This window comes from Maylandia zebra, linkage group LG15 (assembly GCF_041146795.1).
Source record: "Maylandia zebra isolate NMK-2024a linkage group LG15, Mzebra_GT3a, whole genome shotgun sequence".
In the NCBI taxonomy this organism is placed as follows: Eukaryota; Metazoa; Chordata; class Actinopteri; order Cichliformes; family Cichlidae; genus Maylandia; species Maylandia zebra.
This window is the reverse complement of record NC_135181.1, coordinates 33,865,731-34,009,909: the sequence shown is the minus strand read 5'-3', so window position 1 is coordinate 34,009,909 and position 144,179 is coordinate 33,865,731. Positions and strand designations below refer to the sequence as shown.

Here is a 144,179-nt window from a genome sequence, read left to right as displayed (position 1 = left end):
GCTGTGTAGTTAATACCATTTACAGTGAGGAAAGTAAGTATTTGCTATTTTGCAAGTTCTCCCACTTAGAAATCATGGAGGGATCTGAAATTTTCAGCGTTGGTACATGTCCACTGTGAGAGACAGAATCTAAAAGAAAATTCCGGAAATCACAATGTATGATTTTATTAAAATATTTTTGTATATTACTGCTTAAAATAAGTATTTGAACACTTGCTTATCATGCAGATTTCTGACCCTCAAAGACCTGTTATTCTGCTTTTAAACAGTCCAACTACACTCTGCTCATGATTCTAATTTAGCAGCACCTGTTTGATGCCGTTAGCTTTCATAAAGACACATGTGCACCCCACAATCTGTCAAAAGTGTTGCAGCAACATGAGTAAAACCAAAGAGCTGTCCAACGACACAAGAGACAAAACTTTAGACCTTCACAAAGCTGGAAAGGGCTCCAGAGCCACTGCCAAGCAGCTTGGTGCGCGTGCACCAAGCTGATTTTTGTTAGAGAGACTTCTGGATGTTATTCAGGATGTCGCCATAGACAAAGTTGAACAGCGCCTCCTTTGACTTGGTTCTGTCCAGCTGCACAACATCAACAGCTGATGCCTCCATGATGTTCTTATGTTTCAGGTACATGGGCCAGACGTGGCCGTCAAAAAGGCCAGGTGGGTCTGGTACCAGATGGAGCGCGTGCAGGTGACTGTGCGTACCCTCTGCAAGACTCCTGCAGGCGCCCCTGAAGGGAAGAGGCTAATGTCTTCCTCGGACTGGAGCCCCACGTAAGATCTCAGCTCGTGGGGTGTCAGTGATGCTAAGAAAGGTGAAGAATCAGCCCAGAACTACACGGGACGAGCTGGTCAATGACCTGAAGAGAGCTGGGACCACCGTTGGCAAGGCTACTATCAGTAATACACTGAGACGTCATGGTTTAAAATCATTCATCACACTGAAGGTTCCCCTTCTTAAGCCAACCCATGTCCAGGCCCGTCTGAAGTTTGCCAGGGACCATCTGGATGATCCAGAGTCATGGGAGAAAGTCCTGTGGTCAGATGAGACCAAAATAAAACTTTTTGGTCTAAACTCCATTGTTGGGGTTTGGAGGAAGAAGAAGGATGAGTCTCATCCCAATAATACCATCCTACAGTGAAGCATGAGGGTGGAAACATCATGCTCTGGGCTGTTTTTCTGCACAGGGGACAGGACCACTGCACTGTATTAAGGAGAAGATAAACGGGGACATGGATTGTGAGATTTTGGGCCAAAACGTCCTTCCCTCAGTCAGAGCATTGAAGATGGGTTCTGGCTGGGTCTTTCAACAAGACAAAGACCTGAAGCACTCAGCCAGGAAAACCAAGGAGTGGCTCCGTAAGAGTCATTTCCAGGTTCTGGAGTGGCCTCACTAGTCTCCAGACCTCAGTCCAATAGAAAATCTGTGGATGGAGTTAAAAGTCTGTGTTGGCCCAAAACATGACAGATCTACAGAAGATCTGTGTGGAGGAGTGGGTCAAAAGACCTTCTGCAATGTGTGCAAACCTGGTGAAGAACTACAGGAACTGTTTGGCCGCTGTAATTGTTAACAAAGGCAATATTAATATAGTTTGACTCAAGTGTTCAAATACTTATTTTACAAAGAAATATACAAAAAACTTGTTATAAAATCATACAATGTGATTTCTGGAATTTTCTTTTAGATTATGTCTCTCACAGTGGACATGTACCTATGATGAAAATTTCAGACCCCTCCATGATTTCTAAGTGGGAGAACTCGCAAAATAGCAGGGTGTTCAAATACTTACTTTCCTCACTGTATGTATTTAATATATATATATATATATATATATATATATATATCAATACATGAGCGGGACACAGAAAGGAATTGGCAAGAATACCAGAGGCGCAAAACACCAGCTACTGGTAGACAGAACAATCAGCCGAGACTGCAAGACCAGACTGACCAACCTGTGCACTGCCTGGATTGATTACAAGAAGGCCTATGACTCAATGCCCCACAGCTAGATACTGGAATGCCTAGAATTGTACAAGATCAATGGGACCCTAAGAGCCTTCATCAGGAACTCAATGGGGATGTGGCGTACAACACTAGAGGCCAACTCCAAGCCCATAGCACAAGTCACCATCAAGTGCGGGATCTACCAAGGAGATGCTCTGTCCCCACTGCTGTTCTGCATAGGCCTGAACTCCCTCAGTGAGATCATTAACAAGACTGGCTACGGATACCGACTACGGAACGGAGCAGTTGTCAGCCACCTCCTGTACATGGATGACATCAAGCTGTATGCCAAGAGTGAACGAGACATCGATTCACTGATCCACACTACCAGGCTATACAGTAATGACATTGGAATGTCGTTCGGACTGGAGAAGTGTAGTCGGATGGTATCAAAGAGAGGGAAGGTAGTCAGAACCGAGGGGATTGAACTACCAGAAGGCAACATTGCAGACATAGAGGACAGTTACAAGTACCTGGGGATCCCGCAGGCAAATGGGAACCATGAAGAGGCCGCTAGAAAGGCTGCAACCACCAAGTACCTGCAGAGGGTCAGGCAAGTCCTGAGGAGTCCAGATACAGACGGACAAAATGGTGGTGGCTAACCAACCGGACATAGTGGTGGTAGACAAACAGAAGAAGACGGCCGTAGTGATCGATGTAGCGGTTCCGAATGACAGCAATATCAGGAAGAAGGAACACGAGAAGCTGGAGAAATACCAAGGGCTCAGAGAAGAGCTCGAGAGGATGTGGAGGGTGAAGGTAATGGTGGTCCCCGTGGTAATCGGAGCACTAGGTGCGGTGACTCCCAAGCTAGGCGAGTGGCTCCAGCAGATCCCGGGAATAACATCGGAGATCTCTGTCCAGAAGAGCGCAGTCCTGGGAACAGCTAAGATACTGCGCAGGACCCTCAAGCTCCCAGGCCTCTGGTAGAGGACCCGAGCTTGAAGGATAAACCGCCCGCAGGGGCGTGCTGGGTGTTTTTATATATATATATTTTTTTTTTTGCTAGAAAAATCTATCAATGACAATGAAGAAATATTAACTTCTGTGACTTCTGATTTGCCTCACTTCTCCGAGACTGCAGCTCAAGGTACATTTTCAATGTTGTACTCAAAGTTTGCCCAACATATCTTATGTAATGAGCTGGGATCTGTGAGTTAGTCCTGTTCAGAGACAAATCCAGTGAAATGTGCAGTAACGTATTTTAACAGCGCACATCACGTATGATAACGATGCTCTCTTGTTTCATTAATGCCACTTGCATCTCTGTTTTTCATTGCATTAAAAATGAAATCAGACTTTACTATTAACACTACTATGCTGATTACGATAACCTGGGATTGTGTATAGAACAATATTACTAACCATCAGTACATTTTTACATGGTCGATTGTTAGTTGTTCCATTCCTAATTGTGACACTAATGCTTTATGACTAGTATTTTGATGCTTCATCAGTTTTGGTCAAGCAAGATTTGGCCTGTGCAAAATCTACATAATTTCCCAGTAAACTCATTACCCAAGGTATTGTTGACTTCATCCAGTTCAGCAGCATTGCCATGTGTATAGTTAGTATAATAGAACTGGCTGTCACTGTCCCCTCTGTGCCCATGGTGTTTGATTGGTAGGCAGAAAGCCTCTTTAAGCCCATACATTTATACTGTGCAATATTTTTTAGATGACCAGGGGAATGATGCCTGTGTGACTTCTGGTTCACCTCCTGTCCCTGACTCAGTTACTAAAGGTATGATATAAATCAGATGCCATGTCCATCACTAGGCACTATGTGCAGTCAACACCAACATCATGTGGTTAGACATTATATAACATATAAAGAAGCTGAATGTATTTTGTGTTTACCAAGCAGTGTGATGAACTATCATGTTAATGAAAACAATCAAACTTTAAATTTTATCAGGTCTACAGTCTATTTATTATCACACACAATTTGTTTAGACAAGTACCAGCTTGTTTTCACAGTTTTGAACACCATCTCTACCTACAAGTGCATCTCACATGATCTTTTTAAACTTCAAATTTGTTTTGTTTTATTGAACAGGTTTACGTGTTTCATCAAGGCGGTGTGTGAAGAGACCATGGTCTGAGGAGGAGATAGGAGTGGTGATGAAACATATGAAGCCTTTTATTGAAAACGGTATCACTGTCACCAACCAGCAGTGTCTGAAGTGCAAAGAAAAGGAACAACCTATCTTGGAGACGAGATCTATTCAAAACATTCGAGATTTTGTGCGCAACAGAGGACTGGCCTTTAAAAAAAATAAATAAATGTTAAACACTAAATGCACTTTTTGACAGTCTGAGCCTTTACCTTTCTGGGCCTGATTTCAAGGTTAGTGTTCTCCATTCAAAAAGTATGTAGTTGACTTCACTGTGCTCACAGGCAGTGTTTTGTTTAGATGTGTGGTTAGCCTGAGTCTTTTAATGCCAGGATTCACTTTTATTTTCCTTCAATAATTGTTACAATGCTGTCCTTTTAAGGAATTGATTATTGAGTTGGTTATATTAAATATAGTTCAGTAATTCAACAAATGTGTTGTGTGTTGATATAAGTCTTATGTTTAACCCTTGTATGGTGTTCGGGTCTGTGAGACCCGTGTTCAGTTTTTTTCAAAAGAAAAATTAAACAATTAATTATTTTTTCACGTGTAAATGTGTTGTGTCTTTCCACTCACTCCACTTGATTATAACTGATTTATTTATAACATTTTATATAAAAGAAAAACGAGAAGCACATTAATTCATAAATGTGATCTAACAAAGGTAAAGGGAAAAAATTAACCATGTTTGCTGTTCATATGTCTTGTAATTGGGATGAAGTAAAAATACGAACACCACACAAGGGTTAAGTCATGGTGTCAGCCCAACTCACCCCTGGTATGCAAAGGTGCTGTTTTATTGGTCAGCCACTCAGTGCCAGTTTCTTCAGGACAATGAAAAACTCTATAAAACATAGTTTGTTCTAGTTGATGCAAGCACTGTTGTGTTATGCTTCTAGTTGTTTTAATGACACTTTGACCACCTGTTAGTAGATCACAACAGATATGATCTGTGGTGTTTTATGTATGCTTGTATGTCAGATTGTAATGCTCAGAGAAAACCAAAATATAGTCTTTTTATTATTATTTTTAATTTATTCATCCATCCATCCATCTTCAACCGCTTATCCGAGGCCGGGTCGCGGGGGCAGCAGCGTAAGCAAATTTATTCAATTTTACTATAATGATGTATCAGTCACAGTCTTATAATACACGTTCTTTTCTAAGAAGGTTATACTTAGTGCATGTGTGCGTATATGTACAGTGAACTGGCTTTACACACCATGTGTCCTTTTAAACCAGATTTACTCAGTGTGTGTGTGTACAGTAAACTGGCTTTACACACCATGTGTCCCTTCAGAACAGACTATACTTTGTGTATATGTATGATGACATCACTGACCTTGTACACCAGACTGTCCTTATAGACCGAGCTACAGAAAAGTCTCTACAAACCACCAGAATGTCTGAAAAAAATAGCCTTTTTTATATCTCAGTCGAGCAAAAAAAAAAAATGTTTAAATTTTAAGTTGTGTATAGGTTTGCTGATTTTTTTCATGATTTTTGATATGCATATTGTAGCTCTAGCACCTCTGGAACCCGGTGTCCCCATAGCCCTATGTCCAGTCTGATTTGCCAAAAATTTCAGAAATTGTCCCTCTAACTCAAGAAACGTGTGTGTGTGTGTGTGTCTCCTAGATGGCCTGACGCAGCAGTTAGGGGCAAACTCTATGTCCGAGTTTGTCTTTGCACAAGCAGTGCAGAAATGGCTCCGATACGCCCCAGATCGTTTGGGTGGTGCAGGACGCACATCATGCATCCCCATCCCGGAGTAAAAAAATTACAAACTTCTGTGAAACATATAAATGTAAATAGGAAACAGTCTTTTAATAAAGTATTTAGCAAACGAAACATGTCTATTGACCTTTTGTTTATTTTTTTTCTCTGTTACATCACATGCAATGCTTTCTTATTTTAGGATATTAATATTGACATGATACATTGTGAGACATTTGTTTTTTTTTTTATAAAGGGTGTCCAATTTGAGGAATAAGTACAATTATGTGTTTAGGTGGTTTAAGTATTGATGGAAACATGCAGTAGTTTAGTACTGGTTAAAATACCTATAAAGAAAGGTAGATGGTAGATTTCCAGTCATGATTTAATTGTTGTTTTAATAAAAAGCAACTGTGCGAAAGAGGTGGAAAATCAACACCATAGCTCAACAGTGTTTCAATATCAGAATCTGACATTGAAACAATGTCAACAGTATTAGAAAATATAACGTTGAATCAATGTCAGGTTTCAACATTGATTCAACATCAAAACCTGATGTTGTTTCAACGTTTAAAAAAAAAGGGTGCAAGAGTGACGTTAGGTCAACGTCACACTTCAACGTTGATTCAATGACATCGCCTGATATTGACTCATTGTTTCCTTGCTATCTGGGCAGTAGTGATGGGTCGTTCGCGAACGAAATGGCTCTTAGAGCCGCCTCTTTGACGTGAACGACGCGAGCCGGCTCCTTATCGCGAGCCGTCACGTGGGGTTTTTTTTCTCTCACCTTCTCTCTCTCTCTCGCACTTTTTTCCCCGCTTCACTCTGCACGTGAGCCTTGTGCTTTACGCTGGGCAGAGGGGGGAGGGGCGGTAGTTATACTCAGTAGCACAGGAACAGAGCCAGAGGGGGAGAGAGAGAGAAAGAGAGCCAGGGACAACAACATCACATTAGAAAGGTATAGTAATCATCCACAACTATTTTCGGTTGCAGATGATAAAGGATTCAGAAAGTTTATTCATGTGGGCCCATATGACAGAGAATATGCATCTTCTTTATGTTTTCATATTTTAATTTATATTTAATTGTGTTGTGGTTTGCAGTGTTTTGTGTTGTTTTCACTTTCAATTTGTAAAAGGAAAAAGCTGAAAATTTAAATAGTTAAAAGTTGAAATGTGAATAGTTGATTTTTGTATTATATGATTTATTTATTACATTTTATGTGGAGTGAATAAATAAAAGTATATTTATGGTGGCCCCTAGAGACGAAGCACATCTAAACTTCAAATCAAGTACGAACTCTGAAGCATGTACAAACTCCAAAACACATAAAAACACGTACAAACTCCAAAACACGTACAAACTCCAAAACACGTAAAAACTCATAAGCACGTAAAAACTTAGAAGCATATAAAAACTCAAAACACGTACAAAAGACAACAGAAGTGCTCCAGGATGCTGGGCGCAGTGTTGAGCTTTTGTTATCTTGTGGCTACACAATCCAGCAAGTACCAACGACCGGATTTGATGTGTGGTAGTAACAGGTAAATGAACTTTTTTTTTTTTTTATTATTTGAATATATATGAGTGCTTGTGTATGAATACACAAACAATACATACATGCTTTCAGTTGTGTAATTTAAGTGATCTAGTAGCTTTGCTTTGGAAGTTCAGTTCATGCTAGAAATGTGTTTTGGAGTTTGTACGTGTTTTGTCTCTAGGTGCCACCGCATATATTTATATATAAAAATATATAAATAAAACCACTTTTTTTACATTAGGAATTCCTTTTGTGCATAATTTTATATTATTGTTAATAATAAATTAATTAAAGCAACAAAACAATCTGAAGAGCCGGTTCAGAGCCGAAAGAGCCGGCTCTTTTTACTTTCACCTGAACCTGGGGGCGGACCTTCTGCTGGCTAAGGGCCTTTCATTTTCGGCAATTAAGGTTTATTTAGCAGCTATATCTGCTTGTCATATTGGGTTTGACAGGGTGACACCAGGTGCACATCCCCTCGCCATATGTTTTCTGAAAGGGGTTCGACGGCTGAGGCCCGTGCTTAAGTCCAGTGTCCCTGCTTGGAACTTCTCTTTGGTGCTGGAGGCCCTTTGTAGCCCCCCGTTTGAACCCATTGAGTCTGGATATGAAATTTCTTTCATATAAGACTGCATTACTTCTCGCTTTGGCTTTGGCAAAGCGAGTGGGTGACCTTCATGCGCTGTCTGTGCATCCCTCCTGCACACAGTTCTCTCCTGATGGTCACAAGGTCGTATTGCGTCCAAATGCTGCCTATTTTCCCAAGATCATGCCTGCGTCTTATAGCTCAATGGAGTTTGAGTTGCTGAGCTTTTGCATCTGAGGAGCAGAGGAGGATGCATTCTCTTTGTCCAGTGCGTGTGCTACGCACCTACATTGAGCGCACTCAGAATGTGCGTTTATGTGACCAGCTGTTTGTCTGCTTCGCTAATCCAAATAGAGGTAGAGCTCTGTTCAAATAGAGGCTGTCCCACTGGATTATAGAAGCTATCTCACTGGCATACGGCACCAGAGGTCTTGCTTTGCCCCACGGGGTGAGAGCTCATTCCACCAGGGGGATGGCAACCTCATGGGCTCTTTTTAAAGAGGTGCCTGTAGCTGATATTTGTGCAGCAGCTAGTTGGGCATCACCGCACACGTTTATGCGGTTTTATCGGTTATACGTTACAGCCCCTTCGGTGGCTCATGCTGTCCTTTCTGCTGGGTCTACCACTCACTAAGGATGTGGTGGTCCGATTCCAGTTCGGTGGCTGCTCTGTGGGGCGTGTATATATGTCCCATACTTATGTGTTGTACCGAGTGAATCGACTGAAAGAGAACGAATAGTTATGTCTATAACTTCTGTTCCCTGAAGGAGAGGAACGAGGTAAAACACAAGGTGGCCCCACTGAGCAGTTTGGCTCGGTGAAGAGCGGCTATCGAGCTGAAGGATGACTGTGATGACAGCGGCTATATGTGCAGGCGGGGCCGTGCACGTGTCATCACACGTCATCTGCCTTAAAGGCGTGAATAAAGGTTTCGTCAGGCAGGACACGCGAGGGCGTGATATCCTATACTTATGTGTTGTACCTCGTTCCTCTCCTTCAGGGAACAGAAGTTATAGACATAACTATTCGTCTTGTACAGTAGAGCGGAACATTACATTTACTCTCAGCGGAATTCACGGAGAAGGCATACAAGTTCATGCACTGCACTGGCCTGCACCACGATTAGTATAAGGTAAGAATGAATTTTCTTCTATTCGTTATTTCCAGTACAGTAAAAAAACTCGTTAATATACAGTTTCGGACAAAATGTGGGAGCCCGAAATTTTGTCTACTTTCATCTTACAGTCCGGCAACAAATAAATTGCACTGCGAACACAGTCCAGCAACAAAGAACACATTTTCGTTTCATACTTGTTATATTCCGTTACAAAGCTAGCCTAACGCGTTGAGGGTTCCTTTGTTAGCCTTGCCGTCGCCTCGGCCACCATTGACCCAGACCGTCGCTCTGTGGTTGCTTTTTTGCATAGTACTAAAAAAATAATAATAATAACTCTGTGATATATGATTGGTAAACGTAACTGTATAAATGTGTTCAATGACTTTGTTACCTTTGATGATTGGAGAGCACCCGCTTCAATTCGCACATGAAAACTTTAGACTCAGTTCGATTGCTCACACAGCATGCCCACGTGACTTTACTTTGCATGCTCACCGGAAAATCAATGCGCAATTATGTGGCTCTAATATTAGAGCCACGTAATTGCGCATTGATTTTCCGGTATGGTTGTGCGTAAGTGCTGCATATAATACATTATGTTCAATGGGAGAAATTTAGTCATTTAACTCTACAGCCAAGTAATTATCCCAAGAGCCGTTTTCCAGTAAGCAGGATTAACAGACTCAACCCATGAAGTCATAGTGCAACACCGAGTTGTAATTTCAGTAAACTCATCTGAATTAGATCGTGACAGATGTTCAGAATTTTCAGCTTTTGATGTCCATCCTGATAAGCACGCATATGCCTTTTTAAACGCATGCATAATTGTATCTACAATACAAGGATTTAGTAATACAGTGGGGTATACAAAGAGCCAAATGAGACTGTTAAGCAGTCTGTAAACCCGACACTGCAGACTGAAAGACAAACTCCATGAACTGAAAACTGACCTTAAATATGAGTGCGGGAAATCCACAGTTTAATTATTTATATAGCACATTTAATTACAACAGGAGCGTTGACCAAAGTGCTGTACAAGAATACAACATACATAATAAAACTTAGAGTATTAAAAGCAAACACCAAATATGAATTAAACAACTCTCATGCTGTATTAAAAGCCAGTAAATAAAAATGCGTTTTAAGATAAGATTTAAAAAGATTGACAGTATGACCCTGTCTGATGTGTAGGGGTAAATTATTCCACAGCTTAGGCGCTACGACTGCAAATGCTCGATCACCTCTATGAACCAGCCTCGACCTTGGTACAGCTAAAAGCAAAAGATCACTTGATCTAAGAGATCTAAGGGGGGTATAAGTCTGCAAGAGGTCAGACAAATACCTGGGAGCCTGTCCATTCAGGGCTTTGCAAGTCAACAATAAAAATTTAAAATTAATTCTGAAGCGGACAGGGAGCCAATGAAGGGAGGCAAGAACCGGGGAAATGTCTTCACATCTTTTAGTACGTGTCAGAAGACGAGCGGCAGCATTCTGGACCAACTGCAGCCTTGCCAGGCAGGTCTGGCTGACTCCAGCATATAAGGAGTTAAAATAGTCCAGCTGGGATATAATAAAAGCATGAATCGCTCGTTCAAAGTTTTTAAAAGATAAAAATGATCTCACCTTAGATAAAAGCCTCAGTTTGAAGAAAGACTGCTGTACAACTGAGCTAATTTGTTTTTCAAAGGTGAAATTGCTGTCAAATATAACCCCCAAATTTTTGGCATGTGATTTGACAAAAGGCTCAAGACTGTGCAGGTTAAAATTAGAAGTGTTGGGATTGCCGCTTGGTCCAAAAATGATCACTTCGGTTTTGTTCTCATTAAAGTTAAGGAAATTAGAAGCCATCCAGGATTTAACTTCACCGAGACACTGAAGTAAGGGTTCTAGTGAGGCAGGACTGTTTCCCTTCTATTGAAGATAGATCTGAGTATCATCGGCATATGAATGAAAACAAATGCTGTATTTTCTAAAAATTAGACCTAAAGGCAGCATATAAATGGAGAACAATATTGGCCCCAGTATAGATCCCTGGGGAACACCACAAGTAAGGGGAGCTGAGGAAGAGATAAAATCGCCAAAGCTAACAGAGAAGGTCCTGTCAGACAGGTATGACCTGAACCACTCTAATGGGGTGCCCTTTACGCCACAATGCTCCAGCCGTGAGATTAAAATGCTGTGGTCAACAGTATCGAAGGCAGCGGTCAGATCTAAAAGCAGAAGCACAGCTGAGTCACCTGAGTCAGTGGCTAATAAAAGATCATTAAGAACTTTTAAAAGTGCAGTTTCTGTGCTATGAAGAGTTTTAAAACCAGACTGAAACCTCTCAAGAACATTGTGTCCATTTAGAAAAGATTGCAGCTGAACAAACACAATCTTTTCCAAAATTTTTGACAGGAAGGGGAGCTTTGAAATAGGCCTGAAGTTAGTGAGGACGGAGGAGTCAAGATTAGGTTTTTTTAAGTACAGGCTGTACAACAGCATGTTTAAAACAGGCTGGCACAACACCTGAGCTAAGGCTGCTATTAAAAATAGCTAAAATGTAGTGATGGGACGTTCTGTATCGAGGCTTCGGAGCGTGTGTCGAGTAATGGAGGGGGCGTTTCCGCGAAGCGCGTATCGAGGCTTGCTTCATTTATGGGAGGAGCTGAAAATGATGACGTCCGAAGCCTCGCTGCCCGGCTGTACCACGTGACTGGTTCATGAAGTGGTTCGAACTTTGCCGCGAGATATGACAGCGATATAAACCCCTCAGACTTCATTCAAAATGTGGGTGTTTGATGGAGAGTTGCGGTTAGTGAGAGTTTGGAGACCGTTTGGAGGTTTATGAGAGTGAGGAGAGAAAGTCAGGAGAGAATGGAGCCAGCTAAGAAGAGGAGGATGTCCTCCCCTGTGTGGGAACATTTTGATTTTATTCCTCCCAACAAGGTATGTAAATTTCTACAGAAGATGTATTTTCATGATACTGATGGTGCAATACAATTTATGTTGAGCTGTCTTGACTTTTGTACAAGGTGAAGTGTTTGCTATGTGCCAGGGAGCTGGGATATAACAACAACATCCATGCTTAGGTACAGAGCTTTGCATGAGAATAAGAGGAACACCGATTGTGGAGCAAGACCAGGTGAGCCATCAAATGCAATGATAATATAGCATGCAGTAATGTTACTAAATGATATAACAATATTATACAACTGTTATAAGTTACGTGTGTGATATTTATATTTGTGCTTTGTCTTTATTGTCTTTCCTCAGGAGAACAATCTCAAATAGATGAAGACCTGGTCAGCATGGTGATTGAGGACTCCCAGCCATTTAGCATTGTGGAGGACAAAGGATTCAAAAGATTTGTTAAATCATTAAATCCTAGCTATGTTCTCCCCACTAAAAAGGTCATAAAAGCAGTGAAAATTTAGTTTTTACAGAATAAAATGTGAACAGGCAGGACTGAGGCTCAAAGCCTCAGTGTGTAGCTGTCCATACCTCAACGTTACAAAAGCACAACTACTGTCCACACCCCAACCACACCTCACCTCACAGTAAATGATCATTTCCATTTCAAGCATTTCCAAATAATCATTTCCCATACTGCCACTATAAATATACACAGTATACTGCCATCACTACAATATACATGTTTTACACACTCCTTTTGTTGTTGACATTTACAGGCTGTGTGCAAAATGCCACACTCTTCAAATTCATGCCAGCTATTATTTTTACGTCCAGTAGGTGTCCTGCTAGAGCAAATGAAGCTTCATGAAGCTTCGCGTTGGGGTGAACCAATTGGATGAAAAGCTTCAGTGCTTCATGGGGCTTCATCTGCCCATCACTACTAAAATGTCAGAACTGACAACCTTAAAAATCTTTTTTAGAAGATGTGTTGGAAAGATAATTGAAGATGAAGTGAAGACAGATAATAATATTGACTATTTAAAAAAAGTTCCAAGAATCCAAAACTAACGCACAGGAAGCCACAAGGTAGACAAACAAAGTGTACAACTTGAACCAGAACAAAGAGTAAAGAGCTGAGGAAAGCTGAGAGCTTAAATACTTGCGCAAGTTGATTAGGGAGAGAGGACGCAGCTGGGAGAAACAAGACACAGGTGAATTGAATCAAACAAGTATGACCAGTGGAAGCAAAAGCAAGTGCACAAAAGACTAGAGGTCAACAATATAAAGCAGTAACCAACTAAAGATAGGACACAGAAATGCAGACTTTGCACTAGGAACACAGAATGCCAGGAGAACAGCTTCAAAGTAAAGAAATGAATAAAGAACAGTATACGCAGAAAATAAAGAATAAAGTTAAAAGACAGCGTGGTCTTCAAGAACCCCGAGTACGATACAAAAATGTAGTTTTATTCAAGTGAACAAAACAATGTAGACCATGTTCATTTTGTTAATAAGTTGGAAAAAAATAAATACTAAGGACAGCATTTTAAAAAAAAAATAGATGAATAACATAGATGGGAACATTTGACAATGGAATTGTAACATTATCAAAACAGATTTTTCAGATATGCACAGTAAAAGATGTGGAGATTCAAATTTTTAACCTGGGTGTGTATTTGAAATATGAAAATATTGGTTGAAATAGTTGACATACTGTTATTAAAGATAGGAATATGTATGAAGAGTAGATTCAAAAACTCTATTAACAGAAATATAATCTGTTAGAATCTGATATTTATTTCAGATGTATTCTGTAAATGTTCAGTCTCAATAATTACAGTGATGACCGAGTGTTTCCAAAAGTGCTCAGTCACAATTTTCAGAAGACTGACGTGGAATTTTAAATATGTAAACCTGTTGAAAATAATAATTTAAATTTTTGTCTTTGTAGGATCACAGTAATGTATAGATTTCTAATACAGTCCAAGTTTGTCTACGAAAAAACACCAGCAAGCAGGGTATGTCCTACAACTATTGTATCACTGTAAATGACTAAGACTATAATCGAACTCTCTTCCTTAAACAACGAGAAACATGAAGTGTACTCAGGAGCAGATTCGGGCACAGGCTCCGAGTGAAGTTAACAGAAAACGTTCTTTCCGTCATCATTTATTAATATAGCACTTTAAAAACACACCTGATAGACCAAAGTGCTGTACAATAGAAATATAAATATAGTAATAAAATAGAAAAAACCAGACAAGTATGTGTATGTGATGCAAAAGGTAAAATTAAAAACAAGGCTAGAATGCGTTAATGTTAACTTTGAGTTCTACAACTAGGAGCAAAATGCTATGAACATGGACTACGGTAGTTCATATTAGAGGGAACAGTAACATGATCTGTGGCCGCCGGAGCTTGGCAAGTGAAACAGTGGTGTGAGAGTTGATGGTGGAACAGCACTGTGGGAACCATTTTTGTGTTGTTACCTTACGTGTGCCGCTACAGGTCACCTTTTGTGTTTTTACGTATGGTGTGTTTATGGAAATGTATTTAAGAGAACCGTAACTCAAGCCAGGTGTTTTTGGTCAGAACAAGCAAACAGTTTGTAAACTCTGTGCCGTTATGATAAATGACATTGGTCAAAGACAAGCAAATAAAACTGATGACTATAAAAACAATCTTAGCCGTACAAGACAAGTATAGCTTGGAGTTGGGCTGTTACAAGTTTAATTCATAACAGTTACATTGCCTCACCCCTGCCATCAAACACTTCAGTGGCTTCAAGTGTAGGCATAGCCTCTACAGGTACTGCAACAGAGGGAGAGCAGAGTCAGGAGGGTCTTGGAAGAAGTTCAGAAAAGATCCAAATAGGCAGTCTGAACAGTCTTACTTGTTTGCAGGTGGAGTAATGCACGAATGGATAAAAAAGAGTGAGAGGTTATCAGCTGTTGTGGAGCAAGTGGAGATCCGCGTCCAGGGGAGTGAGGCTATTGCGAGTGTGAAAGGTTGTCCAGGAAGTAACTAAGAAGACATGAACAGAGAGGTAAGTACTACAGCAACGTGAGGCCAATAACTAACATATGTTAACAGATAATATGGCAAAGACTGGTTGTGAACGGTGGTCTTAAATACAGCTGGCTTGATTTGTCTAAGGTGGTGATCCTCAGTTAACGTTAAGGAGGTATGATCAAAGCATGATCGAAAACATTTAACATTTAAACTTGCATAAAATGTTTAAGGGGGATATGGCCTGAAAATATAACATGAATTAAGAAGAAATTTTTTGATATCTTTGAGGTTGGAGACAATGCAGAGAAGCCTTCGGTGGGCAATAGGAAGACTGATCAATGTAACTGCAGCAGATCAACTTCTGTGTGACTTGGCTGAATTGATTCAGGAGGTCGAACTGTCTACTCAGCATGGCCAACAAGGTAAGCACACACATTCCTTGACTCATCAAAAGTGTGAAATAAATTTTGACTCTGTCTTAACCTATTTTCCAAATACACCAAACATATATTTTCCGGCTGTTTTGGATACCAGGCACCTGTGGTTTTCAACAGAGGTAGAGGTAGATCCATTTTCCTTATCACTCGGGAACAGCTTTCATTCCTGAAGTCATGTGGATTCACTGCACCTCAGATGGCTGATATTTTGAATGTTTCACTTCGTACAATTCGAAGACGTCTGCTGTCAGTGACTTTTGAAACCAGTGTGACTTTCAGTTCTTTGTGACACACACACACACACTCACTGTTTATTCAAATTAAATGGTATTGTGATATTGTAAAAATTTGTATATTTGAATGTGCACCACTAGTCAAGTAATGAAGTGTGTTGTTATTGTAGTGATACATTACTCATGTTTTTTTGCCTGATTTCAGACAGTATCATTTCACCCGTGCATCAATGTATGCGGAACTGACTGATGAACATGTGCAGGACATTGTCGCTGGCAATGAACAAATTTGTCCTAAGGCTGTCAGAGCCTCCCTGCGAGTACGTGGACTATGTGTATAGCGAAGGAGGGTTCGAGCAAGCATGTTACAGATAAATCCTGGAGCAGCTGCCCTTAGAGCAGTTTTGCGGAGACCAGAATGAAGACCATATCAGGATGCAGGTCCAAACTCATTGTGGCACATTGATGGAAATCACACGCTGATAAGGTAACCAAACACACTGATTTGTTGAACACCTATTTTGACCAAAGTGAAATTCAGCATTACATCAAATATAATTGTTGAACAGTAAGATACGTCCAATAGAGCCAGGCCCTGGGATGGGCAGTCCTCTAACACAACTGATTATGTTTAAAGGAGAAGATGAGAGAACAGACAGCCCAAGCAACATACAGAGAAAAATTCTAACTTGACTTGCAATAGTGCCATGTAAATTAATTTAGAGTGTGTTTTCCATTGTTTCAATAACAAAGCAAATAATATTTCTCTTCTTATGGACCACTGTTTTTAGGTGGAGGATAGTCATTCATGGGGCTATTGATGGATACAGTCGTCTTCCTTCATGCCTCAAACAACAACCGTTGCAAGTGGAAAGACTTCAAAATATCTAGGTGACTGGATACATAATGTGAAAAGTTATAATACGCATTTACTATGTACCATTGAGTAGTGGAGATACAAGAACAAGCTGTGTGACACTGACAATAAAAAATGTTCAGTGATTTTTAAAGTGTGTAAGATGGAAGTTGTGAAGTTGAAAGTTTACAACTGAAACAATCTCGATAAAGTCAACTTGATTAATCTAAAAGTTACAGCTGTTGATATTGATAAATACAACTAAAGCATTGAGAGTAAATAATTAAAAAAAACTGTATAGTAGGTCTTGAAGTGGCTCAATATAGTGTAGTAGATATAAAGTGTGTTGTGTGAAGGCTGTGTGCAGGCAGGAGTGGTAGTAGGAGGACCCAATGTGCAGACACTTGGAGGCGGAACGTGAACTCAAAACAGCTTTAATGCTGAACTCAAAAGGGTAACAAAACTAAGACTCCAAGGTAACCTTTACGCAAACAGACTACACAGCACGATAAGGGTAGATCGCAACACGGACACAGAGAAACACAGGGCTTAAATACACAAAGGGAGTAATCAGGGAATAGGTAACAAGAGGGGCAAATCAGGCCTAATGAGACGCAAAACCACGGAAGCAAAACCAGATGCATTTACATGAGTCATGGACTTTCAAGGTAAAACAGGAAACATAACACAGACTCACAGGCAGGCACTACAACAGAGGGAACAGAGATGTGGGACCAGGGCAGACACAGACACTGACTGGACACGGGGATATAGCAACTAAGGATTACACCGAGACATAAACCATAAGACAGAACTCTAAGAAACCAAAGACTAGAAATGATAAATAATATAATAAACTCAAAACCCTGGGTCAACGACCCAGGCATTCTAACAAAGCGGTTTAGCGTGTGTTTAATGTTGCGACAGTTCACAGCAGAAAAAAAGTGTTAACATTAGTGAGCAGATTATGTTTTGCTTTGTACAGATTATGCTTTTTACAAACATAGTTCTGAAAATACTGGACTCCGGTGTAAAATGTGAATAAAAAAGAGCAAGCAGTGATTTGCAAATGTCAAATGTTTACACCGAGACAACGTTGTTAAAAATAAGTCCATTTTAATTTGATGGCAGCAATATGTTTCAAAACAGTTGGGATGGGGCAAGAGAAGGCTGGAAAAAAGTGGTACTAAAAAGAAACAGCTGCAGGGATATTTTAAAAGTAACAGGTCAGTTACATGATTAGATATTAAAAGAGCATCTTAGAGAAGCAGAGTTGCTCTGGAGGAAATATGGGCAGAGGTTGATCAATCTGCAAAAAAACTCCATTAACAAATTGTGCAACAATTTCAGAATAATGTTCCCAAGTGTAAAATCTTAAAATATTCCATCCTCTAGAGGCATAAAAATATATTTTATCAAAAGATTCAGTGACTGGAGAAATCTCTTTGCGGAAACAATGAGGCTAAAAGCCATAATGTCAGTGATTTTCAAACGCTCATAGGAAAGTTATCATCATGGAGCATTAAACAGACATGATTCTGTCATGGAAATCAGTGCATTTCCTGTATCCTTTGGGGCAACAAACCTGAGTCACACTTGTAGAGAAGTACCTGGTGAGGTGGATTGAGAGGAATATCCATGATGCATGGCAGTTTGTTCACTCACTTCCTCTCCACCACAGCTTCCGAAGTGCAGCCAATCACAGAGCTTGCTCTCCTGATCCAAGAAGAACACATCAAAGTGCACCACTCACCTGAACTAACAGAACATCTGTCATTAACATTTTGATGCACACACAAGCTTGCTCACAAAAAACAGCCTGCCCATCCACTTCTTGTGTACAGCCTCTGTTTTGATCTTCCAGTTCAGCAAATGTATATATGTGGGTGTCCAGGTATTTGTACTCCTCCACCACATCGCATCAGCGGGTTCAGTATCTTATACTTTTGTCAAGATAATGCAGCCGATTGGTATCGACAGTTATCAGAAAGAAGCCATAACCAAGTTACATGGATTCTTTTTTTTTTATAACTTCATGTCATACAGGTAAACTAGTTATGTTATGTTCAATGCTGTCATGTGCCACTCTCTGGTTTTATGTTTCAAATTCGTGTAAGACATCCAGAGTACTCTGATGACATTGACAAGGACATCTCCAATTTACATGGGAAACTATTATTTCATGTTCTTGAGATTACTTATTTACATCACTTTTCAGAAAACGTACATACAGATCTGATTCAAAACTGCATATCTATTTTTTTAATGCATGTTGAAAGGGCAAAAATATTCCTGAGATACTATTAACATTATTAAATTTGAAGGCTATTATACAGTGGTATCAATTTAAACTGAGTAAAACGGTATTTTGATAAAAGTTAAGGTCTCCGTTTGTTTCAGAAAAAGCATACTGTCATTTATTTGCTTTTATTATTTATTTATATGCCCTCCGCGGACCATCTCTGCACTGCGTGGGTGATTGGTGGCTCCCTGCACACTAAGGGCTGCACACAGGGACAAGGCGCTCTAGGTTACGATCAGATCTTCCCTGGGCAGGGAGAGGTGATGAACTGTATGGCACTTTTTCATTGGCATACATTTAGTACAATGTTTTATTGCCTATGGTGGGGCAGGTCACATACTGGGTGAAGGTGGGCAGTGTGGAGTCCAGCGAGACATGATTAAAGTCCCCTGATATTAGAAGAAGAGCTCTCGGAGATTGCGTTTGCAGTCTGCGGACCACAGAGAGTCACAGGCTGCCTCCACGGATGCTAACGGCTAATAGCTCAATGTCTATGTTGCAGAGTTGTTCTTTCGCAGCGATGTGCCCAGGGATACCACAACTGTCTTTAACAAACACTGCCAGTCCCCCTCCTTTCCTCTCACTGCTGTCTCTCGTCTTGTCCGCCCGCAGCAGCTGGAAGCCGGGCAGCCTACTCACAGAGGGATTACAGGGCAGTGCCGGGGTACTGCCACTGTGACCGAGTTAGCGTCATTAGCTCCTCAGTCATATCAGGGAGCGATCTAATATTTACAGTAATTACAGGAAGGAGAGATTGTGTGTAAGGTGTCCTTCTCGGGAGACATCAACCCCGTCTCTTCCCTCACTGGGGATGTAGGGTCTGTCTGCCGGTAGCGCCTGCAGGGCGCAGCGCTAACAGCTGATCCCTAACGTAAACAAAGGAGCCATGCACCGAGTGTCCAAATACGGGTGAAAAAAGTGGAGACAAAAGAAGAGAAAAGTCAACATATAGCACGAAGCGGTAATGCATGATGGCAGAATCTGATTGTTAAGACACAAGTTAAAGGTTAAGAGAAGTAAAGAGGAAAATAAGAAAGAAGCTCAGAAATGAGCAGAGCTGCTATAACAGGTAACACAGTTAAGGTTTCAGAAAAAGCATTCTGTCATTTGTTTGCTTGATCATGCTTTAAACACATCAAAATGCATAGTGGGATTATAATACAAGTCAATACTGTGACAAGCACTGGTACTGAATAGGCAATCACTCAGCAGCAAGGTGAATTGGTGATGCATTAGTGTGGTCTGCACTTCCTCTTCTTTGATTGGGTGAAATGAGTTGAAAGTAATTGGATGAGGGAACCATGGGGAGTGCCCTGCATAATTTCAATAAAACGCAGTTTTAAACGCCTTTACAGCTGACACAGAATGCCGTAAAAAACGGCGTTTTCTGCCGAGTGACGTAAAAAGCGGTGTCCAAAGACAGACGATAACGCCTTTTTTTTTTCGGTTTTTTAATTAATTAAACTGCATTTTTTATGCCATTTCTTAACCAAACGGGTTAGAAAAGGGGCGATATTTGGCACTAATGGCTTGCCATAATGGCTTGCCATACACACATACACCTGCGCGCGCACTCACGCGCACACACATTGCATTAGGACAGCCTGGTAGCATCATATTCAAAAATTAATTAATTATCAGCACAAAAAACGAAAACAAAACAAAAACCAACCAGAATCACATGCATTTAAAGTCATTACCCCCCCTTTACCATCTGTTCACCCACAGATTTTAAAAAGAAGCTACAAAAGTGAACTCCCATCCTTTGTGCTCACTTCCTACTTACCTGGAGGCACCCTAAAGACAACCGGCCCCTCTCAACAGTTGGGAGAAATCATCTGGCAAATAAATAAGCAAAGGAGACCAAACACTGAGGAATAAATCCTCATTTCCTCCTAAGACAGATAGATAGATAGATCTTTATTGTCAATGTTACCAGAACAATGCAACACAGTGAAAAACATGAGGTGTAATCTTATGCAAAACATTAGACGCTATATATAGGCGGTGCAAAATTTTGTTCAGTTCAGTTCATTTTTATTTCAAACATGTGCCTTCACAATCATTACAAAATATCATTCCATTATATGTTTGAAAAGGAGTAGGCAGAAGTATTTACTTATTTGTCCCTACCCCCTCAAGTGCAAAATTTTGTATTGGGTTTCTCCCAAGTGGTTGCAAGTAAAACTAGATCTAGTTATGTGAATGGCTCCTTTCCAATCCTCATCAGTATATTGATTATTCAGATCTCTCTCCCATTTTTAAACAGCACTCATTGTACTGCTACTATGAGCATACAATAATGAATAAAATGCAGAAATAAAATGAGTTATGTCTTTTCACTTAATAAAAAACTGTCTCCAAATTATCATATAGCTGTTTCTGCAGATTGTGAAATTTTGGGATGAACAAATTTAGGAACCTGAAGAAAGCCAAAAAAAAAAAAAAAAAGTTCTGTAGGAATATTAAAATGTGACTGCAATTGCTGAAAGTTCATCAGTGTGTTGTTTTGATACAAGCCCCAAATTATCCTTAGCTCATTGTTATGCCACATGTCAAACAGACTGCTAGGCATTCCTGGAACAAAGTCTCAGTTTCTTAATAAAGGAGTCAAAAATTAAGTGCAATCTTCTCTACCCAACCTTTTACACATCTCCCTTCAAACCCTAACTGTATTATAAATAATTGGGTTATTCTTAATCTCTGTTTGTGATTTCTTTTTGTCACAGACAACCAAGCTCCAAAGTGAAGAAGTTAAAACAGACCAAGAGTGTAGGTGGGAAGAAGAATTGAAATAAGCATGTTATCACTCCCATAGAAAACAGGCATGACATGCCCAGTTATAGAAAATACATTTGGCAACCCTCAGTGCTCAGGAATAATAGAATACATGTACCTTCATTATGTATTTAAAATACAAAATATGCGTAACTGTATTCTGTTACAGTTACTGTTTAAAAAGGTAATAATTAGAATACTTTGTTGAAATAAATGGATTACATGGCTTTTCCTGTTTCATATGTTAAGCTATCCTCTCGCTATCCCCTCCTAATTTTGGTAAATCCACACATTGCTGGAAACCCAACCAAAACAAGAAATAAGAGGCTCTAATGTAAGTGTCCTGTTAATGTTGGTGTTCCATTCAATGCAAACTTTGCCAGGAACCAAGCTGCTCTCAGCGTCAAAAGACTTTTTTTTTTTTTTTAAACTAATGTTAGCCAGTTAGTGGTAGCTACATGAGTTATGTGCAATTTCAGTATCTTCAATGTCCTATTGCTGTGTGACTTATTGCTATTACTGAAGGCTACTAGCCACCGAGCTACAATTGTTAGCTGACATTAGCTGAGGTTAATTCATAGACCACAGACTGTTAGACTTGATGGATAGCATTAACAACCTGCTAGCTGCAAATAATCCTGTGCAGTTCTGAAGGTAGTCTATGAACTAACCTCAGCTAATGGCAGCTAACAATATGAAAAAACTGTTCATGTCAATAAAATATCAAAGACTGAGAATACTCCTGCCATGGCACTCAGGAACAAAATGACTGTAAGTGGAGCATCCAGCAGCAATCCCACGAGCACAAGGGCTATTATTAAGACATAAGGGACGCCTTCCACACACTGTCTTATTCGCCTGCACGATTACTTAGCGTCTCTGTGTGTTGATCTTGCTGAAGACTGTTCTTCCATTGAGTCTGTTTATCAAACTGTTTGTGTTTCAATCCAGGGTCAAATTATGAACTCACTGTGACCAATTCCAGGGACTCTTATGTTGTGGCTAACCCTTGTATAAGTAAGGCTACGTTCACACTGCAGGTCTTAATGCTCAATTCCAATTTTTTGATCAAATCCGATTTTTTTGTCTGGTTGTTCACACTACAAATAAAATGTGACAGCAAGCGCGCTCTAGTGTGAACCCTCAAAGCGGCCCGCATGCGCAAAGAAGACGTCACACACAACACGCTCTGTTTAGACCCAGACCAAACAGTATTGTTTGACTGATGGCCCTTAATATAAAGACTTTTTTCGGACTTTACGTTTCCCAATTTTGCTTTAAGTTATAAAGTTATTTATATATGGCCTAATAATTATCCTTATTGCTGTTTTAGAGAGGAGCGGTGCTTCAAAGGATAGCTGCAGATTTCTGTCAGAATCTGCAGATTATACAGTACAAATAAAATGTTCACGTTTCTCCAACGCTGTCTTCCCAACAGTTTCACTGGATGGCCAGGAAGCGTTCATGATGTCTTCTCGGGCGCTTCTCCGGCGCTGATAATTGGCGTCTGTCTTGTGTCAGTGACATAAAAGATGGATTTAATGCGACATGACCATTTAGACAGCAGTCGCTTTCTGAAACATCAGATATGTATCGGATTCAGTACCACATACAAAAGTGACCTGGGTCGGATTTGAAAATATCAGATTAGTGCTGTTCAAACTGTCATACCATGATCGAATATGGGTCGCATAGGGTCAAAAAAGTCAGATTTAAATTTGAAAATTTAAGTAACGTGCCCATAAACACTGATATGAGTGTTTTTCATGAGGCTGAACTGATTAATTTCAAGGTTGACACTGTCAGAGTCATGCTGTGAGACTGAAAGAACTGTGTTTAACTGTTTAGAGGGAGCATCTGAGGAAAACATGGACCATGTCAAAGACTCAGGAAATTCAAAGACTGTTTCAAGTGTTGCTCCCATATCAGCACCTCAAGAAGTTAATGTTCTGGACTCTACTCCTGCTCCAGGGCGGACCACTTGACCTCGCACCCACGTCTGATCCTTGGGCGGGAGGCAGTGGTCATCTGCCTGTGCCAGTTTCGGCTCCTAGGGTCAAAGCAGCCATGAATCAGCCATCTCTTGCACCTGTATCGATACCTCGGGTGAGAGTGGCTGGTGTCCGGTCTGTCCCTGCACCCACGCCAGTTCTCAGGGCGAGGCCAGTCAGGACACCAAGACACCCAGTCTCTCGGGTGGGAGCCATTGGTGCTCAGCAGGCGTCTGAACCTGATCATGTTTCAGCTGGAGTCTCTGGTGAGCTCTCTCAGTCACCAGCTGTCTCTGCTGGTGGTTCGGGGGAGTCCACACAGCCGCCTAGGGCTTCCTAGCCAGCCGGAGGCTCAGCCGAGCCCGTCAAGCACGGCCTGCCTCCCCAAATCCACGTTCAGTACCGCCTGTCAAGACAGCACGTTCACGGAGACCCAGTTATGTTTTTGGACTGGGTGCTCCAGATTGTTTTGTTTTGTTGGCTGTTCTAAATTTAATATAATAAAAAATATTTTATTTTTAAAATAATCTTAAAATGTTACTCTACAAAATTTGCAGCAATTTGTTTATTATTTTTAGGTGCGTCTGTGGGACCCAGGAAGATCGTATACCTGCATCTCTACCAACTTGCATTGCACTTTCTGTGCACTCCAGCCTCTTCTGTTCGATGTGAGATTATTTTCTCTAAGGCAGGAGAAATTATCTCCCAGAAAAGAAACAGACTCGGCCATCGCACAGTGGAACAAATTCTCTTAAATAAAACCCCAACATAATAACTTTAAATGCATCATGTTTTTACTTTACAAGTTCATAAGCATTTTCCCTTTCCAATTCACAATCAATTCCAGGTTCAAAAATATGTATAAGAAAATGGCCTAATATAATATTATTTATAAACATAGTTGTCCAGCTGTCCAGTGATTAAAGTACCTGGAGTCAGGACCTCACAGCAGAGGCATACTCCAAAATGTGTTGTACGTTATTATTATGTATTTTTTGTCTATTGTATTTACCAACATCAAGAAATCACAGCTCCCCCAAGAAAAAAAACCCATTCATATTCTTTGCCACCAATGGTCACCAGAGAGGACTGTATTGAAAAGAGAGTAATGAACCTTTTTTTTTTTTTTTTTTAAACACAAAATACAATGGTAAATGGACTGGTTATAGCGCTTTTCTACCCTTCTGAGCACTCAAAGCGCTCTATAAATGCTTCAGAAAACTTTGTTTGGCCAGAAATACCTAATACCCCCCTTCCCTCCCCAAATAAGCTGATCTTGTGATCCATAGGAAAAAGGAAACTGGGCCCCGTGAAACCAAGCTAGAGTCACCGACAGAGGCAAAAAGAGAAAGAAAAAGCAAATAAAATAAAAAATTCCCCTCCATACTTCCGCACACTACTGTGAAAATAAACAAACCTCGTTATTCAATTATATTTCTACCTTAAACATTCTAGTTTATGACAAAGACGTAAAAAAAAAAAAAAGAGGGATGAGGGGGGGACGTCAAACTTTTGACACAATCCTCCTCCAACGAGTCTACATCTGGGCCAAGTTTCATCTCTATCCGCTGCAATATTCATCGAAATTTATAGAACAATTATGTGTCAAGGCTTGCTGTGTGCCTTTCACAGTTGCACTCAAGAGCAGAACTCGGGCACATCAGGGAATAATCCAAACGGTGATTTTATTAAACCACAACAACATACGAAATACCACGAGCAACAATACAAGGAGGAGGGGGGGGGGATCAAGCCTTCCACTTAACTCATTCACTGCCATTGACGTCTATAGAAAAACTTACGTTGACTGCCATTGACGTCTATAGACGTCAATTGAAAAACTTACGTTGACTGCCATTGACGTCTATAGACGTCAATTACGTTTTTCAATGGGAGGGGCTAGAATACAACCTCAGGCAACTAGAAAAACTGAAGCCCACCAGCAGTAAAAGTAGACCTGCAAGGAGGTGCAGGGTTTGCGCACGTAAGGGATTGCACAGTGAGACAAAAATGTGGTGCAAGTCTTGTTGTGTGCCCTTGCATCCCGGAAAGTGTTATAATGATTACCACACAAAAGTGAATTATTCATTGTGAATAAATGTTTCACTATGTACATTTTATTTTTTCATATATTTGTAAATAAATTGTTTTGATATAACATAACCTTTCTCAGTGTTATTTCTGTTTTATAGAAGTGAAAAACTATTTTATATGTTAGAGGTGTCACAAAGCAAGAAATATTAGTGTCAAAGGCACTTTTCTGCTTGAAATGTATTTTTCACAAAAAGCTCGTTTTCTCCCTTTTTTTGGTCAAAACAGGCATTTTTGGTGGAACCCACCTCTCTTCTACAGCTGATTACTAAAGAATGGAAAATGGTAGAAACAAGCTTTTTTTTTGGATGAAAGAAGAGAGTCTGTTCTTCATTTTGGTAGGTTCAGCGTTTATATGATCATAACACACAGTTTTCTGTGGCTCTTCAAAAATGAGTAAAAATGCTCAAAAACCCTGGCAGTGGGGAGTTGCCTGATTTGAAAATGGCTGGCAGTGAATGAGTTAACAGGGAAATCATACTGTTAGTGTGAAAACACCCAGGAGGAATAACATGATCAAAAAACAAAAACTCAACAACATATATACGCCAGGTTATTAGGGACATGAGAAACACCAGGGAACATAGCTGAACAGAATCTTACTAACGAGACAAGGAAAAGCAAAACTAAACACAACACACACAACATATACAACATATCAAATAATAAAATTGACAACATAAATAAAACAGGAAGTAACAAACATAGACTAGGACTAAGACATATGAACTGAGTGGAAAAAAAGGGACACTTAGAAGCACAATGAAACAATATTATAGTGAAAAGACTAGAGACAGCCCAAATATAATCCACATCTAAAACTCCAAAAGAACAAGTCATAAGTTTAAGTTAGAATGGAAACGTCCTAAAACTGAAAATGCAGGGTCAAAGACCCAGGACATCATGTTATGATATTTATTGACTCAATGTCATAGTGTTTAGCTTATTTGCATGACAGGTCTAAAGTTCCATGGCTTTGAACAGCCAGAGAATCCAATTCCCAGCCCAGAGCAGCTAAACGTAACTTTTAACATTCTGTCATTCTGCTTCTATATCAAAAATCCACTTAAAATAGTCAAAAAAAAAAGAAAAATATTATTTGTCACTTTCTGATAAAAACACTTAAAGTTAAATGAAATTATTCAACACTATATACATTATTCACAAGGACACAAAGACTTCAAAATGATAAAGAAAATGTTAGAAAACCCATTTGTTGTCTTGACAACATACATTCATCTTCACACAGAGAGCGGTCCCATTCTCCAGCCTCTGCTTTCCAAAACTGCTCTGTGTTCATCTGGAGGCACTGTGTGTGAAACCACCTGGAATAGCTGTCACACTGGATGTTCACTCTGTGATGGCTGTATAAAAAAACCTTCTCCACTTTTTAAAGACTCAGTCATCAACATGTTTTTCACTTCTACCAAAACCTTACTGACTTTGGAAAGGGTACTGCGAAATTTAGCTGTAGAGTATGAAGTGATTGATGAGGTTCCAGTGGTTTCATCTCACTGTGGTGAACACCCTTTTATCTGTGATGGAATCACAGTAACAACAACTTCTGTTTCCTTTCTTTTCCACAGCACAGTGCCTATATGCCTACTTTGAGAAGATATTTAAAATTTCTGTCAAGTAAAAGTGCTTTCATTCTGTTTTATCATATGGAAACACATAAATTACTATACTGTAACATACCCTCATAGAAACCTAAAATATTTAAAGGCCAACTAATGCATGTATGGTTTTTGTGCACAGCATTGTGACTTTAACAATTTAAAGTTGGGAACGTGTCACGAGTTTCGTGTGTTTCATTTTGTATTCCGATTTATATTTAAGTCCACTTTGTTATGCTAAGGATTTATTCTATAGTGCCAAGGTTGTTCTTTTTAGCTTTTTGATTATTAGAGTCCCTCTTGTGTTTTTGCCCTCTGTGTGTCTGTGTTTATCTTTGTTGCGAGTTCTTGTGTCTCGCTTCCCTCGTGTTTCATTCTCTTCCCCCTGCCTGTCATGTTTATCGATGTTTCCCCAGTCATGTCTGTGTGTCTGTCTGCATCTATGTGTTTGTGTTCCCGCTACTTCCTGTTTTACTTTTGTAGTCTCCTGTCTGTGTGCACCATGTTTTGCTTTGCTTCTTTTACTTTGAAGGTACCTCGTCTCATGCGTTATGTTTAGCTTTCCATTCTCTGTCTCGTTGTGTGTAATTGGTCCCAGCTGTGTTCACCATCAGTTTCCCGTTCCCTCATCATTGTCTGTGTATTTAAACCCTTTGTTTTCTTCTGTTCAGCTTCGCGATCTCCCTCATGCCCGCCTGTGTGTTCTTTTCATAGTTTTCCAGTTTGGTTTTGTATTGACTCGTGCCAGCAATAAAGCTGAGTTTTTTGAGTTGAAGTTTCATGTCCTGGAGTCTGCATTTGGTCTTCCCTTCCTGCCTGCTGCACACAGATCATAACAGAATGCTAATTTCCTCAATTTGACATCTGTGTAACCTACCGCAATGAAAAATTAATCAGCAGGGGAAATCTATTAAAAGGAAGACTACTAGAAATGGAAGAGAAATAATTTTCAGCACAAGAGAACACAGTGTTGCACTTTGTTTAATACACAGCTTTCTGACTTAAAAATGCTCAGGTTCTTGTGATGTAACCGTCTCCTTTCTGAACTGTGTATGAAAGACAGAGCTGCACCTCTAGTGATCATTATGTTAGGACTGATCATTATGTTTTCATTAAAGTTTATAATGATTGATTTACCTGTAATTTATACACTGTGTTGCCCTTTCTCTCCTTGTGGTCTTCTCTGGAGGTGGCTCGTATATTTGATCCTTCCGTATCTTCTGGGCTCTATAAGACATGCTGTGACTTTAATTCAAGCAACAGTTGACCAATAAAATATTGTTTAATGAAGTGGTTCTTATACTTTTCTTGCTAGGCCCCCCTTTGGTTTTGTTTTCAAACTCCCGTGCAGTTTATTTCGTAAACAAATAAAAGTAAACTGCAATAAATTACAGGTAGCAATAAAATAAACTACTAACTCTTTTATGCTACGCTCATACCTACATGGGTATTTTTTTATAATGCAATATTTATTTGCTTTTAGAACAAAGGGAAACTGTCTTTTACAGCACACCAAAAACAATATATTAGGTTTCTCGAGAACATTACAGTACATGGGTATTTTTGAAAACGCAGCTTTTTCTGTGTTTGGATCTTGCGTCCACACATAAACAGCGTTTCGAATCACTGAAAACTGAGATTTTTTTTTTTCAACTCAGTTTTTGCGTTTGTGGACGAGGAATACGGAGTTCATCACGCAACGTCAAAGCTGTGCGCCAAGTTATTGTTTACATGAGATAAATTTCTACAGTGGTAGATGGCGACAAAATACTGTTAATCTTAATATCTGCAGTTTTTTGTTTTTTTTATACACACACACACACACACACACACACACACACACACACACACACAGTCCCTCTATTTAGAAAGACAGAGGCGTCATGGTGTAATTATTTTACATGTAGTTGCTTTTTTTCCTGTGTAATAATATTCAACATTGCTATCAATACGTTTTTCAAAAAATACCTCTCTGTGCAAAATGGGTTCAAAAACATGAACTACTGTGAGATACTGTTTGTCTGTAATTTGGGCTGGAGGAACAAATTGTGACGGATCAGACTGATATTATTTGTATCTTTACTGTATAAAGAGCGAACATCTCCAAAATGTCAGGAGTAGTTAGTCAAGAAGTAAGAAGTGTTTATAAACTAAAAATCAAGAATGTGGGATACGGACAAACAGTGATTTGGACAGCCCACCGCGTGCTCCTGATGTAGGGGAAACTAATTCTGTCGGGGAGACCTACCTCGGCACTTGTGCAGGTGAAGCTAAAGGCAAGATATGCTTTATCATATTTTCTAGTATTTGACTTGGAAGGAAGTTTGTTTGGAAACATATTTGGCGATGCTTCATCTCTTGCTTTGCGTTTGTGTGGGAGCCCCATCAAAAACCTGTCCATTTTTCATACTGCATCCCCCTTTGCAATGGCTCTGCGCCCCACACTTTGGGAACCTCTGGTTTAATGTGTGATGTTTAATGGTATATTGCATTTCATGGTTTTCAAGTGTTTAGTCTTGCAACACTTTTATGTTACCATATTTTTCGGACCACAAGGCGCACCGGATTATAAGGCGCACTAAGCGAAACAAAACAGTCAGATAAGTCAAATTTTGCTCAACTCATTCTAATTGCTTTCTCCACTTCCATACCATTGATTCATTAATGTTGAATTCTCTCGCAGCTGCATTATTCCCACGTTGTTGCAGTATATTAATGACTAACCTCGTATTGTGGATGGATTATCTCAGTAGTTCTCCTGACTGAAGTTTACAGCATCCTGCCAAGCGATTGCATTTGTGCCCAACCATCGGGAACCCTCACGTAACTTTATCAAGTGGAAAAAAGTTAGCAATTATCCTCCAGCTTCATTGTGGCTACGTCCACACGTACCCGGGTATTTTTGAAAACGCAGATTTTTCTATGCGTTTGCACCATTCGTCCACGTAAACGGCGTTTTCGGTCACTGAAAACGGAGATTTTTGCATTTACGTGTGGACGAGAAAAACTGAGAAAACGCAGCGTCAAAGGTGTGCGCCTTTTTTGACGTCACACTGTGCCGAAAATCTCAGTTTTCAAAAATACCCGTGTACGTGTGGACGTAGCCTGAGTTTATTATGCTAACATAGTTGTGTTGCTAGTGATCATTTGGACTAGCTTGTATATAATGATGTGCTACATGTAGCACATCATTATATACAAGCTAGTCCAACTTCAATAACCCTACAAAAGTCATTGCTGTTTAGTTTTCCGTCTTTATTTATCCTGTTAGTGATAGCAGAGCTGTATGTTTTAATTTTTTTTTTTTTTTTTGTTGAGAGAAGTCTCTCAGTCAGAACATGGTATATTACGTTTAGGTGGAAACTATTCTGTTTTCATGGATGCGTGGATGTTAAACTTAATTGTTGCACCTGTTAAAGCAGCAACACAGATCATTTTATTAAAGATGAAGGAATTCAGACAGTTAACTCTCAGTGATGCCGCAGTGTTCGTTTGACTTTGGGACCTGAAGCAGAGTTTTCTCTCAGATTACTCCAAGGCTCCTGACTACGGTAGCTGTAAAGCTCCAACAATCCATCAAGCGGTATGGCTTCATAGCTTACCAAAGTCGTACTAAAACAGATTCTTGAGTGCCGTGTACCACGGAAAATCTGTTCAAGGTCAGTAAGCACAACCAGAATTCATAAGGCACACTGTCGATTTTTGAGAAAATATAAGAATTTAAAGTGCGCCTTGCACTGCGGAAAATATGGTAGTCTTGACATCAATTGAAACTGAATTTCAATTTTAAATACACTTAGTCATTGAGGGCTAGCAGGAGGGACCATGCGCTTACCTGCTGCTCCTTGGCAGGTAGCTCCATGCCCTCCTGGGTTTTAATTGCACCTTAGAACACATATGCATCAACACTACAATGAGCGGGTGGAGGGAGGTTTGGAGTCTTCTCCCACCCCCATTCTCTGCGGCCTGCTGGAGCGGGGGGGCTAGTAGGAGGAGTTGGCCGTCCGACTGCGGTTTGGGGTGTGGGGCCTCCCTGCTGCTGCGGAGTCGGGGTGGTCTGCCTCTCCCCACCGCAGGGAAAAGGGTAACACCACCTGGGTCTGGGTGCAATTCCCCCCTCCAGGGGCAAGGGTACCTAGACCCGGTTTGTAGAGTACGCTTGGGGAGTGTGATTGTGTGTACAGCGTCTCTTTATGTCTGTCTCCACGTTGGTTGAGTGTGGAGTGAGTGCATATGAGAGCATGAGGGTGGGAATGGATGTTTGTGTCTGTGTGTGCCTGTGTGTCTGTGTCTATATGTCAGGTTGGGTATCAGACGCCACCTCTCTGGGGACACCTCAGGCCCTCCAAGGTTTGGAGGCCTATCTCCACCCACCACCACTTCCCCTGCCGGTGGCGGACTCCCTCAGGTGTCGGTGTGTTGGTGGTTCTTTGTGTCTGGGGGTGGGCGTCCGGGTACACACCGGCTCACTCCTTGGCGGCCGCTTGTCGGGGCCTGGGGCCTGGGGCTCGCTCGGGCCCCTTTGGAGGTGGGGTGCCCCCGGCCTCTCGGCCTAGGGCTCGGTCACTCAGGCGCAGCTGGGGGCCGGCGGAGCTCACGGGCGCGTCACTGCAACCCCCCCTGGCTTCTGCTCCGCGGCTGCTGAGTGAGCCCTCATCTGGGACTCTCCTCAGCTCTTACTGGAACAGTGGCGCGGCTGCCCCTCTGTTGGTCTTCCATGGTCTCTTGTGTTCTGGGGGCCTCTGGATGTCTGGAGTTTTGATCTCCTCCATACCCGCTTCACACCCTGGAGGATGGGGCTGTGGCCCCCCCACACTCCCTAGCAGATCATTACATGGAGAAACCTTTGGAATGCAAGCATGCTGATCCACACAGGTATGCACACATGGGTATTCACAGACGCGGACTAAAGCTTTCTTGGCTGCTGCCTCAAAGCACACTGTGCGCTGTCTATCTTGCGTGCTGCACAATATCGTTTATTACTTAGTAAATACTGATATCTATGACTAGCTAGTTTATTGTGATGGTGCTTTGTTTTCTCTATTATTATGTTGCTCTTTGTTGTTTGCTGTCTCCTCTGTTTGTTTGTTTGTTTGTTTGTTTGTTTTTTCTCCATACAGGTGACCCAGGAGTTTTTTTTTTTTTTTTTTTTGTCTCTCTTCCCCCCCCTTCTCACCGTCTCTTCTCCCCTTGGGTTTTCTTTCTTTCTCTCCCCCTCTCTCTCTCATTCATTCCCCCTGTCCTATTTATTAAAAAAAAAAAAAAAAAAAAAAAAAAAAAAAAAAATGACAAAGGATGAACTGAAGCTCTGCCATCACGTAATGTCGCATACTGCTGTTTCTGATGTCATTTAAAAAAAAAAAAAAAAAAAAAAAAAAAAAAAAAAAAAAAAAAATTGAAACTGAATTACCATAATTAGTAAATTCATAAACCAAAAGCAATGATTACCTTAGGTCAACTTCTTAAAGTTGTAGTTGGATCCTCTGTCAGATTTCCTTGTCCTTCACTATCTGCAAATGAGTCACACAACAGTTCTCTGCATGCCCTCTCAATTTCCCCTATAGTTTCTTCCTCCTTATCAATAAGACAAATCTGAAACTGCTGATTTTTTTTTTTTTTAAGTCACTTTTACATTATCATGGTAGTCTCAACAATGACATCAGCACATGCCCTGGTAGAAAAGTTGTAGATTCCAGAACTTATTGCCGGGATTGCAATTGAGTACAAAAATACATATGCCACAATGAGGATATACACAAATGTTTTAAATGGAGGTCCAAATGCTGTTTCTCGGGTATACCTGAGTTTTGGATCAGAGAGAGCGCTATGTCCAGTCTGAGCCTGGCAACCCCCTCCTCGTCAACAGGGTAGAGTATATTGGTCCCTGAAAGTATTTGTTCTGCAAGCTGAACATTGTCTACTCATTAGAATCTGTTCATTCAGGTACAATACACCATGAGCATTTTACTTACCTTGCATACAAAGACGCCACAGGATGTTAGGTCCTGCTGTTTTGGATGGGCAACAGTTGAACACGTCCATTTGCCAATGGTTGGACATTTTCTCCTAACCAGAGCTGTGTAAAAAAAAACCAAAAAACAACAACAAATACACCAGGTACTGAATGTTATTCAGTGCAGCAGCCTTATGTAATTCACATGTAGAAAAATGACTGCTGTGGTTAACATTAGCCTTTTTTACTTACCTTGTTACATTCCTGCACTTATCCATTTGTGCTTGTGTTGCCCCAAATGGGTCAACAAAGACAACCCGCATCTCTTTTAGATACATTATCTTGAAAAACAAATGGAGATCATGTTAAACCTAGTAATTTCATTTCAAATTCTCATGGTTGTGTGATGTCTTATGTTGTGAAAGCAGTTTCACCCCGGTTCGTTGATTCCTCAGGCCTCCAGAAAGAACACCGGGACTCAGTCAATTCACAACACTTTTATTAATCCACACTCATTGATTACACCTTCTAGAAGGGAGATGTACAGGACCCCGGAATTCCTCTGCAGATCTCAACTCCTTTGTCTGTTAAACAGTTTTGTATATGTGACCCACCCCTTCTAAGCCCTCTGCCAGGTGCCATAAAACTAAGCACTATGTTTACATGTTTGTGTGTGCGAGCATGTGTGTCATGCGTGTGCGCATTCCTGTGTGTAAGTGCATGTGTATACAGTGTTGGGAATGTTACTTTTAAAATGTATTCCATTACAGAATACATGCCCCAAAATGTATTCTGTAACGGAGTAACTGTCAGGTTTCAGTTAACGGACTCAGGCGCAGACCGGGACTCCTTACAGGATTTACAGATTTTATTTACACAACGACACCAGGTGATACTATTTACAAAGTGCTGGAGGGAGGGGAGGGGGGTCCAGGGTTCCGGGGTATGTGAGGGAAAAGACGGGAATCTGACGTCCTCCAAAGGCTCTCTCTCTTCACTCCCCACACTGGGGAAACACCATCCACTCACTCGTCCACGGGATGACAGGCAGGCAGGGAAAGGTCCGGGATAGATCTGTACACAGAGATTATAGTTAGAGGCGAACAGACGGAACGAACTCACAGATCCTTATTTACAATCTACTGAGCGACTGACGCTGATAACTCAACGATCCAGCGACGAGTGACACAGTGCTGCTGTCTTAAATCGGCCTTGTGATTATCCCGATCGGCAGCAGGTGCGTGGGCCAGGGGCGGGAGCCCATAATGAGCATCGCCCCGGCAGGAGAGAGAGAGAGAGAGAGAGAGAGAAAGAGAGAGAAAACATGTTGCCTAATACAGAATCAGCTGGTGAGGCACAGGGACCATGACAGTAACGGAATACGTTACTCAATGACAGTAACGTATTCTGAATACTTTGGATTACTTAATATCATGCTTTTTACAACAACGTGAATGTACTGTTGCTGTGTGATTTATTACTATTACTGAAGGTCCGCGACTTCAAACTGTAGTAAAGGGACCTCTGACTAATACGGCGGGGTCCCTGTCGGCTTGTAGCCGAAAAATAGCTTTACTTTGTTGTGTGGGTCAACTTTTCTTGCGAGCGACAGAGAGAGGCGTTGAAAGGCTGCTCCAACGGAACTTATTGTTTTCGGAGGAAAACACGAACACGGTGTACAGTCGAGTCTTAATAGCTTACTTACAACTGGGCTCGTCAGGCACTCTTCTTGGCTGCAGTGGTTATTATTATATTTACATGCTTCCAGCTGCCGTTTTTCCTCGATGACAACTCGTACCTTTCCACTCCCCTTTTTCTCCCTCCTCGCGCTCACAGACCCACAACGTGTATGGCAGTCCATTCTCCCTGCAGCACGGACTACACTGCCCATGATGCTACATTCTTTAGAGCTATGCTTGTAGCATTCTGCCTGTTAGCTTAGTAATGAAACCTTTCCATTGCCCAAAGGCAGAGGTCATCCATGCTTCTAGCAGGTTATCCACTCCCGAATGCTCATGCATTGTGATGGACAACGTCCTCAGGCCTTCCAGCGCTCGGGTCACAGAGCCATCGGGAGCTGTATTATTTGGAATAAAGGTGCAACACATATCCCCAAACATCGCACAAACACCCCCTTTTCCCCCCAACAACATGTCTAACGCCATCCGATTTTGTACTGCCATTAAAGATGTTGGACCCAACTGCTCAGCAAGCCCTTCAACTGCGTCCCTGGTAAGGTTTGCCAGTCTCAGGACATTATAGTGCACATAATTAATACGATCCACATTCTTGCTAGGAGTTACTGGAAAGAATGCAGAAATTATTGGGTGATTTTCAAACCCTCCAGCAATTTGGTCCACTGACTTAAATTCATTAGGCACACCCCTAGGAACCCCAATGGCATCTATATATGTCGGTGATCCTATTGTAAGGTCAAATGATCCTGGTGACTGTTTGGCCAACACATGGCGTCTCCGCCTGGCTGTCAGATGAGCGGTGCCGGGCTTACCCAGCCGCACCCCCTTTCCACCTATTAAAACGAGAGGTGCACCTAAACGTACCATGGCACAGAGACCAGAAGTCCCACTAGGAATTCTGACATACAATCTGTACCCATCACAATAATAATACAAACCAGCACGTGCCCACAGGCCTATGTCGGTACCGGTGTCTCTTGATGCCTTTCCTCTGGCCAGGTACGTCCAGAGATGGGCAGTAACGCGTTACTGTAATCTGATTACTTTTTTCAGGTAACGAGTAAAGTAAGGGTATTACTATTGCAAAAACGGTAATTAGATTACTGTTACTTTCCCGTAGGAACACTGCGTTACTGAAACCGTGATTTTTTTTTTTTTTTTTTTTTGGCGACAATGTCTCATGACAGTGACGTAAGCGGCTCACTAAAAAGAGCCGGCTCTTTCGGCTCCGAACCGGCTCTTCGGGTTGTTTTGTTGCTTTAATTAATTAATTATTAACAATAATATAAAATTATGCACAAAAGGAATTACTAACGTAAAAAAAAGTGGTTTTATTTATATATGTTTATATATAAATATATGCAGTGGCCCCTAGAGACAAAACACGTACAAACTCCAAAACACATTTCTAGCATGAACTGAACTTCCAAAGCAGAGCTACTAGATCACTTAAATTACACAATTGAAAGCATGTGTGCATTGTTTGTGTGTTTATACACAGGCACTCATATATATTCAAATAATTAAAAAAAAAAGTTCATTTACCTGTTACTACCACACACCAAATCCGGTCGTTGGTACTTGCTGGCTTGTGTAGCCACTAGGTAACAAAAGCTCAACACTGCGCCTAGCATCCTGGAGCACTTCTGTTGTGTTTTGTACGTGTTTTCAGTTTTTCCGTGTTTTGGAGTTTTTCCGTGTTTTGGAGTTTGTACGTGTTTTGGAGTTTGTACGTGCTTCAGAGTTCGTACTTGATTTGAAGTTTGTATGTGCTTTGTCTCTAGGGGCCACCGTAAATATACTTTTATTTATTCACTCCACATAAAATGCAATAAATAAATCATATAATACAAAAATCAACTATTCACATTTCAACTTTTAACTATTTAAATTTTCAGCTTTTTCCTTTTACAAATTGAAAGTGAAAACAACACAAAACACTGCAAACCACAACACAATTAAATATAAATTATAATATGAAAACAAAAAGAACATGCACATTCTCTGTCATATGGACCTGCATGAATAAACTTTCTGAATCCTTTATCACCTGCAACCGAAAATAGCTGTGGATGATTACTATACCTTTCTAATGTGACGTTGTTGTCCCTGGCTCTCTTTCTCTCTCTCTCCCTCTGGCTCTGATCCTGTGCTACTGAGTGTAACTACTGCCCCTCCCCCCTCTGCCCAGCGTAAAGCACAAGGCTGGCGTGCAGAGTGAAGCGGGAAAAAAGTGCGAGAGAGAGGGTGAGAGAAGAAAAAAAAATACAACCCACGTGACGGCTCGCGATAAGGAGCCGGCTCGCGTCGTTCACGTCAAAGAGGCGGCTCTAAGAGCCATTTCGTTCGCGAACGACCCATCACTATTTTTGATGTACTGCAGATTATTTTTATAAAATCCCAGGCCAGGAAAATCACCTTCATGTTTTTCTGTGTTTTATCTTCAGCTACTTTGACACAAAGGCATCTGCTGTGATGCTCACACCTTTGATAAAGTCTTGCGTGTGTCAGCTTCCTTTTAATAGATACAAAAATATGTAAATGTATTGATCTGAATTATAATATTTCTGACTGTCAAAATTTCCCAGATTCAAATCGAATCGAATCTAATTAAATCGAATCGATTCGGGACCTTGTGAATCGGAATTGAATCGATTCTAGAAATCAGTGACGATACCCAGCCCTAATTTTCACCTATAAACATGGACCCTGAGACAGGCGCGCCCATGAGCGCGCACAAACACACAGCCTCAGGCGCGCTCCCGTACACACATACACGTTTTTCCAGCCACGTGGGCACTTCCATCTAGGAGGTTACGCATGGGGACACAACATTTCTAAATGTAATAGAGGTATTATTAAGGCATAACTTGAACTCTTATTTTTTTTAGGGCCCAAACATCTATTTTGGTACCACAATTTGTTAAATTTACAAAATCCAATTTTTGTCAGGTTTTTCTACCTGGTGGGGACACAGCTTTTATGTCTTTTCACAAACCACCACCAGGTGACACTGTTGCACGTTTACAACCCAGAGTAATCAAAGCTGGTATAATGAAAAAGCTTTCAAGTGCTGGTTGGATTTCAGAGAATGGTGTCTGCTACATATTTTCATTTATTGATTTTTATATTGTTTTTGTTATTTTGTCATTACCCCTTGTATTTGTGCACTGGCCTGCTTTCAATAAAAAAAAAAAAAAAAATGTTTCAACTAAAGAGCTTAGCTTCCCAACTTATCTTTCAGATATACAGTATAAAAAGAAATACTGAAATATCAAAATACCACAAGGGGATACAAAATACTGAAGATTTAATATGTATAATGTGCTCATACATTTAACATTCTGCTTCATGTGGTCTACCCTTTTAAAAAAAACAGTGAATGTGAGAAGACATTAAGACAGTTTTAATCACTTTGGTATTTTAGACCCCAGCCTAATCAAGACTACTTCAGTACCACAATTTTGCCTTAATTGTATGATTAATGTGGCCAATATTATCCAAATGTAATCTATCAATATTTTTTATTTATTTTAGATTTTGCAGACCCCTACTCATAATTAGCCTCCCAAATTCAATAATAATTTAAAAAGACACCACTGATCAAAAACAAATTCTCCATCTCATGCTTGCATAAACTCAAAGTATTAATACACTAAACCTAAAGGCACACATGGACTGAAAAGAAAATTTAGTATAAACAAGTATGGTCACATGTTATACTCGCATGGTTATAGAAAGGGTTCACAGACCCTTTAATTCTGTCCACAGCAAATTATATAGCTGCAGTTAAATGTGAGAGAAAACTCCCTGCTCAAACTTAACCTGAACAGCAAAGAAAACAATCTTTTCAATACTAATGTACCATTGCAGTCATGGCTGTGTGTAGATGGGCAGGAAATGGTGGACCCAAAATGCAGACTCACGGAGACGAAAGTGAACCGAAAAAGCAGCTTTATTGCTGAACACAAACTAACTTAACCTGAGAATACAAACTGAGGAAATAGCAGGCAGGATACACGGGCAGAAACACAGCAGGGTGAGGGTACGATGCAACACGGAACTGAGGGAGATGCTGACATAAATACACAGGGGAATAACAAGGAGCGTCAGAACACACGAGGAACACAGCTGATACAAATCACAAAGACGAGGGCAAAGCAAGAGGCACAGAACTTCAAAGTAAAACAGAAAACACACATGTGAAGACAGACTGAGAGACATGGGCTTAACAAAGGGACCTGACTAAACTGGAACAGAGGGAGCCCACAGGCAGGGATGACAGGACACAGAACAGAGGGGTCACAGCATAACACGAGCCCGCAATAATAACAAAGAACACTGGGTCCCCGACCCAGCACCGTGACAATTGCCTGGTTGAAATGAACAATCCTTTTTTTTTTCTCTAAACAGGAGAAAATTTTAACTGTAACTGGAGCTGTTTATGTTCCATTTGTTTGACATTAGCTTGTTTTCACTGACTCTCACTATATAGCATTAATTCGGTTTTTCACGTAAAACTTAACTCCCTCCCAACGTCTCTCTTTCAGTGCTAATGGTGAAGTCTCAATAAATTTGAGACACTGTCTTCCCAGGAACCTTTCCAGAGCTGATGTACTCCATTAGTGTCTTCTCCACAGCCTTTATTTCTGCTTCAGTCCACTTCCTTCTTGTGGTTTGTGATGCCCCTGAATAAAGTAGACAGTAACCGTGTTATTCAAAAAGAAGAGCATCAAGTTGGTGTGTAATCACATGACTCCCCTTATGACCAGATCTGATACTTTGAGTATGTCGACAAGTATAACAAAAGCTATAGGTACATTTGGACTATACTTTGTACTTGTTGGTATTCCTCAAGTACAAGAAAATGCCCATAATGCATTGCATAAAAGCTTCACCTCTGACATTACCTCCACAGCTGCATTTGTGACAGACTGACAAGTTATAGCGTGAATCCATGATATGACTGCAACCTACATCTGGTATCTTTTTCTTGTGCTTAACCTGCAATAGCCCTTATGTTAATGGTAATACTTTAGCAACAGCAGAGTAATCCACAAGTTAGCAACATACCTGAAGATTTTGTCGATGAGAGTGCAGCAGCAGATGAGAGTGCAGCAGCAGATGACGCAGCATCTGTCACACTCGTGTTATCCTCATCTTCACTGTTTGATGCATCACTGTCAACAGCTACGTTCTCTGGGAAACAGCAACCATTTGGAAAAAAAAAAAAAAACATTACGACTGCTCCTAAGCAATGTTAAGAAGTATCACACAATAGGGTATAGGGAGAGGAGGATAGCTGTAGTTAAAGCTCTGTATACGTATTTGTCTGATGGTTGTCAGTCATCCAGATAAAGTTTTCTAGAAACTGCATCAATTGAACTTCTTGTTAGGTTAAAGTGTTTTATTACTCTACCAGAGAGTTTCTTCAGTCTGCAGAAAGTTGGTAGAACACAAATGTACCCACCAGGTGGGTTTCATTTCACACATGACCTGAAAAGGCTTATTACAAATGAGCCCTTTTCAGTCTCCTATTTGAGGCCTCCTACCAATTTTCCTCAGAAAGAAGCTCCTTTCATGAGTAATAAAACATTTGTAGACAGTGTAGAAGAACAGAACTTATCATCCACCGTGCTTACGGACGCACAGTCTTAGCTACTCTACACCAATGGGAGCTCTCATCCCTCATGGGCCATCTGCATAATACTGCATGATTTTTGAAATACTTTGATTTTAAATACACAATTTATTAACACTTTTTTTTTTACCTTGTGGATCAAGATTTCTTCCTTTGAAATCTGACAGCCGTCCTCGTTCCATGGCCATAAGGACTTTGCTTATCTTGGCCAGCTGTAACGTCCCCAGTCGGTAATATTTGCGATGCACTCGAATATCATGGCCAAGGAAGTCTGCCAGATTATCCATTTCATTGTCTTTTAAGTTAAGGATCTTGGACATGGTGGCCATGTGCTTCCTTAATTTAGTAGAGCACAACGCTTCTGGTTGTTTTGCTCCACAGCTCTGCGTGATCTGTCGAACAACATCTGACCCTCTGATGTGAGTAAGTGCTTTCGGTCTCGCAAACATGAAAGGATTTTCATCTAATACTTCAATTTCAGCGAGTGTTCACGAGCAAATCCATTGATGTCATCATATCAGGTGTGAGGAGTATGGGGACTTTTCTTCCACGTTTGCCTTTTACGGAGCCCCGCAGGGGACATGGGAGAAAAAAAATTAAGACTGACTTTTGCGAGATCTCGCTTTTGCGAGATCTCGCAAAAGTTTTAGCCGCAATCCTCGCGTTAGCTTCGAGCTAACAGGAGGTCGAGACCTACTACAGCCAGGAGGAACACCGCTTTCCCGGCACATCGTGCCTCGACCTCCCGGTCGGCTTCGAGCCGGCGTCCGAAGAATGCGGCTAAAACTTTTGCGAGATCTCGCAAAAAAAAAAAAAAAAAATCTGACACCATTTTCAACTTGCCATTTTTCTGTCCTTGGAGCACCAGTCGCCCTGTCTCACGCATCTTCTGTCTGATATAATCATGTTTAGTGACATCATGCCAATGCTTATTGAAAAGATGCTCCCCAAATTTCAGTATGCAACTCTGTGCGGACAACATTTGTTATCTCATCATCATGCATGACTTGTACCAATTTCCAAAATTGTACATTGGGACTGGCTCTGCATATTTACATGGAGCCTGGACTGTAGATGTTCCTGGCCTTAAAGCTTTGACCTTCCTGCTGAGATGACATCTCTGCATGTGCCTCCATAGTGACCTTCTCTTGAAGCAACCCTGACAATTAATACAGTGCAAGTAATCACTGGCTTTCACAGGTACACTAGATTGTTGACGAGGTATCAGCGTTCCTCGTCCTTTTTTAATCACCTCATTGTGGGCACGGTTCCCTTGATTTCTTAATAAACTCAACTGTATTTTCTGCTCTTTAGACCCTACTTGGAAAGCCATTGCTTTTGCCACTTCTGGTTTATCTTTGTGTTTTGATTGCAAATGGCGTGCCATCTTGCTGAAAGGTTTACAGCAAAACTTACAGTAGAACTTTTTGTTGTACAATCAGCCACCATGTTTCTTCTTCCTTAGTGTCATAACCGTCACGTCAGAACAATCAGGTGAAGAGGACTCTCTGGTGTCATCAAATGAAGCAGATGTGTTTGTCTTCTGCAGCATTTGAATTTGAGGAATTGCATTGAGTTAGGGTACACCTTCTCTTCAGTTGTCGGACATCTTCCTGAGTTACCTGAAGTAGTTTTCCGTGCTTTTTTTCTTCTTACTTTTGTGTCGTATGATACTTTCTGCAGAACTGTCACTTTCTTCAGCAGTTTGAGGAGCATATTCTTCCTCATTGATGTCAGGACTTGATATAGATAGGCATCCAAGCATTTGTCTGGTAAGCTAAAAAAAGAAAGAAAGAAAATAGTTACATTTTTCCACTCACACAAGCATTTAAAGACCAGAGGTAGTACAGTAGTAGTTGTAACAGCTGTACTGGTATTGACAGTGGTATTAATACCATTTACCGTACCACACATGTCACAACTTAATTTGAACTAGTCATATTAAGTAATCTTTCCTCTGCTGCATCACATTTACCAAACAACCCTGGGTGGCTTTGTCTGGATATGCTGTCATTACCCAAAGACTGTCAATACAGCTGTGGTGTCACACTCATTAACAGTCACTTAGTGTTAGCTTAGAGATTACATTGTCCCAGATGTTTAAAACTAACCTGTTTCTAGGAAATTGCTGAACTTCGTTTTCTTTTTGTATATATACACTAATGTTTATAGAAATTGATTTTCTTTATTTAAATATATGATATAATTTTTTACCTGGACCAATAACCTTTGAAGAACATTGTTTTATGATTGTAAGGTAGAATAATATCTACTCATCTACTGTGTTCCAGGTAAACTGAAGATTTTAGTAGTGCATTGCATTTTAGGATTGTCAGGGGATGAGACTGACAAATGCTTAATTAGTAGGCGACAAAAGCATGACAGTCAGTTGTTGAGCTCCTTTTGTCAAATTCAAAGAAATAATTTTTAGTCATAGCGCATAAACAATAAAATGGGCATTTTGGAACCACCTCACAAGAAATAATGATCCAAACGATCCTATCACAATGAAGAATCCTGTTGCCTCACTACACAAAAGAGACTTTAAAATGTGTCACAGATAAAATATAAGTAGGCTTAAAAATAACATGTATCACCTTTTATGAGAACATACAGAATATACAGTTGATTCATTTTAAGTCATTATGTACTTTAAGCTATTCCTTAAAATCTTTTATTGCAAACTAAATGCAATCATACATTACTACCTATGCAAATGCAATGCTAATTGAATTTAAACTGCTGTTATTACTGTAGCTGTAACACCTTGAAAACCTTTGAACTTGAAGCACTAAAACCTCTGAACTTCAGACACTAGAAAAGACATTAAACATCAGTGTCCCTGACAATATTGATAAATGAGAAACCCCTTGTCTCAAGCTTACAGTCGTTCTATCAAGGCTTGCTCTTAATCCAAGAAGGTGACATGATTGTACAGGATAGTTATTGTAATTTTTTTTTCACAACACTTAGTTGTTAGTTTTAAATTTGACTGTTACCATCTATTCACTTTGTGCTCTGTGCACAAGAATCTGAGATCTGTTGTGGAGTTATACGAATAAACTTACAATAACACTGTCTGTCCTTCTGAGCTCAGGTACACTTGTATCCATGTCAGAATCAGCTGAAGTGGGTTTAATGATAATGGTACTGTTGCTGTCACTGGACAACTGCTGTTCCATCTGAAAAGTAAATAGAAAAAGATACAAATAACAATTACAGATTAATATAAATTCCAGAATAATTATTGCTACAACACAGATTTGTAAATGTGTTAATGCATTTTTGCAGCAGTTGCTCTAGCAATATCACAGTTGTCAATTTCAGATAAGATGGGTCACAGTTTTGATTTGGCCAGCAAAATATAAACTCTAAACAAGGGTTTGTTTGTTTTTGTCATTGTGAAAGGCTCACACTTTCCGGCAGGGTGGAAAGACCTTTCTGAGTATTACACTGTTTAGCATGTTGAGTTATCATAAAACTACTTTCTCCTTGTGCTTCTGCACTGTACATAAAGCACCATTCTTAACCGCACACTTTATTATCAGCAGTCTGACAAGCTGTCACCACAATACACTACTATGTTCACCTTCCTCAACCTAAGCAAGTGAAGCAATAAAATCATACTGTAGCGTATGAAAATCATCTTCTGTGTGACTCAGTGTAGCACATCTAAGCTATACTACTGCAAGATGTAATATACCTAAATCAATAAGTACACATATCAGACAACCTCCTCTCCTTCAGCTCAAACCACTGCAGTGTATTTATTTTCTTTGTTAGAACCTGGAAAAAGTCTTACAAAGCTAAGACAGACACTGCAGCTGAAGCCAGAAATAATCTTTACCATGACAGAAAAAAAAAAAAAAAAAAGGAAATATTTCAGCATTACACCATTTTGTCTAAAGTACATTATTAGAAGATGTAGTAAAACTCAGCCACAGGGGGGTGGGAGTACAGACTCTAGGGACTATATAATTGGTAAAGGGAGAGAGCTGGAAGTCATGATGGAAAGAAGGAAGGTAGATTAATTGTGTGTGCAGGAGCCCAGGTGCAAGGGAAGCAAAGCCAGGAGCATTGGAGGTGGATTCAAGCTGTTCTACCAGGGTGTTCATAGGAAGAGAAATGGAGTACGGGTAATCCTGAAGGAAGAGTATGTGAATAGTGTGGTAGAGCTGAAGAGAGAGGCTATGTTGAATGTTGTCAGTGTGTATGTCCCACAGGTTGGATGTCAGGTAGACGAGAAAGGAGTTCTGGAGTGAGTGAGATGAAGTAGTAGAGAGTTTTACTAGGAATGAGAGACTGGTGATTAGAGTAGATTTCAATGGACATGTAGTTGAAGAAAACAGAGGTGATGAGGAGTTATTGGTTAGGTATTGTGTTAAGGATAGAAATGCAGAAGGACAAATGTTGGTGGATTTTGCCAAAAGAATCGAAGTGGCTGTGGTTAACTCATACTTCAAGAAGAGGGAGGAACATATTGTGATGTATGAGAGTGAAGATAGGTGCACACAAGTGTGCAGAAGGTGCATAAGAGACTGTAAGGTGGTGTCAGGGGAGAATGTAGCTAAGCGGCATCATATGGCAGTCTGTAGGATGAAGTTGGACGTAACGACAAAGAAGCAAGTGAAGGCAGAGGCAAAAATTAAATGGTGGAAAATGAGGAAGGAAGTCAGTTGTTCATGACGGAGCTGAGACAGGCGTTGGGCAGTATAGAAGAGTTACCAGATGACTGGGAAAGTACAGCTGAAGTGGGAGGGCAACGGCCAAGAAAGCGCTTGGGGTATCCTCTAGACAGAGAAAAGATGACAGGAAACCTGATGGTATTGTGAAGTACAGGAAAATGTCCAAATGAAGAGGTTAGCAAAGAAAAAGTGTGATAGTCAGAGAGATTAAGGAAGTAGACATGAGCATTGGGAGTACAGCCAAGAGAGAGGTGGCAAAGAAGAAAAAGGCTTATAGTGAGTTGTATGTGAGGATCGAAGGAAGGACTTGTACTGATTGGCTAGACAGAGATCGAGCTGGAAAGGATGCGCAGCAGGTTAGGCTGATTAAAGACAGAAATGGAGATGTGCTAACAAGTCAAGAGCGTGTGACAGCAGGATGTTAGGGATAGAGTGAGATGGAGGCAGATGATCCGCTGTGGCGACCCCTAAAAGGAGGATCCAAAAGTAGTAGTAGTACAACTGACCTTCGTATTGAGGCTACAGTGTAGAAACAAGGTCCTCTCCCTCTGGTCGTTTAACTTTTTACTATGTGCCCTCTCGTAGCGTTGCTCACATACACTATGTCTCCTGAGTTTCTGGAGGATAGGCAAGCAACGACTTTGAACCTGCAAACAAAGAAATAAATCAAAACCCTTGTTTTATTGTTTTTTGGTTTATTAGATAGTAGTGGAGAGACAAGACAGAACAAAGAGGGAATGACAAACAGAAAAAAGCCTAGGTACGAAAAGAAGCCTTACTGCTGAGACAAGGCCTAATCATACCTTGTATTTAAACAACTGTATTACAATGAATGATTTGTTTTTAACGTTGTCCTCAAACATTTTAATGTGGCTGACATTTGTAATTTTTTTAAATTAAAATTAAGAAAAAACATAAAAATCAAGGCCACAATTTGATTCCACTTAGCTCTCACATCACAAGATGTACATATCTTGACATAAATAAAATATATGGACCCAATCATGAAAACAAATACTAAGAATATTTATCACATCAGAAATCATGAATATGTATCTGCAGTGCATAAACTAATTTACTACCTTTTATATTGAGGTCCAAACTGGAGGAGTTTGCCTACTTAATCCTTCTACCAATTTAACCGTCTAAACACACTGCAGTCCAACCTTTGCTTTAAGCTGAATGAACTGTACATATTACACATCAAACTATCCCAGAATGTTTATTTTCAACGGCAAAAACATAATGTGTGCATGTGATATTTTCAGCAATCATTCTTAGTCATTCTAGCATGATGTACACTGAATGAATAGTGAAAATTTCAATATTAATGGATTATTAATTGCAATATTGGCTTGACAGCTGTATAATGTGTAGATGAGAACTCAAACAACCCTAAACTGCTCCTTAAATAATAATGTAAAGTGAATATGTCAGCGTTAACAATGTGCAATGTCTATCACAGCTGTTTAAGTGCACAGCTGGTTTACTGGTCCATTTTAAGAACCAAAGAAAGATGACATATCCTACCTCTTTCTTGTGTGCAGGGTTAAAGGCATCTGTCCCATCAGCAACTGCAAAATTAAAAATTTTGACTTGGTTCAAGATGAACTAACAATAGCAAGTTGAGACTGTCTTTGAGCAATGTGTTTAATTTACAATATATTGAGTTTTGCCTTAAAATAGCCTAAACACTTGAAAGGCTGAATTTATTGGAAAAGAATAGTTGTTGCACAACCTCTACTTACACCAAATTTATTTCTAACAAAAAAAAAATATTTCATGTTATTTACCTAAAGTGACAGCAGAGTATCTGCTGAAGACACATCTGAATTGTAGCTTTTCATTTCTCTGGTGATTTGCTGTTCTACCTCAATGAGAATTATAACTGCATTTATTTGATATATTCAGGTTTGGAACCAATTGTACAATTTGCAATTTAAAAATGACAGAAGCCAATTTACAGTTTTACCAACAATGAAGGAAAAAAGCAAAATGTAGGGTAATACAGAGCTTTGTTACCTGTGCATTCAGCACTGCCATTGGTAGATGCAAAGCTTGGGCCATCCTCCTATCAGCACAAGTGAAACAGTTAGTCAAACTTTAAGGATCTACATAATCAAATTTCACTGTATTTCAGTGAGCTCCAGTTGTACAATTTGGCAGTATATTGATGTATGTTACTTTGTCATGGTGGTTATCATTACCCACAACATTTCCTAATATTTTCCTGTCTGTGACATCTTTATGAAAGTACAGTCATTGCCAATATACAGTCAAGTGACAAAGCTACTAACTTAAATTCTGATGTATGATTAAAGCAGTACAATGACAGGGGGGAAACAGGACGGAGGGCTCAAAACAAACCAAACAAAGAGCCAGAAACAAAAAAAAAAAAAAAGTGCAAACACCGGAGCCCGGAAAGCAACATAAAACACAGGCTCACGACAGGCGCAGGCGGCCAGGAAAAACAGTTCACACAAAGGTCAGGGGGCCGGCCCGGAGGCTGACGGCCCAAGAGCCCAGAACACAGTTCAGGGGGCCGGGCAGGCGGGAGGCACCGGCGGCGACATAGTTCAGGGGGCCGTCCATGACGGCAACGACGTCCAGTCATCGGCCTGGAAAGCGGCCGAACAGGACAAGCAGGCCGGACAGGACGTGCAGGACGAGCAGGCCGGACAGGACGTGCAGGACGAGCAGGCCGGACAGGACGTGCAGGACGAGCAGGCCGGACAGCATGGGGACCTCAGGCGCAAACGAAGCTAGACGGAGCGAGGCTGGCGCTGCAGGCGACGGCTTGGGAGCCGCTGAGGCTGGCGCTGCAGGCGACGGCTTGGGAGCCGCTGAGGCTGGCGCTGCAGGCGACGGCTTGGGAGCCGCTGAGGCTGGCGCTGCAGGCGACGGCTTGGGAGCCGCTGAGGCTGGCGCTGCAGGCGACGGCTTGGGAGCCGCTGAGGCTGGCGCTGCAGGCGACGGCTTGGGAGCCGCTGAGGCTGGCGCTGCAGGCGACGGCTTGGGAGCCGTCCCTCGGACCCTCCAGCGGAGACAGAAGGCTGAACGGGCCACTCAGACCCTCTAGCGGAGACTCAAGACGGCTGGAGCGGTTCTCCAGAACCCCCAGCGGGACCAACAGATGAAGGCCGGACGGACCCCTCGGACCCTCCAGCAAGACCAGGTTGCAGAACAGATGACTGGAAAACTAAACAATCCAAAGAAGCAACTTTGCTAACAGTCTCTGTATTAGCTGGCTCAGGTGAAACAGATTCCTCAGAGTGAAACACAATGTTACTCACAGTGGGTGCGATGTCAGAATGTCCAGAGTCAGAATGCTCAAATGGAGCGTGCAATAAACAGTCACCGTCTCCCCTGAGAGGAGTTTGTTCAACGGTTCTGGAGTGGCGGCGGCCTGAACGCAGTTTCCTTTGGGATGAGGGAAGAAGAACCGGTGGAGAAAAAGAGACCTCCTCCTCATCCTCAGACCACATAGCCGCCAGGAAAAAGGCAGGCGAACGAGAACCCGGCTGTTGTGGGGAGGGAGAGGAAGTCCGTGGCAATGTTGAGACAGGGGGAGAGTGTGTGTTGTCCTGGGGCAGCGGTGGGGAAGATGTAGTGAGTGAGAAAGCAAGCTCACCAGCCTTGACTTGCTCTCTCCAGGCAGTAATGGTGCCATCCAACTTAGTGTCCTTAGCAAACTGAGAAAGCTGAGGGTTATGACGAATGGTGGCATCTACTGCACTTAGCCCGACTGCCATAGTCCGTATATCCTGTGACTGGGCAATGCGGTCGAGCAGACTCACCATCCGCATCATCTCGCCGTTGAACTCCGAGGAAAAAGAGTCTGCAGGGTCCATGTTCTGGTTGCGATCTTCTGTTATGTGACGGCTGTGTGCAGGCAGGAAAAGGACCCAAGGTGCAGACTCCAGAGACAAACGTAAACTGAAACAGCTTTAATGCTGAACTCAAACAGAACAAAAGTAAGAATCCAAATAACTTATACAGGCAGACAAAACACACAGCAACATAAACGGTAGAACGCGACACAGAGAAACACAGGGCTTAAATACACAGAGGGAGCAATCAGGGAATGGGTAACAGGAGGGAAACACAGCTGGGGCAAATCAGGCCTAACGAGACAAGGGGAAGCGAAACCAGATACATTAACCTCAGACAAGGACCTTCAAAATAAAACAGGAAACATGACACAGACTGAACTAAAGACACAGACTCGCACGCACTGCAACAGAGGGAACAGAGACGTGGGACCAGGGCAGACACAGACACTGACTGGACACGGGGATATAGCAACTAAGGATACACAGAGATGCGAACTAGACAAGGGGATACAGGTGACAGGGGAGACAGAGCAACTAGAGAGGACAGAGACATAAACCATAAGACAGAACTCAAAGAAACCAAAGACTAGAAAGTATAAATAATATAATAAACTCAAAAACCCTGGGTCAACGACCCAGGCATCCTAACAGATTCAGGTGTGTTGACCCAAGTTGAGATCTAAAACCTGCAGGACACCGGCCCTTGAGGCCTGGAATTGCCCACCCCTGATCTACAGTCACGTAAGTCTAATGACTGTAAAAAAAAACAAAAACAAAAAAACCCTCGACCTTAACATATGTATTTCAAATTTAAAAATGTAGTTGTCCTCTGCTGCCCCTTCTACCGCTTCCGTAGCTGCCGCCATTGTTGGAAAGTGAATTGACTGGGCCGCACTATAAATTCTGGGATAGACTGGACCACGAAAGATACACCCGACCCATCCTTCAAATCCAGGGAAATGAAGGATGCATTTGGAGAAGCCCTCGAATTGGGAGTCTGGCTGTGACGTAATTGGCCTTCAAATGTGGCTTAGGAATTGGGACATAAGGTCTTTATGTATGTGTTGTTGTGTTGGGACTATGATATAAGACATGTAGCATCAGTTCATCCAAAAGAGAGAATGAGTATATCAAAGTTGTCTGTGTCTCTGTCCAGTGATAAGCTGAAAGTTTCTCTCCAGAAGGTCTTCCAAAGCTACTCTGCAGAATGTTATTGAAATGGACTGTAGAAGCACAAGAGAGCCATCACATATAATCATCACTGGCCTTTTGTTTGTCCTACTTCTATACATCCTATAATCTCTTTTTGAAAAGCCTGAAGAAAATATGTCACAGACACAGTAGTGTGGTCACATGTCACATATGTTGCAACTGGTAGTGGTGATGATCCCTTGAATGGATTTCTCACGATGACTTCACAGACATAGTGCGGAGTAACAGAAGAATTATCTTTACAGATAATTCTTGCTGTCGCATCAAAGGAAACAATGACTTCTTTGCACCTCTAGTAAAAGACTGAAAGAGTGTTTATCCCCTTAGGATGCAGGAGCACGCTTTGAATGACTTCATTTGGAAATCCTTGCTGTCTGTCTATGAATACTTGGCCATCTCATTTGAATGAGGTCTTTTTTTTTTTTGTTCTGTGTGACCATGAAATATTTTAAAGGACATCTTTTGATGGCGCCTCATCCCGACACTCTGCTTCTTGTTCTGGGATTTTATGTTCTGGGATTTTAGGATGAGAATCCAGGTAAAGACTTTGTGGTAATTTGGGTTCCAGTTTTTCCACTATGACATTTCTGGACTCTCCACGCACCGCATCTTGTTTTCAGTTCTTTTGTGTTGTGGCACATCTCACCTCCTGGGAAAACACTTCAGGGTTTTTTCATTGTTTCCCATAGTCACTGGACAATCCTGAATACGGCAATATGCCGTACAAGAAAATACAGGTGCCTTAGTCCTTGACTGACTGGTTTTGATGCTCTGCCTCTTAAATACCAAAATGCAAAAGGGGTGTACTGACTTTATGCCAGTGGCTATAACATTAGTCCACTGCAGACCTTGGAAAAGCCTCCCTTTCTGTGTTTTTTTGCCATTCTTTCTGATCAATGACAAAAAAACCCCAAAATGGTTGCTGTGGCAAAGAGCATTTGAAAAAAAATCCTCTTCGGCATTACTGTCAGCACTACTATTGGTCGATGAATTTGTATTCCACTCCATCAGTGTGTGGCTGTTTCAGTTCAGCAGAAACATTTTGGACATTGCCATTGTCCTCACTGGCCTCCAAAACATCCTTTAAATAACAGTAGATTTGGCAAATAAACATAGTTTGTAACTAGAGACACTGTGTTCATAGAGGGAAAGTCATTTAAAATCCAACCTGTTTGAGGGAATACAGAGTCATTCTCTTCCTTTGAAGGTGGAGACATGTTCAAGTTGCCAGTGTGAGTGTGAAATAATTAACAACTTAAGAGCATGCTTTGGTAAAACAAGAACAAATTGTTTAAATTATTTAACATAGCATAGCACCTACTGTATAGTACAAATATAATAGATATTTAAATTACAATTTTTATGGATTTCTTTGGTGCTGTTCTCACACGAGCAAGTTCATTCTCACCACAGTTAATGCAGTTATCAAAACAGTTAAGGCATATTTCATAAGTTATGCTCACAAAATACAAAGTAAAGTAAAATTATTAAAAGCTTTCGGTCAAAACTGGAAAGTCAGTCACTGATTTGTCTCAGTGAATGGTGAATAAAAACCCTTTTACTATAGTTTTAAGACTTTTAAACCAAACGATTTCATACTCTAACTCAAAGCTGTCTGAATTTGGAAAGAGTACTTCAAAAATGTATGCCTAATGTAGAGTAAAAACTGCTATTAAATATCACATATTTATTTGAAAACTACAAAAGATGACATGTAGGCTTTTTGTGTAACTGGTGGTGCCATGACATGCATTTGTGACACAAGAGTATGTATATCTCAGGAATTCATGGAAACATGGAGGCCTGAGCTAAAATTGTTTGTTATGATTGTTGACAATTGGTTGGTACATAGTCTGCAAAAAGACAAATTCTAAACTCTTGGAAACTAGTTTCTTCAGCACCACACTGTTATGATGGGTGAGCTGGCTGTATATGAAAATAGTCTTCTGCAGTAGTGAGAGAATGCAAGTAGTGCAATTTCACACCCACAAATATAGAACATAGACACAATTTAGATTTGTTTGATACAAGATTTCAATACTAGGCAGTGCTAAAAGTATTGCTGGTTGACATAATTTACATTTTCTCAAAATTTTTGAAATCTGTAAAATGTGTAACTCCCAAACAGAAAAAAAATTGCTTTGATGAAACAGAAGTGTTGAAATACAACAAAAGAATAATCGCACTTTTTGTCAGGGTATGGCTATGTGGTAGGCAGGATGTAGGATCCAAGCGCAAGACACTCAACAGAGAAATAAACTCAAAGAGGCTGCTTTATAGCAGTTGAATAATTTTCACAAAAATAAACTTAAAACTAAAAACTCTGTAATACCGTGACTGGGAAACCTGGAAACTAGGGACAGAAATCTCAGGGAACACAGAAGGAGAAACACACAGCATGGTGAGGGGACAACGTGAAACTGACAGAGAGAAACACAGAGTTAAAATAAACTGAGGGAAATGAGACACATGAGGGGAGCACAGCTGGGAGCAATCAACATGATGACACCAGGGTGAAGCAAAACTAGACACACTAACATCAGACAAGGGACTGTCAAAGTAAAACAGGAAGAATAACACAGATGTGGACTTGACACTAAACACAGGGAACATGGAGCACGACTGGAGCAGTCGGAGCAACGAGCAAAAACAAAACAGAGTCCAAAAATACAATTCTGGAGGCCGGCCCGAAGGTTGACTGCTCAATTGTCCAAAGCCAAGAAGCTCCGGGGGTTGACCAGGAGGGCAAGTGAAACAGTTCAGGGGGCCGGCCTCGTGGGGAATGGTGGCGACTCAACAGTTCAGGGGGTCGGCCTCGTGGGGAGGGGTGGCGACTCAACAGTTCAGGGGGTCGGCCTCGTGGGGAGGGGTGGTGACTTAACAGTTCAGGGGGCTGGCCACGTGATAAGCGGCTGCAACTGAAGAGGCCAAACCGTGGGGACCGATAAAGTGTTCCAAACCACGCCGCTCTTTATTGATCTTTGCGTCTAGGTCTCCAATAAGCAAGACTATGTCATGGTGAGGGATTTCGCGTAAGGCTTCATGAAGGTGGTTGTAGAAGGTCTATTTGGCAGTGTAACATATACTTGGAAGATCGTGATCTTCGTGACGTTTGTGCGAAATCAGGCTGTGAGTCGTTGACAGACTTCCAGCCTACGAGAGCTGTCCCCACCTTCTTGGACATGACAATGCCTACTCCTCTGATGTGTTCCGGTACTGTGTACCAATTGAATTCAAGCAGCAATTGGGCCAGTTTCCTGCATTGGAGGAAAGTTCTTACATTCCATGCCTCAATTCTTGTTAGTGACTTTGCGTTGAAGACAGAGTCTCGCGTTTAGTCACTAAACGCTGGCCAGTCTAATTTTACATTGGTAGCAATATTAGCTATATTATTTACAGTTGTTGCTGTTTTCTAAAGTTGCATGTACATCAGCTATACAGATACAATGGTCCAGCCATGATGTACTATGCCAGGCTTCACTTATGTATATGTAGCTATCTGGAGGCAGTAACAATTTGATAGAAAGGATAAGATTATTATCTTCACAGAAATGGATTAAGTGGTTAGCAAACCGAGAACTGATGTCTGAGTGGCATTAAAATCACCCACAACATATATACTCTAAGTATCATTATCTTGAATAAATGCATTAATAAAAGCCAGACTACTGAGGTATTCCTCCTCATTTTCAAAAGATTCATAGGGAGTAAAAACATTAAGAATAATAAAGCTATTATTATTCTGTGTATATTGTATACCAATACACCAGTCTACATCCAATCTAATGGGCTTTATCACAGGGTCTATTTTTTGTCCCAGAGAACAGCAACCCCTTCTGGTATTGTGCTTCTGACTATAGTTGTGCTGGGATCAGTTGTTGATTCCCCCCACTCCCAAAATCTTGCATTAAGGCAATTGAGTTTTCCCAAGTCCTGTTTGGACAACCCTGTCTCTTGCAAACATAAAATGTCTGCATTCCGACTGTCTATAACAATCCATCGAACTTTATCCCCTGCACTCTGTCCTAAACACAAGCCACGACAGTTGTAAGATAATCTCCGAAGATACATTAGCACCAGAAGGTGCAGTTATCTCCCCTGCTGGATCCACTGTGCTTGACCGGGCCTGTGTGGTTCATAAAAACACCAGACCAGAGCCCCTGTGGAGCCCCTTGTGGAATTCAGCAGTAACCTTGAAAGAATCGAACCTGCTCTCTATAAGATGCTCAGTAAGTAAGATGCTCAGCTTGGACCTCAGACTGACACTTAAGAGCAGTCGCACGTTGTTTGACCTCAACGTCGTTGGCCAGAACGATTGAAACGAGACAGTCCATGGGCCGGTTGCAGAAGATTTTGCTGCTTGGTGTGATAAGGCATTCCTTTCATTAAATGTGTTAAAAACAAAAGACATGATTATTGATTTTAGGGAGTCTTCTTATAGCCCATCACCTACTATCATTAAAACTGCTGATATTGGGATTGTGGAGAGTTACAAGTATCTGTGGGTTGTTCTTGACCACAAACTGTGTTTTAAACCTCATGCTGATGCCAGTACCAAAAAAGTTCAGCAAAGTCTGTTCTTTTTATCAAAAATGAGATCTTTTAATGTCTTATCTGAAATGGCCAGATATGGCAGTCTCGCTTCTGTCAGTCTGCCCCAGGGCAGCTGTGGCTACAACTGTAGCTGCCTCCACCAGTGTATGAATGTGAGAGTGAATGAATAGTGGTATTGTAAAGCGCTTTGGGTGCCTTGAAAAGCGCTATATAAATCCAATCCATTATTATTATTATTATGTTGTCCTTGTTTTACAAAAGTTTTACTAAATATGTTTTCTTTCTGTATCGCTGCCTGGTTTGGTAACAGGACTCTGAAGAACAAGAATTGGTTGGGACTTTTGGTAAAAACTCCCAGCAAACTCTCAAGGCGTTTGCAAGATGGATTTTTGGCCATTTATAACAAGCACGTGCTGGGAAAGGCTTATTCTATTAATTGTTTTAACCATCCACTTTACAATGAGTTTGACCTCTGGCCGTCGTTTTAGAGTACCTGTGAGGAATACCAAAAGACTCCATATTTCCCTTATCCCCACTGCAACCCGTCTCCTTAATGGCAAATAACTGTCTTGTACCTTTTTATTATTGTTTTGTTTACTCTTATTGTTGCCCTTGCAGCTAAACTACACTCAACAAAAATATAAACGCAACACCTTTGTTACTGCTCCCATTCCCCATGGGATGGACGTAGAGACCTAAAATTCATTCCAGATACACAATATAACCATCCCTCCCAAACAGTGGTCACAAATCAGTCCAAATGTGTGGTAGTGGGCACATCTGCTATATTGAGATAATCCATCCCACCTCACAGGTGTGCCACATCAGGATGCTGATCTGACATCATGAGTAGTGCACAGGTGTACCTCAGACTGCCCACAACAAAAGGCCACCCTGGAATGTGCAGTTTTTTGCGCTATTGGGGGTCTGGGGACCCAGAACCGGTCAGTATCTGGTGTGACCACCATTTTCCTCATGCAGTGCAACACATCGTCGCATGGAGTCTATCAGATTGTCAATTGTGGCCTGTGGAATGTTGGTCCACTCCACTTCAATGGCTGTGCGAGGTTGTTGGATATTCGTGGGAACTGGTACACGCTGTCGTATACGCCGGTCAAGCACATCCCGAACATGCTCAATGGGTGACATGTCCGGTGAGTATGCTGGCCATGCAAGAACTGGGACATTCTCAGCTGCCATCTGCCCTGAACAATGTGAACCATGATTCATCCGTGAAGCGCACTGTCATGGTCTACGGTGGGTGGCTGGAGTTTCCATTAGGCTCCTGAACTGACCTGGGATCCGCCCCTGGGCAGGGCCAACTCCAGCTCCTGCACACCTGGAGCCTATTGCAGGCTATCAAGCCAGAGGGATTTAAACCACACATCGATGTTCACTCACTGCCAGTTCGTCATCAACCCATGTTGGTAACAGGTCTTGTGTTTCAAATTCTCGCTGTGATTCATCTTACTAACAAAGACTCTTTTGTGCTACAGTTGCTGTACCCACCCTGGCTCACTCCACCTCCGGACTTGGAATACCTAGTGATCATTTTGGAAATCCCTCTGTGCCTCACCTGCCTGCCCTCCTGCCATCACACTCCATCTGGAGCCCCGGATCTCAGGTCAGCCTTTCCACGCCACTCAGCCTCCCCTGGATCTTCATCATCCCCCTCTCAAACACTCCAGGTCCCTAACTGCAAGTAAGAATTGCTGCTCTTATACTGGCCACTTCTGAGCTGCCTTCACTACCACACTAACTTCTATATCCTCTCCCCTCAGTGTGACTGTTCCCCACTCAGCTCCGTTCCACTTCTCAGGCCTCGTTCCCTCGCCCTAGCCACGTTCCCCTGGGCACGCCACACCAAGGCTCCACGTCTCGTCATTTTCTGTCTTTGCCACGTTTCCCTTTTTTTTGTTCCCCTTGCACTTAACCGTAATAAACTATTAAATCATCTACTGTCTCCGCTCTGGGTTTCTGCACCTGAGTCCTATTCAGTACCGGCCATCCGTCGCCGTGACAGTACGAACTGGCCAACAAATGGACTCAGCAGACCCAGTACATGCAGCAGTCTTCAAGCAGGGAGCCATTTTAGGGGCTCATGAGCAAGCGTTGCAGGTTCTCGACACCCGGTGTCAAGCCATAGGCGAGACCCAGGCTAGGATCTTAGCTTCCCTGCAGGAGATTCAGTCGGCTCTTTCCCCTCCTCCAGGCCCATCCTCCGCGTCCCCTGCGCCCGTGGCAGAACCTCCCCAGTCTTCCCCAGCTCCGACCCCTTCGGGCTCCGTGTTTCGCGATGCTGCATTCCCAGAACCCGAGCCGTACTCTGGGGAGCGGGGCCGCTGTACGGCCTTTCTACTGAAATGTTCTCTCGCGTTCACGCATTCACCCCGTTCATTTACTAGCGAATCAGCTCGGGTAGCATATCTGGTGGCTAAGCTACAGGGCAAGGCGCTGTTATGGGCCGAGGCGTACCTGTCGGCTCACCCGCTCCCAACCTGCTCGTTTGATGATTTCCTGTGCGAGTTTAAAAAGACCTTTACTCACCCAGTATCGGAGGGTAGTTCTGATGAAAGGTTGCTCGGGTTGCAACAGGGGAGCCGGAGTGTCGCGGAGTTCATTATCGACTTCCGTACTGTAGCCGCCGAGGCCAATTGGCCCGATCATGCCCTTCGGGGAGTGTTCCGTCGCGCCTTAAACGACGAGCTCAAAGACCAGCTCGCTTCCCGCGATGAGCCCGAATCCTTTGAAGACTTGGTCTCCCTTTCCCTTCGGATAGATAATCGCCTGAGGGAAAGGGAGGCAGAAAAGAACCAGAAACATCGTAAACCTGCGCCTCGTACGTTTTCACTTCCTCCACCGTCACGTCCGGTGTCAACATCCGCTCCCGTTTCCGTGGAAACGGACGCCGCTCCGGAGCCTATGCTAATCGGCCGCTCTCGTCTCACACCAGAGGAGCGAGAACGACGGCTTCGGTCGGGCGCGTGTTTTTACTGTGGCTCAGTGGAGCATAGGTTAGCGCAGTGTTCGGTTCGGCCAAAAGGCTCCGCCCGCCGGTAATTTCGGGGATACAGGTGGGCGGATCCTCTTTCAGTTCCAAACCCCGGTTAATTCTACCAGTCACCCTGTGTCTAAATAAGGTTTCTCACCCCCTCCATGCTCTCGTTGATTCCGGAGCAGAGCAAAATTTAATAGATTTAGCTCTCGCTAGACGCCTTCATTTGCCACTCAAGACTCTCGATCCTCCCATCCCTGTTACCGCATTAAACGATCAAATATTCTCTCAGATAACCCATCAGGCTGGCCCCGTAACCCTTGTCACCTCTGGAAACCACCATGAAGCCATTACCTTATTCACCTTCTCTTCTCCTGATTCACCACTCATCCTAGGCTACCCCTGGCTACAGAAACATAACCCTCATATAGACTGGTCTGGAAGTAAAATCGCTAGTTGGAGCCCTTTTTGTCTAGCCCACTGCCTCAAGTCTGCCCTACCGCCGGGTGCCCCTGACACTAACACCTCGGGCGTTGATCCGGTTGACCTCACACTCGTCCCACCTGAGTACCATGACCTCCAGGAAGTTTTCAGTAAAGACAGAGCGTCGTCCTTACCACCCCACAGGCCTTATGACTGCGCTATCGACCTTCTACCTGGTGCTCCGCTTCCCTCTAGCCGGCTATTCAACATCTCCAGACCAGAAAGAGAGTCCATGGAAAAGTACATCCACGAGTCATTAGCTGCAGGTATCATCCGCCCATCCTCCTCTCCAGTGGCCGCCGGCTTCTTTTTTGTGGAAAAGAAGGATAAATCACTCCGTCCATGCATAGACTACAGAGGGTTAAACGACATCACCATTAAAAACAAATATCCTTTACCCCTTATCAGCTCAGCCTTCGAACCCCTCCATGAAGTCACCGTATTCACCAAACTGGATCTCCGCAATGCCTACCACCTTGTCCGCATCAGGGAGGGGGACGAATGGAAAACGGCTTTTAATACGCCCCTAGGTCATTTTGAGTATTTGGTCATGCCGTTTGGGTTAACCAATGCCCCCGCTGTCTTTCAGAACCTGGTCAACGACGTGCTCCGTGATTTCCTGAACCAGTTTGTCTTTGTTTATCTTGATGACATACTCATTTTCTCCAAGACCCCCCAGGAACACCATGTCCACGTCCGAGCAGTCCTCCAACGCCTCCTGGAAAACCGACTTTACGTCAAAGCCGAGAAATGTGAGTTTCATGCACAATCTGTCACTTTTCTTGGCTATATACTCGCAGGAGGGCAGGTGAAGACTGATCCAGCCAAGATCCGCACGATCCTAGAGTGGCCCACGCCCACGTCACGCAAGCACTTACAACGTTTCCTCGGCTTTGCCAATTTCTACCGGAGGTTTATTCGCAACTACAGCCAGGTAGCCACTCCTCTCACTACACTCACATCCACCAAAAGACAGTTCATCTGGACACCTGAAGCTGAGGTAGCATTCAGTAGGCTCAAGCGCCTATTTACTTCAGCTCCAGTATTGTGTCACCCAGATCACTCCAAGCCATTTGTTCTAGAGGTAGACGCGTCCGACGTCGGCGTCGGAGCGGTCCTTTCACAGCATTCAGGTTCCAAGGCCAAGTTACACCCATGTGCCTTTTTTTCACGTCGACTCTCGTCAGCTGAACGCAACTATGATGTAGGAGACAGAGAGTTGCTGGCTATTAAGTTAGCCCTGGAAGAGTGGCGTCACCTATTGGAAGGAGCTGAACACCCATTCACCATCTTCACAGATCATAAAAACCTTACTTACCTCAAAACAGCTAAGCGTCTAAACGCCCGCCAGGCCCGTTGGTCTCTGTTCTTTGATCGCTTCAAGTTTGCCATCTCTTTCCGTCCAGGTTCCAAGAACGCCAAGGCTGATGCCCTGTCTCGTCTTTACGACCCAGACGCTGAACCCACCGAACCAGCTCCTGTGCTTCCTGCCTCCTGCCGCGTAGCGTTTTTATCCTGGGACATAGAGGAATCCATCCAGCGTGCTTTACTGGATGAACCAGACCCTGGCACAGGTCCTCCGGGCCGCCGCTTCGTTCCCACAGCAACCCGTTCGGCTGTAATTAAGTGGGCTCATACCTCCCGGTTTTCCTGCCATCCTGGAATCGGCCGCACCATCGCACTACTACGTCGTCACTTCTGGTGGGCAACTCTGGAACATGATGTGCGGGACTACGTCTCTGCCTGTGACGTGTGCGCCAGGAACAAGACCCGAAATCAGCGACCATCCGGTCTTCTGCAACCTCTAGCCGTACCTTCTCGTCCTTGGTCCCACGTTTCCCTGGACTTTGTCACTGGACTGCCTAGGTCAGCAGGTAAAACAGTGATACTCTCTGTGATCGACAGGTTTTCAAAAGCAGCTCACTTCGTTGCCCTGGAGAAACTACCCACTGCCACGGAAACTGCAAGACTGATGGTTGACCACGTCTTCAAACTCCACGGGATTCCTGCCGAGGTCACTTCTGACAGGGGACCTCAGTTTACATCCCAGGTTTGGAAATCTTTCTGCTCTGCCCTGGGTGCTCGAGCCAACCTCAGTTCTGGTTACCACCCTCAAACCAACGGGCAGACTGAGAGGCTCAACCAAGAGCTGGAGTCCATGCTCCGCTGCATGGTTTCCCATAACCCGGCTACCTGGTCAGCACATCTCCCATGGGTGGAGTATGCGCACAATTCTCATGTTTCCGCATCCACTGGTCTCTCTCCATTTGAAGCGTCCCTGGGCTATCAGCCTCCCCTCTTCCCTGAGGAAGAGGCTGATTTGGCTGTGCCTTCCGTCCAGCACCATCTCCAGCGCTGCCGCCGCGTCTGGACTCGGACCCAGGAGGCACTGAAGAAAGCTGCTGCCCGCCACTGCCGCTATGCAGATCGTCTACGGTCGCCAGCTCCTCGGTACGCTCCAGGGCAGAAGGTGTGGCTGTCGGCTAAGGATGTTCCCCTTAAAGTTTCCTCCCGCAAGCTGGCTCCTCGGTTTATTGGGCCGTATGTCATCCACTCGGTCATCTCGCCCTCTGCTGTGAAGCTCGAGCTTCCTCCCAGTCTGCGGATTCACCCGGTTTTTCATGTTTCCCAAGTCAGGCCTGTGCTGTCCAGCGTGCTGTGCCCGCCTTCCGACCCCCCTCCGCCCGCCCGGCTCATCGATGGTCATCCGGCCTATACGGTTCAGCGGATCGTTGACGTCCGTCGCCGTGGTCGGGGTCGCCAGTTTTTGGTGGACTGGGAGGGGTATGGGCCTGAGGAACGTGCCTGGGTTCCTCGCTCGTTTATCCTTGATCCTGCTCTTGTCTCTGATTTTTTCAGGTCACGTCGCGGGCTGGGGACCGGTCGGCCGCCGGGTGGCGTCCCTTGAGGGGGGGGTACTGTCATGGTCTACGGTGGGTGGCTGGAGTTTCCATTAGGCTCCTGAACTGACCTGGGATCCGCCCCTGGGCAGGGCCAACTCCAGCTCCTGCACACCTGGAGCCTATTGCAGGCTATCAAGCCAGAGGGATTTAAACCACACATCGATGTTCACTCACTGCCAGTTCGTCATCAACCCATGTTGGTAACAGGTCTTGTGTTTCAAATTCTCGCTGTGATTCATCTTACTAACAAAGACTCTTTTGTGCTACAGTTGCTGTACCCACCCTGGCTCACTCCACCTCCGGACTTGGAATACCTAGTGATCATTTTGGAAATCCCTCTGTGCCTCACCTGCCTGCCCTCCTGCCATCACACTCCATCTGGAGCCCCGGATCTCAGGTCAGCCTTTCCACGCCACTCAGCCTCCCCTGGATCTTCATCATCCCCCTCTCAAACACTCCAGGTCCCTAACTGCAAGTAAGAATTGCTGCTCTTATACTGGCCACTTCTGAGCTGCCTTCACTACCTGCCTAACTTCTATATCCTCTCCCCTCAGTGTGACTGTTCCCCACTCAGCTCCGTTCCACTTCTCAGGCCTCGTTCCCTCGCCCTAGCCACGTTCCCCTGGGCACGCCACACCAAGGCTCCACGTCTCGTCATTTTCTGTCTTTGCCACGTTTCCCTTTTTTTTGTTCCCCTTGCACTTAACCGTAATAAACTATTAAATCATCTACTGTCTCCGCTCTGGGTTTCTGCACCTGAGTCCTATTCAGTACCGGCCATCCGTCGCCGTGACACGCACACCTCTCCAACGTGCCAGACGCCATCGAATGTGAGCATTTGCCCACACAAGTCTGTTACGGCGACGAGCTGGAGTCAGGTCAAGACCCCGATGAGGACAACGGGCATGCAGTTGAGCGTCCCTGAGACGGTTTCTGACAGTTTGTGCAGAAATTGTTTGGTTGTGCAAACCAATTGTTCCAGCAGCTGTCTGGGTGGCTGGTCTCAGACGATCTTGGAGGTGAACCTGCTGGATGTGGAGGTCCTGGGCTGGTGTGGTTACACGAGGTCTGCGGTTGTGAGGCCGGTTGGATGTGCTGCCATATTCTCTGAAACGCCTGTGGAGACGGCTTATGGTTGAGAAATGAAGATTCAATGCACGGGCGACAGATCTGGTTGACATTCCTGCTGTCAGCATGCCAATTGCACGCTCCCTCATTGCTTGTGGCATCTGTGGCATTTTGCTGTGAGACAAAACTGCACATTCCAGGGTGGCCTTTTGTTGTGGGCAGTCTGAGGTACACCTGTGCACTACTCATGATGTCAGATCAGCATCCTGATGTGGCACACCTGTGAGGTGGGATGGATTATCTCAATATAGCAGATGTGCCCACTACCACACATTTGGACTGATTTGTGACCACTGTTTGGGAAGGATGGTTATATTGTGTATCTGGAATGAATTTTAGGTCTCTACGTCCATCCCATGGGGAATGGGAGCAGTAACAAAGGTGTTGCGTTTATATTTTTGTTGAGTGTAATTTCCCCTGGCGGGACAATAAAGTATTGAATTGAACTGAACTAGGTTAGTTCACTGAGGATTAGGGTGTTTTGTTTTTCACTGTCACCCTTTAATAAATCACTTGTGTAAAATGCAGCTGAGCTCATGGTGTCTGCTTTTGGATCCGAACCTCTCGTGCTGGCCCCTGGCTGTCTGTGACAATGTTTTGCAAAACCCTCTGCACTTCTACATGACAGTCATGATAATTCAATTCAGTCATAGAGCTGAATTAAGCTTTTGACCCTCATTTCATGGAGTGCCAACTCTTTAATGAGCACATAGCAATGTATAAAAATAATTAAAAACAGCTTTATTTAATCCTAACAAAACCCATCTTTCTTTACCACAAGAAAAATGGGGCTACACCAGGCTCTGTGTAACAGTTAACATTATTTCTCTAATTTAGGATTATGTGTATGATAAACTCATTGCTTAGATATTAGTTTTCACAGACAATCATTTTCACTACTCAACCTAAATTTCTCATTTATATATTGATCAAACTTATTTTGATTTATCTTTGTTTCTGAATAAAAATGCTTTATTATGAGGAAATAAAGAAAAGCTCTGTTTTAGCACTCTGATCATTCTTACTCACATTAGGCTGTGATGTAGGGGTGACCAGGGAGGGAATTAGAGAGTCTTGGGGTTAGGCTTGTGCTGTGAAATCCCTGCTGCCACGTGGTTATGAAATTAACCACTGGACGGGTACAATTATGTATATAATACATTATAACTTCTATGTAAAGTGTACTTTTTTGTATGTTTTTGACTTGGGGGTAGATTATGAAAAAGTAAAATACAAACCTAACACATAAGGTTATTCTTATTCTGATTTTAATTTAGGAACAAGCAGAACATCTCTCAATATGTTGCACACTTTCTCATGGTTCTTTGTCTTGGTCGCAGCATTTTGAGTTTCTTGTGTTTTTGTGATTGTTATGCATTATGATCACGATTTAAGGTTCATTAGCAGTCTATGTTTCTGAGTTCCTTGTAATCCCTGTTTAGTCTTCAAGAGGTGAGGGTCAGCAAGGGTTTGTGTGCAGGGACCTGGGTGTTGTCTGCTCCAACCATAAAGCTGGCTGTTAGACTAGTGGGAAGAAACATCGGGAACAACATCTCCGAAAATATCAAAGCACTTTTGCATATAGGGTTCATTTCGACTGATTGCCCAGATGGTTGAAGTTTACATCACAAAATTGTTGCCTAGAAAAAAAATATCAGAAGTGTATTTGCTGACACAAAAACAGTAGTATTTTAAAAGATTACTGACAGTCTGGGTTCCATTAAGTCCAAATGAGCTTTGGGTATTGAGAAATGCCCACTAAACAAATCGGCATTGACCCCGCCTTGTTACTTTGATGAGCAAGGTTGAAATTCATGAACACTGCATCAGCGCCAGGAGTGTCAAAATGTTTGAACTAAATATGTCAATATTTTATGGAAATTACAAATAAACACATTTATTTAATGTTTCAAATGAAATAAATCAATATTTAATGAATTATTATTTTCTACCTTCATTATTAATAAATGAAATATTAAATTAACTGTGTAATTATTTATTTATATCCTTTTGGCACTTGTAGCCCTCCATACACACCGTTCCAAGCTCCTGCATGAGAATGTGCCGATACACACTCCATACCAGTTGGCGGCAATGACAAACTCTTTTGTTGTTTGCCAACCGTTTACAAACAAGAAGAAGAAGAAGCAGAAGCCAGTTTAGACGTAGAAGAAGACAGCTGTAAGCCCGCGCAGCACAAGTCGCTGTGGCTGTACAAGTGGGTTTCTTATTAGAAAATGTTCGTGTGTCTGACAAACGGTATGTGAGCCTTTACATTATTACAGCGAGACTGGATATGAACGTAATTATCAGCGGGAGAAACTTGTTATACAACTTTTAGTATGCAGGGTGTTTACGCTAATAGATGACATGTAAAGTGGTATTTTTGTTTGAAATCAATGTGACTGACGTGTACTAATCCAATTACAAAGAAGTGCCTTTTGTAACTCTCGGGTAGACAGTAGGAGTGTCTATAGTTAAAATCTCTGTCTTTGCCTGATGAGCACCGGGAAGACATGGGAACATTATTTGTTGCTTTGTCGCGCAGTTTTAGGCAGTTAGAACAAAGGTGATAACTTCTAATAGAGCAGTATTGCATTTGAATTTTATTTGTTTCCTCTCTCCCACACGGCTTCTTTAAATGTGCAATAGCTGTGTTGCAATTATGTGTTTAACCTAATCATATTTTCTAACGTTACGGGTTTTTAATATTAATATTAATATTGAGAGTGGGCCACTCTGCTGCCAATAGACCTGTCCACGTTTGTATTCCATGTCTTTTGTGTGCAGCTAGCCAGCAGCTTAACATCTTTGTTTGACTGCTGAGCACGCATAAAGAGAGATCTTTAACTGTGAATGCACATGGATATGGAATATTTAAAATGATGTTTAAGACCAGCACACAACGTGTTTGTAACATTAGTCTTTATAAACGTCAGTTTCATTGTTTATGTTCTTGCAGGGATTCAAATTGTTGCATCATGTTGATAAGCCCGGAACAGGAGGCACTGATTGATCGGGTGTTTGAAACCTATCTGACAGATCATCATCACAATGACATTCTTCAACTTATTGAAGAGACTGAAGATAATGAAGACACTCATCGCCCTCTAGTGGTTAATGCCATGACATTGTTTGAGGCCAATATGGAGGTAATGTTAACACAGGTTTCTGTGTTTGGGATATAGATAAAGTAAGCTCCTTGAGATTTGTATGTCTGTTTAAAAAAAGAAAAAAAAAGTCATGTGTCATGGTTAAACTCAGAATAGTATTATTATAATCCCGGTTCCTAAAATGATGGGCATTGGAGTGTAAAGTTTAAATAACACAGAAGGCAATGATTTCTAAATCTCAAACCCACATTTATTCACAAAAGCACCTCAAAAACATATCAAATGTTTAAACTGACCAAATTTAACATTTTAAGTTGGGAACTGTAGAAAAAAAGGCTGGAAAAGTAAATGATACTAAAGTGAAGCAATCATAGAAACATTTTGCAACTAATTTGATTCATTGGCAACAGGTCAGTAACATGATTAGGTTTGAAAAGAGCTTGGAGAGCTAATGTTTCTCAGAAATAAACATGGGCAGGGTTTCACCATTCATCCGCCAAACACTATGTCTACAAATTATGGAATATAGACTTTTTATATCTCCTTATAATACAGTACATAATATCAAATAATTCTGAGGAGCAGGAGAAGTCTTTGTGTGACAAGTCTGGAAGCTTGTGATCTTTAGGCCATCAGGTGGCCCTGCACTGTCACCATGTGCTTAGGAACACTGCCAGAAAACACTATTTGTGAGTATAGTTCATCATGCCATCAACAAATGGCATGTGGAAAAACTATTTGCTTCCTGATTTCTTCCTTTTCTGCATATTTGTCACTTTTAAATGTTTCACATCAAAGTTTTATTTGTCTTAGTTAGGGTATATTGACGGTGGGGATACTTTTTTTTCTGTTAAGCCGGGCTTTCTGGGTTAGCCTCTGTGAACGCTCATATAAAAGGGGTCTTCTTCAGTTCATTAATCTTTTTATACACAAAAATCATCCCTAGGAACACCGTCGAACATGAGACAAGAGATTAATCCTTTTGGGACTTAGGGCACAGAGTGGTTACTTATTAGTTAATTATTATATTGCTGTTTAAACTGGATAAATTTAAACATTAAATGCTACTATCCCATATCTTAATAAAGGAGATATGGTTTTACAGTGGACCAAAGTGAAATTAAATATGTTAAAATTAATTAATTTTCAATTGACTATACAAAGATATTTTACTATGTATAGTTAGAGGATATTGCAATCAATTGAAAATTGATAGCATAGTTTAAAAAAAAAAAACAAAAAACTTATTTTGGGGTGGCGGGGAGTGCTGCTTTTTGGCACCAGATTATTAAAATAAATTGCAAACGTGATATACTAAGATTAGGGCAGACAGCTTGAGTAACAAAACGATAAATCATCTATTCATTTTCTTCTGCTTATTTGAAGTCAGCAGGCCAAACAGGGAAGCCCAAACCTCCCTCTCCCTGTCCTACCTTCCTCTGGTAGGACATGTCCAGCTGGAACAGCTTACCCAGGAGGCAACTGCCTCATGTGGCTCCTTTTAATGTGGAGGAGCAGTGGCTGTACTCTGAGCCCCTCCCCAATGACTGAACTCCTCACCGTATCGGTAAAGGATCCATCCAACCCTCAGAGAAATCTCATTTACGCCACTCGTACCTGCGATCTCATCCTTTCGTCTTTAATAGAACGAACAGTAATATGTTAACAAAATGATCAGGCCCACATGATCAGATTTGTTTCTCAACAATGATGCTCCATCTGGTAAAAAGACAAAAAGTATCTTATTTTATGGCTTAGCTGACATGTCTGTACTTGGGTTTTTTTAATTTTTGCATTTTAAGAAAAATTTTCTTAAAATGTTTATTTATATATTTTTAACAGATGCAGTTAAACTATTAAAAAGGAATTTTCTAAATTGGAATCCAGTGAGCAGTTCATTTTGAAACATTGTTTTTCTTTCTTGAATATTTAGCCTCTAAGTATTTCTTATCCAAACACTCATTTATTATTTTGACGTACTTACACTTCATTATTTAATGTGGATTTGCACTAATGTCATGGTTATTGTACTGTCTTCCCACAGATTGGGGACTATTTCAATGCATATCCCACTGATATCCTGGCTATATTTGATAAAGTATTAAACAGAAAAGCCAAAGCGGTAACAGACGACGGCTCACTCAAACATAATGAAGGGCAAAGAAAACAAGACCAGAGATTGGTCCACACTCTTCATGCTCGCATCACAGGTTAGTCATGCAGTTATACTAGTTACAGCTCTCAATTTGGATTGTGTGTCTATGTCAACCAAAATGCTGTCAAGCCTAAATAAACTGAGTTATAAATCTATGCTATAGATCCGGTCACTCTCTACGAAAGCAGCACATAGTTTCAAAAGCAGTTTTTTTTTTTTTAAAGATGGTGACCAAGTTTGTTATTGTATTTTTCAGGAAGCTAAGAAAAAGCCTTTATATCAGTCTGATTTTTAAAATATTTAACTGGATAAACTGTTATTTTAATTAACTAGGAATAGTTGCCTTTCTTTGTCTGCATAAAGAGTTTGAGTGCTTAATCAGATGTGTACATTTTAATAAAGATAACAATACAATTTCCCAGTTTGATAGTTTAGCAGGTGCATTCAAATCAAATTAAAGTTTATATTAATATAAAATATTTCATGTTAATGTTATATTAAAAACAAGAAGCACTCTGAGTACAAACCTCTGCCTTGGTAGCTCAATCTCTCTGGGGAGTATTAACTTCCAATTTTAGTTTGTATATGTTCCTTTTGTTTCTGAAATGTAAAGGTGAGGTCAAATGTGATGTATTTGGTTGAAAACTATAATGTGATATTTAGAATTCTCATATGATTTTCTAAATATTGCCAGTTTGACCCTATTTGACCTTGAATCCCCAAATATCATTTTCTAATAGTTTATGTTGTCAATGCAAACAGTGGCAGTAAGAATCTGAGAGTCCAATATAGGCTTATTATCACTTTGACATTTAGATCAGTTTGACTGTGAAGGAGAAGTCAGTTATTTCAAATCTTTATTCGGCACATTACTTTTTCGACTAATAATTGACCTTGAAGACGCTGGTAAATGCAAGCTACATTTTAACGCAATGACCCCACTCTGTACTCCTGCAAACTTTTATTCGAATTCATTCAAAACCTTTTGAGCTGTTGTATTCACAGAGGCACACATGGAGCAAATGGTACTGAAAATATAACCTTCTTGGCAGAGATCAAAATTTTACACAGAATCCCAACTTGGAAACAGAATTCCAACTATTGGAAACATGGTTATGCCGTCACAAAGAAAAATATATTAGAGAATGACACTCAAAATGTTTTTAACCTTAGTTCCCAGATTTCAGCGTGCAGCTGTACGTTAGTTGTTGCCTTAAGCTCTAAGTCCAAGTCCCCACAGTTATATCAGTAAAGCTGTCCAAATAACCAAAACTGGAATTATGTATATATCTAATGCAGGGGTGTCCAACTCCAGTCCTTGAGAGCTACTGTCTGCAGCTTTTAGATGCATCCCTACTCCAACACAGCTGAATCAATCAAATGGCTGAATTACCTCTTCAGCATGCCATCAAGTTTGGTAAAGGCCTGGTAACGAGCCATTCATTTGATTCAGGTGTGTCGGAACAAGGATGCATATAAAAGCTGCCAGCCAGTATCTCTCGAGGACTGGAGTTGGAGACGCCTGAGCTAGTGTTTATGTGCTTGCACTTAGTTTTTGCATCTCCTATATGGTGTACCTAGTTTTATAAATCTGAACATTACGGCTAACAGCTATATTCTCCCATTTTAGTGCAGCTAGCCAAACAACAAAGAACTATTGACTGCTTAAGAGACAAGCAGTGAAAGTGGACAGTAGATCCTTGGTTTCCTAAGATAAAACTCATTGCTACAGCCAATGGTAGTACAAAATTGACCCCCTCTTAGTAGAAAATAAGACTAAAAATAAGGAGCCACCTGAGTTATCAGCTCTGTCACTAGTTAGCTAACATAAAGTAATGTTAGACTAAAGTCTATTGACCACAACCAACCAAGCTGGTCACGTCATGTTTTGTACTGACACAAGATGGCACTAAACATGTTCTATCAGCATTTCTCTCTTAAATCCAGCTTCACAGACAGTGTTACATCAGTATCAGTTTTTCAGTGCAGTGCTCCAGGGTGTAAATTACCCTTTATACTTGTAGCGTTTCATGTCCAGTTTAAAAGCAGTATGGGAGTTAGAGCCTTCAGCTTTCAGGCCCCTTGTCTGTGGAACCAGGCTCAGGGAAACAGCCATCTACTGTGACCGTTTCGGGGTCACCCCCCTTAGCAACAACAACTACAATCAGGCATTTGTGTCGACTGGTAATGAGTCTTTTACACCACTGTAGATGAATTTTGGCCCACTCATCTTTGCAGAATTGTTGTAATACAGCCACATTTGAGGGTTTTCGAGCGTTGCTGCTCTTCACTGTTGCTTGTTTGAGTCACTTCACATAACTTTTTTTTTTCTCCTGTGTCCAGGTCTGCCAGTGTGCCCAGAGCTGACAAGAGATACAATTCCTAGGACTAGAGATGTAGGACACTTTTTGTCTGTAACTGGTACTGTAATACGTACCAGTATTGCCAAGGTAACAGCATTTCATATATGTACATGTGCTATTCAATTAAATGGAATGCTGCTTCCAACACTGCAAAAAACATGAGCAGTATACATATAAGCCACCAGTTAATAGTGGAGTAGAGATTTAGACGCCCACACATCGTGTCAATATTTGAATTAAATATTTGTGAAAGGACCCAGTTGATACAACCCGTCTTTTTTGGGTAGGTCAGGGTGCAACATGTGACCATCATTTTTTTATCACTTGGTCAAAGACCTAGCATATAGTGTCATCATAAGACTGCTTTAGTGGGAAGTCTTCCATGGAGGGAATTTCTTTAGCTGATGAGGCATCACAAGAAGGCCCTGCCGTCTCCTCCAGGCCAGAGTCAGTGTTCGATGACCCCACGTCACCGCTTAGTGCAATGCAGACACTACACATCATTACTGGTTGTGAATGCATCCCCACACACTGCCCTAACAGGGGGTCAGTGTCCACCAAGGATTTGGTAGACCAGGGTGTGCGTGCAACCCATATCCACCATAGACTGGCATGTACCCCCTTCGCACCTTACCGTTATGCTGTACGTACCTCTTAGACCGAAGGAGGGTGTTGGAGGGCCAGCAAAATGGAACATCTATCTCACACGTCTGTGGGCGCTCCCAGCAGACGTGTCCTGGCCCCCCCCCCGCACTCAACACTCCTGCCCCAGCGGCTCCCGGTGAGTGGAGGATGGTGTCTGTAGAGGGGAAAAGGGTTAGATGAACCATCAGGTGCTGCTCTGCAGATGATGCACTGCAGCCTGCTACTGATGCATAGCGGCTAGCTCCACCACCATCTTCGCCAGCACTTCCACCAGCCGAATAGGTTGTGGTCCATCATCCCATGACTGGGTTTCGGCATCATTGTGACAAAAAGACCCGAAGCACACAGCATTGCAAGTCGATTGATATTATACATACAGCACACTTTTTGGTTTGTACAACTTCCCAGCTGTCCTCCCGTCAGGTCCCGGCATCCTACTGAAATGGGGAAGGCATGATCAGGTGATTGAGAACACCCCCGTTCTCTGCGGCCTGCTGGAGCGGGGGGGCTAGGAGGAGGAGTTGGCCGTCCGACTGCGGTCTGGAGTGTGGGGCCTCCCTGCTGTTGCGGAGTCGGGGCGGTCTGCCTCTCCCCACCGCAGGGAAAAGGGTAACACCACCTGGGTCTGGGTGCAGTTCCCCCCTCCAGGGGCAAGGGTACCTAGACCCGGTTCGTAGAGTACGCTTGGGGAGTGTGATCGTGTGTACAGCGTCTCTTTATGTCTGTCTCCACGTTGGTTGAGTGTGGAGTAAGTGCATATGAGAGCATGAGGGTGGGAATGGATGTTTGTATCTCTGTGTGCCTGTATGTCTGTGTCTATATGTCAGGTTGGGTATCAGACGCCACCTCTCTGGGGGACATCTCAGGCCCTCCAAGGTTTGGAGGCCTATCTCCCCCCACCACCACTTCCCCTGCCAGTGGCGGACTCCCTCAGGTGTCGGTGCGTTGGTGGTTCTTTGTGTCCGGGGATGGGCGTCCAGGTACACACCGGCTCACTCCTTGGCGGCCGCTTATCGGGGCCTGGAGCCTGGGGCTCGCTCGGGCCACTTCGGGGGTGGGGTGCCCCCGGCCTATCGGCCTGGGGCTCGGTCACTCAGGCACGGCTGGCTGCCGGCGGAGCTCACGGGCGCGTCACTGCAACCCCCCCTGGCTTCTGCTCCGCGGCTGCTGAGTGAGCCCTCATCTGGGACTCTCCTCAGCTCCTTCTGGGACAGTGGCGCGGCTGCCCCTCTGTCGGTCTTCCTTGGTCTCTTGTGTTCTGGGGGCCTCTGGATGTCTGGAGTTTTGATCTCCTCCATACCTGCTTCATGCCCTGGAGGACGGGGCAGTGGCCCCCCCACACCCTCTAGCAGATCATTACATGAAGGAACCTTTTTAAAAAAAAAACAAGCGCGTCCATGCTCACAGGTGTACACACGGGTGATCACACCCACAAACTACACCCTTTTTGGCTCCTACCTCAAAGCACACTGTGTTCTGTTGATCTTACGTGCTGCACAATAATGTTTAATATTTAGTATTTACTGTCATATTCCCATATATCATTGTGATGCTGTTTATTCTATTACTCTTGTTCTCTTCTGCTTGTTTTCTTTTTTCTTTCTCAACAGGTGATCCAGGTGATTGATATATGCATTTTTTTACAATTTTTTTTCTGCCCATTCTGTTGGTTTTTGGTTTTTGCCCTTCTCCCCCGTCGTCCCTCTTCTCAGCTGTTTCTCTTTCCCTCTTTCTTTCTCCCCTTCTTTCCCCCAATCAAATTTGTCCTGTATTCAGCAAGTGAAAATAAAATAAACACTAAAAGGTGAATCAAATGGACCATTACGGCAAGGCTGGGATGGTCAATTTGGTAAAGTAAATCCGTTGGGCATCTTTCTTTGCCTTTAGACAATAATTCTGATGGCAAAAGAGCCAAACGGGACAGGCAAAAAAAAAAAAAAAAAGTGATTGAGAACAGCTGTGTGGGTTAGCCTCCCCTGACGTCCCACCCTAAACCCACTGCTCCATGCCTCCTCTGCAGCTTAGCCAAAACCACACCTCCCTACAGACAACTTCCAGTTTTTATTCTTATTCATGACCATTGTTAGTTATGTGTAAATGTTTCTTAATGTCAAACAAGCCTTCTACAGTTAAGCTTAACTGTTGAAACAGTTATTCGATTAAAAAATTGAATGCAAGTTAAAAATTCAACGAGACACAAAAAGTCACTTTGTAAACTTTGAGGTGGTGTTTGGACAAGGAGCAGAGCCTTACGCAGATCCACTTTGGTTTCTTTGAGTTTTACTGACAGCCGTGTCTTTTTCCTCCTCTCGTAGGTTCTGGAATATGAGCGTGATTACATGTGCACAAAGTGTCGTCATGTTTTCACAGTGCAGGCAGAATTTGAGCAATTCTACACGTTTGTCCCACCCGTAGCCTGCCCTAACCCCGATAGCTGTAACTCATATAAATTCAGTTGTCTGTCTGAAGGATCTGAACCTGCTGCTTGCAGGGATTACCAGGAGATCAAAATTCAAGAGCAGGTTAGGCTTTTAAACATGAGCTTATTGATTTTAAAAATTTCTAAACATAGTTAAAGCGTTAAGTTATGTTGTTAAAACTTCACATGCTGAGTGCGTAAAATGTCATTTTTATCGAATTGTACCCATCTTACAACAGGTGCAGAAACTTTCAGTGGGCAGTATTCCTCGTTCTTTACTGGTAGTTCTGGAGAATGACCTCGTCGACAGTTGTAAATCTGGTAAGAAACATTAATGTGTAAGAACTGTCCAGATACGCTTCTCCTGATAGCTTACAGTTTGTGGCTCAAGGCAAGTTGAGTTTAAAATGAGTAGCAAAGCAAACATAAGTTTGTCACTGGAAATCCACATCAGTGCTGGAAATGTATGTTTTCTAACTCTTAATAGATGTTTGTAGTGAAAAACGATGCAACAAAGGTAGTTGTATTATGATTACTTTGCCAAAATCAGAACTGAAAATAAAATTTTAATAATTAATCTCATGTATTGGCTTTTGGACTGTATGCTCCCAGGAGATGATGTCACTGTTTATGGAGTGATGTGTCTGCGCTGGAAAACCTTTTATGATGGTGCACTTTGTGATGTGGAGTTGGTCCTCAAAGCTAACAATATAGAGGTAAACAACCAGCAGGCTGCTGCTGGACAGCTTGTAAAGGATGCTCAGGAAGAATTTGAAGAATTCTGGAATAGCTACAAACATAATCCTATAGCTGGTATGTATAATTTACTGTGTAAGACTATTATATTTGTGTATCTTGCTCTATATCCATTTATTTTGTTTCCCTCTCTCTTATTTGTAGGTAGGAACCATATCTTATTGAGCCTGTGTCCACAGGTTTTTGGCATGTATGTAATTAAACTGGCAGTGGCCATGGTCTTGGCTGGGGGAGTTCAGAGAATAGATTCTTCTGGGACCAAAATTAGGGGTATGCAATTTTTCTTTTTTAAATTTTTAAATAATACATATTAATATTCTTAAGTATCTGCAAAGAATGACTCCTACAAACCAGTAAATAAACTTAAAAAAAACCCCCAAAACATTTCTAAGCTGTGCCTTTGAAGTGGAATCTGGCCCTTTGCAGTTCATTTTCTTTTGAACCAACCATCAATCAAATTTCTGCTGCTCATCTGGGTTCTGGTCGTGGCTGGAGCAGAAAAACTGAAACTTCCCTTACCCCAGCCACCTCCTCCTCCTGGGCCTTCTCCTGGTAAGACAACCGGAATACTTCACCTAGGAGAAGTCCATGAGGTATCCTAGTCAGATGTCAGAAGAACCACCTCCTTTTGAGTCCCTCACCCTACCTCCAGGGGAGAGCCCCGCTACGCTTTGCAGTAAACTCATTTCTACTGCTTGTGTCTGGAACCTCATTCTTTTGGTCACTCCCCAGAGCTTGCAACAAGAGTGTAGGAACATAGGTTGACTGGTAAATGGACCACTTTCGTTTTATGCTCAGGTCTCTCTTGTCTACAACCGATTGGCATAGCATCCGTATCACTGCAGACACCTCTCCAATCAGTCTGTCACTCTCGCACTCCCCTGTCCTCTCACTCGTGAACAACAGATACTTGAACTCCTCCACTTGGGGCAATAACTCATCCGTGTCCTGGAATCAGCACTCCACCCTTTGCCGACTGAGAACTTAGACTTGGAGTTGCTAACTCGCATTCTCGCCGCTTCACACTTGGCTGCATACTGCTCCAGTGTGAGCTTGAAGTTCCTCACCTGATGAAGTCAAGAGAATCACATCATCCTCAAAAAGCAATGATGAGATTTTGAGGCCACCTGTGGGCTCACCACCCACAGGAGGGGCCACAGAGATGGTCAGCCCACAGGAGGACAGACCCATGTTGCTTTTTCGGGCCCTTTAAATAGCTTCATGAAAATTAAAATTGTGACTGTCTTGTGACAGAATGTAAACTCTGACAAATCAGTGCCTCTATGTTGTTTTTTGTGTTTTACAAATGGCCCTCTGTGAAATGTGTGTATTCATGATTTGCTCCTTCTAGGCGAGTGTCATATGTTGCTGGTTGGTGACCCAGGTACAGGGAAGTCTCAGTTCCTGAAATATGCTGCCAAGATTATGTGTCGTTCTGTACTCACAGCTGGAATTGGCTCAACAAGTGCAGGTAGGTCCTGCTTTTCCCTTTAAAAAACAAAAAACCCAAACAAACAAAAGAAACTATATATACACACACAAAGGAGACACAAAATGCCGCTTCTTATTATTAAGGGGAAAAAAATATTGTATCACATCTCGGAAAACTGAGTTCAGTTTCTCTAGCCACACCCAGGCCTGATTACTGCCACAGCTGTTCTCAATCAAGAAATCACTTAAATAGAGCCTGCCTGACAAAGTGGAGTAGGTCAAAATATCCTCAAAAGCCAGACATCATGTTGCGATCCACGGAAACTCAGGAATAAGTGAGAAATGAAGTAAGTTATAAAGCCATGTCTAAAGCCTAGGGACTCCAGCGAACCACAGTGAGAGCCATTATCCACAAATGGAATGATCCAAAACACACCAGCAAGTTCACCTCTGAATGGTTTAAGAACAACAAAATGCAGACTTTGGAGTGGCCTAGTCAAAGTCCTGACCCGAATCCGACTGAGATCCTGTGGCATGATCTTAAAAAGGTGGTTCATGTGCGAAAACCTTCCAATGTGGCTGAATTCTGCAAAGACGAGTTGGCCAAAATTCCTCCACAGGGCTGTTTTTTTAATTTAATTTTATTGTTATTATTTTTTTTTAAAAAGGTGTTGTTGCTGAGGGTGGCCCAACCAGGTATTAGGTTTAGGGTGTCATCAATTTTTCACACAGTCATGGGTCTTCATCCAGGTCTTTTTGCGTTACTGAAGTTCACCAGTGCTTTCTTTCTTTCTCATGAAAGAAGGGAATTTTTTTTCAGTCCAGTGTCCAATTACTTGTGATCCCTTATAAAAAGAAGGTGGCACATGTTAAGGAGCAGAAGCTCCTAAATGATCAATCCAATTCGAATGTGGATACCCTCAAATGAAAGCTGAGAGTCTACACTGTCCATGTCCATTATAACTATAATTGGAATGTTTCAGTAAACAGGTGAAAAAATAATAATTCTTTTGTGTGTGTGTTTGTACCTGTTTAGACATACTTGTGGGGACCAACAGTCGTTGTGGGGACCAAAATCCTGGTCCCCACAAGTTTGAAGAGAATTTTGAGACTCAAAATGTGGATTTGTGTCAGGGTTACAGTTAGGTTATGGTTAGGTGTTTAGAAATTGTGGCTCAGTTTGTATTTCTTTAAAACTTCGGTGCACGGTCTAAGGGTTTGGCTGTAGCATCCTGTTACCCCTTGGTTCCTCTTCTTCCTTCTACCACCATTCTCCTCCTCTTCTTCGTCATCTTTTGTGCATACCATTCTTGTGTATTACTGATATTGTTCATCCCCCCCCCCCCCCCCCCCCTTTTTTTTTTTCCCCAACACTCTCTGGAGGCGATTCAGCCACAGATTTCTTGAACTTCTTGATTTTAGTTTTTTATTTTTATTTTTTTTCATTAAAAATTGCAATTTCCAAACTCATGTGATTAGTAAATCACCGAATATAACAACATACTGTTAGTATTTAAACTCTATTTGTCAGCCAAATGCCATGCAGTTTCTGTGGAGGGAGCCTGTGTTTACTAGGATTTCTCACAACAGCTCTCACATCCTTAGCCTTTTAATTAATTTGGTTTTTTTTTGGTAGATTCATACACATGAAATAAGTCTGTTCAGGGCTCTCTTGGTGTTTATTTCACTTTCTCACATGAAGCACTTGTGGTGGTTTTTCACATCTCCTCATCTCTGCTCCTGTGGCACCGAAACAGTAGGCCTTCAGTCAGTTTTCTTTTTTTGAAGCTTCCTTTGTTTATTTCACACTCTTAGTCTATTAACCATACATCACATGGATGTAACCTATGCCTTTATTTAGGTCAGAACAAAGATTAAGAACAGACAAACCACCAATATACGGGCAGGTCCTCCAATCTTGGCTCCTGGAGTATCACAGCAGGTCATCCACTCCATCTCCCATCCCTCCCCCTCTGGGTCCTGATGGATTCATTAGTGTCACATATTCATTATATATCATAATCACAATACCTCAGGCAACCAATACAAGAGACAACTAAAAAGCAACCCCTTTCACCCATACTGTATATCCATCCATCCATCCATTCGCTTCCGCTTATCCTTTTCAGGGTCGCGGGGGGCGCTGGAGCCTATCCCAGCTGTCATAGGGCGAAAGGCGGGGTACACCCTGGACAGGTCGCCAGTCTGTCGCAGGGCTAACACACAGGGACAGACAACCATTCACACTCACATTCACTCGCACATTCACACCTAGTGACAATTTGGATTAATCAATTAACCTATCCCCACAAGCTGCATGTCTTTGGACGGTGGGAGGTAAAATCCTGCTTAAACGTTTAAAAAAAAAAAAGTAACTTACTGAACTGTAAAAAAATTTAAAATTTTAAAAAAGGAATATATTTTCTAATTTCTAATACTGTATATGTGGTCCTCTAATTCAAGAAGAAAAAAAGTACAATCCACATCTCATATGGGTACATTCAGGCCTAACAGAACACAAGTGTTTAGTCGCTCTATCCACCCCCTCTCCCTCCTTCTCCGCTGACCGACCGACCACCCCGGATTAACCTGCAAACCCATGATGATCAATGCTCCTTAAAGTGGGTGTACCACTGTACCACTAAAGTACACGACTCCGCCGAACGGATATAGGTGTTGTTGAAAAACGCACTCTCAAACGGGCCCCAGTCTCCCCTACATATATCATCCACCTGTTTGGCATAAACCACATTTTTTTTATCTCCAGAGAGAATTTCCCCATAATCGCTCAGGAGGCTATGAAGGTTGCTGATCATGTGCTTCTGTACCAAAAACTGCCTCAGTGTCTCAGGTGGTTGATTTGCCCTCCCCTCCAATGAAATTCATACCGTGAAATAAATCTGTTAAGGGCGATTTTGATGTTTATTCCACTTTCTCCCATCCCCTGATCTCTATTCCTATAGCATCAAAACAGCAGGCCTTCAGTCCATTTTCTTTATTAAAGCTTCCTAATTTATTTATTTCACACTCTTCCTCTGTCAACTATACCTCTATAGATATACCTATGGCTTCTTTGAGCTCAGGAGTTTCACAGCAGGTCATCCACCGCACCTCCCCTCCCTTTCCCTCACCTTGGGGTCTTGATGGATTCATTAGTACCATATATTCATTATACTTCATTTTCACAATACCTCCGGCAATTATTACAAGAGACTTCTAAGAAACAACACTCTCAACCCACATGTATGATCCTTTAGGTCAAAGAGAAACAAGAGTTTTTACAACCCGCATCTCATGCAGGTACAGTGGGGCAAAAAAGTATTTAGTCAGCCACCGATTGTGCAAGTTCCCCCACTTAAAATGATGAGAGGTCAGTAATTTGCACCAGAGGTACACTTCAACTGTGAGAGACAGAATGTGAAAAAAAAATCCATGAATTCACATGGTAGGATTTGTAAAGAATTTATTCGTAAATTAGGGTGGAAAATAAGTATTTGGTCACCTCAAACAAGGAAAATCTCTGGCTCTCACAGACCTGTAACGTCTTCTGTAAGAAGCTTTTCTGTCCCCCACTCGTTACCTGTATGAATGGCACCTGTTTGAACTCATCATCTGTATAAAAGACACCTGTCCACAGCCTCAAACAGTCAGACTCCAAACTCCGCCATGGCCAAGACCAAAGAGCATTCGAAGGACACCAGGAAAAGTATTGTAGACCTGCACCAGACTGGGAAGAGTGAATCTACAATAGGCAAGCAGCTTGGTGTGAAAAAATCAACTGTGGGAGCAATCATCAGAAAATGGAAGACATACAAGACCACTGATAATCTCCCTCGATCTGGGGCTCCACGCAAGATCTCATCCTGTGGGGTCAAAATGATCATGAGAACGGTGAGCAAAGATCCCAGAACCACACGGGGGGACCTGGTGAATGACCTGCAGAGAGCTGGGACCAAAGTAACAAAGGTCACCATCAGTAACACACTACAACGGCAGGGAATCAAATCCCGCAGTGCCAGACGTGTTCCGCTGCTGAAGCCAGTGCATGTCCAGGCCCGTCTGAAGTTTGCCAGAGAGCACATGGATGATACAGCAGAGGATTGGGAGAATGTCATGTGGTCAGATGAAACCAAAGTAGAACTTTTTGGTATAAACTCAACTCGTCGTGTTTGGAGGAAGAAGAATACTGAGTTGCATCCCAAGAACACCATACCTACTGTGAAGCATGGGGGTGGAAACATCATGCTATGGGGCTGTTTTTCTGCCAAGGGGACAGGACGACTAATCCGTGTTAAGGACAGAATGAATGGGGCCATGTATCGTGAGATTTTGAGCCAAAACCTCCTTCCATCAGTGAGAACTTTGAAGATGAAACGAGGCTGGGTCTTCCAACATGACAATGATCCAAAACACACCGCCCGGGCAACAAAGGAGTGGCTCCGTAAGAAGCATTTGAAAGTCCTGGAGTGGCCTAGCCAGTCTCCAGACCTCAACCCCATAGAAAATCTGTGGCGGGAGTTGAAAGTCCGTGTTGCTCGGCGACAGCCCCAAAACATCACTGCTCTCGAGAAGATCTGCATGGAGGAATGGGCCAAAATACCAGCTACTGTGTGTGCAAACCTGGTAAAGACCTATAGTAAACATTTGACCTCTGTTATTGCCAACAAAGGTTATGTTACAAAGTATTGAGTTGTATTTTTGTTATTGACCAAATACTTATTTTCCACCCTGATTTACGAATAAATTCTTTACAAATCCTACCATGTGGATTCATGGATTTTTTTTTTTTCACATTCTGTCTCTCACAGTTGAAGTGTACCTCTGGTGCAAATTACTGACCTCTGTCATCATTTTAGGTGGGGGAACTTGCACAATTGGTGGCTGACTAAATACTTTTTTGCCCCACTGTACATTCAGGCCCAATGGAGCATAAGTGTTGAATCTGTCTATCCAACCCCTCTCCATTCTTCTCCGCTGACCGACCGACCATCGCGGATTTGCCTGCAAGCCCATGATAATCAGAGCCCCCACTGCATGCTCTTTAAAGTGGGTGGCCACTAAAGTACGCGACTCCGCTGCATGAATGGCATATAGATGTTGTTGCAGCCGCGCTCTCAAATGAACCGCAGTTTCTCCCACATATATCGTCCCACACCTGTTACATTGAATGGCATAAATTACATTTTTTTGTATCTCTAGAGAGAATTTCCCTCTAATCGCCTAAGAGGCTCCACTGTACAGATTACTTATGATGTGCTTCTGTACCAAAAACTGCAACAATGTGTCAGGTGGTTCGTTTACCCTCCCCTCCAATTTAGCTCTAACCAAAAGGTCACCCAAGCTTTGGTTTTTCCTTAAGCCTCTGATCATCCGCGCTTCGAATGCATACCCCCAGGTCCGCATTTCACAAAGATTTTGGTGGATACTGCTGAGAAATGGCGTGTACTTCTTGTGGAAAGTACTAACAAAGGGCAAAAGTCTCTCCCCTCCCGTTATGTCCTCGATGGTGTTTTAATTAAAAGGAGTCCCAAGTTCAGTATCCATCCGCCGAGCATCAACTCGCTCTCCTGCGCCACCCCGCCCCTCCCGAAAATCACCCCGTGTCCATGCGTTAGGCGTACGAAGTCCCGAGAGCGTCTCCCTGTGTATCTTCCTCAAAAAAAAGAGCGTGAGTCCCCCCTCTTCCTCAAACTCCTAAACAATGTGGAAGTAGCATTGCGAAAATCCACCTCCTTACTGCTTATTCTGTAAAATCTCAATATTTGAGATTTCACTACTTCTCAAAATGTGTGTGGCAGGTGATAATTTATGGAGGAGCGCATGCGTGTCGGTGGGTTTTAAATAAACTTTTGCATGCAACCTCTTGCCATCCTTCTCATCCTCAAAAAAGACCGTGGTGTCCAAGAAATTGATTTCAGAGTCGCTGTGCTCCTGCTTAAGTTTTATAGACGGGTGATGTGTGTTCAAGATGTGTACGAACTGTTGGAACGTATCCTCCCTGTGACCCCATGCGCCTATGATGTCATCTATAAAGTACAAATAAAACACCGGTTGTAATGAGCACTTGGCCAGCGCCTTTCTGTCTCCCACTCGCTCATATATATGTTTGTGTAGGACGGTGCATATCTCTGGCCCATAGCCGTTCCTTCCATCTGCAAATGAAACCTATTGTCGAATTGGAAATCATTATTGACGAGACAAATCTCCAAAAGCCAGAGAATTGCCGCGTCAGGGCGCACAGCATCCGGGTACCGCTGAAAGATGTTACTTACGACTCTGTCCTGTCTATGTATTGATATTAGTGTACAGACTGTCTATATCTATTGTGAATTTAAAAAAAAATGATACGTGTCCTTAAGATAACTTGGATGTTTATTAGAGAGGGCTCTCAGTGTACTGAGAGATGTTATGTATTGCACCACTGCAATCGGAGACTATAGGTCTTCCAGGTGGGATCTCAGAATAGGATAAGCGTGGGTGGGGATCATCAGGACCTAAGAAATAGTCGCGCTGTTTTGTGGAAATAACTCTTGTGATGTAGTGAGTGGACAATCCTCCTAATTTGCTGCTGGACCTCGGGCTGGATTGAATTTGAAATGCATTTGTAATATTTCTCATTTCCCAGTTGTCTCTGGACTTCCAGTCTGTACTGCTGCTTGTCCATAATTACAATTTTTGAGCCTTTATCCGCCGGTTTAATCACGATGTTCTGATTAACTTTTAATTCTCTAAGCGCCCGTTCTTCCTCCACCATAAGACTACCCTCCCTCCCCACCTGCGGCCTTAACGAGTGGAACAACCGAATATCTTTTTTTATTAGCTCTTTGAGCGACTCGCTCAACGCCCCCCCACTCCAGTTCCCACACAGATGGTAGGACGAAGGGATCCCTGTGGAAGTTGTCGGTTTCAAAAAAGTCTTGTAGTTTCGGTCTTCTATGGTACCAATGTAGGTCCCGGCGAAACTCCTCACGTGAAAATTTTTATGGCGCTGGAATGAAAGTCAGGCCCTTTTCTAATAAGCTTATTTGTGCTGCAGACGGAGTAAAGAGTCTTGATAAATTTAAAATATTAGAAGAGGAAGACCAAGTTAAATCTGGTGGGGGAGTGGAGTTTCTCCCCAAACACCATAGGCTTGTTTGCTTTAATTTTCCAATCCTGTAACTTGAGGCTTGCTCGCGCCCGATGGTATGTAGGTGTGTGCCACGCGACCCCGCCATTCCCCGCTCCGACACCTCGCCCGGTCATCTCCTCGTCCCATGTCAAATCTACCTGGAGGTGCTCCATCGCTTGCATTTTTTGGCCTTAAGGCTTTAAAATCGTCAGCAGACCCGTCACCTTCCCTGCCGTGGAAGGGTGGAAATTTACATTTAATTTCAAATGGTCGGGATCTGTGCGGTCCAGCGAGTCACTGCTCATATTGGCCGCCTGGTCATGTTGTTGCGGGACCTCGATTATCATTTCACCGACTTCCTCTTCACCTGTTTGAGTAATAGTTTTGATTTTTAACCATTTTTGCTGATTCGCTGCGGACGCGTCCTCCACGGGTGGAGCTTCCATGTTCATTCGCTCGCCTATGGGAGGAGACGAAAAAGGGCCTGAAGGAGCATCGCAGCAGGAGCGGCCCGGGGGGGGGGGGGGTCACAACCCGCGGCACCCACAGAGCATGCAGAGGGAGAACACAGAGAAGCAGGCAGAATATCATTATCCACATCTAAATCCACCGCTACATTCGATCTAATCCACCCAAAATTTCTCCCACTGGTCTGGTCTCGCGTTTCTGACATTTTGCGGATCTCCTGCTTCCTCAGAGGGATACATGCTACTGGGGCCAGGAGAGAACGAGGGATTAAATCATTTCCTGAGAGACGCCCAATCCTGTGGGCCTCTCCCAGGATAGGTTACCATTAAGTCACATGGGAACGCCTATTGTGCTCCCATGCAACATGCTCCTCTCAGGTACCAAAAACAAAAATCCTAAAACTGTGTGGTGTCACTCCTACCTTGTCATGCATTCTACTCGGGGTGTTACTTAGATATCTCATCTGTGTGAATAAAATGAGACTGTTCAGTAACAAAACTAATCAAAATATCAAAATAAATCTGAAAAAAGGAAAATAAGGGGGGGGGGGGGGGGATAAAAAAGAACTAAAACTAAAACCGAGACACTAATTAGTCACTGGTTAGGGGAGTGGGGTCCGTGAGGGAGTCTTAGGACTGTCGCCGACCAAGGGGGAGAACCCAAGGTCTGAACTGAAACCAAGATTCACTTATTTATACCTAAATAGAGAACATTAATAACTAAATAAAAATCCATATGACAAAAAAATCACTAAAATTATGATAAATAAGTAATCAATATAAAAACCAAGTAGAAAGGGACCCCCCCCCCCCCAGGAGATATCACTGTGATGCATTCAAGCACCCTCGGAAAAAACAATACCACTTCTCTTCACCTGTCTAGCTTTACAATATGAATGCACACCATATTGACAGCGATCTCAATCACAAGGAAATGTTTGGGGGAAGGCACTCACCCTAATAAAACCAGGAGTCTGGCCCTGTCGGTCAGCGGAAGGCCCAAAAACAAGGAAAGCAGATTGCTTATGTGCCATTTATAGTTTCTCTTATTTAACTAGGCTTTATGATCCCTAAGCTTCTCCTTTTCTTCTCTGTCCCACCGAATTAGAGGAATACAATATCTCCTAGAGTTTTAATGTGGCCCAATAAGGGTTACTTCCTCTAGGGGTCTCACAAATGTCTTTTAAAGCCTGAGGGTTGACTAAATAAAGATGTTAAATTTTAGATTTTAAACATCCCAGAGCAGGCTTATTTCTCCTCAGGGTTTGTCATAAACTTTATCAGGTCCCCAAAAAGGTTAGGCTTAGGGTCATACAGCCTGAGTAGGGTTATCTTCTAAAAATCTCACAGACTCTGAGGGTTCTTTTAAACAAAGAGGTTAGGTGTAGGTCTTTATACGTCCCAGAATGGGACTTCCTCCTTAAGGTTCCCCCATGGTCCGTTCCCAGCCCTCCCAAAAAAGTTTAAAATTCGGGTTATATTCTCTGGGTCGGGTCATAATTTCCTGCAATTCTCTCATCCTAACCACTATTAAAAAAGAAAGCAATGGTTTCAATCTATTCATTTGATATCACCCAAACAGTTTGTGTAACCTGGGGAGGGGCACAATATGACCTTGAAGGAAACAATTCTTTTTATTAAAAATGTCTTTTCAGTTCATTTCAGGGAGTATGTCAGACACAGACCCCTGGCACAGCTGGTTAGGGTATTTAGAAGTTCTGGCTTAGTTTGTTTTTCTTTGAAACTTCGGTGCACGGTCCTAGGGATCGGCTGCACCATCCTGTTTCCCTTTGGTTCCTCTTCTTTCTGTCGCCATCCCCCTGTGCATACCTTCTCATGTATTGTTAACCTTGTCCATCACCGCCATTTCTTTAATCCTCTCGAAACACTGTGATCTCCGTCAAAGTATGGTAAAGTACGCCCTTTAGGTCTCCCAACACCCTCTGGAGGAGATTCAGCCTCCAAAGATAAAGTTTTATCATTTTGGTTTTTCTTTTTCATAATAAAAAACATAATTTCCACACTCATGTGGTTAATAAATCACAATATGACAACATATTGTTAGTATTTAAATCTGTTTGTTCAAACAAATGCTGCCATGCAATTCTGTGGAGGGAGCCTAGAGTTACTGGGATTTCACACTGTGTCTCACTTTTCTTTGACACACTGTGTGTGTCTTTTCTTTGACCTTTAGTGTTTTGATGGTTAGGGTTAGGTTAAGCGGCTAGGGAAAGCACTATGTCAATGAGATGTCCCCATAAGGATATGAATACACCCATGTGTATTCATATCCTTGTTAGGATTAGTTAGGTCCATATATATTTGGACACTGAGACAGGTTTTTTTTTTTTTTTTTTTTTTGTTTGTTTACTGAAACCTATTCCAATTACAGTTATATAAAATTATTGGGCACATAACCAATGTGTATTAACGAAAAATGAAAGGTAGGGAAAAGTATTGAGCATATGAAGAAAAATAGGTGCAAAAAGGAATGGGAAGACATGGCACCAGCTAAAATCTGTCAGATTAGAAAACAATCCTGTCACTTAACACTTGTGAGTTAATATTATCTGGCTCTGTCTCAACTGATGGCCTATACAAAGGTGTTGTATTTGCAAGATTCCACTTCTCAGAAGGTGAAAAAACAAAATATCGCCATGACCAGATACTCCCCTGCAAGATTTCAGACAGAGGTGTAAAAAGTAGTTTTATGAGCTAACCCTAACCCGAGTTCATAGATGGGGCCCATTATTACACATAACTTAATTTATGGTCATGTATAGCTTGACTTCTTTGTCATGTGTGTTTGTAACAACTTTCAGATGCTGTTCATCTGTTGTAAGCAGTTTTTTAGGTCTGCCACTTTTGTCCTCTACTTGTCCCCTTTCTCACATTGTTTAAGACACATTGAAACCTTTTCGAAATATTGGGGTGGAGATAGCTCAGTACGTAGAGTTCGCTCCATGATCGGAAGGTCGGGGGTTCAAATCCACCGAACGGCTACCCTGAGGTGCCTCTGAGCAAGGTACCGTCCCTACACACCGCTCCCTGGGCGCTTGATTGGCTGTTCACGGCTTCACTGAGGGTTAAATGCAGAGAGTAATATCCCAACAGGGGATTAATAAAGTATACAAAATATACCAGGTTTTGGGCTAACAGCTCTTTTGGAATCACCTTGTTGATGCAAAAATACTACTTTTTGCTTTTCAAACTGTGTTGTTTCTTTGAGTAGACACAACAGTGATTCATTACTTTACATGTTTTTGTGTTAAGTGGCTTAACAAACAATAAAATAGTCCTCTGATACATGGACTGGACTGAAAATGAGCTAAAACACATCCAATTTACCCCAAAACTTTGAAAGGCCCGAGAAGTATCGCTCATGATGATTTAAAAAAAAAAAAAAAAATACAATAAAATCTGCCTTGTTGGAAGCAATGTCAAGAAATGAAGGGTGACTCGGACATGTGATTAACTATATATTTTTACATATAATACCAATGTATTACTTCATAAAGTGAATGTGTTTCCAAAGGACTGACAGTAGCAGCTGTGAAGGATGGAGGTGACTGGCACCTGGAAGCAGGAGCCCTGGTCTTGGCAGATGGTGGTTTGTGCTGCATTGATGAATTCAACAGCATCAAGGAGCAGGATCGCATCAGCATCCATGAAGCTATGGAGCAACAATCTATTAGTGTTGCTAAAGCTGGGTAGGACTCTCATGCATTTACATATAAATTCACATCACCAGAAGTTAGGAATTTCAAACACAGAATGACCACGATCGTATACAGTGCTGTGGGAAACTCTTTGTCCCCCTCCTGGTTTTCTTTCTTTGTTTTTGTTTTTTCATCTTTGTCACACTTGAATGTTTCCAATCAGCAAACAAATTTTAATACTAGACAAACATAACTTAAATAATGATTTCATTTATCACAGGAAACCTGCCTGGCCCTGTGGGGAAAAATAACTGTCAAATCATGAATTAAAGAGAACATGAAAAACTAATTTACATAATGGAAATATAGCACTGTCTGTTAAGCTTGATTTAGGAAATAAGTGCTTAAGGTTTTAAAAACATGTTTAGCGCCAGCTTCTGTCAGTACCGAACATGTGGTTGGTTGGTTGAGGCTAATTGACACACATTAGTTTATGTTAGTTAACTACTGACAGAAATTACAAGTCAGAGGAAAATTAAGGACACTAAAACTAAAAATCAGATTAAAGGGCTCACTCCAGTACTGCCCTTGACAGCAACAATGAGTTTTATTCTAAGAAACCAAGGATAGAGTGTCCACTTTCATTCTTTGTCTCTTTAGCAGCAAGTGGCTCTACGCTGTTTGGCTAGCTGCACTCAAACAGTGCACCTGTTAGCTGTAATGTTTGGTTTTGTAAAGCACTTTATGAATGAGGAGTGTGTGGAGGAAGAGAACCTGTTTAGGTTCTCCCTAACCCTAGCTGAATCCAAACTGGGAGCTGGTTTCATAGAAGAGGGGCCTGAAAACTGAAGGCTCTGCCTCCCATTCTACTTTTAAATACTCTAGGAACAAGAAGTAAGCCTGCAGTGTGAGAGCAAAGTGCTCTAATGGGGTGATATGGTACTATCAGGTCATTGAGATAAGATGAGGCCTGATTATTTAAGTCCTTGTATGTGAGGAGCAGGATTTCAAATTCAATTCTGGATTTAACAGGGAGCCAACGAAGGGAAGCCAATATAGGAGAAATCTTCTCTCTCTTTCTAGTCCCTGTCAGTACTCTTACTGCAGCATTCTTATTATAGGATATACCTTACAATTTAAAATGCCTTGAGTTGTGATTTGGGGCTATATAAATAACATTGAATTGAATTAAAATAAATTGAATTTTGGATCAACTGATGGTTTTTAGTTGTAGAGTTTTAGGACATCTTCTTAATAACAAAATGCATTAGTCCTACCTAAAAATAATAAATGCATGAACTAGTTTTTCAGCATCACTTTGAGATAGGATGTTTCTCATTTAGAGATATTGTGAAAGTAGATGAAATCATTTAATATGCACATTGAAGGCTATATCCTGGTCAAAAACAACTCAAAGATTACTCAAAGTGTCAGCTGAGAGGGGTTTCAGGGAATACTCTTAAAATGACTTTTTTTTTTTTTTTCAATGCCGTATATCAGCAAAAGACTCTCAAAGTGTTTTTTGTTGGTTTTGGGGCAGACACAGTCTCTAAGGAGATGCAGGTTTTGGGGGAATACACTCTAAATTCAAAATTGCTGACCAGCAGGTTAAGACTGACCAAATATGACGTTTCAGTTGTAGACCTTTGCCTTATTAATATTTACTTACTTTTGATAATGTCGTTTATTATCATTGGAGTCTTATTGTCTTGATTTTGCTATTGTTGAAACTTTTTTTTGTTTAGTATTGTTTATTTTAACGATTTATAAAAAATGACCTCATTTTTCTGTTCTCAAATATTCTACACTTCTACCAAATATAATCTGCATTGGGCATTAATTAATTCTCCTACTGAAGTAATTTTAGTCATTATAATATCTATGCAAACTCTCCTTTAACAATGTCCACTTTTAAGTATGTTCATAAGGTTCTGGCATCTAGTCACGGTTATCAGTGGCTCGTTTTGTGTTTATGACCTCGTCCACTCATGGGTGTTTAGCAGGGTTTCCTTTTTTTCTTGTTCTACTTGTGCCAAGTGGCTCATTTTGTTAAGACCTTGTTTATGACCTAGTCTACTAAAGGCATGCTCATTGGTATTCAGCAGAATCTTCTCTTTTCTTTATCCTATTGGCTCATTTTGCTGAAGAGCTACATGTGAGCTGCCAGTTTGGATAGAACATCATTTAATCCAGCCGACAGTTTTTTTGTTTGGTTTGTTTTTTCTGGTTCTCATCAACGGGGCCTCAGGACCAACTCACTCCACTTTCCCAAACAACAGCTCAGCTCATGGGTCTCATTTACAGTCTTCTACATTCCTCTCCTTCCTATTGTTTAAACATTTACTCACCTTGTAAGTTTGTAAACATCTCCTAAGTAGCACTGAGATCTTAACAACTCTTTCCTTTCCCCTCCTTTTTTATTTACACTTATTTCACACGACAATACTGTACTCAAACTCTGACAGTAATATTATACAGCTTTTTTTTTTTTATACATTGTCACAAAACGGCTGTGTGCAGGCAGGAAAATGACCCAAACGCAAACCTTACCGAGGCAAACGTGAACTCAAAAACACAGCTTTATTGCAAGCGTGGAGGTGAAACAAAGAACAAAACTAAACTGGGAAACTAACAACAACAAACTCATGGAAGACAGGGAGAATAACACACAGCTATGAGGGAAGTGGGAACACATGGGGAAACAGCTGACACACATGAACATAATGACGTCACAGGGGAGGAGTAAAACTAAACCCATTGAACGTAGAACATAGGACCTCTTCAAAATAAAACAGGAAACATAATGAAACGCAGACATGACAACATGAATTTCACGACAAAAGACATGCAGACATGAAACGCATAAAGGACGAGGGAAACTTAACACAGGGGTAGAAAACACAAGGGGAATCTAATACAAAATGAACCTTGATAAACTAATAAATCTCCTAATCCACATACTGGATTATTTAAATGGATCATTTTAATTTAAAAAAAAAAAGTGTTTACTCATCTGTTTTTTTTTCTCGTTTTTTTTTCTGTGTGATCCACTGCTCTCTCTTTCTGCAGCATGGTGTGTAAACTGAATACCAGAACTACCATTCTGGCAGCTACCAACCCTAAAGGCCAGTATGATCCCAACGAGCCACTGTCTGTGAACGTAGCTCTGGCCAGTCCTTTGCTAAGTCGTTTTGACCTGGTTTTAGTTCTGCTGGATACCAGAAATGCAGAGTGGGACCACATCATCTCCTCTTTCATTATGGAGGACAGAGGTAGAAGACATGTTTTTGAGTTTGGAAGTGAAATATGACTAAAACAATAAAGTCTGTTGTTATAAATAATTGATTATTATTGTTCTCTCACATACCCTTCAATGGGGAGAACGTGGTAAAAATGCCCCTTCTCTTTTTTTCTTAAGGACTACCTGATCAGTGTTCGAGTCTGTGGTCTATGGAGAAAATGAAAGCTTATTTCAGCCTGATTAAGCATTTAAAACCAGTGATGTCAGAAGAAGCCAACTGTATACTGACACGCTACTACCAGCTACAAAGACGGAGTGATAGCAGCAGTGCTGCCCGCACAACTATACGCACATTGGAGAGTCTGAGCAGGCTGGCTGAAGGTAAGATGAGAAGTTTGACTTCAGACTAGTTTGGTCATATTTATTCATAAGTCAAGTCATTGATTGTGGTCAGGTCTAAAACGAGTCTTCTGATAATATTTTACACGCTGCTCTTGCAGCACCGAAAGGCATACAAGATGTTTTTTGTTTTTGTGTTCTTTCTTCCTGTTGTTGCTGCCACTTTAGTATAACTATATCTATCCCTGTAGCCTCCTTCCTCTGCTTGTCCATCACTAGTATGTTTGGTTTGTAGCCGTCCATTTGTATGTGGAAGTCCACATGACTTAGCTTAGCCTTTCTCAACCACCCTAGGAACTGCATCACATTTTGGCCTTCTGACTTCTCAAACTCTGCTCAGGTGTTCATGTTCTTTGTTATGGCGTTCCATGTATGCCCTGTTTGCTAGAATCTTGCACCCTGCTGTTATGTGCTTGATTGTCTCAGGGGTGTCTTTGCACAGCATGCTTTGCCTTAGGGCTGGGTATTGTCACTGATTTCTAAAATCAATTCAATTCAGTTAGAGGACTAGATCTTGAAGGTTAAAGACCATTCACAGGAGCAAGTGGAGATTTTTTTTTTTTTTGTTTAATCAAATATTGTAATTAGTTACTAAACATTCATCATATGATGATTTAAAAGCAAAATGATTTTAAACTAAAGTTTTGTTAACTATGAAGTTGCTGATGATATGTAATAACAATAAAGCTTGTTGCATATACAAATTTGAAAAAAGTGGAACGGCAGCAGTGGCAGAAAACTTTTTTTGTTAATTTTACAGCCCATGCCAAGCTCATGTACAGAGAGACAGTTACCATAGAAGACGCTGTCATTGCTGTTTCTGTTATGGAGTGCTCTATGCAGGTAAGGCTTTTATTTGTTACTTTGAAAATTAAAACCTGTCTATGAGGCTCTTTCAATTTAAAGGGTTTTGTATTCATTGTATTTATTTTAGCAGGAAATCCCAAAAGGTTTTTTTTTTTTTTTTGCCTGTCCCATTTGGTTCTTTAGCCGTCAGAATTGTTGTCTGAAGACCAACAAGGATACCCAATGGATTTATTTTGCCAAATGGATCATCGTGGCATTGCTGTATTGGTCCATTTGATCGACCTTTGTTTTTATTATTTATTTTATTTTATTTTCAGTTGTTACAGACGGGACAGACATGAGTGAGGGATAGGAAAGAGAGAAAGAAAGAGGAAGGAAAAGAAAAACAGAAGGGGAGAGGGACATCTTCACAAGCATATCCTATGTGGAGATTGAATAAAAATTAGTTGACACTAATTAATGGCACAAATAATCCAGTAAACAATTGCAGCACAGTAAAAAAAAAAGGAATCCTCTTTGAGCCATTACTTGTGTAAAGTATTTTCCCAAAAGACAAGGACACAGACAACAGGTAATACTGAACTAAATGTAAAACCTCAACCTTTTTCATTTTTACCTAAACCGTGTGCACAAAACTCTGGAGGGATCTAAATGCTAACGTAGAATCCAGTCAGGACGTCTGCTACTGCTGTTTGCTTGTTTTGTTTTATGGGCGATCGTTTTCAGGCTTCAAGTAGCACCATTATACCAACGTTTCACATTCTAGACATTGTTTTAGGTGTATTTGACCAAAAGTTTGACTGAAAATTCACATGCAAGCTTTTTTTCAAGGCTGTGGTATTTGCCCGCAAACAATACCTTTCAGCTAGCTAAAACAGAATATTATGCTATCACCGAGCAACATGGCTAATGCCTTTCACACAGCTTTGTCTCAACTCCAAAGAGCTACAGAAGTAAAAGCTCATAATAATAATTGAAACAATCTTTGAAAAAATGACTTACCAAGTATGGCAAACAACTCAAATATGTAGAGCAAAATGTTCTGAAACGGCTTCACTTCAGCTTCGATTGGAGCCTATGGTGCTGGGGGCGGAGTCTGTGAATTTACTCTGTTGGTGTCATAGCCCCTCTAGGAGTTCAGAGTTAAGAGGTCAAGAGTTAATGTTTCCATTGTAACACCTCCAGATTTGACAGAGAAACACTCATTTTTAACACTCGATTTTAACTACTATCATTTTACACCTCAGAGTTACATTAAAAGAATGTGACTCTACTTAGAGTAAAATTAACTCTACTTTTGCAAGAAGACTATTAACACCAAACATTTAACACTTTTGAATTTGCTGTGTAGGATAACCACATTTACTCAGGGCCTTTTTGATGTGATGTTCTTCTGCTTCCCTGGCCGTTGTGTCAGTGGGGTTGGCGTTCGCTCTGTGTTGTAGTGTCCTGATGACTCCAAGTTTATGCTCCAGTGGAAGATGAGAGTCAAACCTTAAATACTAATCTGTATGTAGGGCTGTTCGATATAACGATATATATCGGATGACGATATAAAAATGTCTATCGTTTCATTTTACGCAATCATTTGTTTTGTGGTGTCGCAAAATAAACCGTTTATGGCAATATTTTTTCATCGTTTTGATGGTCACTGTAGTGGCTATATTAATTTCTTAAAGTTCTCTCTTTCTCTTATATTTAATATAACCACACTACAGACGGACAAGCGCCTGTTTTTATGCATTGTCGTTAGCAACAACGACGGTAACACCATCGCGTGTCCACTTGTTTATTTTCCACATAAACCTTTCACAATAAAGCTCAAGATCCTATTGAGACTTTTCAAAATAAACTGAATCACGCGAAAGAGCAGATTATTTACGGATGAGAAGCAAAAAAGAGCCGTCAGGTGCTAAAAAATAAACCTTAGACTCAAACGTTAGAACAGGCTTTTCCCGGCAGCACGTCGTGTAATAAATACTCACAAGGAAAATGGCGGCCATTACAACTTATGTCTAAAAATGTATCGTTTCATGCATCGGTTAAACACTCGAGTCCAGGTACATGACGCCCAGCTGCAAACACTTCATGCAAGTCGAGCTGCCCGAGATTCACATAATTTACAGAAAATGTAAAATTTTTGTGATTTATATCGTTATCGGACGGTAGATGTCTTATATTGGGATATGAGATTTTGGTCATATCGCACAGCCCTATCCGTATGCGTATGTTTACAGTACACATCAACTTTTAAATGTCCCCCATTACTGATGGCGATCTCACAGTCTAAGAAGGCTAACCAGCAACTTTTCATATCCTCCCTGGTGAATTTGATGTGGTTTTCCAGCGAGTTAATGTGATCCGTGAATTGTTGCACATCCTGAAATTTGATTTTCACCCAGGTGTCATCCACATACCTGGACCAATGACTTGGTGGTTTTCTAGGGTCGGATACCATAGCCCTCTTTTATACTTCTTAGGAGAAACAGGAGAAGTTTTGCCAGAAAAAATTGTTGTTATCGGTTGACTGTAGTACTGATCCTGGCATTTATGCTCAGTCAGGGCAAACACGTTTTCACACCACTTGTATGTACTATGATCATTATACTAAAATAATTAGCAGCGGTGTTTACTAAAGGTAGGATACTAAAGTCTGTGCAATTTTTTTGAATGAAACCAGCTGTTAAGTTTGAAAAAATAAATTCCACATCTGATCATTTCTTGCCTAATTTTTTGGTTTTCATTGCCTTTACTGAAACAGAATCCTAACATAACCGTGTCTAAAACAGTTTTACTTGCTGAAAATCTACTCACATTGAAGCTTAGACTTGATGCTTTAGCCTAAAGTTGTATACAATACTGCAAGCAATCTGTTCGTTGTATATTGTGTTGAAGCTCCCACTTTAATTGCAGCATTGGTCTGGCAAGACTCCAATCTGGCCCACTGGACATCTCTGAAAATGTAGAGGAGGACATAAACTTTGAATTGTATTTCCATAAATTTTGGTGAAGTGCTTATAAAGACTCTCACAGCTATTCATACTACACCAAAGTAATCAAGAAATGGATAAACAATTAAACGAGTGAAAAGTTATCACTATCTAAGAGTGAGTGCTGACAGAGCTTTCATAAGTTACAGCAGCATTCACTTGTTGTAAATGAGTGATGAAGTCACACTTCTTTTTGATATACTAATTTTCAGCATTCTGGCCCACTTAAAAGTAAAGTGGGCTGTATGTGGACCACAATGTAAAATGAGTTTACAGATGACATTCTCACTTCTAGTCTCCTTTGTTTTCCAGCTGGTTGATATCATTCACTTTGTGGTGTGTTGTCATCACGCTGCTGTGTCAGTCTGTAACTGCATATTACGTTCTTCTTTTAGGGTGGCGCTCTGCAGGGAAATGTGAATACTTTATTCACCTCATTTCCTGCTGACCCTGTTGAGCAGTATCAAACTCAGTGTCAGATACTGCTCGAAGGACTGAACCTCCCACTGTTCCTTAAGAAGGAGCGAGACAGACTATCCAGGTGAGTAAATTGGTGTTTTGTTTTGTTTTTTGTTGTTGTTGTTTTTTTTTAATTTGTTAACTTTCAAAGATAATCCCAATGTTAGATTATTACCTCCTGCTACACAACATTTGAATGCATAAGCAGTGCTGCTAGTAACTGTCTCTTTTCTGCAAAGAAATCCCCCATGACATCAAAATCATGACCTAATGATTTGACGTCCACTGATAATCTATAGTCTTTTAGGCCCCATTTTCTGTCTTTACTTGTATAAAACGTATACAAAAACACATAAGATAATTATTCTTTGACACTTAATGACATGATTCTTTGTGATGAATGTAGCCAGTGGAGTTCAAATTGGGAGCAGATTTGAAATGTTTATTTATGGATTCAACTTTGTGCACATGAGTGTTTGGAGCTATCATCATTTTAACTGCAGGCTGTTTTTCTCTTAAGGTCAAAAAGCCAGACATCAGAGTCTCCTGAATGTGATTCATCAACTACTAAACTGAAGCATCTACTCAGTGACGCAAACTCCAAAACACACACTAGCAATTTGGAAAGTGGTAATACAGTGAGGAGTGACTCGAACTGGTTCCACACCTCTCTGTCACTGTCCCCAAATGATAGGACCTCACCCATAACTACACCTCAAGAAAATACAAAAACTATTTCAAGTGGAACAGACGTGTGTAAAGTAACCAGACAATCAAGCTGTCGATCTGAAAAGTTGACTTCGAGAAGGACCGTTGCTCCAGTTGTTTTTGGAAATATTACCTCTGTTTCAGAACAAAACATACAAGGTAAGAAAAATGAAAGCGTTACAGAAGAAATCTCTAAAAGCCAAGAGGAGATACTGAAATATGAGAGAAAGAAGCATGAAGCACATCCAGAGCCATTGGGATATCATTTTCAAAAGGTTTCTAGAAGCACAATGGACTCTAAGAATATGGGAGATAAAGGCATTGGGCAACTGGACCTGAAACATCAGCGATTTCACAAAGAGGTTGGAAAAGGACACAGAGAAAGGCTGGTGTTTGGGGATGAAAGTGAAAATGTACTAGAGACAAACCTGTCCACTGACAAAGACAGCTATGTAAAGGAGGACAAATTGCACCTGACAGAAAGTAGGAAGAGCAGCGCTGTTCCAAGGGAGAAAATGGCAGTCGAAGCTGAAACACACATAGACTTGCGTGGAAAGTTGTCAAGATTCATGTTCAAACCAAGTAAGATGAGAACTTCAGTTGACAACCATAACAATAATGCCAGTCCAGAAAAGCAAATGACAGTGAGCGTTAACACAAAGAAACCAATTAGTCATAATGACGCACACCTGTGTCAGAGAACCAGAGTCAGCACTGGTGATGACAGAGATGTATTTACTTCCACCCCACTTTCAAAATCAAGTGCTTGCATCACTAATCAAACTACATTACAATCAGAACAGATGAAGACCAGTATAACTTCCTCAAGCTCAGAAATTAAACTCTCAGGATTCTCATCTATCTGGACAAGTGAACCCACAACAGCTCAAACAAAAATGGAAAAGAGTACGCTTAAAAAAGGTGATGCTGATTGTTTGAGAGCTAATTCAAAAGTCCACAAAATTCTAAACATCGCCAACCACATAGGCAAGAAGTGCCAAACCATACCCCCAGCAACAGATTACACACCAGCAAAGAAATGTGAACTAGGGATGAAGTCAACGAGTACAACAATGTCCGAGTGCAAAGTAAAACAGACCAAATTCAGTCATACTGAAAACAACACTGTAAAAATGGTAACTAGGGATTCAGTTAACTGTCAAAGGACTGCCAGTCTAAAGAGAAAGTGTTTTACGAGTCCTCAGGATAGTAATGGTAGTGGTTCCAAAGGCCTATTCTCAGGATTGTCTCTGTTTGAGTCTGCCGAGTTAAATAATGATGTTCTTGACACTGACTGGGACCAAGAGGTTTTGAAAAAAGCCAAAGTCTGAAATCACAACATTTGTGGATAAAGAACTTTTTTCCTGAAGAAAACATAATCTGGTTGTAGGAAATGAATAAGTTTGACAGAAAAGTTTCCTGGGATATAAACTTGAGTTTAGCTCTTTAGCATAGTGTCTAGTCACACAGTTTTCACCAGCTAGCTGCAGTGTGATTTTTTTATTTTTTTTTCTACTCCTGTACAATGAAAAAGTACTGTGTTCATAATAGTAAGATATCCTTCCTTACATGTGCTCAATACAACTTTTTTTTTTTTTAGTTGCTTGTTCTGTATTACACCTACGTGTAACACATTTAACACCTGTTAAAAGTGAGTTGCTCACCGAGATCTTTATGTACAGCAAATAAAATAAACATAATGTGAGACACATCCATGTGTTTTGTTAATATTTTTCTTAAAGGCCTTTATTTATATTCAGTTTTAAGTAAATGGTAAATGGCCTGTATTTATATAGCGCTTTACTAGTCCCTAAGGACCCCAAAGCGCTTTACATATCCAGTCATCCACCCATTCACGCACACATTCACACACTGGTGATGGCAAGCTACATTGTAGCCACAGCCACCCTGGGGCGCACTGACAGAGGCGAGGCTGCCGGACACTGGCGCCACCGGGCCCTCTGACCACCACCAGTAGGCAACGGGTGAAGTGTCTTGCCCAAGGACACAACGACCGAGACTGTCCAAGCCGGGGCTCGAACCGGCAACCTTCCGATTACAAGGCGAACTCCCAACTCTTGAGCCACGATCGCCTAAAACCTAAAAAATTATGTATATATTTTTTCAGCTTTTTGTTAGCATTGTTTTAGCCTATTATGTGAAAATATGTGTTCTGGAACACATATTTTCAAACATATAATGTAAACTGCAATCAATTTAAAAAAAAAAATGTTATTCAGAGAATATTTGGTAATGTTTAACTAGGCACCTGCAACAAGAGATAAGGCCTTGATTATACTTTCTGCAAGTTAGCTAGGATCAACTTGGGTTCACGTCTGCAAAAAATTTATCATCACACAATGAGCATGGAGTTTATGTGACTACGCAGACTGGTTCACCGAGACGTTATATTACAAAGGACAAACTGTGTAAGCGACCCAGACACCGATCATCAAGCATACTTCAAAGAAATATAAGAGGAATGACTACTCTGCCATTGCGCCCTTTAGCTATCCCATCAACACTGTATAATTAAGGCTTACTACATGGGTCAGTGCTCATACACGGGAGCCAAGATTCAGAACTGGCTAACAGTATGCTGCTCCTGAACTTTGCTGACTTGTATTTTTAAAATGTGCACCATTTCCAATACCAGGACCAACTTGACACATAGCATTTCAGTGTTTGATTGATTGATTATTTAGAGTACATGAATACATATATACAAAATGGAGCATTTACTCCCACTCCCTTCACATATTTATAGCTCAGTCATGTAGTTATGTAGCTTCTTCCTGAGTATATGTAATACACATTAACAACAATATATAACAGTGATGACTTGTCACATTGAAAACACCTCTTGTCATTTAATGACCCCTCTCATCCCTGTCATGAACTTTTAATAATTTCGACTGTAAAAATAAGTTTGTATGAAGAGGATATTGAACTTTATGTGTAATACCAATTGTCCTTTTTTTGTAATATGAAAAGCGAATTTAGTGTATTTTTATAATTATTTCCCCGTACCTCTACACAACAAGTTAAATACGGGAGAATTAGAGAACAACACAAAATCCAGAGAGAATTATAATCTAGAACCTGTTTAATTTTGTTCATGATTGAGGTGCTCTTGGACACTTTATTTTGTTTTTCGCTGTTAGATGAAAGTTGAAGTAAATGACCAAATAACAGATATTAGAATCCCAACATTTTTGCAAATGACATTTGTAGATCATGTTCAAGAGAAGATTACGTTTCTGGTTTTCCGGTTGAAAATTGATGCGCAACATGGGAATGTAGTGTACATGTCAGGTGTGTGCTTGCTTAGCCATGATAACCCCTAACTACTAGTAACTACTAGTACTTTTAAAGATAGATGGATCAGTATGTGAGCGTTTAATACCAGCAGTTTATAACTTTGAATACGAGCACATCTCATTTTCAGTAGTTTCTGCATTTAACCCCGTTGGCTGTCTATGTACAATTTAACCGATGTGGGTGATTTATTTTAAACCTGAAATAAGATGTAAAATTCAAATGAAGATGTTGAGTGATGTTGTAACTAACGATAGTGACCTATGTCAATGTTTACGTCAGCTCACTGTCTTTCAACACCATGTAACTCTCTCAGTTGAATTGGGATTTGGGTTGTTGAGATTGAATCCCTCTGGTGGAATGGAGCTGCTGGTCCTTCTTTTCCTCTCCTTTATCTTTGAGATCATCAGGTAAAATATCTCCACAATGTTTAAAATGACAGAAAACACAGCCATTGCTAACATGAAGATAATAAAGACGCTTTTCTCTGTGGAGCGACTAATGAAGCAGTGTACCTCTGTCTTACATGGGTCCTTGAAACAAGAAACCTTATTTGGCATAAGTATGAAGCCATAGAGGTAGTACTGTCCTACAATGAATGCTACTTCAAGCAAAATCTTGAACAGCAATTGAAACGTGTAGCTGACCAGCAAGGCGCCTTTGAGGTGCACTTTGCCATGTTCATTTGAATACTTGGGGGCTTTAATCATCTCCTGCTTTTTCCTTTTTTCCTCCAGGCGTCTTCTCCGTTTGTTCTCTTTACGAATCACTAGTAAGACGTGGCCCAGATAGATAAGCGTTGGCGTGGAGACAGTGAGAATCTGGAGCACCCAGAAGCGTGTATGAGACAAAGGAAAGGTGTGATCATAGCAAGAATTCTTGCATCCAGGCGTTAGGATATTACACTTCATGTTTGATTGTTCGTCTCCCCATATTTTATCGACACCAGCTGCCAGAATGAAGATCCTGAAGAGAAAAAGAACACTCATCCAGACCTTTCCCAAGAAGGTGGAGTGAAACTGCACCTTGTCTAACAAATCAGACAGAAAGGACCACTCCCCCATAATAGCAGCCTTTAAGAGAGAAAACAAAACACAACAATGAATATGCAGTTGTGTGACAAAAGTCCATCTCGAGAAAAAGACGAGCAATATATAGTCATATTTGAAACTGGGTGGATTATTTAAGGTGATATATTCATACAAATTTCAATCAAATGTATGCTGAACAATGATGGATCATTCAGGAGTTACATGTATTATTATAGTAATACAATTATGAATACTGCTTATTGATCATTCAACCTCCACTTTATAATACAACCCATGACTTCTACATTACCACGTATATTTTTCTGAATTTAGGCTTCTCAATTCTCATTAGCTAAAACTTGAACAAGGGAGTAATTGGCACACTTTAAACATATAATATTACATATATAATACAATATTTATATATACATGTGTCTCTGTATATACACATACATAATTTGTAAAACGTAATTAAATGTATAATTATTTTTAAGTACTACTTAGAACATAATTTTTAAATAAATGATTACTTTTTGTGCAATTCAAATGAAAAGAATATGCTGCCTTCAAGGTTGTCCTGAAGCCAAAGTCCTCCTGTTGGAAGCTAGCTCCACCTGTAATCACAAAAGCTGAAACAAATTACAAATTTTGAAACTGGCAAATAGGCAGAATGGAGAAGACTCGACCCACTCTAGCCTGCCTGGCTTCCTCTCTTGCTCACTGTCTGTTGTTTTGGACGGCTGAACCCAGGCATGTAAATTCAGCTACCCACACTATTTCTCCTCCTTACATGTTCACCTTTCTGTCGTCCTCTCATTTACATACATATATTCTGTCTTGTTTCTACTGAATTTTATTCGTCCTCTCTCCCAGAGCATACCACCACTCCTCCAGGCTCTTTTCCACCTGCTCCCTACCCTCATAATGATGTCTGTTACCTGTATAGTTCACAGAGACTCCTACCACACCTCATCAGTTAATCTGTCCTTTATCACTGCAGAAAAAAAGGGCTTAGAGCCGATCCCAGATGTAATCCAACCCCACTCTTCATACATATCCTGTATCACTATCACATGCTTCTCTGCTACTCCTGACTTCCTCATGTCATGTTCCTCTTTTGGCACCCAATCATATGCTTTCTCCTGTTCCACCAAGAGACAGTGAAATTTAATTTACTGCCGCAGATATTTCTTTGCTGATAGTAACCAAACTAATGTAAAGGAGTAAAGAAGGATGTTATAAAGGTTTTCGATTCTGAATTACATCGACAGTATCCGATTGTGTGTATGTGTGAAATCCGGTTAAAATTAAATTCCTGAACACTGTCAAATATAATCAGAGAATTAAATTCTGTTTTCATAATACAAACAAAGATTAAGTTTTATTTATACAAAATTGACTCTTCTTGTTTTGAAAACTTTCCTACCTCGCTAAGAGTCCTCTCTAGTCCAGTCAGTTCTTGGGTTGTAACTCAGATTATTCTCACTTCCTTGTTATAATTCAGGCTAATCTTGCTAAATCATCAGATTCCTCCCTGCTCTGCCTGACTGTCCCACCCACACTCTTTACTGATGTCACTACTGTCACCCAATTATAATGACAGGGACAGTTTCACCATTTTCATCCAGTTTGGAGTGGCTAACCAACAGCAATTATAATTATTAACGACATGGTAATGTATCATATTCATATTATTTCGCTAAAAGGATGTAAGCTGTGCAGTATATTTTAACAATACCTCATTAAGAATAATTTAACCTGGTTTTTAGCCTGAATAATTGAAACAAACTGGAAAACTTAAACATAACTTTTGCTTTATCATGTCAAATGTCACCATTTGGTTACAGCACATAAATATTAGTTTTTGCAATATTTTTTCATGAATCCTGTTTCTTTTTGTGAGTTATCAGCAAACTGAGATTTTAGTAAACTGGATCTGATACTATGGGCAGTTTTTGAGTGAAGAATACAGTGAGAACATTTTCAGTCCATTCAGTAATTCATTTTCCATTAAAGCTGCATTACATCGGCCGTTAACAGGAGATCGTAGTGCACCATTTTATAAATGTTAGTGTTGGTGTTAATGCTTGTGTGGAGAGAGACAGAAACACGCTTCTGTTTGCACATATGTAATGATCAGCTCTACGCAGAAGGCTGAAGTAAAGTTCAGCTAAATAATTATTACTATTACAGTAAAGTTAGTTGGACACTTAGCAGTTCCAGTGACTTTTCTGTTTCTGCCTCATCTTCAGCTGCCTGCTGCAGGTCTCTAAACTTCTTGCTGCTTTAATATCTAACCCATGACTTTATTAACATTTAAGGACAATGGAGTGATTTCTTTAGTAAGGGCAGCTTCATTCATATTCATATCACGAACTTTTTCCAACAGCCAATGGCTCATTTTAGCTACCTAGCTAAGGACATACATTAGCCTTGAAAACACAGATTTCACTTACTGGGAAAAAAAATGCCAGCTGGTTAGTCCAGCTGTCAGTTTGAAACAGTCACTCTTTGCTTTTAGAAAGTAAATGGTGGACCTCCTCTCAGCGTTCCTACTCTCTCTGCAATTCACAGCAGACTGCACCTGCCAATCAAAGCTCCTGTGACTTGCGGTGGAGTCAGCTCTGTCTAATTCAACTACTTCTCCACCTCAGCTTTCTCTGCCAGAGCCCACTGAGAAAGTTCTGACATAACTCGAAACTTTCTCTGGTGAGGTGGAGAAAACAAACTGGGTTTTATAACTTTGTGTATGATGACCTTTGAATGGCTTTGCAAAACTTGTGCCTCTGATTTTGCATGAGAGGCAGAGTGCTGCAGTGGGCACAGGCATTTATTAATTCCAATGAGATATCTCTCACTGGAATGAATAACTGTTTCAAATGAAGTGTTAAGCAGTGCTGCTCTTTAAAGTGTTTCATTTGACACTTGAGGAGCAGAGCAGGAGGATAGTGGCTGGAAATAGGGTGATTGTTATAAATGAACTCATCCCTACCTTGATTATTGATTCCTGTTACGATCCATTGTAAAATATTAACTCCAGGCATTAGTCAACTCCAGGGTAGAGCAACGTTTTTTTTGGATTCTAATCTAGCTAAGCAATTAGGCACACCCTTGGTTTCTCTCCCCGAGACTCTGAACGGCCAAGATCTCACCAACATCATACTTCACATCAAACCCATCTCACTTCATCTCTCAGGAAACCACTGTGAGTACATCACTATTTATTTTTGATTCCCCACACTTTCCTTTGGTTCAACAACATAACCCAGTCAAAGACTGGTGTAGAAAATCTTTAGCCACACCTGTTATCAGCAGCTCTCCTCTAAATATGTGTACTTGGTAACTAACTGGGTTTAACTTGGTAGCCTGGACACTAAATTAATGGGAGACCCCAAGGATCTTGTAACCTGTCAGAATCCCTTTGAGTGATCTTATAATATGCAGGTTTTTACTGTTACTCCTTCACAAGAGGTTAAAATAGGAATGTCCACAATTTAGACTTGTTGAATGCAGTATTGTTTTATTAGACCATTTAGTAGGAGAAAAGCAAAAGCCAAATCAAAAATAATAAAATAATCAAAGCACTTGAATTCTCCATTCTCATTTGTTGTGGTCCTTGAGATGAGAGAGGTTGAGGAGAGAACAATCTATCCAGGCCTGAAGATGCACTTATCTCTGGTTCATGTTGATAATAATAGTCCAGTGGATTCAATCGAGCAAGAATACAGTGGAAATCTTCTCAAAGTTATAATCCATAGAAAAACAGTAGAATTCTTTGGAAGTTGTAATTCAGCAGGAAGACAACAGAAATCCAAATCCTCTTGAATCTAACATGGCAAAAATAAGCAAAGAAATCTCAGTTAGCAGCTGATCCGTCTAACATCTCACAGAGATGAGTAGAGATCTCTGAGCACTCCAGTCACCCATATATATATATATATATGTATATATGTATATGTATATATGTATATATATATATATATATATATATATGTATATATATATGTATATATATATATGTATATATATATGTATATGTATATGTATATGTATATATATATGTATATGTATATATGTATATATATATGTATATATATATGTATATGTATATATGTATATATATATGTATATATATATGTATATATATATGTATATATATATATGTATATGTATATATGTGTATATATATATATGTGTATATATATATATATATATATATATATATATATATGTATATATGTATGTATATATACATATATATATATATATATGTATGTATATATATGTATGTATGTATATATATATATGTATATATATATACATACATATATATATACATACATATATATATATATACATATATATATATATACATATATATATATATACATATATATATATATATATTCCTGTTGTATTCTATTTATATTTTGTTCCTGCACAATTGGTGTGGAGCACCACACACTATTCTATTTGATACAACACCTGCATTATTTTATTTTCATCACTAGATGGTGCTGTGTACCAATCAAGTGTGTTGTGGGAGCCCAGAATGGTTTAATGGAAAGTTACTAAAAATTAAATGAGGAATTTCAGTTTGAGTGCTCGGTGAAGCATAACCAGGACCCTGTGTAAGGCCTAAAAAACGGGCTTTATTGGCAATATGAGCACTATATTATACACAGTGAAACAGAAACCGCCCAAGTATATATGAGTATATAAGTAGTAGAAGGTCCTGTTTTAAAGTGTTTGTGTTTTTTTTGAACTGATAGGCAGGTGTGTACGTTACCTATTGTCTTTTTCACATGGACCCCTTTACCTTTTTTTTAACTATCATCTGCACAGTAGCAAGTATTCCCAGCTGCCAGAGAAATGTGAAGAAGAATTGTAGCTACATAGTTACATTCTCCTACTGATGTACTGACGCAAATACATGTCAAAGTAGTTTGCACACAGGAGGTATATCTGTTGGGTCGAGGTATTTTATATTTGTAACCCTGCGTTTTAACATTAGTTCCACGTGATGGTACGTGTTCTCATGTGCTTATGAAGCAATAAAGCCCGAAACACCACACATTGGCTGTTTCTGTAGGAGTCTTTTTTTCTTTGCCCTCCCAGCAGCAGGGGCTTCGGTCTTGACGTAGAGATCAGGTGACTGTAACTTCTCTGACGGCACCGTTATAAGGGAAGTTTGACAAGTTCGACTCAGTTTTCCTACTGATGCCAAACTTGGATTTTAACTTTGCCAAGTGGCGGGGAACGGGCCACCTTTTTTGTCTCTGTAACTTTCCAGGTAAGTAAAAGAAAGTTTGGCTTTAAAAAAAAAACGCGTCCGAAGGAAAACGCTGTCCGCCTGTTGCTCTTAGAAATATTCGGATAAACTCCGGTGCGCTCTAGACCACATGCGTCTTGTCTTAGAAACTTTGAGTATCCCTTTCTCCAAGGTGAATGCTTTGTCAGCTTTTTTCGTTTTTACAACCTGGTTTACATCTACAAGGAGCAATGGCTGATAAAAGCCAGATTTATTTATTTATTAGTATGTTTTTACTATCTCGATTTTTTATTTATGTAGTGGGCCAATGACCTCTTTTCGATTTTAATTTAATGAAAGTTCTTTTTATATTTCAAATTCTCTGCCTCTCTTGTAGCATTTATTGCTTTGCTTAAAAGCCACTGAAGTCAGGAAACTCAGAGTTAGGGCTCACTCTCTTTTCCCTTGAACATTGTTTCTTTTCAATGAAAACCATAGTACTCTTAGTACTTTTGAGTGGTTTGCTGAGTAGGTCATTGTGTTGGAGTCCATTGTTCTGCTTTGTCTTGATCATTTCACTCAAACAAACTCATTCATGTGGAAAGTGGCGGGATGTGTTCCCTATCTAATACCAATGAAAGCTTAATTTACCTTAAATTCTTAGTAGCTCAAATTTTGCACTTCTTATATTTAAATATAAAGGCCAAACACTCCCAAACTAAAGTTAATTTTCACATTTCCAATTAATGTTCACAGAAATACATTGCATTGTGTATAACTTGTCAGCTAAGGAGACAGAACAGGTCATCTACTAATTTGAAGACTGGTGGTTCAACTCCTGGCTGCACTAGTCTGCGTGAGACATGTCCACTGGAGTGTGAATGTGTGTAATATTAGATAGAAAGCACCAGTGCATTTACCATTTACATGTATAAGTGAGATCACATGCAGTTACTTACTTACTACAGGCACCATGGGGATTAGGCTGCTGTTTCACACTTCCCCGCAAAAGTTGCCTTACAAACATATATCCAACGCTGCCATTGCTCTCTGAAGTAACATGTCTTAATGTGTGTGTATTATGTGTTACAAGCATGTGATTTATCATTTGGTAGTATAATTAACAGTACAGTCTACTTTTTGGTGTGCCTGCTGAAAACGATTCCGTGACGTCTTAAAATAGTATGACCTCTTTCAAAGGCGACATTAAACTGAATATACCAAATTATTTTGAGTACTGATGAGACATCAGACTTTGTATTATTCAGCGCAATTTAGTTTTTTGGATAGTTGTGGAAAAAATAACCCAAAATAAAGCTAATGGCAAGAATCTTAGGGATCTTTCCTAAAAACAGGGTTCCTGCTCCTAACTTTGATAACTGTTTGTGTAACACAGTTTGTACACTGCAACCACTTCAACATTGTTCTTTTTTCGCACTAGCTAATACTCCCTGAACATGGGTGACTGGAGTGCTCTGGGTCGTCTGCTGGACAAAGTTCAGGCTTACTCTACTGCTGGTGGGAAGGTCTGGCTGTCGGTGCTCTTCATATTCAGGATCCTGGTGCTCGGTACTGCAGTCGAATCGGCCTGGGGAGATGAGCAGTCAGCCTTCAAGTGTAACACCCAGCAGCCTGGGTGTGAAAATGTCTGTTACGATAAATCCTTCCCCATTTCCCACGTTCGCTTCTGGGTTCTCCAGATTATTTTTGTGTCGACACCTACACTTCTATACCTGGCTCATGTCTTCTATCTGAACAGGAAAGAGCAGAAACTCAACAGGAAAGAAGAGGATCTCAAAGCTGTGCAAAATGACGGAGGTGACGTCGACATACCTTTAAAGAAAATTGAGATGAAAAAGCTAAAGTATGGTATTGAGGAACATGGCAAAGTCAAGATGAAAGGAGCCCTCCTTAGAACCTATATAGTGAGCATTTTTTTCAAGTCTATGTTTGAAGTGGGCTTCCTGGTTATTCAGTGGTACATATATGGGTTCAGTCTGAGTGCAGTCTACACCTGTGAGAGGAACCCATGTCCACACCGAGTGGACTGTTTCTTGTCTCGTCCCACAGAGAAGACCGTATTCATTATTTTCATGTTGGTGGTCTCACTGGTGTCATTGCTGCTCAATGTCATTGAACTTTTCTATGTGTTCTTTAAGAGGATCAAAGATCGTGTAAAAGGCAAACAACAACCCACACTCTACCCCAGCGGAGGCACCTTAAGCCCTACCCCTAAAGAACTCTCTACTACGAAGTATGCCTACTATAATGGCTGCTCATCCCCAACTGCCCCACTCTCACCAATGTCCCCCCCTGGCTACAAGCTTGCCACAGGGGAGCGGGGAACTGGCTCGTGCCGTAATTATAATAAGCAGGCCAACGAGCAGAACTGGGCTAACTACTCTACAGAACAGAACCGTCTTGGACAGACTGGTGGAGGAAGCACTATTTCAAACTCCCACGCACAAGCCTTTGATTTCCCAGATGATACCCACGAGCATAAGAAACTGTCTTCCTCAGCAGGACACGAGCTGCAGCCGATAGGGTTGATGGATGCCAGGCCTTGTAGCAGGGCCAGCAGCAGAATGAGCAGCCGAGCCAGGCCAGATGACCTGGATGTTTAAAACACGGTTTCGTCTCTTTCCACCTCTCTCTGGCTGACAGAATTTCTGGTTGAAGCCAGAAACATCAGGAAACACTTTATCACATAGGTTTATTTGAGAGGTGTGACTAATCTCAATCACCGTCTTCAATATAGAGACTTTTAGTCAGTTCAAGAAACATTAAAACCAATGTAATAATATCAAAGGTACAAGTATTTTCTGACTGAGTTTTACTTTTTAGTGCTTTTAACCCAGCCTCAAGAGAATATTGTAGCCACACGAATTGGGATTTGAAAGAGTATAACACAACCAACATTAATAATCTGTTCAAGAACACAGCCCCATAAGTTGACAGCTTTGGTTTCAATTTACTGATATTACATAAAAGATTTACTGTTTTTGTTTCTTTCAATGTTCCTCATGTTTTTCCAGTTGATGATGTCCTTTTTCATGAAATACGATAGTATGAAGCATTAGTAGCTTTGCAGCATTAATGTTTTGTAAAGTGGCTACTACACACTCAGTTTCATTTATGTTTAGTCGAGATCAGTGAACACTGTATTTGTCTGATAAACGACAGCGAGCCACAAATCTTCATACCTGTGCATCTAAATTTCCTAATGTTGTCAAATGATATAAATGTCATGCAATAGAGAATTTGGGATAACAAAAACACACTGTTTAAAATTGAGTTTTGTAGTGCAGTTATGAAGTGTGGTACCACAACCAATCAGTGCAGTTTGGTTCAGTTTCTTTACTTTCATTCTCATTTTCATTCACCCAAAGATGTGTTGATTTCTTCTAATTTGTCAGTTGCCCTAGTCACAACACAAAGTTATTGCTCAATGCTGTTGTATAAATAACTTGGTTAATTCTTTGACAGTGACTAACAGTAAAGGGTTTATATGTTTTGTAAATTAATATTTATTGCCAGGATCTTTAGGAGAACTACCACTAAGACAGAAAATTGACTACTACTCAGTAAAGCAAACAAGTCCCCCACAAACTGTTTATTGCCGTTTATTATCAGGTAATATGTCAGATAATATTGTTTATTATCTGATAAACTTTGAATTTGTGTAGTGTAAGGTTTTAGTGCTTTTATCATGTTTTGAAGTGTGCACAGGGGTGGCAGGGATGATGGTAGCAAGCTGCTGTCACTCAGCAAAATATGTTTGTTCTATTAAGAAAGGCTTTATTACTGTCAGTCATTTGCTGAAATGTGTTCCTTTTTTTTTAACCTATTGTGAGAAACAAAGACACTCGAATGATTTTCTGCATTTTACATATTCGATTTTTTTTTGTTTTTCAAACTTAGTGTAGCTCAATTTAATTTGCTGCTTGAGAAGTAGATATTTAGGAATGTAAATCAAGCTAACTGTGTCGCAATCAAAATGTGAGTTTGTAGAAGACTGCTTATAGATGCGGACTAATATTTAGTCATTTCTAATAAAGATATGCCAGTGTAGCTCCACAACTACCAAACACTAAGATAAATCTCAATTTGAATGTCTTTTACTGCGATTTTGCTTCAATTGCCAGTTGGTCATTGTTTTGGAGTATTTGCATATGTAACTGATATTTTGGCTACAATAGGAGTTGCACTGAGACATGGGAGACTGAGAAGCATTATGATACACATAGTATGTGGTTTTCTGATGACATGATGAACATGTTACTAATTTATTTTATAACACAGACATTATTATAATCAATAACATCAGACTTTTAATCACCAAATATCTCGGTGAGGTACAGTAATGTTGTTCAATGACAGAAGAGAAGCAATAATTACTGCTTGCAAGTATTCAGACAATGCTCATGTGTGGGGTCCACTGCTGTAAAGTGTGAGTATATGACGGTAAAATAAAACGTTTTTAAATACTTCTTTAACCAATAAACATTTTTCTTTCTTAAGCAGTGATTGATTTTTTTTTAAATATGTGGCCATTATTAGCCATTGCTGTTGTTAGAACTAAACACCTGCCAATAAAGAACTGTTAAAGTACATTATGTCATCTATGTTAAGATGTTTTCAAAAATACTTATTTACCTCACATAAAATTTTTGGTGTTGATTAATGTTATGTTAGTCAAGGTTTATTCTACAAAAAATATTTTTCATCTTTAACATTTTTAGAACAGACATATTTAGACATGTATAGAATAGCCCTTTATTGTACAACATGTCATTACAGTTTACTTTTATGGTAAGTTAGGTTTCAGTTTTTTCTATCTTTATTTTTTGTTTTACAAGCTTAAAGAGAAATAACACTTGCCAATTGCAAGTCCTGCATGTAGCTGGAGATGAGCAGGTCAATTGTCAGACAGTGTGACTAATTTATATTTTTGACAGCTCTTATTGCTAGAGCTGTCAAAAGGTTTGCCAAGTAAAATTAATATTTTTTCCTTAGCTAAAGTTCTTGAATTATTATTTTTGAATAAAAAAATGTGCCCCGCCTCAGCTGACAGCTGAGATAGGCTCCAGCGCCCCCCGCGACCCTGAAAAGGATAAGCGGAAGCGAATGGATGGATGGATATATGCTTATGTTTTTTGTAGTTTGTTTCACTTGTTTGGTGAATTATATATTGCTAAAATGTATTACTATGCATAAAAATTTAACTCCTTGAATTATAGATCAAAATCTTCACTTCACATACATCTTGATTGTTTCATTTAAAATCCACTTTTGTGGTGTACAGAGGCAAGATTACAAAGAATGTGACATGTGACTTGCGCTACCAAATATAAACAGACATACATTTTCAATTTTAAGATTAGATGTTTTATAACGTCACTGTGATGGCATTTGTAGAATAGTCTACACTTAATGCTTTCAACACTTTCTGATCACCTCTTAAACCAAGTCATAATCCAGATCCATGAGAGTTGTTTGGCTCCAGAGGTAGTTATTCTTAAAGGGTACCTTTGGTTTCTGACAAATTGAGTTAAATTTCATAATAGGAAGGACATGGCTCTTTTTCACATTTCCAACTTTCCCATTTAATCTTTCCACAGCACTAAATCAAACCACATGTGTGCAGAGAGCTAAGGTGCAGCTTGAAGACCACATGTGACTCAAGTTAAAAAGGCAAAGAAGTGTAAGTGTGTGTGTGTGTGTGTGTCTTGTGATGGGGTCAGTGGTATGCTGAACTTTTTATTCTTTCCTTTAGCCTTCTGAGCCAGAACCATTTTTCTTCACTTTTGACAAAATGTACAAATTTTTACCTGAACTGAGCAAAATCTGAGCATTCCTCTGCTACAGCCAATTCTGTCTCACCTGAAAATCTGTCACATGGCTACTTTCATCTAGTACTACTTCAGAACAGCAGATTAAAACAGTCTGTGTTGCTCAAAGAAGAATAACCTCCTTGTGTATTGCTGGTAAAAACTCCAGTGCAACAGAGCCACAGCCAAACATTCAAACACTGAAAAAAAACTCTCTGAATCGCTCTTATTAAATTTAGGGAACAACTACAAGTTATGCAGAAAATCAGATACCAGACACTTAATGCCCAACGTCCATGTGCACAACACCATCATTCAGCATGCCTTCTTTAACTAAACTCCACCTCTGGTTTTTACTGGTTTTAGATTTTCCTTTTCCAAAGCTTCTTTTATTTTTTCCAATTCCAGTTTCTTCAAAAAAAGTCACAAAACAAAACTCCAGGGCTTAACGATGGTAAGTCCTCAGTGTCCTTGAGGAAGAAGCAATATCTAAAGCCTCACACAACACATTTAATTATTATTAAAATACTTTTACAATGTACTTTCACACATTCTTTTAAGACTTTATTCCCAAAACCTATTTTATAATTCTGAGCAGTTGTTTAACAGATAGTCTTGAGTATACTTATCTAAAAACTTTTCACTGGGTGCCTCCACAAAATTTCTCACAGTCTTGTCTGTATGTTACACCTTAAAAAAACACACACACATCAAAGTTAACAAAAAGACTAATGGAATAATAGTGGTCCACTCTCAGTTTTAACATCAGAGAGAATGTTTGCTGGAACGCTTTGGAAAAAGTGCTTGTGTGAATGAGGCATGTAAGTGCTTAGGTAAAGTAGAAAAGTGCTGTTTAAGAACTAGTCTCACTACAAATGGCAAACGCCCAACTTCCATAATACAACAACATTATTCTATAAGGTTCATTATGTAATAGAAGGGAATCCCCGAAATAATATATTATGCTCTAAAAAAATCACTTTCTCTATCACCAGTCCGTCAATCCTGCCTCAGAAATTAGCAAATAACAGCAAATCACACAGTCAGTTTCAACAAATCTAACACCAGCATACTTAAAATTTATTGTCAAATTATTAGACAGACCTTCAGGAGTTATAAACAACCCATAGCCACAACAGAGAATGCAGTGCACTTAATCGTAATCATATCTGTTCAGATACTCATGTTGCCACTTTATTAGATACTCAGCTTGGTACATGTGTTGTTGCTTTATTACAGACACCGATGATGACCTCCTTCAGCTTGTCCGTGGAAACACTGGTTCCCATGTGTTCCCATGCCAGCAGAGAGATATAGTCCTTACAGCATGTCCTGGGTCTGCCCTGAGTCCTCCTCCTCACCTCACCCAGGAGGCGCCCAGGAGACATCCTTGACAGATGCCCAAACCACCTCAACTGGCTCCTTTCGATGTGGAGGAGCAGCAACTCTGCTCTGAGCCCCTCCTGGGTGACTGGACTCCTCACCTTGTTTCTAAGGGAGAGGCCAGCCACCCTTTGGAGGAGGCTCATTTCCGCCGCTTGTATCTGCGATCTTGTTCTTTCAGTCACGTCCCACACCTTGTGACCACAGGTGAGGGTGGGGATGTAAATTGACTGGAAAATGAAGAGCTCTCACACTCAGCTCTCTCTTCACCACGACGGACCGGTGCAGCGTCTGCATCACTGTGGCCACAGCCCCAATCCATCTATTGATCTATTGATCTTCTGCTCCCTTCTCCCGTCACTAGTGAACAAGAACCCGAGATAATTAATCTCCTCCATTTAAAGCAGGAACTCGTCCTTGACCTGGAATGGGCACTCCATCCGTTTGCGGCTGAGGACGATGGAGGTGCTGATTCTCATTCCGACCACTTCACACTTGGCTGCAAACTGTTCCAGTGTGAGCTGGAGGCCATCACTAGATGAAGCCAATAGAACCACATCATCTACAAAAAGCAGAGTTGAGATTCTGAGACCACCCAAGTGAAAGCCTTCCACCACTTGGCTACTCCTAAATTCCGTCCATAAAAATTCTAAACAAAATCGGGAACAAATGGCAGCCTTGACCTAGTTCATCACCCACTGAAAATGAATCTGACTAATTGCAGGGTATGCGGACCAAGCTCTTGCAAAGGTTGTATATGGTTTGAATTGCCCGTAGCAAGGGCCCAGACACCCTATACTCCTGAAGCACCTCTCACAGGACACTCTGAGGCACACGGTCACATGCCTTATACATGTCCAAAACACATGTCGACTGGTTTGGCAAACTCCTATGCACCTTCAAGTAGCCTTGAAAGGATAAAGAGCTGATCCAGTGTTCCATGACCAGGACGAAAACTGCATTGTTCCTCCTGTATCCGAGGTTCGACTCACAGATGCACTCTCCTTTCCAGCACTCTGCTATAGACCTTCCCAGGGAGACTGAGGAGTGTGTTCCCCCATAGTTGGAACACACCCCCAAGTCCCCCTTTAAGATAGGAGCCACCACCCCGGTCTGCCAATCCAGAGGCACTGCCTCTGATCTCAACACAACATTGTAGAGTTGTGTCAACCAAGACATTCCTACAACATCCATCCAATTGCCTCAGTGACCTCACCCCGAGAGTTAGGTGAGTCATCCCCCTTGTCCCCAGACCCTGCTTCCACCACGGAAGACGTGCCAGTGGGATTAAGGAGGTCCTCAGTCGAAGTCAGCAGCGCTCCACCTGCACTATACACAGTACAGGTAGAACGCCACTTCCCCCTCCCAAGTTGCCCGACGGTTTGCCAAAATGTCTTTGAGGCAGTCTGAAAGTCTTTTTCCTTGGCCTCTCTAAACTCCTCTCACTCTCAAGTTTTGGCCTTAGCCACTGTCCGATCCGCATTCCACTTGGCCTGTCAGTACCTGTCATTCTTCAGCCTACTGGCTTCCTTCACCTCTAGTGTCCACCATTTGTTTCGGGGGTTACCACCACGACAGGCACCAACCACCTTGTGGCCGCACCACAGTGCAGATGTTCAGATGTTCCTCGGCCTGGAGCACATTCTCTTGTGACAACCTCTCCAACATGTGCAGGTTTACATCCCCACATATTACCCCAACAGGTTATGAAATCCCAGCCAGTCTGTCCCCAGAATTAATGTGTCAGGTGCGAGCTAACTGCTGCCTTGACTCTATATATTCTACCCTTATATTTTATTTATATTTTATAGCGACACTATGGGACATTTGTGTATGACCCAAGGCACACACCTGACCTCCACCCACTCTGCCTCCAACAATGCCCCTGCCTGAACAAGGGTTTGGTGGACCAGGGTCTGTGTGCAGTCTAAGTCCAACATAGTCACCATGACAGTCGGATAGCCACCCCGCTCATGTGTGCTTTTCTTTATATTGGACATACACCTTGCCTGGAAGTGTCCGGTTATTTTGCACAGATTTGGCATTTCCAGCAGGGTTAAGCCCATTTAATCCCTTTCTAATGAACCAGGACTCAATACCAAAAATGCCAAAGTAGCAGTCAGAAGTGACCTCTGTTGCACATCCCAGCTGACACCTGGCCCCTTGCTCAGTGAGCCAGCAGGTTAGGTTACCCTCACATTTGTGACACACATTGTGACACACATATTACTCCAAGCTAAACACATGCAACTATTTATTCCAGCATGTATTTATTTCATAACTTATTTAAAATGTACATTTGAACTAAGGGGATTCTGTAGTTTTGGGGATGTGGGGAATTCCCGTTGGTTAGACATCACCACGCGCACACCTTGCCTAGACATTAAGTCACGTTCTAAAATTCAAGAACAGTGCTACATGTTGCCAACAGTTACATATTTTCTCTTTCTGTACTCTCCTCCTTTTCAGCTCACCTCATCATAAACTCATCATATTATGTGTCATGATTTACTTTTGTTTGCGTTTGACAAGGTCTGCGGTATTGCCACAAACTGCAGATTGGCTGTTTGTGGAGCTGAAATAGCTCTGCACATTCCTTCACTTGTGATCAGCCCTTATTTTCAACTGAGTTAGGACACAAGAGCCATGGCTTATGAATCATGGATTTATGAGCCATGGCTCATGAAGAGAAGCTTTATGAGCTACACAACGTGCTTCTGAAAGAGAAGCTCCATGGCTTCTCTTTCAGGTTTTGGGTTGTGGGGTGCCAGGGAGAAGGTCTCTTGCACAGTCACAGTTCATGTGGAGGGAGAGAGAAAGTCAGATTCTTACAAAAACTTCAGCAAGATCATGATAGATGGGGAAGGTTCAAAACTAGGTGCCACGATCTGGGGATAATCAAGGTGTGTTCAATATATGGCAGCGTGAACGTGTATTGGTGATTTTATAGTTATATAAAATGGTGATGGGTATAGTTACCCAAGAGCAGAAGCAAGATGGGGTTTGTATTATGGTTGGTTGTAGCAAGATTTTAGGAAAAAGATGTAAGAGGGATGTTAAGACCATTCAGGCTCAATGTTCTCAGTCTCCCTCAGAATGCTGTCAAAGCTCTGTCAAAAGTGGGGGTTGAAGATCTTGCAGATGGGGGCTTCTGCCAGACATTTATTGTTGGACCAATCAGTGATTATGTTTTTGAAGCAAGGGGTGTGCAAGGACAACAGGTGTGGGGGGCATCAAAAATGAACAGAGTTAAATACTCACAATGGTTACCCAAGAGCAGAAGCAAGAATTGTTTTGTATTATGGTTGGTTGTAGCAAGATCTTAGGAAAAAGATGTAAGAGGGATGTTAAGCTCTTAAGGCAGATTTATATGCAAAAAGTTTTGTTTTGCCCCAGAATCATTAAAAGCACATAGAAGAATAGAGTAATTTTCAATTCCTGAGTTGCAGGACTCATTAGCTGAGGTAGGGAAGATTCATTCTTGAGTTTACCCCCCCAGGGTCCCTACTTCGACTGACAGGCTTGGGAAATGCTGAGGTTCTTGGTGGTGTTCATTAAGTCTCACACAAATAGAAGCAAGCTGATAAAAGGTACCAGGCAAATCTTTCGAAACCAAATTGCTTTTCATTTTGCCCTATACTGGGATATTTAGTTTAGTTTAGTTTAGTAATTTAGTTTAGTTAGTTACTGTTCTTAATGTCTTGGAGCAACTGTGACCACATAATTTCCTATGGGATTAGTAAAGTATTCTGATCTTATTTTGATATCCGAACTGTGGCCTAGTTCCATAGAAGTGGGGCTTAAAAGCTTAGAAGGGTGGCTGTTGCTCAGGAGGTAGAGCAGGTCATCTACTGATTGGAAGGTTAGTAGTTTGATCCCTGGCTCCCCCAGTCTGCATGTTAAGTAAGCAAACATAAAGCGTAGTAATTGTGTGAATGAGCAAATGTGCCATGTTGTATAAAACACTTTGACTGCTCTGGGAGAGTAGAAAAGCGCTGTATAAGATGTTTACCAAAGCTAAAGAATCTGCATCCCTTTCTACTTTTAAAGACCCTAGGAATCTCAAGTAAGCTTGCAGTCTGAGAGCAAACTGCTTTATTGGAATGATATGATAGCTCTTTAAGATAAGATGGGGCCTGATTATTAAGACCTTGTGAGGAGAAGGATTTTAAATTCAATTCTTGTTTTAACCCTCTCAGGCCCGAATTAAGTTTTTTGTTGCTAATGCACAACCAAGTCCTGCAGTGGTACTTCTGAGTAAAAAAAACCTCATAAAATATGTATGTGGCGTAATCAGGTTGTTAGGTCTTAACTGTTGCAAATCTGCAACGTCTGCCTGGAGAGGGTTAACAGGGAGGCATAAAGAAGGAGGCATGAAGAAAAGCTAAGATGGATGTAATAACTTTATTGTAAATGAACCTAAAAAGCAGACTCAATATCATGATGCAAGTTTTTATATATATATATACAGTGGGGCAAAAAAGTATTTAGTCAGCCACCGATTGTGCAAGTTCCCCCACTTAAAATGATGACAGAGGTCAGTAATTTGCACCAGAGGTACACTTCAACTGTGAGAGGCAGAATGTGAAAAAAAAATCCATGAATTCACATGGTAGGATTTGTAAAGAATTTATTCGTAAATCAGGGTGGAAAATAAGTATTTGGTCACCTCAAACAAGGAAAATCTCTGGCTCTCACAGACCTGTAACGTCTTCTGTAAGAAGCTTTTCTGTCCCCCACTCGTTACCTGTATGAATGGCACCTGTTTGAACTCATCATCTGTATAAAAGACACCTGTCCACAGCCTCAAACAGTCAGACTCCAAACTCCGCCATGGCCAAGACCAAAGAGCTTTCGAAGGACACCAGGAAAAGTATTGTAGACCTGCACCAGACTGGGAAGAGTGAATCTACAATAGGCAAGCAGCTTGGTGTGAAAAAATCAACTGTGGGAGCAATCATCAGAAAATGGAAGACATACAAGACCACTGATAATCTCCCTCGATCTGGGGCTCCACGCAAGATCTCATCCCGTGGGGTCAAAATGATCATGAGAACGGTGAGCAAAGATCCCAGAACCACACGGGGGGACCTGGTGAATGACCTGCAGAGAGCTGGGACCAAAGTAACAAAGGTCACCATCAGTAACACACTACAACGGCAGGGAATCAAATCCCGCAGTGCCAGACGTGTTCCGCTGCTGAAGCCAGTGCATGTCCAGGCCCGTCTGAAGTTTGCCAGAGAGCACATGGATGATACAGCAGAGGATTGGGAGAATGTCATGTGGTCAGATGAAACCAAAGTAGAACTTTTTGGTATAAACTCAACTCGTCGTGTTTGGAGGAAGAAGAATACTGAGTTGCATCCCAAGAACACCATACCTACTGTGAAGCATGGGGGTGGAAACATCATGCTATGGGGCTGTTTTTCTGCCAAGGGGACAGGACGACTGATCCGTGTTAAGGACAGAATGAATGGGGCCATGTATCGTGAGATTTTGAGCCAAAACCTCCTTCCATCAGTGAGAACTTTGAAGATGAAACGAGGCTGGGTCTTCCAACATGACAATGATCCAAAACACACCGCCCGGGCAACAAAGGAGTGGCTCCGTAAGAAGCATTTGAAAGTCCTGGAGTGGCCTAGCCAGTCTCCAGACCTCAACCCCATAGAAAATCTGTGGCGGGAGTTGAAAGTCCGTGTTGCTCGGCGACAGCCCCAAAACATCACTGCTCTCGAGAAGATCTGCATGGAGGAATGGGCCAAAATACCAGCTACTGTGTGTGCAAACCTGGTAAAGACCTATAGTAAACATTTGACCTCTGTTATTGCCAACAAAGGTTATGTTACAAAGTATTGAGTTGTATTTTTGTTATTGACCAAATACTTATTTTCCACCCTGATTTACGAATAAATTCTTTACAAATCCTACCATGTGGATTCATGGATTTTTTTTTTCACATTCTGTCTCTCACAGTTGAAGTGTACCTCTGGTGCAAATTACTGACCTCTGTCATCATTTTAAGTGGGCGAACTTGCACAATCGGTGGCTGACTAAATACTTTTTTGCCCCACAGTACATATATATATATATATAAAAAAAAAAAAAAACACCCAGCACGCCCCTGCGGGCGGTTTATCCTTCAAGCTCGGGTCCTCTACCAGAGGCCTGGGAGCTTGAGGGTCCTGCGCAGTATCTTAGCTGTTCCCAGGACTGCGCTCTTCTGGACAGAGATCTCCGATGTTGTTCCTGGGATCTGCTGGAGCCACTCGCCTAGCTTGGGAGTCACCGCACCTAGTGCTCCGATTACCACGGGGACCACCGTTACCTTCACCCTCCACATCCTCTCGAGCTCTTCTCTGAGCCCTTGGTATTTCTCCAGCTTCTCGTGTTCCTTCTTCCTGATATTGCTGTCATTCGGAACCGCTACATCGATCACTACGGCCATCTTCTTCTGTTTGTCTACCACCACTATGTCCGGTTGGTTAGCCACCACCATTTTGTCCATCTGTATCTGGAAGTCCCACAGGATCTTAGCTCGGTCATTCTCCACCACCCTTGGGGGCATCTCCCATTTTGACCTCGGGACTTCCAGGTTATACTCGGCACAGATGTTCCTGTACACTATGCCGGCCACTTGGTTATGGCGTTCCATGTATGCCTTGCCTGCTAGCATCTTGCACCCTGCTGTTATGTGCTGGATTGTCTCTGGGGCATCTTTACACAGCCTGCACCTGGGGTCTTGCCTGGTGTGATAGACCCCAGCCTCTATGGATCTTGTGCTCAGAGCTTGTTCTTGTGCTGCCATGATTAGTGCCTCTGTGCTGTCTTTCAGTCCAGCTTTGTCCAGCCACTGGTAGGATTTCTGGATATCAGCCACCTCCTCTATCTGCCGGTGGTACATACCGTGCAGGGGCCTGTCCTTCCATATATATATATATATATATATATATATATATATATATATATATGCCTTCTTGTTTTACTTTTACTAAGAAGGCATCGGTGGGCAAGAGACGAAAACAGGGCGTTGTTGGAATGCCACTACGCAAGTAACCCCGGCGGAAGGGGCTACATGAATAGGAGCACTAGGTGCGGTGACTCCCAAGCTAGGCGAGTGGCTCCAGCAGATCCCGGGAATAACATCGGAGATCTCTGTCCAGAAGAGCGCAGTCCTGGGAACAGCTAAGATACTGCGCAGGACCCTCAAGCTCCCAGGCCTCTGGTAGAGGACCCGAGCTTGAAGGATAAACCGCCCGCAGGGGCGTGCTGGGTGTTTTTTATATATATATATATATATATATACATATACACACACACACACACACACATATATATATATATATATATATATATATATATATATATATATATATATATATATATATATATATATATATATATACATACATCTCGGTCGTTGTGTCCTTGGGCAAGACACTTCACCCGTTGCCTATTGGTGGTGGTTAGAGGGCCCGGTGGCGCCAGTGTCCGGCAGCCTCGCCTCTCTCAGTGCACCCCAGGGTGGCTGTGGCTACAATGTAGCTTGTCATCACCAGTGTGTGAATGGGTGGATGATTGTGTATAGTGTAAAGCGCTTTGGGGTCCTTAGGACCAAGTAAAGCACTATACAAATACAGACCATTTACCATATATATGTCTCCTGTTTGATATTTATTCCTGTTGTATTCTATTTATATTTTGTTCAAAGTGCGGCTGGGAAGAAGGCAAGCTGAGCAGGCAGAAACTATTGGCTGTGCTGAGGAACAGAGGGGTTCTGTGAACAAACAGGATGGATTTTGGATCACCACAGCCATCTCCTAACCCTCACGATTAACAAGTACCTTCAGGTGTGAGGAGGTGAGCTCAGGGAAGCACTGCTAAACTACAGGGAGTGCAGAATTATTAGGCAAGTTGTATTTTTGAGGAATAATTTTATTATTGAACAACAACCATGTTCTCAATGAACCCAAAAAACTCATTAATATCAAAGCTGAATGTTTTTGGAAGTAGTTTTTAGTTTGTTTTTAGTTTTAGCTATTTTAGGGGGATATCTGTGTGTGCAGGTGACTATTACTGTGCATAATTATTAGGCAACTTAACAAAAAACAAATATATACCCATTTCAATTATTTATTTTTACCAGTGAAACCAATATAACATCTCCACATTCACAAATATACATTTCTGACATTCAAAAACAAAACAAAAACAAATCAGCGGCCAATATAGCCACCTTTCTTTGCGAGGACACTCAAAAGCCTGCCATCCATGGATTCTGTCAGTGTTTTGATCTGTTCACCATCAACATTGCGTGCAGCAGCAACCACAGCCTCCCAGACACTGTTCAGAGAGGTGTACTGTTTTCCCTCCTTGTAAATCTCACATTTGATGATGGACCACAGGTTCTCAATGGGGTTCAGATCAGGTGAACAAGGAGGCCATGTCATTAGTTTTTCTTCTTTTATACCCTTTCTTGCCAGCCACACTGTGGAGTACTTGGACGCGTGTGATGGAGCATTGTCCTGCATGAAAATCATGTTTTTCTTGAAGGATGCAGACTTCTTCCTGTGCCACTGCTTGAAGAAGGTGTCTTCCAGAAACTGGCAGTAGGACTGGGAGTTGAGCTTGACTCCATCCTCAACCCGAAAAGGCCCCACAAGCTCATCTTTGATGATACCAGCCCAAACCAGTACTCCACCTCCACCTTGCTGGCGTCTGACTCGGACTGGAGCTCTCTGCCCTTTACCAATCCAGCCACGGGCCCATCCATCTGGCCCATCAAGACTCACTCTCATTTAATCAGTCCATAAAACCTTAGAAAAACCAGTCTTGAGATATTTCTTGGCCCAGTCTTGACGTTTCAGCTTGTGTGTCTTGTTCAGTGGTGGTCGTCTTTCAGCCTTTCTTACCTTGGCCATGTCTCTGAGTATTGCACACCTTGTGCTTTTGGGCACTCCAGTGATGTTGCAGCTCTGAAATATGGCCAAACTGGTGGCAAGTGGCATCTTGGCAGCTGCACGCTTGACTTTTCTCAGTTCATGGGCAGTTATTTTGCGCCTTGGTTTTTCCACGCGCTTCTTGCGACCCTGTTGACTATTTTGAATGAAACGCTTGATTGTTCAATGATCACGCTTCAGAAGCTTTGCAATTTTGAGACTGCTGCATCCCTCTGCAAGATATCTCACTATTTTTGACATTTCTGAGCCTGTCAAGTCCTTCTTTTGACCCATTTTGCCAAAGGAAAGGACGTTGCCTAATAATTATGCACACCTGATATAGGGTGTTGATGTCATTAGACCACACCCCTTCTCATTACAGAGATGCACATCACCTAATATGCTTAATTGGTAGTAGGCTTTCAAGCAAATACAGCTTGGAGTAAGACAACATGCATGAAGAGGATGATGTGGACAAAATACTCATTTGCCTAATAATTCTGCACTCCCTGTATAGGTAGAGGTGGAGATTGAAGTGAATCTGCTCTGATAGTGCCTAGATGGAGAAAATGGAAAAAAAATTAAGTTTGGGTCAGTTCCAAACATAATTATAATAATATAATTGTATTATTATAGTTATGTTACACATTTGTGTAGGTCGAAAACCCCTCTCAAATTTGCCTTGTATTGGCCTATAGACAACCCCAGCTGTCAGTAAACAAATACCTATGGAAATCCATAGGTATTTGTCTTCCATCTTCTTTGACTTATCTGGGGGCTGGGTTGCAGGGACAGCAACCTAAGTAGAGAAACCCAGCCTTGCTTTCCCCTGACACCTCAAGCTGGTCTAAGGGGACACCAAGGCATTCCTATGTCAGCAGAGAAATAAAATCTCTCCAGTGTGTTCTTGGTCTGCCCCAGGATCTCCTCTCAGTGGGACATGCACCTGTAGAATAGGAAGTCCTCGAACACTTCACCCAGGAGGTGCCCAGGAGGCATCCTTGACAGATGCACAAACTACCACAACTGGCTCATTTTAATGTGGAGGGGTAGTAGCTCTGCTCTGAGTCCCTCGAGGATGGCTGAACTCTTCACCCTGTCTCTAAGGAAGAGGCCAGCCACCCTTCGGAGAAAGCTCATTTCCGCCACTTGTATTAGCAATCTTGCTCTTTTGATCACAACCCAAAGCTTGTGACCATAGGTGAGGGTGGGGACATAGACTGGCTGGTAAATCGAGAGCTTGGCTTCTAAGCTCTGCTCTCTCCACAATGGACTGGTACATGGAACGCATTACTGCAGCTGCAGTAATGCATCTGTAGATTGTCTTCTCCCCTCTAGCCTCAGTCCTGAAGAGGACCCAGAGATTTCGCCCTCCATTTGGGCAGTTACTCACCCCTGTGCTGGAGTGGGTACCGGCTGAGAACTACTGCGTCAGACTTGGAGGTGCTGATTCTCATTCTCACCGCTTCACACTTGATTGCAAACCACTCCAGTGCAAGCTGGAAGCCACTCCCTGATGGAAACAACAGAACCACACTATCCAATAAAAGCAGAGACAAGATTCTGAAACCACCCAAGTATAGGCTTTCTGCCACTTGGCTACACCTAGAAACTCTGTCCATAAAAATTATGAACAGAATCAGTGAGAAAGGGCAGTCCAATGTCCATCAGGAATGTGTCTGATTTATTGCTGGCTGTGTGGACTAAGCTCTTGCGATGGTTGTATAAGGATTGAATGGCCTGTAGCAACAGACCAGACACACCATACTCCCATAGCATGTCCCTCCAGTGCCCCACTCAGGGGCTGGGTACTCTGAACTGCCGCTTGGCGCATAAGCACTAATGACAGTCAGGACCCGTTCCCTGACCCGAAGGCGAAGGGAACAAACCCTCTTGTCCACTGGGAGAAACCCCAACATACCAGCAGCAAGCCGAGGGGATATTAGAATACCCACCCCAGCCTGACGCCTCTCACCAGGGGCAACTCCAGACTAAGACAGAGTCCATCCCCTCTCCAAGAGACTGGTTCCAGAGCCCAGGCCATGTGTTGAGGTGAGCCCGACTGTATCTAGCCAGTATCTCTCAACTTCACGCACTAGCTCAGACTCCTTCCCCACCAGAGAGGTGACATTCCATGTCCCAATTGCCAGTCTTGGTAGCCGGGAATTGGTCTGCCAGGGCCTCTGCTCCTGGCTGCTGCCCGACTCACATTGCATCCGACCCCTACGGAAGATGAGCCCATGTCCCTTTTTCGGGCTGTGCCTGGCCGGGCCCCATGGACTAAGGCCCAGCCACCAGACGCTCACCCTCAGGCACCCTCCCTGGGCCTGGCTCCAGGGTGGGGCCCTGGTAACCCTATCCCGGGCAGGGTGAACTGTTCCCTTGATGGTCTTTTCATAGGGGTCTTCTGAATTGCTCTTTGTCTGGTCCCTCACCCAGGACCAATTTGCCATGGGAGACCCTAACAGGAGGCAAAAGCCCCCAGACAACATAGCCCCTGGGATCCCTGGGACACACAAACCCCTCCACCACGATAAGGTAGCGATTCGCGGAGGGCAAATTTGCAAAAATTTGACACTACTTCCATCTAAAAACAGATGGGCAGGTAGAAAGGCAGTACACCACCAACAAGCTATAGCTTGTTGGTGGTGTACTGCCTTTCTACCACTTATATCTTATATCTACCACTTATTTCTACCACTTATATCTCAGTGGTATACCCCCACTGAGATATAATTTCCTCATAGGAAGGTAGGCCTTCAGGCCCTCATAGTTTAAATTAAGTGGTGTATAAAATATTCAAGCCATAATAATAATTCATACAGTTCTACCTGTCCCCTGGGTTAAGCCTAACCAGATGGCATTTATAGTGATATGTCATTATTAAGGCTGTTGACAAGATCAACCATATGACCAAAAGCATCAAAATTCCCCTCTAAAGGGAGCGACTGTCCTTAGGTCAGTAGTTTTGTTTACAATTGTGTCAAATAATTCCTTGTTAAAAAACTTGTGTTGAAATGTGGAACAGAACTACAATTCCGTGGGCGCTGTGGTGCCTGATCTTTAATAGATCTGATTACATTTCTCTTGGGAGGGGTTTCTGGTCCTCCTGATTTTCATTTTCTTTTCGCTGATGTAAAACAAAAAAATTGATGCATGTATTTATTAATGATGGAATATCCACTTTTGTGATGTAGTACGCATGACATCTATCCCTCCTACTCAATCTCAATCTGCACCTTCGCCTTCAAAGCAACTTGAGCGTGAATGCGCAAAAACTGTGGAGTTTATTTTTAGATCCACTGGCATCCAAGTTCACGGTCATTTTAGTGAACTTTTAGTGAAACTCTTTTCTTGCTGCGTCACGACTGACTTTTTAGCTAACGCAAGCTAAAGTGGCAGTTTCTGTTTTTGTTTTTGACGCTGTCGCCGGTAAGAGATTCCGGAATGGCACCACTTACCTCAACATCCAGCTGTGAAAGCTGCATCAACCTGAGCCAAAAAGTGATCGAGCTGGAACAAAGGATATCCACGCTATACCAAATCCAGGGGGCTGAATGCGAACTTGACACGATCCTCCTTGGCAAAGCTCAAACCACCGCTACTAGCGCTGAGCTAGCCGACACAGTGCACCATCCAGCTGCTGTGTCCCAAGATCCCGCCAACAGTCAACACAGGCTCTCAACTTTCGTCGCTGGTGCTTCTGCCAAGGACGAGAACTCCTGGTTTCAGCTAGGGGCCAGATCCAAGGCTCTGGTCAGCTCCACTCCAACCAACGCCATGGACCGTGGTTGAGACGCGTGGTGGCTGCAGAGGGGGCAGGAGGATCAGTCTCTCACACCCTCACCCCTCTGGCGCGGTAGTACTGGAGAATAAATTCAATGTCCTGGATCCTGTGGACTTTCCTCCTCTGACCGCTAGCCCTCGCCATCCCGCTGTGTCGCTGAGGTCTGCGCCATCTCCACCACTACGCCCCCGGAGCCGCGGTGGGCAACCCAACGCTGTGGTGCAAACTCACCGCGGAGAGCTGTGCTTTACCCCGGCTTCTCGGAGAAGAGGACCCACAGCGCGGCTACCTGGGAGTCACTCACGCAGTCCGGCTGGCGCATCTCCATCTGAACACCCCCGGTGCCGCGGCGCGGGCGTCTCAGATGGCCAGCAGCCCCCGGTAGCACCTCCTCTCTCCACGCTGGTCCTCGGGGATTCCATCGTCAGGAACGTGCGGATAAGGGGGACGCTCACGCTGTCGTTCCCGGGAGCCACTGTTGTTGACATAGTGGACAGAATTCCTAACATTCTGGCATCCCACCCACAGGTTAACCGGCTCATCATCCACATCGGCACCAATGACATCCCCAAACAGCAATCTGAGCTGCTGAAGTTGGACTTCCTCCAACTCTTCAGCCTCCTTGGTCAGTTGCAGGTGAGTGCTTTTATCTCCGGGCTCACCCCCACCTGTGGCAGAGGGATAGGCCGTTTCAGCCGGCTGCTCAGTCTTAACACCTGGCTTTCCTCCGCCTGTGTCTCCCACGGCGTGGGTTTTATTAACAATTTTGATGCCTTCTGGGAGAGGAGACATCTTTTTGGGGCAGACGGGCTCCACCTCAACGCCTGGGGACGCCGTTTGCTGTCCGCCAATTTGGCATTTGGCGTACAGCACTCCCGCACATCGCCCTGTCACTACCCCAAATTGACATTACCTGCTGATCTGTCTGACACTGACTGATGTTCCCCTGGTCCCAGCTCCTATATTTGTTCCACTTTTAACAGTAATACACAAAACTCTGGACTCGGACCTCTCTTTCCCACAGTCAACACAATACCCGTCATAATCACAAACAGAGAGCAACAGAATTATCATAAATCCAGTAACTCCAAAAACATTAATAACCTCCGGCCTCTTCAAAGATGTCAACATCCACTGAACTCTATTGTCAAAAATCCACCAGTCTCAATCAGTATGGCACTTTTAAATGTCCGCTCTCTGTTGAACAAGTCTTTTATTATTAATGATTTAATTTTAGATAATAAACTTGACTGTTTATTTTTAACTGAAACATGGCTGGGTTCGGATGCACCAGTTGTTCTCACTGAGGCCTCCCCACCAAATTTTAATTTCTCTTTTTCTATTAGAAGTGGTAAGAGAGGTGGTGGGACTGCATCTTTAACCAACAACACACTCACCTCCAAACAAATTTTATTTGATCATTTTACCACTTTTGAATTCCACGCTATTGTTTTCAGCAGCCCTCCAGTTTTATCTGTCACAATTTATAGACCACCTAAAGACAGCGCTGCTTTTATCAAGGAATTCTCAGAATTTTTAACAAACATACATTCAAAATATAATATGATCATTTTAACCGGTGATTTTAACCTGCACATAGATAATCCTTCTGACCCTGCATCAAAAGAATTCTTAAACATTCTTCACTGTTTGGATTTTACCCAGCACGTCACACAGCCGACTCACAACAGAGGACACACTCTGGACCTGGTCATCACCCATGGGCTGTCCACCAGCGTGTCCTCTGTTGTTGACTTGGCTGTCTCTGACCACTACTGTGTGTTTTTTAACATCACCGGTTTTATTCAGCGGGAGACCTCGGTGCGAACTGTGAGGAGGCGCTATCTAACCTCTGAAGTGGCTGCAAATTTTACCAGGGTTTTAGACGAATGCCCCCCTGTGATTTTACCTGCACCCTGCGATTTGATTTTTAATCATTTCAACAGCAAACTGAAGAAAAGCCTTGACTCCGTTGCTCCACTCACCACCAAAAAGATTAACGTAAAACACGTATCACCCTGGAGAAACGAAGAAGTCAAAAAACTCAAAAGAAATTGCAGGGCAGCAGAAAGGAGGTGGAGGAAAAATAAAAATACTATCAACCATCAAATATTTTGCGAGCAACTTAAAATGTACAATAATACATTAAGGAATTCAAGAAATTCATACTTCGCCAAAATAATCAGTAATAACAAAAATAATCCCAAGGTCCTCTTTTCCACCATAGATCATTTATTTAACCCTGATTTTAACAGCTCCCAAAGAACCCCACAGACTCGCTCTGTGAGCAGTTTGCAGACCACTTCAGGGGAAAAATCAGCGCCATCAGATCTGATATTTTATCTAATCGCGATATGTTTGTAAACACATCTGAGGGCTCAATTGTACCTGAGGAGACACTGGACAGCTTTGTCCTGGTTAATGCTGAGAACCTTCAGAATGTTTTCTCCACAGTGAGACCCACCACATGTCTTTTAGATCCAATCCCTTCTTCACTCTTTAAAACACTTTATGGATTTTTTGAGGCTGAGCTTTTATACATGATGAATTGCTCTCTTCAGTTGGGTGTCTTCCCTGCTGCCTTTAAAACGGCGGTGGTGAGGCCCCTTCTGAAGAAGAGCAATTTGGATTGTAATGATTTTAATAACTACAGACCTCTATCCAACTTACCATTTTTAAGTAAAATCTTAGAAAAACTTGTTTTTACTCAGATTAATGATTTTCTAAATGATAGACAGATCCTGGAGATATTCCAGTCTGGATTTAGGGTGAACCACAGCACAGAGACGGCTCTCCTAAAGGTTTTAAATGATCTTAGATGTAACTGGGACGCCCAAAAGCTCTCAGTCCTGGTGCTACTGGATCTAAGCGCAGCCTTTGATACAGTAGACCACGCTATTCTTTTAAACAGACTGAAACACATGGTAGGCCTCTCTGGTGCTGTACACAACTGGTTCACTTCCTATGTGTGTATTCACATCATTTATGTTAATGAGAGTGTGGGGAGTGAGTTGGAGGGTGGGGTGGGCTGCTTTTAACTATGGAAAGCACTTTGTGCTACATTTTTTGTATGAAAAGTTCTTTATAAATAAAGATTGATTGATTGATTGATTGATCCTCCTTCTAGTGTACAAGAGCCAATAGCAACTCTAGCTCCTCTGTTAACTATTGCTTACTACCATTATGACAACACTGATGATCATCAGTAGACAGGGCCAATGCATCCAGGTTCCTATTCCAGAAAACAGTCCACTTCTGTAATACAGCAGACTTTGCAACTCTTTCATAATAAGCAAAATGGAGAATTTTCAAAGTTTAAATAATTCATGTCAGTCAGGTTTTGGAATATCTTGTTGTCTAAATCTACTTGTGGTAGGGTGTGGCTTGTGTCTCTGCTGCAGTCCTTAAAGGCCATAACCGATTCTTTTTTGCCCAGCAGGAAAGGCACTCAGAAAATTCTTCAGTGAAGTTGTTTTAGCACAACTTTAAGAAAATCTCTCAAAATGGCATTCACAAGGTCTTGGAAGACTGCAGGAGCAATGGTGAGGCCAAAGGGCATCGATAAATATTCAGAGTGTCCAAAGGGGGTGATGAAAGCAGTCTGCCCTTATCCACACTAGGTGATATGCATTACACATCTTCTTCAAAAAGCTGAAGAAATGGGTATTTGTTTTTAACAGTGATATGATTCAGTTTTCAGTAGTCTGCGCATGGCCTGAGTGGCTTATTCTTAATTCTTCACAAAGAAAAAAAATCACAGCACACTTTAACAGTGAAAAAAACAGCACATTCTTAATCCACTTATTTAAGGAGATAATTGGATTATTCTTGCTGCCAGTGACTCCTTGATATACTTTTCCATTCCTTCTCTATTGGGATGTGGGAGGTTGTAGACTTTAGCTGGCCGGAGAATCACGGATTTCGCAATCGTAAGGGTGGTGTAGAGAAATGGACAAGGCTTGTTTTTTTGCAAAGATTATAAAAATTAGTCTTAGTTGCCATGGAGAACTCTAAAACCACCTTAAAGGTTATTTCACTTTGAACTGACGACAAACTACAGGAGTGCAGAATTATTAGGCAAATGAGTATTTTGTCCACATCATCCTCTTCATGCATGTTGTCTTACTCCAAGCTGTATTTGCTCGAAAGCCTACTACCAATTAAGCATATTAGGTGATGTGCATCTCTGTAATGAGAAGGGGTGTGGTCTAATGACATCAACACCCTATATCAGGTGTGCATAATTATTAGGCAACATCCTTTCCTTTGGCAAAATGGGTCAAAAGAAGGACTTGACAGGCTCAGAAAAGTCAAAAATAGTGAGATATCTTGCAGAGGGATGCAGCAGTCTCAAAATTGCAAAGCTTCTGAAGCGTGATCATCGAACAATCAAGCGTTTCATTCAAAATAGTCAACAGGGTCGCAAGAAGCGTGTGGAAAAACCAAGGCGCAAAATAACTGGCCATGAACTGAGAAAAGTCAAGCGTGCAGCTGACAAGATGCCACTTGCCACCAGTTTGGCCATATTTCAGAGCTGCAACATCACTGGAGTGCCCAAAAGCACAAGGTGTGCAATACTCAGAGACATGGCCAAGGTAAGAAAGGCTGAAAGACGACCACCACTGAACAAGACACACAAGCTGAAACGTCAAGACTGGGCCAAGAAATATCTCAAGACTGGTTTTTCTAAGGTTTTATGGACTGATGAAATGAGAGTGAGTCTTGATGGGCCAGATGGATGGGCCCGTGGCTGGATTGGTAAAGGGCAGAGAGCTCCAGTCCGACTCAGACGCCAGCAAGGTGGAGGTGGAGTACTGGTTTGGGCTGGTATCATCAAAGATGAGCTTGTGGGGCCTTTTCGGGTTGAGGATGGAGTCAAGCTCAACTCCCAGTCCTACTGCCAGTTTCTGGAAGACACCTTCTTCAAGCAGTGGCACAGGAAGAAGTCTGCATCCTTCAAGAAAAACATGATTTTCATGCAGGACAATGCTCCATCACACGCGTCCAAGTACTCCACAGCGTGGCTGGCAAGAAAGGGTATAAAAGAAGAAAAACTAATGACATGGCCCCCTTGTTCACCTGATCTGAACCCCATTGAGAACCTGTGGTCCATCATCAAATGTGAGATTTACAAGGAGGGAAAACAGTACACCTCTCTGAACAGTGTCTGGGAGGCTGTGGTTGCTGCTGCACGCAATGTTGATGGTGAACAGATCAAAACACTGACAGAATCCATGGATGGCAGGCTTTTGAGTGTCCTTGCAAAGAAAGGTGGCTATATTGGTCGCTGATTTGTTTTTGTTTTGTTTTTGAATGTCAGAAATGTATATTTGTGAATGTGGAGATGTTATATTGGTTTCACTGGTAAAAATAAATAATTGAAATGGGTATATATTTGTTTTTTGTTAAGTTGCCTAATAATTATGCACAGTAATAGTCACCTGCACACACAGATATCCCCCTAAAATAGCTAAAACTAAAAAGAAACTAAAAACTACTTCCAAAAACATTCAGCTTTGATATTAATGAGTTTTTTGGGTTCATTGAGAACATGGTTGTTGTTCAATAATAACATTATTCCTCAAAAATGCAACTTGCCTAATAATTCTGCACTCCCTGTACATGTTTTTATGGTTATGGAAGAGCATCAAAACTGGCTAATGGTAAATTGAGCTGGAATCTTGGCAAGAAACCCAGGTGCTAAGGTTTGGGGCAATGAAGTGCTGCAAACTTAGCACTTTTCTACTCTGAGGACTCAAAAAAGCACTTTAAAGACACCTCATTCACTGATTACTTTCTAACATTCACAGTCTAAAGCAGGGGTACTCATCTCACCCTGGGTCAACACACCTGAATCAAATGATTGGTTCATTACCAGCTCTCTGGAGAACTTCAGGACATGTTGAGGAGGTAATTTAGCCATTTGAATCAGCTGTGTTAGATCAAGGACACATCTAAAACCTGTAGGACACCGGCCCTCGAGGCCTGGAGTCCGACACCTGTGCTCTAAAGGCTGTAACACGGTGTTAACATCTTGAAGAAGAATACTTGGCTTGCAGACTAGAGCTGCCAGGCATTGAACGACCAACCTTCCGATTCGCAGATGACCTGTCTCTACCTCCTGAACTAACTGGTAGATGATTGATGGGCGACAGAAAATTGTCAGTGTCACCCGTAGAGTGACAGTAACAACAAACAATGCATCTGTGTCAAAGCACTGAAAAGGGCTTTAAGTGCATTAGGAGGAACCACATGACATTTAAGTCCAAACACAAGACCACTGTTGTAAAGGAGCAGAAAATGGAAACAGGCACAAATTTAGTTAAAGGATGTTCAGTGAAAGTTTCTCTCATACGGAATCACCTAACTCATACAGAAGAATTCCAAATAAGTGACTCTTTTTCTTTTCAATGGATTACAAAAGGAAATATTCTTGCCTCCATTTGTCATTTTCTTACAAATTCTAATGGCTCATCATTAAACGGGTCTTTGTACAGAATGAGTGATTTAACACAAGACTTGTGTTACAAGTATAGTTCTGTTTTTGCCTTCTCTCTCAGCTTGGTGCTACTGCTCTCATTCTTCCACTGCTGACCGGGTGTGTGCATGCATGTGTGTGTGTTTTGTGCTTTGGAGTAAAAACTGAGCCAGACCATTTGAAGCTATTTTAGCAACAGAGTTCCCTTCAAGAAACTCTACTCTACCTTGTTTTAATTCCATCTGTTAATTTTTAGCTCTGTTTGTCATTCCACCAATTGCTGTGTTAAGCACTGCTTACTTTAGTCAAAGACATTAGAGGGCTATAATAATCTTCTCACAAAAACAAAATACTCTGGCCCTCATTTGCAAAGAACAAGCAAAAAAAAAAACCTATGTAAAATATGAAACAATCGTTATTAACACTGCAAAACAAACAAACAAAAAGATTGGTTATTATTATTATTACGATAAGATAGGATAGGATGAAATAAGATAAACCTTTATTAGTCCCACAAGTGTGAAATTTGCTTGGTTGTGGTATAAAGTGCACAGTACAAAGTTAAGAGCAGCAAAAGAAAAACAATAGAATAGTAACATATCTTACTCTCAATTATTATGATTATTAGCAGGATGCTGCTAATAAAGTCACACAATTACATAGTGAATTCTGCTCAAAGAAGTCCTGCCATTAATTAATGCTTCAGTCTTAAATATGATCAACCTATCTCTAATAATTGGCTATGTGCCACAGGCCTTCAAGCTGGCAGTAGTTAAAGAGTTACTTAAAAGCCTATCTCTTAACCCAGCCATCTTAGCTAATTATAGGCCAATCTCTAACCTTCCATTCATATCAAAAATTCTTGAAAGAGTAGTTGTCAAACAGCTAACAGATCATCTGCAGATGAATGGCTTATTTGAAGAGTTTCAGTCAGGTGTCAGAGCTCATCACAGCACAGAAACTGCTTTAGTGAAGGTTACAAATGATCTTCTTATGGCCTCTGACAGTGAACTCATCTCTTTGCTTCTCCTGGTAAACCTAATTGCAGCGTTCGATACTGTCGACCATAATATTTTCTTAGAGCGATTAGAGCATGCTGTAGGTATTACAGGTACTGCACTGCAGTGGTTTGTATCATATCTATCTAGTAGACTCCAATTTGTTCATGTAAATGTTGAGTCCTCTTCACACACTAAGGTTAATTATGGAGGTTCACAGGATTCAGTGCTAGGACCAATTCTGTTTACATTATACATGCTTCCCTTAGGCATCATCAGAAGACATAGCATACATGTTCACTGCTATGCAGATGACACACAGCTGTATCTATCCATGAAGCCAGATAACACACATCAATTAGTTAAACTGCAGGAATGTCTTAAAGACATAAAGACCTGGATGGCCTCTAATTTTCTGCTTCTTAATTCAGATCAAACTGAGGTTATTGTACTCGGCCCTGAAAATCTTAGAAATATGGTATCTAACCAGATTCTTACTCTGGATGGCATTACCTTGGCCTCCAGTAACGCTGCGAGGAACCTTGGAGTCATTTTCGACCAGGATTTGTCCTTCAATGCACATATTTAACAAATATGTAAGACTGCTTTCTTTCATTTGCGCAATATCTCGAAAATTTGAAATATCCTGTCTCAGAGTGACGCTGAAAAACGAGTTGATACATTTATTACTTCTAGGCTGGACTACTGTAATTCAATATTATCAGGATGTCCTAAAAACTCCCTGAAAAGCCTTCAGTTAATCCAAAATGCGGCAGCGAGAGTACTGACAGGGACAAGAAAGAGAGAGAGAGCAGATTTCTCCTGTATTGCCTTCCCTTCATTGGCTTCCTGTTAAATCCAGAATTGCATTAAAAATCCTGCTCCTCACATACAAGGTTTTAAATAATCAGGCCCCATCTTATCGTAATGACCTTAAATGGGGATTCCCATGATGCATTGAGTATTTCTTCTTCAGTCACCTTTCTCCCTCACTATGTGTTAATAGACCTCTCTGCACTGAATCATACTTGTTATTAATCTCTGGCTCTCTTCCAAGCATGTTTTTTATCCTTTGTCACACTGGACGGAGGCCAGCAACTTGAACAGAACCCGAGCGCAGACACCCAGAGCAGAAGCAAGGGCGCGTTTTAACACAAATTATTGGTGAATGTACAATACAGGTGTAAACACAGAGACGTGGCAAACTGTGGCTTGGAAGCGTAGCTGTGAATTAGAATGGCATGAACGTAAGGACACCTGGATCTGGGCAGGTAAGTAATGGTCACACTGGGGAGAGAGGAGAGCAGAGTTAGAGCTGGGTTAAAGTGGATTACCAGAGAGGGTGAGTATAACAGTCTTTCCAGCTTACTTGCAGGAGGTGGAGGTGTGGTATTGAGGGGGAGGTGATGTAATTCCTCAGAGTTTGGAAAAGGTGAAACGGCTGACCTGGGGTTCGTTGGATCCAAAGTGGTGAGTGAGCAGGAGGGCAGGCAGGTGAGGTTTGGAGATATTTCCCAGTGTGTGGAAACAAACCAATATCCAATTGGTGAGCAGCAGTCGACACTGGAGAAAAGTCTTGAAGCACAAGAAACAATGTGAGTCAATCTACTTGAGAACAGAAGCATGAACGTGCCGAGCCGGATGATCTGATATCCTTGTGTCGGTGTTGTTCCCACATCATCATAATAAATGTTGTTCCAGGTTCAACATTGCAAGTGCCCAATTACATTGTTGTGACGTAATACTTTTGCAAGCCAAGCGATTCATTCATTTATGAAATTCCAATGTTGCAAGGACAATATGTATAATGCTTACCATTTATTAAAGAACAGTATCCTGAAATGCAAAGAATTCAAATTGCTGGATTGGCGGACAGAGGCGGTTTCTCGCAAGTTAAGCAGATTTTTTTTTAAGGCAGTTTTTTCCAAAGTCGCAAAAGTATTACGTCACAACAATGTGATTGGTCACTTGCAATGGTGAACCTGGAACAACATTTATTATGATGATGTGGGAACAATACCGACACGAGGATATCAGATCGTGTGTGAGAGCCAGTTACCAACATCAGGTAGCTGATGAACTGGCCGGGAGGAGATGATTGCCCCAATTAGCTCCAGATGCGTGAAGCTGAGGTAGCCCTTCCCACGGGCGGATCCAAGGATGCTTAGGCACATATGGAAATTTCCAGCTGCTCACTCAGACCATGACATCCTGTCTTCCTTCTCTCACTCCAACCGGTCACAGCAGACGGCCACCCCTCCCTGAGCCTAGTTTTACCGGAGGTTTCTTCCTGTTAAAAGGGAGTTCCTTCCCCCTTTTCCTTCCCAGTGTGGCCAAGGTGCTTGCTCATAAGGGGTCATATGATTGCTGGGTTTTTCTCTGCATGTGTTATTGTAGGGTCTACCTTACAATATAAACCTCCTTGAGGTGACTGTTGTTGTGATTTGGCACTGCATAAATAAAACTGAACTGCATTAAATTGAACAGTTGGATTCTCCACATGAAGTGGCTCCAAACAAAGCTCCTCCTAAGCAACATGCATACTGATGTATTTCCATGGCACTGTGTATTCCACTATTTCACAGCATGCCCAAGAAGGCCACTATATGAGTGTGTCCCTTCTCTCCTTTCTGCTTTCCTGTCCTCACTGCACCTTGCAATACCATCAACCAGATATCACTAGAAAAAGGAATCACTTGCCAGGGTTTCTGTGCAGTAAATGTGTAGACTGTAATTTCTTGCATGACAATATTTAGAAAATGTGATGCACATTCTTCACTTACAAATTATATGGAAAAGTCACAGTGTCCAATCGTTACCTGGGATAAATCTGTTCAAGTTTTTTGAGAGAGGGAGAGAGTGTGAAAGAGAAAAAATATTTCATAAAAATACATACGGCCTAATTTGTTGTACAGCAGTAAAACCCCACTGTCAGTGCCAGCAGTTCTAGTTTAAGTAGATCTAAGTTGGATTCAGCAGACAGAGCTGATGATTAAATATTAATTAATTAACAAACAATGCAGACAAAGATAGTAAAGGTTGTTGCTAGGAAGTGGAGGGCTGTGAGGAAATGGCAGCTTGAAATGAAGCAGCTTTGTCTCTGGCTTTTTGAGGCTCTTGCCTCTATCTTGAACTGAATAGTATAGCCACCCTCAGGATAGTCTGACATGTTCTTCTGTAAGGCTCTTTTATTCACATGTTAATACAATAATCAGAGGCTCCAGACTTATCTGATGCAACCACATATGCACCATAACCCATTGCATTTTCAGCCAACAACTGAAAAGTCTGGCTCTTGAAGATTCCAGTCTGCAGCTGATGTTGCCCAAGGAGATGTTGTTTATTATCAGCGTCCCCACCACGACTCAGAAAAGCCATCCTCGCTGACTCTTTTATCTTCTCAAGTGAGAAAGTTCAGACCCATGGCCCCTTTTTCCACCTTTACTTTCTTAGTCTCTTCTGTGTCAAAGAGACTGGCATGGACATCCCCCCGCCTTCTAAATTTAGGATCCATTCTCTGTGTTTATCAAAAGAGAAAAGCTTGGTCAACCTCTCATATGGCAAATACTTCATATTATATTGCCAAAGTTCCCCCCAAATCTATAGTGTATTTCACTTCTCTCTACTTTTTCATATCTAACTTTATTGTTTTAATTTCATAGTTTCTAGTGTGTTTTACTAATGATATTGAACCAGATAAAGAATGAATAAAGAATATAAGAATGTGGAAAACTCTCTCTTTTCCTATTTTCTACCCTTGTATACTGAACTTCCATTTAACAAAACTAAAATATAATGAAAACTAAAGGCAGTCGCTAATTCTGTGCTTTTTGTCCAACACTGACACATGGTCACACTGATGGATGCATCAGAGAGCAACTTGGAGTTAATATCTTACCCAAGGATGTTTGGCATGCAGATTGGAGAAGCCAGGGATTAGACCACGAACCTTTCAATTACCTGCTTTACCTCCTGAGCTACACCCATCCTCACCTATGTTTACAACCCTATGATAATAACCAAAAGAATCTGGTTGTGAAATAAGCCAGCTGAGGTGGTTTAAGCTTCCTGGGCAAGGTGTCCCAGGCTTGCCCTACTGAGAGGAGGACCTAAGGTAGACCCAGGAGTGATTACATCTTATGGTTTACTTGGGAATGTTGCAGTGGATAAACTGAATTGATTGTGTGACCAGAGTGAGGTTTAGATTTCTCAGGATGCCTTTGTGATAAGCAGTAGAAAATGGATGGATGGATTTATTGTACCATGGGATGCACTCTTAGATGCAGTTTATTTCTGAAGTGCTAGTTACGCATCAGAAACTGTAATTTTAAGCTTGATAATTGATAGATTTGGAGTGTTTATTTGTGACACTCTTCCATAATATCAAAAAGCTGTAGTTTGTCATCAGATCAAAGTGAAATTAATTGGGATTGAAAACTACTGGCACTCGAGAGCCTACTAATGCAACTGATAAATCTTTAGGTGAATCCATTATCTAGCAGGATTAGTTTATAAGTTGAGTTAATCTTTTTTCAAAAACACAGTTATGCTATGTGGTCAGCAGAAGTTACCATGATGTGGCCATGTCAAAAGACACTGAACACTGACTTTTAATGGTAAATGGACTGGTTCTTATATACCATTTTCTACTCTGTCTGAGCACTCAAAGCAGTTTAACACACTTTTCCTTATTCACACCAGCACTTTTTTCTATCTAATATGACCGCTGCAGCTGCTCATGGCTCAGAGCTAACAGTAGTGATCATCACAGCTGTGTACATTCCACCTGATATCAATGTAAACATGGCGCTCTCCATCCTGCTGAACATAATTAAGAAACAGCAGCAAGCGCACCCTCACGGTGTTCACATAGTTGTAGGTGACTTTAACAAGGCCGACATAAAGACTCTATTCCCAAAGTTCTAACAGCATGTCAAATGTCCCACCAGGGGAGAGAACACTCTAGATCATGATTACTCCAACATTAAACATGGATATAGAGCCATACCCCTCCCTCAGCCAGTCCAACCACCTCTCTGTCCTAGAAACATTTGCAGGATCAGCAATGGGCTATATATCAAGGTCTATATTGTGACTAGATGACCAGCCAGGCACACTTCTCAGAGACCGCAATGCTGCCTTCAGGTCAGACAGCAGATCTCTGTACAGGGCTGCTTGAGCTGTTCTGAAAAGGGGAATAAAAAAGCCAGGAGTGACCATAGAAGAAGCATGTCCACCACCTGTCCAGCAACAACACACAAAATATTGAATAACACAAATTAAAGTGCTAGTAGTATTTAAGCTTAAAAAAAAGTGCAAATAGATATAAGTTCAAATAAAGTGTCAAATTTAAAAAAAAAAAAAAAGGTTTTATTTTCCACTCCAAAATAACAAGTTTCCAAAAGTTACAGACAATTCAGTTCTTGAATTTACGATTGCAGAAGACATGCTCTGGAGGCTTGCTCTTATTTTTGAGGCGATGTTCCCAGCTGTTGATGACCATGCTTAAGATGCTCTCTGTCATGACTTCAACCATTTGAGAGGTGCAAGAGCCTTTTTCAGGACAAACTCATCTATACTTTTTGCTTACTGCTAGTAAAGCAGAATAAAGCAGAATCAGAAAATAACGCTACTAATCACAAATTTGGTTGTACTCGTTGGTTCATTTTGTGTTACACCATTGAAAACAACATACAGTTGAGAGTAGGTGAAGAAGAAAGTGCAGGCACCGTGGAGCGAATAGAGACACGTGTCAGAAGTGATTTGTGTGTAGCAACAAGAACAAAAGAGATGGTTTACTAGATTTCAGCAGTAGACATCTGCTATTATGTATAGCTTGGAAACAATGGTACTCACAAAAAAATGAGTTTGGAGCTGAATGTGGCAGAATTAAAGATATCTTCTTTTAAATTGACCAGGATGGACAAGATTAGAATTGAGCTTATCAGAGGTGCAGGTTAAATAGTTTGGAGACAAAGTTAAGGAGGCAAGACTGAAATGGTGGATGATTGGACATGTGCAGAGGAGGGATTCTGGATTTACTGAAGAAAGTTAAAACATGTTGAGTATGAAGCTGCCAGGCAGGAGGAAAAGAGGAAGACCCCAGAGAAGGTTCATGGCTGTAGTAAGGAGGACATGCAGAGGATTGGTGTGATTGAGGAGGATGCTAGGTATAGGGTGAGATAGGGGAAGATGATCTACTGTGGTGATCCCTAATTGAAGCTGCTGAAAGAAGAAGTTGCTTCCACAGAACACATTTATTACTATCTTTGTTGAACTTTGAAAGAGTAAAGCTAATTGTTTAGCAGTTATGGGAGAGTTAAGATAAGACATTCACATGTCTATCTTATCTTACCTGATCTACTTACATTGATAAAATAACTTCTTACTAGAGGTATCTGTGTAATGTTATAGTACAAAACATGCACCAAGTGACACACAGAGAAAGAGAGAAATACAAATGTCAGAGACCAACTTTAACTTATATTTTAAAGTGAAGCTTTATAAAGGTGAAATAAATATTTATGTGTCTTTAAATGCCTATGTGCTGCTGTTAAGTGTAACAGACTTCCTTGCACCTAATAAAAAAGAATTAAACATCTTTTTCAAGTGGTGAACAATAGGAGGCCCAGAGGCCTCCGACATACCCACTCCTCAGTTACTATTCACAAGAATTCATTGCTACCACCAGTGGAGCTACAATGCCATTACCTTTTGTACCTGATTGGTCATTCTGTGGCATTAAATCAATAACCACTTTGGCCAAGCTGAGTGCTGTGGTGTTGCTGAGGTTGTTTTTATTCAGATCAGACAGCACAGTATAACTGTTCAATCTGGCCAAAAACAACATACATGAAAACACAACAACCCTTTTTTGTGTGGTTGTGCAGATTGTGGTGTGGGGTTATTTTTCAGGAGTTGGGCTCGGCCCCTTAATTCCAGTGAGAGGAACTGATAATGCTTTAGGATACTGAGACATTCTGGATGATGTCTTGATGCACACTCAATCATCCAGGTAAGTACAAAACGCTACATCCAGATGAACAGAATCAACTTTTGGAGATTCTGGATGATATTATGTTCCCAACTGTGTGGAAAACTGTTTATGGACGGCCCCTTCCTATTCCAGCGTGACTGCGACGTAGTGCACAAGAAAAGGTCTACAAAGACGATAAGCGACAGTGGTGTGGAAGAACTTTATGGGCTTGCACAGAGTTCTGACCTCAACCTGGTAAAACACCATTGGGATTAATTAAAGTGGAGACTGCAAGCCAGGCCAGGTCCAACATCAGTTTCTGACTTCACATATATGCATCTGGAAGAATAGTCAAAAATTCCCATAAACACATTCCTAAACCTTGTGGAAAGCCATAGCAGAAGATTGGAAGCTGTTATAGTGGAAAAGGGTGGGCTGACATCATAAACCTGGTAGATTAAGAATGGGATGTCACTCAAGTTCATATGTGTCTGAAAGCACATGAGCAAACACTTTTGGCAATATAGTGTGTCAAAATGAGTAGTGAAGGATTAAACATATGAAGGATAATAAAGTTTAAATTGACTTGTGTAAAAATGCCTATGCTTTAAAAAGGTTGGACGGTGAAATTGTTATAAAAGGTCTGAGACTCGTTGCCTGTAGCTGAGACTGTTTATTTGATTTTGTAGTTATCATGTTCCTGGGTCGTAAATGCCTTGTGAAATTGGTGTTTCCAGGCAATGCAGTCAGCATGAAACAGAAACAAAGAAATTATCCTTTTCCAGTTAAATGTTTTTGGCTGTTGACTGTACACACACACACACACACACACACACACACACACACACACACACACACACACACACACACACACACACACACACACACAAACACAAACAAAATCAGTTTTCCATCACATCAGAGTAAAAGACATTGACTTATACTTGGGGGTGGTAGATCAGGTCATTTACTGATCAAAAGGTTGGTAGGTTGATCCCTGGTTCCTTCAGTCTGCGTGCCAAATATCCTTGTGCAAGATACTAACCCCAAGTTGCTCTCCAATGCATCCATCGGAGTATGTATGAATGAATGTGTGTGATTGGTAGATAGAAAACACTTAAACATAGAAGAAACTGTGAATGGGTGGAAGAGGCATGTTATATAAAGACCTTTGAGTGTTTGAAATGCTTGCCAAGAGGAAGTCTCTGCTTTCTAAGAAAAAAACCCCATGCCAGCTTGTTAATGGTTTGAAAAAAACCCCCAAATCAACAAGAATCCCATCCATCCTCTTCTGCTTTTCCTTGTCAGGGTTGCTGGAGCCCATTCCAGCTACCACAGGGCAAAAGGCAGGGTACACCCTTGACAAGTCACCAGTCTGTCACAGGGATAACACAGAGAGACAGACAGCCACTTGCACCAATTTAGAATTACCAGTTAAAAGACTACAGCTCCCCTTTCAACACCACAGTTCCATCCAGGCTTATCGAAGCTCGGAATCTGCGCATCAGTGTCTCTTTATGCTGCTGGGTCCTAGACTTCCTGTCGGACAGACCACAGGTGGTAAGGATTGGACATGTCATGTCATCTACACTGACACTCAGCATCAGTGCCCCCAGGGATGTGTGGTCAGTCCCCTGCTGTACAAACTGCTCCACAACTGTGAGGCCACACACAGCTCCAACAGATGCAGATATCACCACCATCATCAGTTGCATTTAAGGCTAAGGGAGGTTTGGCATGGACCCCAGAATACTCACCAACATCTATTGATTCATGACCTGGTACAGCAGTTGTAATGGTCTGTAAAGCTCTGTGGAGTGTGGCCAGGTCTGTACAACATATCGCCAGGTTTGAACTGCCAGAAAGCTCACTGGATCTTCCCTGATCCCAGCCACCCCAGCCATAAACTCTTCATCCTACTACCTAATGACAGGAGGTACAGGAGCATCCACAGCCGCACCAGCAGGTTCAGGAAAAGCCATCAGGCTACTGAACAGCAGAAATATTGGCCAGTTTATTTTGCACATGTGTATACATGAGTTCAACTTCTTTTCTCAAGCAAAACTGAAAATGTACAGCTCTATTTTGGTAAACGGACTGGCTTTTATACAGCACTTTTCTACTCTATCTGAGCACTCAAAGCACTTTACCTCACTAACCCATGCTCTTCCTAGGTAAGAGCTTGCTATATATTGCTGGTGTCTAACATTTGCATATTTCCTATCATTTCCTCTTACATACTGATGGAGGGATCAGAGAGCAACTTGGTATTAGTATCTTGCCTAAGGATATTTGGCATTTCGCAGACTGAAGCAGATGGGGATTGAACCACCAACCTTCCAATTAGTAGGTGACCTGTGCTGCCTCTTGAGCTTCAGCCACCCCAGCTGGCTGCACTGTAGAAGGTGACTTTGCCTCTAAACAAGAAAATGAGTAGAGAAGGGGTTAAAGTGGGTTTCAGCAGGTGGAGGAGCCCTAAAAATAATCAAAATGGTAAAAAGATCACAGAAATATACTGTTTACACTAACTGTATACTAGGCAGTATAATCAAAGTAATATAAACTAACCTGCAGAGTTTTTTCAGGCAACCTTTAGATAACACAGTTCATCTATCGCAGTTTGTTTTAAGCATGTTTCACAATATGAAAAAACATAATGTCACATGGACTTACATGTAAACTTTAAATTTCAAGTTTATCAAATACGACTGAGCAGTCCTTGCCTCTAAATCTGACCTCTCTTCTTCCTCTCCTGTCCTTCCTTTCTTGTCTTTCTCCATCTCTGAGTAGATTTAGCTCTCACGTGGTTTTCCCTCTTTCAACCATGTTTTGGGACATCTTCTGGCGATTAATATATGAACAGGTTTGCCTTTTATGCGTTACTGTTTAGGCTCAAATCGGTTTGATGTGTGAAGGCCTGCAGTGATATAAACAATAACTCCCCTCAAATGTATCAAACCGAAAGTAGTGCCCTCAACAGAAGCCCCGGACTTGTTCATGTTTTAATCTTTTTCCTACTCTGCCACACCCAATGAGGAAAACACTCTGGTTATTGGTTACTTTGTTTTCGGTGTCATGAAGTTAGAGGCACCAGCAGCCATTGTTCATTGTCTTTAAGGGACCAGAGCAGGCGACACTGAAGGAACCCAAAGAACCAAAAGAAGTCAAAAAATGTTGGACCCTGAAATTTTATGTGGTCCCCTCCACAAAAGCCGTTTCTCTGCTATGATGACCTGTGAACCCTGACCGAAACTCTTCAAATAAGCTATTCCTCTGATCTGTTAGCTGTTTGACAGCTGGATCTAGAGATGGCTTTACTACTGCCAGCTTGAAAGGCCTGTCTTACATAGCTGATTATTAGAGAAGGGTTAATTATATTTGAGATTCTTCTCTTCATTACACATGACAATAACCCCTAAGCTGGAAAGGGAACGACTTTTCAATAATTTACAAGATATTTATTCAGCATCATTCTGATGATAATCAATCACCCTGACCTGTTGTACATCCTTTCTAGCTTAATCTCTGCCTAGCCAATCGATGCAAGTGCGTTTGTATATCTAACCTCACTATAATTTATTCCTGTACCTTTGCCACCTCTTTCTTTGCCGTACACTTAAAGTATTCCTGTGTACTTTCTTCACTTCACTGACTGTCCTGCTTTTTCCTCTTCCTTCAACAAGTTTCTGTATTTTCTCATCCCACTACCAAGTCTCCTTGGCCTCTTTCTGTTTGGATACACCTAACAGGTCTTTACCTCATAATGAACAGGCAACTGTTGTTGTGATTTGCTGCTATATAAATATTTGGTGATATATATATATATATATATATATATATATATATATATATATATATATATAAACTTAACTCATTCACTGCCATTGACGTCTATAGCCATCAATTGCAGTGAATGAGTCAATGGGTTTAACTCATTCACTGCCAATGGCTGGCAGTGAATGAGTTAACTGAATTGATCCTTGGCACTTTTCCTCAGGACTACAGCTATATTTTCCCAATATTCCATTTCCACATAATTTCCCCCCCAAGCTTACAATGCTTAAACTACAAATGAAACTATGTTCCTTCCTCTGCTGTTTCACCCAGTAGTAAAGCTGCTCCAGGCCTGACAGAGGAGTCAAAGAACAGCTCACACCAGATTACTGTGATTACAGTTTTTGCTGATTATAGTTTTCAATAGGGTTATTGCTGAGCTTCATCTCAGCCATCTCACCACTTTACATGGGTGTTGTCGAACGAGCAACCAGGAAGTATCCTCAGACAGACCAGCATCTTTCATCACGTTTGGTTCTGGTCAGCAGAAGTGTGGGGTTCATGACTAGACAGATTTTTTGTTTAGGCTGACTCAACTCATGCCAACAGACATAAAGATCAAGACTAAACTTATATAAATTATAAAATCACTGCTTTTACAATGAGGTTTTTAATTTTTTTTCAATATTTTCTGATGCACAGTTTTAATAAAAGGATAGTACAAAAGAGAGAAAAAAATGAAGTACAATCCTCTTTAGCCTCTTTATACACGAGGAAAAAAAGGCATGGCACCACATCAGACAAGAAAACAATGCCCACAGCTTGTAATTATGTTTGAAATGTGGTAACTTGAATATCGAGATTTCCAATTAGTTTCAAAGAAGACAAGAAAAAAAGAACCTTAAGCAGATATAAGTCTTTGCTTCACATGGTTCCACTTTACAGGCTTGAAGAGAAACAAACAAATTGCACCTCATTTGGTTGGGCTGGGTATTTATAACTGCTTTTGGCTGGCAAACCACAGCACAATCAATTGCAAGAACAGCACTGACTGAGCAGCAAAGACCCACGCGCACACACACACACACACACACACACACACACACACACACACACACACACACAAAGAGAATGTGAGAGAGAGATCTTGTATAGCATCCAGTTGTTTTACATGAGAACTGTTCTTTCTTTTTGTGGCCTGGCTTGACTCTAACTAACAAGACTGAGTCAGCAAGTTGCTAAAGTAGTAAACTTATTGGCTGGCCTTGGGAGTAAAACCGATTACTGCTTGCAAGTTTTTATCGTCGA

The 144,179-nt window shown here is 41.6% G+C and overlaps 4 protein-coding genes and 2 long non-coding RNA genes across 11 annotated transcripts in view; 4 read left to right on the top strand and 2 right to left on the bottom strand.

Annotated features, from left to right (window-relative positions):
* The window catches only part of LOC143412814 (uncharacterized), a 5,653-nt gene extending 1,261 nt beyond the window's left edge, over positions 1–4,392 (top strand). The window contains exons 3-5 of the mRNA XM_076874583.1: positions 3,024–3,104; positions 3,692–3,757; positions 4,073–4,392. Of these exons, the coding sequence (XP_076730698.1) occupies positions 3,024–3,104; positions 3,692–3,757; positions 4,073–4,299 (374 nt within the window). The 3' untranslated portion in view covers positions 4,300–4,392. The remainder of the gene's footprint in view (positions 1–3,023; positions 3,105–3,691; positions 3,758–4,072) is intronic.
* Positions 4,393–27,472: 23,080 nt separating this feature from the next.
* On the bottom strand, positions 27,473–34,010 carry LOC143412813 (uncharacterized). The gene is made up of 5 exons (XR_013093347.1): positions 33,507–34,010; positions 33,274–33,377; positions 33,102–33,185; positions 32,750–32,811; positions 27,473–28,528 (listed from the first exon to the last, which is right to left on the bottom strand). It is a non-coding gene; the product is annotated as an uncharacterized LOC143412813 (long non-coding RNA).
* Positions 34,011–56,129: 22,119 nt separating this feature from the next.
* On the top strand, positions 56,130–56,825 carry LOC112436443 (uncharacterized). Its single transcript, XR_003025083.2, has 3 exons — positions 56,130–56,299; positions 56,373–56,578; positions 56,658–56,825. It is a non-coding gene; the product is annotated as an uncharacterized LOC112436443 (long non-coding RNA).
* A 7,695-nt stretch (positions 56,826–64,520) lies between these two features.
* On the top strand, positions 64,521–96,813 carry mcm9 (minichromosome maintenance 9 homologous recombination repair factor). Of its 5 annotated transcripts, none has more exons than XM_004564746.2 (15): positions 64,521–64,644; positions 65,348–65,537; positions 67,543–67,708; positions 69,997–70,103; positions 72,977–73,183; positions 73,320–73,401; positions 73,693–73,893; positions 73,981–74,106; positions 75,188–75,307; positions 86,381–86,555; positions 89,574–89,776; positions 89,923–90,126; positions 90,905–90,987; positions 94,337–94,482; positions 94,921–96,813. In XM_004564746.2, the coding sequence occupies exons 2-15, from the start codon at positions 65,367–65,369 to the stop codon at positions 96,437–96,439; spliced, it is 3,510 nt and encodes a 1,169-aa protein (XP_004564803.2). In that variant the 5' UTR covers positions 64,521–64,644; positions 65,348–65,366; the 3' UTR covers positions 96,440–96,813. The 5 variants fall into 5 exon arrangements, with proteins under 5 accessions (XP_004564803.2, XP_004564804.2, XP_076730423.1 ...); XM_004564747.2 differs by having other exon boundaries at positions 64,546–64,644; positions 65,428–65,537; XM_014409311.2 differs by lacking the exon at positions 64,521–64,644 and adding an exon at positions 66,885–67,065 and having other exon boundaries at positions 65,433–65,537.
* Positions 96,814–97,779: 966 nt separating this feature from the next.
* Positions 97,780–100,954, bottom strand: LOC101470461 (gap junction Cx32.2 protein). 2 transcript variants are annotated; one of them, XM_004564745.2, is made up of 3 exons: positions 100,884–100,954; positions 99,988–100,086; positions 97,780–99,499 (listed from the first exon to the last, which is right to left on the bottom strand). In XM_004564745.2, exon 3 carries the CDS (start codon positions 99,488–99,490, stop codon positions 98,720–98,722), a length of 771 nt encoding a protein of 256 aa, XP_004564802.2. In that variant the 5' UTR covers positions 99,491–99,499; positions 99,988–100,086; positions 100,884–100,954; the 3' UTR covers positions 97,780–98,719. The 2 variants fall into 2 exon arrangements, with proteins under 2 accessions (XP_004564802.2, XP_004564801.2); XM_004564744.2 differs by having other exon boundaries at positions 99,988–100,071; positions 100,884–100,926.
* A 3,646-nt stretch (positions 100,955–104,600) lies between these two features.
* gja1b (gap junction protein alpha 1b) lies at positions 104,601–109,321 on the top strand. Its single transcript, XM_076874306.1, has 2 exons — positions 104,601–104,750; positions 106,150–109,321. The coding sequence occupies exon 2, from the start codon at positions 106,166–106,168 to the stop codon at positions 107,330–107,332; it is 1,167 nt and encodes a 388-aa protein (XP_076730421.1). The 5' UTR covers positions 104,601–104,750; positions 106,150–106,165; the 3' UTR covers positions 107,333–109,321.
* Positions 109,322–144,179: the final 34,858 nt, after the last annotated feature.

What these genes read in the sequence shown, in the direction of transcription:
- LOC101470461 (XM_004564745.2), bottom strand. Translation starts at nt 99,490, where the DNA reads ATGGGGGAGTGGTCCTTTCTGTCTGATTTGTTAGACAAGGTGCAGTTT.
- mcm9 (XM_004564746.2), top strand. Translation starts at nt 65,367, where the DNA reads ATGTTGATAAGCCCGGAACAGGAGGCACTGATTGATCGGGTGTTTGAA. An exon ending in CAAACATAATCCTATAGCTG is followed by an intron (nt 73,894 to 73,980) that starts GTATGTATAATT and finishes TCTTATTTGTAG; the next exon opens with GTAGGAACCATATCTTATTG. An exon ending in ATTAGTGTTGCTAAAGCTGG is followed by an intron (nt 86,556 to 89,573) that starts GTAGGACTCTCA and finishes CTCTTTCTGCAG; the next exon opens with CATGGTGTGTAAACTGAATA.
- gja1b (XM_076874306.1), top strand. Translation starts at nt 106,166, where the DNA reads ATGGGTGACTGGAGTGCTCTGGGTCGTCTGCTGGACAAAGTTCAGGCT.